At 38.5% G+C, this 106659-nt stretch overlaps 2 protein-coding genes and 1 long non-coding RNA gene across 4 annotated transcripts; all 3 read right to left on the bottom strand.

Moving 5' to 3' along the window:
- Positions 1-7182: 7182 nt before the first annotated feature.
- Positions 7183-49466, bottom strand: slc6a2 (solute carrier family 6 member 2). 2 transcript variants are annotated; one of them, XM_028435309.1, is made up of 15 exons: positions 49306-49466; positions 48516-48935; positions 43914-44045; positions 42251-42488; positions 28633-28771; positions 28052-28186; positions 26279-26382; positions 24608-24732; positions 20555-20667; positions 15103-15231; positions 14731-14830; positions 13362-13462; positions 10987-11154; positions 8532-8603; positions 7183-8377 (listed from the first exon to the last, which is right to left on the bottom strand). In XM_028435309.1, the coding sequence occupies exons 2-15, from the start codon at positions 48790-48792 to the stop codon at positions 8354-8356; spliced, it is 1857 nt and encodes a 618-aa protein (XP_028291110.1). In that variant the 5' UTR covers positions 48793-48935; positions 49306-49466; the 3' UTR covers positions 7183-8353. The 2 variants fall into 2 exon arrangements, with proteins under 2 accessions (XP_028291110.1, XP_028291118.1); XM_028435317.1 differs by having other exon boundaries at positions 49291-49454.
- Positions 49467-75346: 25880 nt separating this feature from the next.
- Positions 75347-97961, bottom strand: LOC114457932 (lysophosphatidylcholine acyltransferase 2-like). The gene is made up of 14 exons (XM_028440090.1): positions 97701-97961; positions 97207-97349; positions 95737-95954; positions 92987-93096; positions 92515-92575; positions 92000-92058; positions 89976-90010; positions 89816-89870; positions 88153-88235; positions 87764-87889; positions 85874-86027; positions 83933-84031; positions 83034-83175; positions 75347-76572 (listed from the first exon to the last, which is right to left on the bottom strand). Exons 1-14 carry the CDS (start codon positions 97809-97811, stop codon positions 76394-76396), a joined length of 1575 nt encoding a protein of 524 aa, XP_028295891.1. The 5' UTR covers positions 97812-97961; the 3' UTR covers positions 75347-76393.
- A 25-nt stretch (positions 97962-97986) lies between these two features.
- On the bottom strand, positions 97987-101350 carry LOC114457929 (uncharacterized). The gene is made up of 4 exons (XR_003672971.1): positions 101170-101350; positions 100953-101005; positions 100329-100377; positions 97987-98090 (listed from the first exon to the last, which is right to left on the bottom strand). It is a non-coding gene; the product is annotated as an uncharacterized LOC114457929 (long non-coding RNA).
- Between the last annotated feature and the right edge of the window lie 5309 nt (positions 101351-106659).

Raw genomic sequence — 106659 nt, 5'->3', positions numbered from 1 at the left:
CAAAGCTTTTCTCTGGCTTATGGATGTACAGCACCTGCTGGGCCTGAATCCTAATGGCTATGGGTCCAGGTCCATCTGTCGCGCCACAGGTGTACTAGCATAGCACACTTCTGCTGCTTTTGATGTGATGACCCACTGGAGTGTTTCACAAACAAACATCATCTGTGCAAAATAAGAAAACTGATTCAACTTTAATTATGGAAAAAGTGCGGTATTTGTTGTTTAACATTTTGTTTAAACCAATTGTACACATCATTTCTTAATATCTGTGAACTAAACAATATTACATTATTGAATAGGACATATCGCAACAAATATTGTGTGGAAATATTAGTGTATGTATGTGCATATATAAAAAAAAAAATCTCTTCCTCTGTCTCTTTTTTCCTCCAAGCTCAGGTCCTCTACCAGAGGCCTGGGAGCTTGAGGGTTCTGCGCAGTATCTTTGCTGTTCCTAGAACTGCACTTTTCTGGACCGAGATGTCTGATGTATTTCCTGGGATCTGCTGGAGCCACTCCTCCAGTCTGGGGGTCACTGCCCCGAGTGCCCCAATGACCACGGGCACCACTGATGCCTTCACCCTCCAGGTTTTCTCAAACTCTTCTCTGAGCCCCTGGTATTTCTCTAGTTTCTCGTGTTCCTTTTTCCTGATGTTGAAGTCGCTTGGTATTGCTATGTCGACCACAACGGCTTTCCTCTACTCTTTGTCCACCACCACAATGTCTGGTTGGTTCGCCATTACCATTCTGTCCATCTGTATCTGGAAGTCCCACAGGATCTTGGCTCGGTCATTCTCTACCACCTTGGAGGTGTTTCCCACTTTGACCTTGGGGTTTCCAGCCCATACTCTGCACAGATGTTCCTGTACACTATACCAGCCACTTGGTTATGGCGCTCCATGTAAGCTTTTCCTGCCAGCATCTTACACCCTGCAGTTATGTACTGGATTGTCTCTTTGGCCTCTTTGCACAGTCTACACCTGGGGTCTTGTCTGGTGTGGTAGATCTGGGCCTCTATTGCTCTGGTGCTCAAGGCCTGCTCCTGTGCAGCCATGATGAGTGCCTCTGTGCTGTCCTTTAGTCCGGCTCTGTCTAGCCATTGGTAGGATGTCTTGATGTCCGCCACTTCAGTTATGTTTCGGTGGTACATCCCGTGTAGGGGCTTGTCCTCCCATGACAGAACCTCCAGCACCTCATCTCCTGTTCCCCATTGTCAGACATTCACTGAGCACATCATCTGTTGGAGCCTTGTCCTTGATGTACTAATGGATCTTGGATGTTTCATCCTGGATAGTGGCTCTCATACTCACTAGTCCTCGTCCTCCTTCCTTCCGGCTAGCGTACAGTCTCAGAGTGCTGAATTTGGCGTGGAACCCTCCGTGCATGGTTAGGAGCTTTCGCGTCTTAACATCTGTGGTCTGTACTGTATCTCATCCTTTGGCCAGCTTATTATTCCTGCAGGGTATCTGATTACTGGCAGGGCATAGCTGTTTATTGCCCGGGTCTTGTTCTTGCCATTGAGCTGGCTTCTTACGACCTGTCTTACTCGTTGGAGGTATTTGGCCGTAGCCGATAAAATTAGGGGGTCATTATACTGGGCTCACAAAAGCGATATGGGATAAAAGGCACAAAAAATGCTGTTTAAAAAATAACTTTATATTCTCTGGGTATAATTTTTACTTCTCACGTAAATAACGTAACAAAAATGAGAGCTATAAACAAAAATTGCCACTCTTAAAGTAGAACGCAAAAACAGAGAATTTATGGCAGTCTGGAATTAAAACCAAATCCTGTCATCATGACATTATTCAGACAAATAATCTGTGCGTGAACTTTCCATCACAAGTTTTTTATTTTATTTTATTTTTTTCAAATCAAACCACAACAGTCTACACAGCTCAGATTTAAGATATGGAAGATATGGCCCGTCCACATTTTCTTGCAGCAATTAAAGGCTTGGTTCCCTCTTCCCTTCAAAATATCGTAAAACCACAACAAAATATCTTGCATATCTTTAATATTGCAAGATATGTCGTCTCATCCACTCTGTGTGTGTGTGTGTGTGTGTGTGTGTGTGTGTGTGTGTGTGTGTGTGTGTGTGTGTGTGTGTGTGTGTGTGTCAACTAAAAGGTGCTGCTGTTAATTTGACCTTTCAGAATTTACACAGATTGTAAAATGGACCTTGAAAAAAGTCTATGGCATACACCTAAATAATGACAATACTGTGTATATATATACAATATTAATCTTGATATTTTTAACTCAAAGTCTAACCAGAAAGACAATTCTGGGTTAAATTTGCTGGTTAAAAAATGTCACACAGGCCCATTTATTAACAAAAAGCTGCACAATACGTGGCATTTTTGGCTTTTTCTCCTGTAAGGGACAGCACGAGTTCTGTAGTGTGGCTTGTTTATGTCTGGGTTAGGACTGACTCAGCTTTCCATCTAACTGTACTTTTCATTCTGTTCTAAAAAAAAAAAAGCTATGACAATATATGTCTCGGAAATATTGTACAACTAAAAACAACTTTTTAAAAATCTGGATACATCTCGATATAGGCAATATTGTCATTTTCTATATCGCCAAAATAGAAACCTTGATATATCTTGAATCACAATATATTACCCAGCTCTAATATGTATGTTGAATGCTGTGCACACAAGGTTTGAGTTAGCCTCACATAAGGTGATTAGTGTCAGTGTGCAGCCTATGTTGTGACCTTAGTAACAGAGACTACACTTAATCACATCAGGGAGACATTTCTTTGAATCAAATCTGCTTACTTTGGAAGTCACCAATTCTTCTCCATGGTAACAACCAAGAATTAGGTACTAATATACAACTGGATAATCCAAGATTTACTCTGTTATCTGGAGAGTGTTTTGGGTTTTTTCCCTGGTGGGGGCAGTTGTAGAGGTGGTTTGGGACATAAACAGGAAAAGCATCATCCACTGAGTGCTCCTTTGGGAAAAGAGGAGTTTCCTGTCTTTGAGGAATTTGATGCCCACAGCTGTGTATAGCCTTGTTCTTCCAGACCACAAACCTTTAGAAATGGTTAAAGAAAGCTGAATGTAAATGTTGAGGACTTGCTGCTGAGTGGAACAATGCAGCTTGTAGCAAAAGCCTAATACAAACATTCAAGCATGGTTAAAGTGTGTTTTCTTTAATGGGGCAGTATTAAAATAAAAATCACTTTATAATGGTTTTGCTTCAGTGATAAACATTGCTTTAGCCTCATTCAGAGGACCAAAGTTGAAAAAGTTCTGTTCCCTCCCTCCCTTGTTATTCCACATTTTGTAAAACGTCAGCTCCAAACGGGCAAGTTGGAATGTGAGCTCCTCCCTCTCCAATTTCCTCACAGGTAAAACAAACATAGCGAAGACAGTTTGATATTACAGTTAATATTGTTACATTCAGTATATAGATAATCCACTATATAGATAAACCATATAGCACTCACAATCACTTTAAGTAGCCGTTATACCACTTTGTATCGCCTTTATGAAATGATCTGACGTGTTTGTGACCCAATATGAGGCAGCGGTCTGACAAAACAATGGACTATCATCGTAAATGGACTAGTCCTGTGGTCATAAGAGGTGCGGATGAAAAGAAAGTAACATAGCAGCTCATGTGAGTGTTTGAAACGGCTGACTCTGCTGATAATTGAGAGTTCCTTTCCCTCCGGTGCAGCCCGAGCGCTCACAATCAGTTTAATTTTTAGTAACCGTTATACCGCCTCATCGCTTTTTTATGGGATGATCTGACGTGTTTGTGACCCAATGCGATGCAGCGGTCGAACAAAATAATGGACCATCATCTTAAATGGACTATTTCTGTGGTCAGTAGAGCGTCTATAGACACGCCCACTCATGCATATGCATGAATGCCCAAAAAAACAGCCTGTTTATGAAAGTGACTTTTCAGAGGCTAAAACTCCAGAAAACAGGCAAGTTTGGGAAAATAAACCTCATATACTATGTTGTTGGGGTTTTTAGAACAAATAATGAATAGGTGAAAAATAGCATCATACTGGACCTTTAAAATCAGGGGCTGAGTGGTCGCTTTTGATCTCAGTTTGACACTATGATAGAAAACTCTTACAGTACATTTCAAAGAAAATATATTTGCAACAATAAAAAAGGGACGCCAATTCAGAGGTAAAAACAAATCATTAACTGTATGTATACATCTGTTAGAAGAGACATAACCAAACACTTGACACTCCCTACTGAGATAGTTTATGACTCAAGGTTTAACTAAACTCTTTACACTGTGTGTGTGTTCTGGGTGGAAATACTTGACAGTAAAATTTAAACATAGAGCTATTTTCCTAAGAGGATCTATATCTATATTCCCTCATGTAACTTTCCACCACCCATCTCGTGTCAGGATTCTCTCCTTCAAGTGTTCCTCCCAGCCACTAGAAATTAAACTGCTCACTCATATGGATTGTCCTGCAATTAGATTGTGACTATAGACCAAGTCCTCATTCTAAAGAGGTGCATTAAAAAATGGCTCTCCTTTGCCCCAATTACATTAGTGCTTCAGAGAGCTGACAATTAAGATGCAGTCTGTAGTGATTGTTCAACGGACTTGATGAAAGTTTGTGAGTTTGACCTTTTTGCCGCATTAAGGCAGAGGTAGAGGAAATAAGAGAGCTGGGAAGAAACAAGGAGAGATGGAGGTGGAACACCAAAGCAAACCATCTATCAACAGATAACAGGCAACAGCAACAAACAGCAGTGAGGCACGAAATGGTTCACAACCTGTTTTATGAGTCAAAGACTGTATTTCCTCATACAGCTGGTATGCTTTTGTAACTAATAAATGATGTTTTGAGAAAAGGTGGATTATCTTTGTCCCGAATTTCAATCATTGTTTTCCTCAATATATTAGATTAATAGGATATTTGAGCACAGTTAACGTCAGCTAGAATTTTTTGATTTATGTTATCTATGATAAAATCTAATTTACATCTAAATCAAACCAAGAAGAACAAGGTACGCCTTTAACTTTTGTAGGCGCAAATTATTTTTTGTCACGTCAACCTTCCACCCCACCTGCAGCTGGTCAAAATTTCACCAAAATGGGTAAAAAATGTAACCTTTATTGAAAAAAGTAAAACAATAATTCTTAATCAAAAGTCATTGAAAAACATGCAATGTGCAATCAAATGTATTAGAATGCCAATGATAAAGTAATAGTGGTGTAACAAAACAATCAACTCACAATACGATATGGGGCCCATGATACAAAATACTCACAAAACGATGTAAAAAGATGGAGAAAAAAATTTCAACAAATCTTTGTTGATGAAAAACCATTTGACTGCAAAAGTGTGGAAGTATTTAGCTTCAATAATAATTAATGAAAACAAATGTACACTGTATATAACATTTTTTTTGTTATATACGTTTACAGGTACCCTTTAAGTTACAGGGGGGATGGTGAAAATTTCAAGCAGTATTATGGACCTGCCAAAATAAATACAAAATGCAGCTTGAAATGTTCAGCACCCCACTGTAATTTAAAGGAGAATAAAGTTGCTCAAATTATGTTGTGTTATTATTTATGATGTTCTACATGATATATCATACAACACTCGATACATGTGCTTTAATATGGAAGATACATTTTAACGTGGAGGGATAAACTTTCTGGCAGTTGTAAATCACTGGAGTTAGACAACAGGTAGGATAGAATAAAACAGATACATAAGGATTAGAAGTTATATTATGGCATTAAAAGTCTCTAAGAACGTAAATCCACCTTTGCTGAATGCAGATTTTGTGAGCTGGAGTAGATTGGCACAACACCGCTCAACGGACTCGTTGGCTTGTTTTGCTCGTCCGCTCAGTTTTTTTGGTGCATCATTTACACATTACATACAACCAACGTATGAGTGTACGAGGAACATGAGCACCTGCGGTGTCCGCCATATTGTGAACAATGCAGCCTCTGAGCTGCTACGGGAAGCAGGAGGGTCAAATGTCATTGCGCTGCTGAAATCATTTAAAACTTTTTTACTTGATTTTATTTTGTGAATCTTTGAATGTTATATATATATTTTTTTCCCCTCTCTCGCTTCCCTGACATCACAGCCACCCAGTGGGCTTACCCCACTAATTGAGAACCACTGTGCTAGTGTTTTTTTTTTTTTTTTTAATTTTATTTCTTAAATTGAAATAAAAACCCTTTCTTCATCTACTATAATATAAACAGTCATAAATTGAATTAAACAGCCTCAACCCCCTGCTAGCTGTGTGAAAATATGGAGCCCAAAGGCATGAGTGTCAAACTCATTTTAGTTCAGGGGCCAAATACGGAGCAGTTTGACCTCTGGTGGACCACGGATTTTAGACGGGAAAAAAAAAAACAATTTTAACATCATTGTGCCCTAGTATTCAATATCAGTTCAATTTACTTCAGAACATTTTTGGTTTTACCCATTTTTTGTGTAATTTAGAGGAATTTTGTGAAATTGTTTGTGAGAAATTGCAAGACTGAGTTCTTTCCACAACTTGCAATTAAAAATGACTGCATTCATGTGACAAAGGAAAAATAAAAGCCCCTAAAAATATCATAATTTCATCAAATCTGTGAATTTGAGATAACTACAACTGGATATTTGGTAATTTACACAATACATAATGTTTTCTCTGTCATTTATATTTTCTCCTGCAGACCAAATTGGATGCTTTATACCTACAGCGTCAAAATGATTCAGAGCCAGCTGAGATAATTGGAAAAATAAATAAATAACAGGGATTTATACTTTCTTGGTTTCAAAACAGCATTTGGTGTTTTTCTATCTGGCTGTCAATCTAAAACTAAATATGCAAGAATGTAATTAAAGACAAGCTATTTCTGGGTTTCCTCCAGTTAGGTTGATTGGAGTCTCTAAATTGCCCATATGTAGGAGTGAATTTAAGTGGTTGTGTGTGTGTATGTTGCCCTGTGATGGACTGGCACTCTATCCTGGGTGTACCCCCACCTAACGCCCATTGAGAGCTGGCGATAGGAACCAGCAGTTCCCCACAACACTGAAAACAGGAAGAAGCTGGTCTGAACATTGATGGATTTAGCTAGATCTACTATTTCAGTTATAAACAAGCGAAACCCACATTTTGTAGATTATTTTTTAATAAACTAAAATAAATTCACACTTGTCATAACTTCTGTGTGGAAGTAACTTTATTTTCATAGGGTGGATACTTCAGACTTTCTCTTAGATAGTTGTCACTCACTTTCAACAGGACATTATTCTTACAATAGTTTTGTAAACATAAACCAGCAGATCTGTTGATGTATTTGTTCACAATCATGTGCAACAATATAGCCTGTAGTTACACTAAATATATATTTTCTATAGGTTCTGCAGCTATACATCAATTACCAGGTCATGACCGAACAGTTACACTTAAAATACTTTACATTCACGTTTTCTTAAAAACAGTCCGATAAATACAAGATTAGATATAACAAAAGAATATACATTTTATATCATCTTAAATAATCCACTTCTGTGGCTTTTTTCATTGTATAATGGTGTTCAACAGGGATTCAACTTCATTTTTTGTACTGAACACTAAAGGCAACAGTGCATATTAAACCCCAAAACGAATCATACATTGGATTTATTTTCTTTTGGTATTCTTTTTTATCATTTGACTGAGAAATTTCAATGAACACAATGGATGCACCAAGTAGACAGCAAGGCATGGACTTGATTGAGAGTTTGGATTTTTGGAGTTTGAAAATATAACATTACCTGTTCAATTCAGGAAAAAAAAAAGAGGAACAAAGGTTTCATCTGCCACTGGCTGTTTAGATCGGCGCTTTGCCTTTACTGAAAAGAATAGAAGTTTAAAAAAAAAAAAAAAAAGCCATCCACAAACTTCTGATTTTAGTGGAGTCCTGAGTCATAAGAATGAATGAGTGTCTTGCACGTTAAGGCACTGACACAGATAAACCACTATAGCTAAAGATTGTGGTCAACAGTCTTTATTCCCAATGCGACATAAGTCCTGGTTTTTAATGTAAAATAAAAAAATTAAAAAAAAGTAATAATAAAAGCTCAATATTTTCTGTAATAAAAAGAGTTCAAAATGATAACACCAACAGTTTCTTCATTGCAACGCCTCTCCTGCATGAACTGAAGCTATTGTACGATCTTTGGATGTTAATTCAAAAGCCGTAACTTATGGTCTTTGGTGGTAAATGCAGTGCGAGATCCAAGAGTCTGCTGAGGAACCTTTGAGCCAGTTGCTCTGATCCATCCAACCACCAGGAACCCACAGGAGTGTTAGACATCAGAGTTGGAATCATTAGAGTTTTGATTGCTTGATCAAATGGCCAACCAATGCTTTAGCTAGAAAACAAATGGAACATTTTTTATCACTTTTTATCAATTATAGTCTTTCACATTTTTTTTTTTAATAATTGGATTTAATTATTACATTTTTAACAAAACTACCTGCTTTTCAATGCAAGTATATTAAAAAGAAAAACAGGTTAAAACTCACAGTAAACTGACGAACATTTCCTTCTGCAACCAGATGATGTTCATGCTCTGGAGTTATGCAGTAGGCTATTCTCTGAAAGACAAACAAAGATATCCACATTCATTACTGAGTAATCCACATGGATTTACTGTCACAGTAATCACACCTAAGATATTCACATCCCCTATAAATTGTTCTCCTTCCTGCCCAGTTTTTAACCAACATAGGGTCTGGTTTCAATTTTAGTATCTCAACTAAAAAGGAAGGTAAGCTAAGGTGAGGCAAATTTATTTGTATATGTACATGATTAAAAAGTGCAACAGCTTAAAAATCAATAAGAACATTAAAATCGGCAGCAAAAACATTTAAATTAATAATCAGTAAAAACATTTAAAATCATCAACAAACATTACATCAACAACATGACCAAAAATCTCCCTCTCAATCATACACAGTAGAGAAATATAGAGCCTTCAACTTTGATTTAAAAATGTTCATATTAGATGCTGACTTCAGCTATGCTGGCACTTTGTTCCACTTCTTTGCAGCATAACAACTAAAAGCATTATCACCATGTTTACTGTGAGCTCTGGGCTCCACTATCTGACCTGTGTCCATAGATCTGAGAGACCTGCTGGGTTCATACCTGACTAACATCTCATAACTGATGTATTCTGGACCAAACCCATTCACAGATTTATACACCAGCAGCAGAACTTTAAAGTCTATTCTGAGGCTGACTGGGAGCCAGTGTAAAGACTTTAAAACTAGAGTAATGTGCTCCAAGCTAATGTGAACAAATGTCCAAAATGCTACAAACAAGTCAACTGGATTGCTGCACTCCTTCCACTGTAAATCTATAAAAACATTAATATGAGTAGTTTCCACGCAACTGGATTTTTAACCCAATAAAAGCCTCTAATAACCAGTCACATAGCAAATCAATGAAATTGTTTCATTTATTAAAGGTACACCACAGACTTTGTGACCTAAAGAGTTGACCCATATAAGTTATTTTAAATGATTCCTCAGGCCAATATACAGCGCTTGACAGTATCAATGCTCCGAGCGGGGCTTCTCTCTTGAAATACCGACTATGTAAGTTTAGAGAGACGGACCGTCTTTGGCCAGGTCATGTGACCTGGAGAATGCCTGGAGAACATTTCACTTTACGGCAGTCACGTGACCACAAGCTCAGATAAACAGTATATAGTTCCCACTTGACTTCACAACATATGGGCATTTCCAGACCCGGCGCCATTGCTGTGGGCAGCTGAAACGAGTTGGCCTCTGTTTAGAGCCAAAACAGCACAATATGGTAGTTTCGTGTTGGGTTAATGGTGCAGGTATCGCCGCGATAGTTCAGTTAAACGGGAATTCTTTAGTAAGGGAAGTCGGCAAGTCAGGGATTGGCTCTCAGAGCTGGGGTGCGAAGAGGGGCTGGGCTTGCGCCACGGCTAGAGTCCATGGGCTGGAGGAGCAGCCACCACCATCACACTCTTCTCCCCACCGACCGAGACCCGGTGCTCGGCGGTAGCTGCTCCGCCAGCCGCGGTGCGAGCCCAGCCCGACTGACCCAGCCCTTAGAGCCAATCCTTATCCCAAAGTTACAGGTCAAATACCGTCTACATACACAATCAAAAGACGAAGGGACGCTGGCTGTTGATTTTTGCGACAGTGCTGCGGCGCTTGTGGCCACTAGGGGCACTTGCATGAAAGTTATGGTTTTAAACCATTGGAATTCAGATTATTACACTGGGCAAGATTACATTTTTTTTTAAACAAAAATTTCTAACGTTTTAGAGAAAAAAAAGTCAGAATCGGATGATCTTTTATCTAGAAGCCAAAAATACAAAGGTTTTGTATAATAAAAAATGTTATTTTTAAAAAGCTAGGTACCAAATTAATGCCATCTGTTAATCTCCTGAAATAAATAAATAATTTCATAAAAATATTAAACAGGCTTGGCATTGCTTAGTTCAGACTTTTAAAGAATAACATTTTATTGTGAAGTTTTCCAGTGTGTTTTATAAGGCTAAACTCAAGCATGATTGAGTTTGCGTGAACGCGAATCATGGGAACCAGAAATAAAACTTGTGGGAATTTTTACAGTAGAGTGAAGCTAACACCGGTTGACTGCCAAGTGAAGAAAATTGTTCTCTCATGCTTTGATGATTGTCATCAAAATCTTTTATTGCTCGTAAACAATCATTATTTCTAATCTCACAACGCCAGCATCATGAAGTGGATCAAGTTTATTTTTTTTGTTTGAACACGTAAAAGTGTTTTAATGCCACAACCAAAACAAACTGCACCCCTAAAGCCATCATCATACAAGCTACCAATGATTTTAGGGGCAAATGTTATGTAATGTTAAATTGCGCTAAGATTTGTGTTTCTGTGCACGGGTTTTAAGTGGGCCAGATATTTTTAGATTTTGCACAATGTGAAATTCAACAGAAGTGTATCTACAAACCTCTTTGAAGGTCCCCGGTATGCTGAAGAATTTATATATGGCATAAAAAGGAACAAAGAGCATAGACGACATGGCCACGCCCCATCCGACATAGTTGGACCAGTTGGGAAAGACGTACTCATCGTATTTCAGGCCTGATGATGTCACAGCACTAGCTATTACTACAAACTGCAGGAGAAAAAAAGAAAGACAAACAACAGCATCGTTAGATTGGGCAGTTCTTTTTTTTTTTTTAATATAGTGCTTGTATTTTCTAGTCTTCCTTTTAAAATATATAATTTAGCGTGACTTTAACAAAGCTGAATGAGAAATACTTTTCTATACTAGAGCAATCGGAGAGCACAGACCTCCACCAAGTACAGCACGAGTACCAATGTCTCGTACTGAGTTTACCTCCATACTGAGATTATAACCCTAACCCTAACATAATCCAATTAACAATTAAAACATGCGTTCGTTCACCAACCTACCACTACTACATTACCCATAAGCCACCGCGCTTAAAGGAGCAGGCTCAGGCACAGCTCTTATTTTCCTATTTTCTCATTTTTTGTTCATAACCTTTCAAGTTGTCTTGCTAACAGACAAACGCAGACTAAAACATAACCTTTGCGTCTTTTTACATGGTAACGTCATCTTCGAAAGTCTTAAAAGTAACAAGCTCATTTTTAAAATGTAAGTAGTAGAAAGTACAGTCATTTGTTTTAAAAAGTAAGGAGTAAAAGTCGCCAAAAAACAAATACTCAAATAAAGTACAGATACCAGAAAAAATCACTTAAGTGCAATAACAAAGTATTTGTACTTGGTAACAAAGTAATTGTTGCTACTTTGTCACCTCTGTGTATTACTTATTTGATTGACTACTTTAAAGGGGAAGTGAAACACTTTGACAAATGGCTATACTGTATTTTTGGGTAATGGGTAATGATGCATCAACGTTTTGTTGATAGTTGTGTGTTTATTGGAGAAATGCAAGCCTTTTTAAAGTCAAAGTCAAATCATTTCAGCCTGTGATTTGCCATTTTGTGCACAACGTTAACAAATGTATTCCATCTGCAAACAACTATAACAACATGATCAGCAACATTCACACATCAACAAGAAACAATGGTATTGAGTGTTTCAATGAGCCATTCAGTCTCACATTATTGGCTATGTATACTGAGACTTCCATAACTTCATGTTTGAGGAAAACCAGACAAACCATTATGTCGCTGCTGCAACAGGGTCTGCACCACAAAAGGAGCAACAAAGACCCACAAACCCATCCACCCATTGACTTCATGGCCAAGATGGCGGAACAGTGGAGAGTTCACATGCAGTAAATGCAAAACAACGTCATCAAGGACATTTGTTGGAGTGTTTCACCTCCCCTTTAACCATGGTCTAAAACAGTGGTTCTGAACTTTTTTGGCTCAAGTACCCACTTTCTCTTATTTCTGAATACAAGTACACACTTTGTCCAACTACAACATTTCGCTTAGAAAACTATTTAAAAACAACTATAGAGTACAATAATGGAATGAACAAGTGATAAAATACATTTTAAAGAATCTCATTTTGTAAAGAAACAATATTTAGTGCAGTGGTTCCCAACCTTTTTGTGTATCGTGACCTTATTTTAATATCAATAATTTCTGGTGATTTAGTTTTTGATCATATATATATATTTTTTTTTAGCTGAACGACATTTATATTTCATTTTTTATTAAAAAATGAAGAATAAAATTCTGTTTTAATTTTTCTGAAATTTAAGGCGACCACACATGGGGTCCCGACCCCAAGGTTAAAAAACCCTGATTTAGTGCCCCCTGAATAGATACATTTCTGTAGTTTTTTTCATATTCGGTCATCTCATGCCTGGGGCTGGACTAAGTCTGACACTATATTTGTTATCTTTCATCTCTCGCTCCCTCTCTCTCAAGTACCCCGTGCAGTGACATTGCGTACCCCTAGGGAAACACCCACATTTGAGAAACACTCTTCTAAATTACACGGACAGCATGGGTGGAAAAATTATGCTGGTTTACAGTTAAATTCATAAAAATTCAATGAGAATACAGCCACCTCTGTATTTCTAGGAAATAGAATATAGTCACCATACCCATATTAGTTATCCTAATAACACATCTCTTCCTCTGCTTAGCATTGGTTAAATGTCACAGAGACTAATTACATGATGTTAAGATTAAATGTGGTGTTACAAGGTGTAAGTAGTGATTAGGAAGCTTGTTGACGCAAGGTGGTATCAATGTGGCACAAAACAATGTGAGCAATGACATCAATGTGACCGCTGATTAAAGTTGCTTAATTGCTTTAAGATAAAAACATTCCACCCTGGTAAACAAGGCCAGGGCTTCATTTTTCTCTCTCACCAGCAGAAAAGCTGGGCTGACAAATTTCCAGCAAAGTCTCCAGTAGAGACCTGGTTTAAACCCCATCATCCGCTCAATATCCTCACTGAAACGATCCACACCTGAAATGGGCATAAAATAATAAACAGAGATTACTGGAGAGTAACATGTTAGGAACATTCTGAACTCTTTGAGAAAAACCAGGAGGAGTGCAACACCTGGCAATTTATGTCTCCATTACCCACTGATATTTGCCTGGGCTTAACTTGTCAAACAAATAATGGACCCTTGACTATGTTTCTGGTTTTAGTACACCCAGACTGTCAGCCTGAGATTCATTCTGTTCTTGGTTGCGCAGCTTGGAAACTGTGACACGTCAAGGTTTAGTTTGTTCAAAGACTTCATCTTTTCTTATCGAAAGGTCTGCAGTGAAGACGTCGAACATCACAACTTTTCATTCATTCACATTCAGTCTTCTTGTATTATTGTCATCCTGCCCATCCCATGTAGATATGGGGAAGCATAGAGATAAAGTCAGCATTGAGGTATTTCCTACTGAAAGGGCAATAACGAGTTAGGGGTGTTGAAAAAAAATCAATTCGGCAAGATATATAGCGATATTATGTTGCGCGATTCTCGGATTGATTCTAAATGCAGCCATATTGATTTTTTTTTAATTGAAAAAAAAAAAATAAAATAAATAAACATTTAAAAAAAAAATGTAATTATTTTTGTTTAATCAGGAAAGTCTTTTCCACTGCAGGAGACATTGTAACTGCACAAAGAAGTGCGCTGAAACCTGGGCATGTTGACCTGTTTTTTCAATAAAATCAAAAAAGAAACTTTCTGCATTTATTTGTTGTTCTAGGCATAAACCTCAGATAAGTTGCACTAAAGTCATGTTACACTGAAGTCAAAGTTGGTTTAAAAGCCACAGGCAGATTGTATGTTATTCTTTTATTATAAGTTGTTGGCACATGGCATGTTAAAGCCAATGTTTTGAGTGTAAAATATGCCAATAAATATATTTCATACATAATGTTCTCATGAAGTCTCATGAAATTTACAGATTAGTTGTTTCTTTAGTCATATATTATTTTTTTTTTTGCAATAATCACCTTATACTTTAATACCGGGATATATCGAATCGTATCGTGACCTATGTATCGAGATACGAATCGTATCGCCAGATGTCAGGTAATACACACCCCTAATAACAGTCAATATATTTCTGATCAGAGCTCATCATTACTTCTTTCTGAGTACCGTAGAAATTTTTTTCTCAAACAGCAACATGGTCTCTTCTCCTTTAATAAATACTGTACATATTACTGACACATTTTGAAAGGCCTGAATTATTTTTTAATATATTAGCGTTAAATACCCTTACCATAAAACCATGACACTCCAATGGCTTCAATCAGCACACCAAACAATATAGCAGTTCCTGCTGCATACTTGTCCAGCAGGGTCAGCACGTAAATCCCACCCTAAAGGTTAAGAATAACAAACAAATCTTTAAATAGTCATTCAACAAACAAATTCCTTTGCTCTTCGTGTTTACCCAAAGTTCAGATATTATTCAAGCTGTGAAAAGTATGGGGAACAATACTAGTACTTATTTTTATTGAAAAAGAAGGAGAATCCATGTTGGTTAATGTGTACAATTGGTCAATGCAAATGCTCTTTTGCAAAATAAGTTAAAATTACTTGTAAAAATATATACATTAATGTGGTATTACTAAAAGAAGGTTCTACTGACATTAGTTATGCAAAGCAGGGAAAAGAGGAAAGTTCCAAAAGCTGTAGCGAAGGTGAAGACCTTTCTGTTTCTCTTAAGAAACAGAAAGTCGTCTGACAGTCCGGTGATCACTGCCTCCATGCCCCCCATCTGAAAAACACACACGTTAAACACTCATAGCAAAACAACATTTCAGGTGGCATTGGGTAGATCACGGCTACATGAATTTTATCTGTATTAACTTGACTTTAACTGAAATGGGATATTTTGTTGCACAGTGTAGAAGGAAGGTGAAGTCGGGAGCTCAAAGTTAGCCAACCACAAATAACTAGACAATACCTGCTCAAAAATTCATTAAATTATGATACTCCTGCTTTCATGGACACCTGCGTTTAAAGCTGAGCTAAGTAACTTTTTCACCTAAATAAATCCTTTTCATAGTCCCTGTGAGGGTAATACAAGTGTTTATGGGGTGATTGGGGGGTCTTTCACCCGCCCCCTGCTGTCTCTTGCCAGAAAACAGCACATGCAACTTTCCTGCCTCCGACCTGGGGGCAAGATGTACTGCTTTACGGCACCCCAATACAAACTAATGGTGTGTTCACATGCAGTCACTTCAATCGCCTGTGATGAGTCGCTTGAACACAGTGGTGCTTTTTTTTTTTTTTTTTTTTCTTTAAACACAGTTATGTTTTTTGATCACCTCATCGCTCCAGTGGTGTCATTATCAGGGTCTGTGCAGCGGGTGACAGGGGAGACTACTGGCTGACACTTCACTTATCATAAACAGCGCCATTTTTAATGGTATAAATAATGAACTTTCTTTCCGATTAATTCACTAGCTAAACAGCTCCCGCGTTCTTTAGCGGCATTCAAATGGGCAGATAATGGGATTCATTACTTGGGAATCTCTATTACCCCAGGAATGCCTGATATGCTCCGGGCAAATTTTATACCTTTAATTGAAAAGACAGAAGGATTTTGCCCACTGGTCTGTTTTACCACTATCTATGGCTGGTCGGGTTAATTTGATCAAGATGATTACTCTCCCTAAATTTCTTTACCTTTTTCAACATGTCCCCATATTTATCACCAAATCATTTTTTGATAAATTGGACAAGTTAATATCCAAATTCTTGTGGGGAGCCAAGCCGGCCCGAATCCGCAAGTCGGTCTTACAATCTCCCAGGCGTGATGGAGGGCTTGCACTCCCAAATTTTAGGCAATACTACTGGGCAGCCAACATCCAGAAACTCCTATACTGGATGGATGGAGGCTCCGAGCCCCGCCCCGCCTGGGTGCACCTCGAAACGGCAACCTCACATTTCTCACTACGCTCTGCCCTATGTTCATCACTTCCTCTCACTTTAAACCTTAAAGGTGTTAACACTATGGTGTCGATCGCCATGAGAATATGGAGCCAGCTCAGGAAATACTTGGGTTTACAGGGCCCTTCCATACTGACCCCGCTACTTAAAAACCACTTATTTAAACCTTCCCGCACCGACCCCACACTCTCCTCTAAATTTAATTTGCCAAACTCCCACCTTTTTCGTTTTTTTCAGGCGAGAGACTTCGTTAAGAAGCTGTTTCCACACTTTCCAAACCGTCCTCCGGAAACTCTGATCGATATTTTGTTATCTACGGGCCCCAATCATAAAAAATGTATCTCTGTGCTATACACCTCCTTAGGTTCGGTTGCCCCGAACCCTCTATCATTAACAACAGCCTCGTGGGAGAGCGATTTAAGTATGAACATACCTGATCAACAGTGGGACTCTGCCCTAAATCTGGTTCATTCCTCCTCGATATGTGCCCGCCATAGCCTTATTCAATGCAAAGTCCTCCATAAAGTTCACTACACTAATGCAAAATTATCCAAAATCTACCCCACTGTCAGCAATACCTGCAATAGATGCAAACAATCCCCTGCCAATCATATCCATATGTTCTGGTCGTGTCCTGAGCTGTGCTCCTTCTGGGAGAACATTTTTGACACAATAGGAAGGGCGTATACGGCCAGACCACCCCACTTAATCCACTATCAGCCATTTTCGGCGTATCTCCTGATTTCATGTTCTCTGTGTCACTAAAACACGCTATTGCGTTTACGACACTGCTGGCCAGGCGATTAATTCTGTTCAATTGGAAGCTGGCTCATCCCCCGTCACATGGTCATTGGATTAAAGAAGTTCTTTATAATCTAAAACTGGAAAAACTTAGGTTCTCGCTAAAAGACTCTGCTAAAGCATTTCAGAGCTCGTGGAGTCCCTTTCTATTGTATGTCAACTCTCTTGATCTATCCTCAGACTCCGATGGGGAATAATTTCCCCTTCTGTTCTCTCAGCCTATGTCTGTCTGTCTCCTGCGTTGTGTGTGTGTGTGTGTGTGTGTGTGTGTGTGTGAATGTGCTTGTGTGTTTTTTTTTTTTGCCATATGTCCCTGGTTTATTTGACCTGAGTGGGGTGGGCGGGACTAGGGAGGGGGTGTAAGGGTTTTATCAAACTTCAGAAATGTACCATTCCTATTTGCACTTGTTTTTGTACTGCTTTAAAAATTTCAATAAAAAGAGTTGGATTAAATAATGAACTTTCTGAGTTACTAAAGGATGAGTTCACTCAGAATGTAGGCTTATTCAAGATTAACTGCTTTAATTTTGCCCCGTTACATTTAGGAAGCCTCCGCTGCCAGTCTCACTGAACCGGGAGGGAGGAGCTGCTGCCATGGGGGTGCAGAGTGTTTACGACAGTTACATAACCAAAAGGGACCTTCAGGGGCAGCGCTAAGCGAAAGTTACTTAGTTCTGCTTTGACTTTGGGCCTCAGAAACAAGTGAATAAATCAGATGACAGATAAGCAAAGCAGAGTAAACACACCGTATCAGAAACACCCAATCTCCCTAGCATACCTTCACCACCATGTTGACCTTTAATATTGTTTAATATTGCTGCGCAACTGATATGAAAGATGTCAATTAAACAAAACTGCTTTCATAAGATGTTTTTTTTTTTTTTTAATTCCCACTTATTCTAAGTTTTACATTGGCTTTGACCTAAATGCACAATTTTCCACCTACGATATAGTTATAGCCAGCTTAGTGGCCCTCTCTGGGAAGTCAAAAACCATTTTTTCCTCAATGGAAATAAAAATTCCCAGTTCTGGCCAAACCCTTAGCATCTGTTAGCATCAGGCCTGAAAACACCATTACATAATGCAACATTTTCTCAACTTAATGTAATGAATGTTGTCATTATGTTTTTTTCTTTTAAGCATTTTTTTTTTCTCTCTCAGAGATTTCCATTAGATCCTAACTGTTTATATGTTTTTTAAGCCTCTGTAAAACACTACAAGTTGACCTGTGCCTTAATGGTGCTATACAAAGAAACTAGCCTCCCCTAAAGTGACATAAATTAAAAGTAATTTTAAGCTATTGTTAATCAATAACAACTTTCCACATTGTTTTTTTTTCTGCTTTTAAATTAAAATAGTTTTAAATATCAAAATAAAACATAAATTCTTAGCATTTCTACGCACTGTATCACAGATAGGTAAACATTTCTAATGCTTATTAATTAAGATCAATAGTGAGACATTTCGAACTGAGAGCTGCCTCGTCTGTTTTAATGGCGATGCTTCAGAGTTCTTCTTCTTCTAATTTGTATGTTGCCTTCCCGGAAACAAGACCGCGACGTGTCGTGTTTGAACGTACAGTGTGAGCAGTCAGGTCGTCTCAGAGTGTCGATCTGTACAGTGTGAGAACATGAATACTGAGCTGCGCACATTTGGGCTCTGAACATGAGTTCCACAGTTTGAGCTGGAGGTGAGTACAATGATTGAAAAAAAAAAATCGCAGTGTATCCAAGCCTTTAGAAAAGCACTTCTTAAATACTAAACATTCACGTTTTTGCTTTAATTGGAGACAAAGATAATAAGAAGTTTCCACATGTAGCACTTTATCTCTCCTAATTTATTCAATTGTTCACATTTCATAAGAAAATTACCATCTTATTTTACTAGCTTCTAACAAACAACTTTTAACTGATTGCATAACATGTAAAATTTGTAAATATATATATATATATACATCATATTGTATATAACAGACCACTGACTATACACTAATTCTGTAACACTTAAAAACATTGGTCACAATGTTTCAGTGAAAATAAACATTTAAAGAGGGTTAATTTAGTACTAAAACGTTATCACGTGCAGCAGTATTTAACTACAGTAAGGGGCGGATTCACTAAGATCTGAAATAAAAGATGATAAAACTAAATCCGTTGCTCACCCGCTGTGGGGAATTCACTAACATTGCCGCACTAATAGGTGCGCGTATAGACGTGGTTGAGACCGCCCTAGAAGGCACAGAAGCACAAAATGACCTTTGAAGAACTTAAATTGGAGGCTGGTGGACTTCTCTGTCTGCTGCACAAACATTCAATAATGTAGAAAACAAAATAAACAAATGAAAATGCTGTTTAATAATGTTACACCCCCCCAATTTAATGTGTGCTCCATCAGTTCCTGTAATGTTGCTTTTATCAGTCCATAACACACATCAACCAGCAGGTCTGAGCTACTCAGCAGCGGTGTGTTACACACATCCTCATTTGTGAACTTTGACATCGCTGCGTAAATTGCGCAGCTGATCAGCTGATTCTGGCCTGATGCTCCTGCCATCAACGCGACACAAGAGTTTGACGATGAAAACATGGAAAGACACAGGAGCTCACTGGAGCAGTGCGTTTGGAGCGACATCAATGGATCTCTGTGCACAGCAACTCTAAGCACCACAGAGGAAGAGCACAGAGCCACACCAGACTCCAGCCGTTTCTCTCCCTCACACACTTTACTTTACATTTTCTTACAGTGGCTGTTAATATTGACTATTGTCTTATTTTAATTATTTAATCTACAAAGATTAACTGGAGCCTTTTTTTTCCATCTCCGTTAGGTTTTGTCTCAACATTTACTGCAGCATTGATCTCTGTGTGAGTTTGCACCTGAATGTGGGTCATACTATTTTTCAGTGCAGAAACAGTCAACGCAAACAGTTCCAGATTTGATGAGTTACATTGCGCCCACTGCATTACTTCATTTGCATTTCCCCCTAAAATGTTTTTGCGCCGCTTATGAGATCCGCCTACTTTACATACATTGTGACGCGCAGTCCTGATTTCCTGCGGTCTGTACCCCTTATTAGCACCTGGGGTGAGGTTTGCACACATTTTAATACCCCTAAACCTTTAGTGAATCCGCCCGTAAGTAGGCTACTATCTACATCTGTCAAATGTATTCATGTCTGTGAGTTTGAATCCTGGAAAGTATATCAGATTTTAGATGGAGCTCATTGGTAGTGCTCTTGGGGGCACCTCACATGGTCCACGTGGGCTACCTGGTGCCCGCGGACACTGTGTTGGTGACCCCCCCCCCCCGTGCATTAGACAGTTGTTGTTGTTGTTGGTACTCACTGAGCTGTCAATGCCCAGAGTCAGTAACATGATGAAGAACAAAATGGCCCAAAACGTTGAGCCAGGTAAAGTGGAGATTGCCTCAGGGTAAATGATAAACACCAGACCAGCCCCTGTGTGCACATCAAGCAGATTCACTTTTACAAACACAGTATTAGTGTTGAATATACACATTACCGGTCAAAAGTTTTATAACACCCTAATTTTTCCACTTATTTATTGTAATTCAATCCGTGCAAGTCCAATGAATAGCTTGAAATGGTACAAAGGTAAGTACTGAACAACCAGACATTAAAAAAAGGTTTGGTTACCCAAAACTGAAAAATATTGTACATTTCAGAATTATACAAATACACCTTTTTCAGGGAACACAAAGTGGGTTAATAATTTAAAGCTGTTCTGCATCAGTGAAGGTTGAATCAGCCTTGAAAGCTGGTGCTGTTAATTCCTACAGGTGTTCCAACTTTTCTTGGTTATTTCCAACTTCCTCTGTCTGCATAAAAGCAGTGTTGGAACACACTGTGGTACCAGACCCTCATGAGCATCAGGTGAACAGTATTGTTCATGGATTCCATTCTTTTTCAACTTAAATTGGTTATTTGTTCTATGCTTTCATTTCAGAGTGCAATGACACAATAAACCAAATAACTTTCAGTGGAAAAACTGGAAAGGTGGTGTTCTAAAACTTTTGACCGATAGTGTATATTTAGTCAATAATAAATGCTAAACATCGAGTGCACGTATGAAGAATACAATTAAGTGTCAGTGAGAGGAAAGATTATGAGCTGAGATTTGTGCCACTAGAAACTGAATTTGAATAGTTGGTATTGAATTTGAAAGTAACCACATGAAATTTAATTTACTGTTTTGAAACTGAATTAGTAACTTGAAATTGTATTTTTCCTGTTGAAAAAAATAATTTTAGTACATTCCAAAAATTCAATATTCAAAATTCAGATTCACTGCACGCAATTCTATTTCACTACACAGAGACACACTTCCGGTCCGCGATGTTGAGCAATCAATCACTGATTCATGGAACCCCTGTTTACGTCTACAAAAACTCCTTTAAGGGTGTGATGATAGATATCATACAATAAATTAATTTATTATCTATATAGCTCTGAAAAAACTTCAGACTAGTAAATTTGCATGGAAGTTATGTTAAGACTTTCCAATTGCAATTAGTGCATGCGCCGCAACCCTTCAACGTCACGGGCCGCAGGGTCATCTGGACAGAACTGCACGAATCCCATTCACTCACCTCTCTGAAAGAAGCTAAAGAAAGAGGATTAAGAATTTTTCAGTTACAAATGCAACACCATTCAAACAAGGTGAGTGTCCGACACAATGCAAATCGCATTTCCGCTTGTGTTGCGTTTGTGCGTAATTTTCGTGTTTCTTTCTGTGTTGTTACAATAGGATAGCATGCTTAGGCATTGGAGCCGTTTCGGTTCAACACACGTTTTCAAGTGAACTAGACGATAAAATGGGAAAATGTGAAAACATCTGTAATTCATCAGATAAGTTACACATGGTCCAACTTAATGCTTACATGTTAGAATCAGTGCTACAGAATATGTATGTGAGCTAATGATGTGAACAGTATAACAGTGTTTATTACACACAGTGTGAGGAAGTTTTGTGTTCAGACACATAATTATACATTTATAGTTTAAATAGCCTTTGCATACATATTATTTACAGCTAAAAAGCAGTCAGCTTTGTTCACTAAATTCCTGGAAACCATTGATCTACAATCATACAGCTTCTCTTTGGGCTTCACTCTCAAAGTTATACATGTTGCACAAATGTTTAGGAGGAAAGAAATGTGTCTTTCTTATCTTTTTTTAATTACAGATGTCATTGATGCACTGAAGCAGAGGATGAATGCTGTAGCTTTCAGTGGGATAAGTGCTCTGTGTTACACATAGATCAAAGTTTACTATCAGCCTATTGTTCTTTTAATAAATTACTTTCTCATCTGCCTTCCTTCAGTTAATTTGGGGCCAACATTGTTGAATTTATTATCACTTAGATTTGACACTACACAGATATATGTATGAATGAAGTGCCTCAAGTAGGTATCTTTATCTAGGTCAAACATCGTTTTGGGTTGTACATGTGAGTGTACTAAGAAGAGGGATGCTGGATCTGTGGTGGACACACAGCTGGACCCTCTGGTCTCAGACCCTGAAGAAAACTCTATCCATCCTGGAGAACACACAGAACCCACTGCACTGGACCAGGATCAGAGGAGCTGTTCAGTCCCTGAGCTGCTCCACAAACATTCAGAAGTCTTTTTATTCCCCTGGATATAAAACTACAACTGATCAATGTGTGACAGGGGGAAATGATCACAGTAACACTGCCATGTTATCAGCGACCTATGTTTTTAGGGGGTCTTTGTAGCTCCTGCAGCTCTGCTCAGCAACAAGTTCAGGCTGCTGTGACACAGCAAACAGGACAGAGACGTGCTTGTCTTTCCTTCTTGTCTTGTCACTGTTAGGTTAAATTTTCCTTTAATGCAGGAACCAGTGGGCGTGCACTGTAGCTGTTCCCACTCAACCTTCTTGAAGCCAAAATAAGGCGCTTGCAAATTTGACGTCATTTGGAGCCAGAGTCTGCATGGTTGGGTGGGAGGAGCACTAGTAGCACACCCCACCCATTCAATCATCGTCATATACAGTATATTACGTCAAATCCTGTTTTTCAACCTCAAATAACTTATTTAAAACAAACTTCACAGAAAGATGAGCACTTGAACACAATGTAGGGTGATAATTAATTATCACAGCAGAGTTTAGGCTTGAAAAAAAAAAATATGTGACGAGTATGTTAACTTTGCAATTTGACCAACATCCCATCCGTTAACATTGAGGAGGCGGGGCTTATGACCCATACTGCAGCCAGTCAGCAGGGGGAGCTCTTAAAAAAAAGCTCAACTTTTTACAGTCTATGGCAGGAACCCCTCCACCGTCTAATGTCGGCAACAAAACCCACAGTGGTTTTCAGTGGTCAGGGAACAGCAGCAGAGTTAAAAGGAATAAAAAGCTGTAACTTACTATGTACAGCCGTGCTCTCATAACAAGCAAAAAACCCTAGGAGCTCATATATCAAATGACCCCTAATGTCACCAGCCAAAATCTGTGACCTAAAAAAATCTGTGACCGGAGGTGGCGACAGTTCCAACCCTTGCGGCTTCTCAGCGGACATTTACTCCCCCTAAAACAGTGGAATAGCTCCTTAATAGCTACGAAGAGGTTTATGCAATTGACGTAGCACTCTTCTTCTCTACACAGATTTTTTCAGGTCACAGACTTTGGCAGAAACACCGGCTTTGGTGAAGGAAGTCAAATCTACCGTGAAAACAGCCCAAATAAAGTCTAAACACCCGGCTCTGAGGCAGCCTCAGGGCTTAACAGTTACCGTAGACTCACGGTAGGCGAAGCAGTGTTCCTGGGTTTACTTGTCCCAGGGGCTGGCGGTGTTGTGCCAAAATCTGTGACCGCTGTGGCTTCTCGGCGGTAGAGAAGAAGAGTGTTAGGGTTAGGCTTTGGCTCTTGGTGAAGTCATCGACTAGTCGACTCGACTAGTATGCACATAAAGTCAACCTTTAAAATTTAAAAAAAGTCGTTCAACCCCTGGATCACACCCTCAACGACTGTAAAGGAGTTTTTGTTGATGTAAACAGGAGTTCCATGAATCAGTGATTGATTGCGCAACCTCGTGGACCAGAAGTGTATCTCCGTGTAGCGAAATTGAATTGCGTGCAGTGAATCTGAACTTTGAATACTGAATTTTTGGAATGTAATAAGATTTTTTTTTTTTTCCAACAGGAAAAATACAATTTAAAATGACTAACTCAGTTTCCAAACAGTAAATTCGATTTCAAGTTGTTACTTTCAAATTCAATACCAACTATTCAGTTTCTAGTGGCACAAAACTCAGCCAATAAAAGCTGAGCAGCATTCCTTTTCAGAGCATTCTACATGATGTAATGCAGTAGATGTTGATTTCTCATTAGGGCTGTGTGTAGAAACTGAATCTTACCTTCTGTTGCTACGTCCTCTATTTTAACTTTATGTTTGTGAGCCATGTATCCCAGCACTGAGAAGATGGCAAACCCTGAGAAGAAACTGGTGACGCAGTTCACTGTGGTTGTCAAGAGAGCATCCCTGTATAACGATAAAGAAGTAAACATAATAAAATGCCTGTAGTTTTAAAGTGTACGTACATTAACAATGGTACGAACTTGTAAATTCTGCACACACGAAAATCCTTTGTACTGGATATTTTCGCTCCCGCAGAATAGCCGATGGCAACCAGCCAAAGCTGTCTCATAGTTATATCAGAAACTGGAAAACGATGGAAGCTGAACGGTGATCCCGGCACATTTTTGTGGTCACAACCTGGGAATTTACAAGTTCGTACCATTGTTAATGTACGTACGTTTTACTTTCTCTTGCTTCGGTCTTCCGTTGTTGCTATTAGAGTGTGTAAACCCTATTATCGGAACATGCGCGCTGACGTTGAAGTCAGCACGGGTTGATTGAAACGGAAGAGAAAATAGTGCCGATTAAAACTGGAGGTATGAATTTTTTTTGTGGGCGGTTTTGTGATGTAAGTGAATCAAGCTTTCAAACGCAAATATTTTTTTCTATTAAAAACGCACAGTTTTGTGGCCCCGGAAACTAACCGGGACTACTTTCTTGAACAACTTCAAGCGGCCAGAACTCGGACCAGGGAGGTGACCACAGTGAGACAATGTGTATGCACTATAGTGCTGGTGAGGAATGCATACAACGTCATGTCTTAAATAGGCAAACTATCCCTTTAAGGAGCACAAACATATTAGCAAAATCTTTCCTTTCCTTCCTAAATCACAATCTTGTGACACCCAAACTTTGAAAAAGTTATGAGGATTTCATATTGCTTTCTGCTCAAATTGAGCCAGTGTATTATATTCTGAATGAAACAGTCTTTCTCTGAGGATTTTCCTTCCTCCACTGCTGTCTTTTCCATTCTGCTGCCTTTCACCTACTTCAATTTCATTTCAATGTATTTGCCACTGAGGGCCTAATGTGAATCCCACCTGCCAGCAAGCCCACGCTACCTAAAGGGGAGGAAGAAAGCAAGAGGCCCAGTGTAAGGTTGATGGGAAGAGGAAATGCAAAGGGGACATTACAGGGTTTAAAATGGTAAGAAGCCAACTGTAAGTTTCAGTTGCACTGTAATATGTCAAAACAGGTGGAAAATCATTAGATAACTACAGATTTTTTTCCAATAAAGCTACAGCAGCTGGAGATAATCTAACACAGCATCTGACATGACTTGGATGGAACTCCAACAGGAAAATATATTTTTTTCCTTTGCAAAAAAAACATTAATGAGCAAGTCAGGGTCAAAGCAAAGCAAAAAGCATCTTCCTTTTGATAAGCCTCGGCAGCCCTTTAATGTGGAAAAAAGATTAGCCTAAGTCATATTACACCTGCTTGAGCAATGCACTCTGACTGACCAGTTAGCATTCTGCCTTTGGTTAAGTCATCTGCCATCCCGTCCTGGTCTGGGCTTTCTCTGTCACATTTGCACCTGCTCGCAAACTTGAGAAATTAGCATCACCACTCCTACATTATTAACATGCACACACCACAGGATAATGCAGGATGTTGCTGCAAGCCTGTTTACACCAACACTACACTACTACTACCACACGATGCCTACCTGTAGCAGTTGTTGTCAAATTTGTTGTAACTAGCAAAGGCAATGAGTACTCCAAATCCTGCTCCCAAAGAGAAGAATATCTGAGTGGCAGCATCAATCCACACCTGACAGAAAAAAACAAAGTTGTGGTACGTTAACATACTATGTTTCGGTTTATTTTACTAAAAGCAAGATTAGAAGTAAAATGAAGGTGTCTTTCTGTTCTAGGGGTTAGTTTGAGGAATACTGTTGATAAAGAAATAAAAAAAAGTGACACACTAAAAAGAAAATATGACAATAATGTTTAGAGTTATGTGAAACAGTAGAAATATGTTTGTGTTCTTTGTTAAATGCTGTATATAAAAGAAAGTACGTGTGTGTATATATATATATATATTTTTTTTTTAATTATTTGGAAAAAAAGGAAATTCAAATGTACTTCTGTGTGTAATATTGAAAAAGGTCAATTGAATGTTATGATTTATGTTGGGCATGTTAGTATTTTTGCTTCTGCTTGTTTCAGTCTTGTTATATATATATATTTTTTGATATTGTTATTTATGTTTGAATATTATTTTTCTGTTAGACTGAAACAAACAAAAAAATGAAACTGAAAAGTTCAACATGAGGGTATTTGACATGTAAATTAGTACGATGTATTGCTTCTCATCTACGCTTTTACACAAATTACATTCAGTGAAACCCTTACATTTACATTAGCTCATGCAACTGGAAGCCTACTTTTTAAGCATGAGTGTCTTTGTATTATCATATACTAGTATGTAAGGATCATAATGAAATCCAACCCTTAATTATTTTCTGTAACTGTGTGAGGCATAAACAGCTGCTGAATGAATTATTAGAACATCAAAAGGACCTACAAAATACAATTCAAGTGTGCAGAAAGCTTAAAGCTTTCAAGTCCACTCCTGGACCAGAAAGATATGGAGATCATCACATATCAATGAAATAGGATGGGTAAGCTGGATGCACCTGCAGCTTCAAGTGAAGTTTTATTAAGATGTTGTGCCACCAGTGATTTCAGCTACAGATGATCGAGTGACCAAGTTTACTGAAGACTTGGTTTAATTTTTATACCGACCAAATATAGCGGCTACAGCATTAACCGACCATGAAATTAAATTGTTAACCTTCAACGCAATAATCAGTGTTATATCTTTGTCCTCCGTCATGCTAAGCTGGGAAACCACATCCATTCTGATGTGTTTGAACTACTGCTGCACTGGCTCTGCCAACAGTATTGGTGAATCAGTCCCACTAAGGACATCAAACCTAAAGTCTAGGTTTATGACAGCCTTGCTGAGTGACACGGCATTGTCTTAACAGATTAAAATACTTCTGTTTCAGTCTATTTCGGAATTTCCACGTATTAAAATAAATTGTCTGAACTTATTTTCAAACTCACAATGAAAATCCTCAAAAAACAATTGATACATGTTTGAACATAAACACATTACACTCCATTAACTTCAATGGACTGTTATGTTGCTGTTGTGCAAATCATCTTAATTATCAATGGACAGACTATAGCTAACAGGATCCAAGAAATTCCACCTGTAAATATGTATTTTTATATTATTTTTTTTGTTTATATATAGCTTCTGTTATTGTATTGCTTATTTCATCTTCATTGCACTATTTCTCAGGTGTCTTTTGGGTTTTTCTGTGTGTTGCCTTCTGTTTGTATTTTTTACTGCACTTTATCTGATGTGAGCTGTCATGACAGTAAATTCCTATCTATCAATCTATCTATCAAACATATTTACCACTCACCTCTAAATTGTTGAGTCGGTTGAAGTCGATGTGGAGGTACGCTTTGATCCCATTCATAGATCCTGGTAGAGTTATGCCTCGGATCAGCAATACAAAAAGGACTATGTAGGGCATAGTAGCAGTGATGTACACTACCTAAAAGGCAAATGCAATAGACGAAAGGTGCAAAAACAATAAAGAACAGCTAAATCAAAGATCATAAAAGCTGTCATATACAGTATGTTGGTTTAGAAGAAATAAGAAAACATACTTATTGTAAGAAAGTTGTAAACTACATGTGTAGGGACAATTTACACTGGGAATGTATTAAGCACATATTTGAACTCTGAGCATCTCACTGTTTAATATTGCCTAATCCTCAAACCTCTGGTATCTTTCAGAGAATAAAAACATAGACAGCAGAATCCATGTCTGTTCCTAACAAACATTTTAGCTCTCTTCTCCTCCCTCTGAGCTGCTGGGAAAGATCTGTGAACCATCTATGAAGCAACTACATCATAACAATAAATCCCTGCACAGATACTGCAACTGACAAAAAGATTCAAGTGTGAGAGAGATGTTATGGTGGTGCAGGCCTGTACCTTCCCTGAAGACTTGACACCTTTCCACAGGCTAAAGTAAAGAATAAAGACCACCACAATGAGGCATAAAGACAACTCCCAACGAGGCATGCCCAGGTCTTGGATACCCTTGCTTTCATGGAGATGCAGCACACCACGCCTGCAAAGGAATAAAACGACATAAGACACCAGAAATGTGGGAGGGGCTGTACACAGCAAGATAATTGTTTACCATATTGAAAATTCCCATCATTGCAAAGCCGAATTTACCAAGTGTTAGATTGTTAATTTACTAATTTGGAATGGAAGCTTAGTTTTTACCCCTACTTACGTGTAATACTACATAGATCATAAAAACGCACATTTCATTAAGGCTGATGTTGTACTCAAGACCAAAACTTACCCGAGACCACAATGTACCGAGACTGAGTCATGACCAAGACCGGTCTTGAGTACTAGGCTTCATTGAAAATACATGCTTTTCAAAAAGGCCAATTTAAAGCGAGCTACGATCAACTCTCATACAATGTATTATTTTAGCTGTACTATAACATTGTCCATCCATCCAATTTGGCCCCGCTTGCATCTTTTTTCATGGTTGTGGGGTACTATAACAATGTCCTGAATGTACTTAGGGATTCTCTAAAAAAGTTGAACTCAAAGCATAGACACCAACATTAATCAAATAATTTAGGGGTGATGAGGGTGAAAGCAGCTTGCCAAACGACAATGCTTAGTTACAACTATCGGACACCACATTGTACATTTTGAGGTAGTTGCTGCTTCCGTAACATGGGTTGCTATTCACACAATACAGTCGGGTAGCGTTTCACTATCTAATACCATGTAAATCCCTATTAATGAAAAAAATAACACTGACAGGAGAAGCTAATATTAAAACATTAAAAAAAAAAAAATTAACTCTGGAAAGCACTTATTTTATGCACAGACGGATGTATGCCTTGGCTGTTCCATCTAAAAGTGTTGAATCAATGCTCGATAAAGTAATAATGATTGTGATCTGGAAAACAGTTGGTATGGCTAGATGGAAAATTACAGTTATTAACCCAAATACATAGATTTAGTAGAATTCACGAATCAAACCTAAATTAGAAAAGCAACCAAAGCATAGACGCATTGAGTATTTTGATTTTGATATAGGCACGGCCTGCCTACACCACAACAAAAATGGGTTGATTGATAATGGCATTTTCTGTGGTAACAACTCAAGCTAAATTTGTCAAAACCAGTGCAAAGTAAAGCACTTCAATACTTATTTATTTTATTTTATTGTTATCCGAATGAATCAAGCTCTGGTTAAAATAACCACTTGTCTACCCTTTGAAGTGATTTTCCTCTTTCGCCGACAGTCCATATACAAAAAAGCATCATGCTAAAAAAAACCTCTTTAGATCAGCAGCGTAAAACAAGGGAAGACAGATGGTGTTTCTTCCTTCCCTTTCTAAATATTATTTCTAGCTGTACGCTCAACCTTTAAATGGCTGCATTGTGAAGGAAAGGCATTACACCAGTCCACAATACTGGAGTGAGGACATGTTGGAGTGAGTTCATGTACTGTAGTTTTCAAATCATACATGGTTTGTTTGTGATGTATCAAAAATAATAAAAAAGTGGTGGGAATTTGTTGAGCCTTAGCTATGAGCTCTGAAATCCCTGCACTGGGATGATGAAATACTCATTGGACTCAAAGTCAGTTGCTGATCTGGTTTTGGGTAAAAAGTCAGCCAAAGTATAAGTTTTGAAACAACAATACATGTTTTAAGAAACTACAATTCCATTATTTCAAGCCAGATATAACACAAAGAACAATGTTAGTTAGTAGTACTATCTATATCCATCCCTCCAGCCAATACACAATTTACATTATTGTAATGAAGAATAGAAAATAAGAGTCAAAGACAACAGAATTTGTAAATGCATGAACAGCAAACAAACAAACATTTGTTTAAGCTCTTAATGTTTTTCTCACTATAAAAAAAGAGCCCTATAACTGTTGGAAAAAAGCTCCAACCGTTGGGTAAGTCCAACATCTTGTTTGTCCAAATTGGCTGATAGTTGCCCCTGATCCAAAAAAATCAAAATAACATTTACATTACATTTACAGCTCAGTCCAATCAGCCCTGAAATCAACTATGATTCCACAAACAGCTTTGTCATATATCTTGAGGATGAAATTCCTTTACTACAATATAGGAAATTTTGTTTATTATGTTTGGACTCCTGAACCTTGTGCCAAATACTGCATATCAAAGGTTTTTGTTTTACTTTTATAGAAGACCCTATGACCAAATAAACCCTGTGTCTGCATCTGACCAGCAACCCTAAAACTAGACTTTATCTCATTCATCCAAAACTGCCACAACAATACCTTAAGCTATTTATTGAACCCAATTAAATTTACTTTAGACATTTAACCTTCACTATTTCTATACAAGTCTAATTTAAAACAATGAGTCGTGTCCTGGAGGGTATATTTTTTATCCTATTCTTTCAAAAATTGTGACAGTACCAAGCCAACATTTGGTTCTAAGCTTCAAAAAGTTCTTAAATACATAAGCTCACGGAAACCCCTTGAAAGTGCGGCTTGGACAAATCATCACTGAACCATAGGTCATAGCGTGCTTCAGGTCTCATATAGTCAGTTACCATCAACTACCAGGCAACCCAGTCTGCGGTGATCAGTCTCGACTCCACAACTTGTGTTCAAGCAGGTTGCTACTTCAACGATCCCTCTCATTGAGCCACAACCAATGTGGAGCTTTCTCTGCACTTCGCTAGCTGGGTTTTCATTGCAAATTTTTGCAAAATAAAAGTGATATTTCTAAATGTCGACAAAGTATAATTGCCCTTTGAAAGTGTTTCTATTGAAAGTTGTTTTGGACAGGAGCCTCGTAACTCCCGTGAAATCTCATCCCGCGAGACTTTGCTGCAGGAAGATGATGCTCCAAAATTCCTTATAAGTCTATACATTCCTTTGTTGTTTGCTGTCTAATGTGGATGTAATGATTTAAATATCTGTGTAATGCAAAGAAATGTCCCGGTCTCCTCTTCTGTTTACACATAGTGCACCATGTGACCAGATACCTGAATTTGCAGTAAAGGTGTTTGCATGGCGCTTTTGCAACAAATTTCAATATTGAAACGTCTGAAATTCTTCCTCATGAAAGCATAAAAACTTCTTAGTGATAGTGTTTTTTCAAATTTCAGGGCTTCCAATACTAGTTTTTATTGCCATTTAGATTTTGCAGATTTCCTAGGGTAATTCCTAGTGATGTTCCTGGTTTCGTTCCACTCTTGCAAACCTTTAAAACAAAGTAGCCAATGTGTGGCCAAGGCATGAGACTGTCTCAGAATCCCCTGCAGTGCTCATTGATTGACTTAGAGTAGACTCGCCAGTCACCCTCTCTCCAATTTAGCACCAGCTTTATGTATCACGCCCTTGTCCACTTGAGGCCTTTCTTCGTCTGGTCCTTGTGGGGACTGTGAGTTCTAAGACCACTCACTACGTTAAGAAGCAGGATCTTAGCACCAACTCTGGTCTGTGCAATGTCCTCACTATGTGCTCTAGGAATTTGAGCTGCTTACAAAGGTCCACCTCAAGCTGCCATTCACAAACCAATGTTGCCAGCTCAGTTGATACCTTAGGCTATGCTAGAGGTTTACTGCCTGCTCTGATAACTTGATGTTGCAGCGGGTCATGGCATGGCACCTCCTTTCTCCCAGGGCTTTCAAGTAGCAGCTCAAGATGAGCTTTAAGGGACTTAGCGCTTTGCACAGTGGGCAGGCTGTGTCTGCAAGAGCTCATTGGTGCAAGTTGGCTTCGCTTAGGAGGACATCAGACATCGACTGAATCAGAAACTGCAGCCTTGATAATTCTGGCCTTCAAATTACTGTCTTGCCAACTTTCGAAGCAGATATTTAATCCCAATTGGTCCATGTTTTTAGCTGGAACATTGCCAATGTCCTACCCTGCATGGCTCCTCTCAGTGGCCACAGGGTTTTTGTCAGGACACCATGTTATTATATCCACCAGTTGTAGTTCCAGAGCATGCCAGAATTGTCTACTGCTGTAAGCCAAGTGTTATTAAATTAGAATAAACTAAATAACAGTATAACTTGGGCATACAGGAGTTGGTAACTTAATGGGTGGGAAGTTTGTTTGTCTTTGTGGACTAAAAAGGTTTAAGAAAGAACCTTATAGTCCAAAAGCGAACAAGAACAGACAAGTAGGTTTACATGTAAAGAGCTCTATGGCCAACTCACAATAAAATAAAAATATTGTATCTTTAGAGATGTTAGGTTCTGTTTAGTTTTGTTTGTGTTCCTCTTTTAGTTTGTTTATTCTATTCGATGTCAGTGTGTTTGGTTGTGACTGATTTGCTGCTTCATGTTTCCATACTGTGTAACTTTTTTTGTCATCTAAATAGACTACTACCAATGCTACACCTGCCTCCTCTCTCCATCTTTCTCTGCATTTGGGTCCACACCACCACCAAACCGTGACAGAATGATACAGCCACGAGTGGACCCAGTGGAGATGAACCTGGGCGAGAGGATTACATATTTTCAGAGTCTCCTCCTTGAGGCCAGGATTGGAACGGAGGAGGTTTCTTTCAAGGACCCCTATCTGGGAACTTGACTGGCCTTCGGAGGACCCTGGAGCCTTCAGGGAAGGAAACCCAGCCCTGTCAGGTCCAGGATAGAGTTCCTGAGTTGCCTAGCTTCCAGTCTAGTTTTCTCTGAGTCTCCTAGCTGGCCGCCAATGTCGCCATCACTGCTGATTCCCCGCACCAAGCAGCCAAACTTCGTTGCCAGTGCCGGCTCATCGCACCCGGCCACCTTTATCCGGCTCCCCAGTACTGTCACTGTCTATCTGGCCAGTGCCCCCTTCGTCTGTCTCGCCAGAGCCCTCTTTGTCTCGCCCGCCAGAGATGTCCCCGCCTGGCCCGCCTACGATCTCCTTGTCCGACTAGCGCCCCCCCCCAGTCCGGCCTGCCGCCCAGCAGACCGCCCGGCCAGTGCTCCCCATTCCAGTCTGGCCTTCGATTCCCAGTCTCAGGTTGGGGAACACTTTGCCTGGACTCTCCTCTGGGTTTCCCTCCACCCTCCCTGTAATGGTTTCTAGAATGTTTGGTACCCGCTCCTTAAGGGGGAGTGTTTGTTTATTCTGTTTTTGAGTATGATCTCCTGTGTTAACTCTTGTCTTTGTGTTTCCAGGTATTCCTGCTCGTGTCTCCACCTCCCAGTGATGTCAGTGTGTTTGGTTGTGACTGATTAGCTGCATTATGTTTCCACCCAGGTGTGGCCCGTTCCCAATCAGGCCTCCTTCACTATTTAGCTGAAGTGCTTGGACACTCACTGACTGCTGGATCATTGTCTTATGTCAACCTCCTCGTGTCCTGCAGCGTTTTTTTCCCTGCTCCCAGTTTTCCCTGTGCTTTCTTGTGTTTTTAAGTTTTGTTATTAAAATGGACTACTGCCAACGATACACCTGCCTGCTTCCTCCATTTATCTCTGCATTTGGGTCCGCACCAGTACCAAACCATTACCATAGTTGTTACTATCTTATTTTAAGTAAAATTCAGACGCATCAAGGGAATTTTCGTTTTTAGATTTTGGCGTGGAGAAATAAGCTTTAACCAGAACCAGCCATGCTGTGCAACTTTTTTTTCCTAACATGAAGATATAACTGAGGCTTTAAAATTATGCTTTGTAGCAACACTAGAAAACTTTCGTGACTCCATTTGTCCCTCCGGGACATAAATGGCAAACATAGAAATGTCAGTGTTTTCACTTGTTTTTACACTGCTGTCAGCCTCCTGTAAGCAGTTTCAGTATGTGTTACAGCAATATACTTTAGTCTAAACATGAAGTTACTTGTGTTGCGATAGCACTAACACACTAAAGACTTCAAAGAAGACACCAACTTAAGTAGGTTCAAATGAAATAAAAAAATCTGTCAAACGTCCTCAGTAATGTGTTATTGACTGATACATCCAAAGCTGTATGGTCTTTTCAGAGGCAGAACAGTGTGATCATTTGATTGTACAGTCAATCAATCATAGGTTCATTTCATATCACTGATATTACCTCAGTACCATTTGTTTCACTCCTGCAAACACATTAAAGCCTTGCAAGCTGTCAATGCTCCAATTGCAAGTCCAGGTCTCCAAACTCAAACATGTTGCATTATGTGAAGGGACCTTTTTAGCAGATTGCACAATGAAAACCAGAAAACAGCAAGTTTATATCAGTTAAGAGGTGTTTGACTATTTGTTTTTAAAAAGGAAATACACACATTTAAGGAGCATATCAAGCTAATGCAATATGATATCTGATACATTGGGGGAATGGGGCATCTAATATGACACAACAATGATGTTTTTATCACTGTTATTACACACAAAAGGAAAATAGAGATCATATCACGTGAGCCATATAAATCCACCAAATTAGAATGGATTGGTTTAAATAAATAATTTGTTGCTAATACTGCTACTGCTATTTTTTGCAATGAGATACTGTCAACATCTACAACATTTATCAGTAGCATTAATAAACATTGATATCAGTCGGTAGCAGAATATTAACAAGAACAGAACAATAGAATATGAACAAATGCAACCATTGTAATTGCAACTGTTCATACTGTCACACACAAACACACTCTTTCCAGCCAGTACAGGGGAGCTTTTTATTAATAAAAGATATCTGATTGGCTATCAATTGAATGTGTCCATTCACTGACACCGAACGGGTGTCTGCTCCATAGATATAATATACTGTGGTGTAATTGTTTAACGTTTGTGCTATTGAACGTACCCTAGAGCTGTTGTAATGTGTATATGTCTATGGCCTGCACTGTTGATTCGCGTGACATCACTCACATTGCTGCTTCGCGACAAAGCTAGAGCGCTAAATTCAGATGGAGAGCAGGAAGCTTGAGAATCCGCCGTCTGAAATCATCAAAATGCCCATATTTTGTGTAGTTTACGGCTGCTTCAATCGTTCTAACCGAGAAAAAGAAAAGAGATTTTATAGAGTACCAAAGATTGTCGTTCACAAGGGAGAGAAATGTAAAAAGCTCACAGAACAACGCCATAAAAAGTGGATTTTAAACCTACATCTGTGGTCGGGAGGAGCAGAGTCTGCTGATGCCCATGACTGTAGTGGCTACTTCATCAGAGGTACTGTATGTTAGCGAGCTAACTTTGTTTTTGTGGCTATGTTTATATAGCATTAGGAATCTGTTTACCCTTCGTTCTTTGGTTATTCCGTTTTAAAACCAAATCATAATAACAAAAACAGTGTGGTTGTTTTTTCTGATTTAAAACCAAAACAGAAATACAGAAAAAACCAAAACCAGATAAACAGCGTTTTTTTTTTTTTTTTGTTTGTTTTTTTTTTTTTTACTTGTTCTGTTTGTGTGATATTTATGGAGAAATTAGCGCGAGAACTGAAATCCGCTGCACCTCGTTTCCCTCCCCAGGTCCTAGACCAGGTCTCCTCACACAATAGGACTGTTTAGGATTTATTTCAGCAGTTTTCTGGTCCTGCTCATGTTTTCATTCAGTCTGTGGATGTTTTAGCTTGTAAAAATCTGCTCACGCTGTAGTTTTGTTTCGCGGTGTTACGATCTAAATAGTATCCAAATAAACTGGTGACTGGCTAGTAACTGTGAGGTTGGTGTGAGGCACAATAGATGTTAGAACTTTTACCATTTGACACTTTTGCAAAAAAAAAAAAAAATTACAGCTTTTTTTAGGGTAGTAAAAAAAATATTTTGCACGTTATAAATACCACTAACAACAGCCATCAACACACGGAAGTTGATCATGAGAAATGTAAAGTGGTTTTGATTTATTTATGTATTAATAACGTTTCAATTCACCAGTGATGTTTTTTTTTTTTATTCAGCGTTGCTTCTTTTTATGTCCGGACCGGGAGCAAAAGTCACCAGATTATCTGGATACTATTTGGACCATAACACTGTTCGGTAAAGATGGCAGATATTCACAGATTCAGACTTCCACCATCAAAACTCTTTAACAAAACGTCATCGACACACAAATGACACCTCTGCCACCAGTGTGAGGTGGAAAACATGATAAAAGATCATTTGGGCAGGGGGGTTTAGATGCTTCTCGGAACGGAGTGTTTTAGTGCCCCCCGCTTTTTTCTTAATGCCCCCCCATTTAATGCTGCCTGGCACCAACTCTGGGAACAGCACAGATATAAACATTCCTCGCTGGGATACAGTGGATATGTTGACCACAGCCAGTCACCCACTTTGGTGATACAGTATGTATGTAATTATTTTCCATATGCAACACACATATGACAACATCAGAATAAAACGTGCACAGAGACCTGAAAGCAAAAAGCTTTTTTAGAAATTTTGAAGACTATTTTTGATTAGTTTAGACCACATATGGTTACTCACAGTGTCTTGTTTCTGACACAATAATTTTGTTAAATCTAAACCTGAGGTATAACACTGCTTGGCATGCTGGGAACTGCTCCAGGTTTATTGATTATAGGCGGGGCTACTGTAAGTAAGTAAGTAAGTTAGTTTTATTTATAAAGCGCTTTTTGCAGATAAAATCACAAAGTGCTGTACAGAGTTGTGGTACAAGTGCAACACTATAGAATAATAAAACAAGAGTGCATAAACATCATAAGAACAGCAACATTAAAGGACAAATAAAAATTAAAATCCAGTTAACTAAAAGCTTTTCTGTAAAGTGTAGTCTTCAGCAGTTTTTTTAAAAGTGTCCACACAGTTGAGCTCCCTGAGAGACTAGTGCAGGTTATTCCAGAGTCTGGGAGCTACAGCCTGGAACACCAGGTATCCTCTGGTTTTAAATTCAGTTTTTGGGGTCTTTAGGAGACCCTGACCTGAAGACCGAAGGCATTGCCCTGATGAGTAGGGGAACAACAAGTCTGAGATATATTTAGGGGCCTGACCATGTAATGACATATATAGACACACCAAGTCTATACTATAAAATCTCTAAAAATCTATGATATGCTAACAACCTACTCAATACTCACTATACCTCTCTATTCACAATTCTCTCAATCCAACCTACTTGTGGCCAATTGCAGAGTCCAGTGGTGCTATTAAATCTATTAAAAATGTGTGGCTCCTAGCTATTAAAGCTATTAAAAAGTCACAAACCACCACTCTCAGCTAATAGCAAATTTTGATTGTGATAGCCAGGTTTCAACCCATAAAGGGCAATCACACTTATGTTTACAACAAAATACACCAAATTAAAATACTTGGACTAAAATGTCAAGAGTTGGACAAGAATCAATGAACAAAACTACTTTAAACCCAAATATGTTTAGTTACTCTCATAGGCAATCCCATAAAGCAAAGCTTGTTCTTAAAGTTACATCAATAAATAAATCAATGAAAAAAAAATCAGGCCTCCATGACATCTCCTTTGAATCTAACAAAATGTCTCTTGTTGTTGAAGCAACCTTCACACACAGCCCTAAATCTTGGTAACATATTGTCTTGCAGTCTGCAGAAAGACCCCGTTGTGATTGACACATAAAGTTACAGAACACGATAGGAGATAGGAATTTATTTTTTTTGGAGCAGCTTAACAAAAGGAAATGAATTCTTATGAAGCCACCATGGACATAAATTACCCACAGAGCTATTGAGCAATTGCTTAACAAAGTTAAAACAATTCAGTGAGAAAGCTGGAATAAAAGTCTATTTTTTCTTGTACAAATGACCAAATCTCTCATTAAAAAGCCAGGTTGGTCATGGAGTGTGCTTTTTCTATAACAGACCATTGCCAGGGGAAGCTACTAAAGGCCAACCTACAAGAACTCATTTTAATATTCTGCAAAAAATCTCTGTTTAAAACTTTAAAGTTTAAACACTTTAAATCTGAAACATATTTTACAGCAAGTTTCTCATAAACATTAAAACTGAACTTTCATAAATGCCAAAGGACTTCCATGCATCGCTGAAATCTGATAGGAAGTGACAACACTTTCTATCTTTCATGTTTCGAGACAAAACACCCTAAAAGTTTTCTTGCCTTTCATTTTTGTTTGTATTTGTGTGGTAAGTAAGGAAAGACAGGTGATTATTACTGCTGTTGGCTAGTCCTGCCCTGCCAGAGGTGGGGTTAGAGCCCAGAAGCCTTTTGTCCAATAATCCACCACCTCATGAAAAAGGTAATGCTAGAAGAAAAAGAAATGTGGATGTAGCAGAGTCAAAAAAAAGAGAAGCAAGTGAATTGTTGACTCAGTTGGTCTCCCACATGCAGTGCTTGGCATTGCTTCAGTCCTCAAATCAAGCTATGAGCTGAAAGATGTATAGTTCCCTCTGGTTCCAAACACTGTGTACCTTAACTGTCTATGTCCCACCATTGTTCTCCTCCATTTGGCATTTTGTGGCAATTTTAACCCTAACCCTTTAAGTGATTTTGTTTGTAATTTTCAAATTTTTGTCTACGACACAACAAAACATCACAGCTTTAAGGTTAACACATTTGAGTTGTTGAAAACCAGAGAAAGACTAGATCTACTATTTGTGCTAAAGGTAGGGTAGGCGATTTTCAAAAGCTAGCAGGATTTTGAATGTAGCGTCCCTTATGGCTCTGTCTTTACCCCCCTCGCCCCTCCCCCCATTTACATGCATGCACACAGCTGCTGCAGTAGAGGACCTCAGCTCATCGCTTGTATTGTGTAGAAACGTCGTTGTCTCATGTCTCATTCAGCAGTAAGTAAACACTAAACTTTACCATTATATATGTTAAAAAATATGACCAAAAACTCTGTTTTAACTCTGTCACCGGTGACGCGCTTTCAGTGTGAGCTTGTGTATGCGAGGGGTCGCGAACGAGCAGGGAGACAGAGAGACGTGATTGGTCGAAGTTTTTACAGGTTTACAGCTGCTACAGTTGATGGATTTTCTTCGTTCTTTTTCTCAAAGCACATAAGATCCTAATTTATGTCAGGACATAAAGACAATTTCAACCAAAAACTTAAAAAATGTATCTGGAGAAAATCGCCTACCCTAGCTTTAACAAATAGCCAAAGGTAGAGCTGCTCAACAAAAACCCAATGGAGTTTTAGCCTGACGTATTGGCCTCAACACACTTGATGTAATGATTGTCATGATATATGTGTACTCCCTGTATCCCTGTATGGTTCAAAAAAAATTTGGCAATGATTTTTCAAAACTTTTCCAAAATATTTCACCAGATTTCCATGACACAGATCTGAATCGTTAAGATCTATTCAAGACCATTTAAGTGCAAAAATTAGCAGGCCTTTCCAGTGTACTAGTGTAGCAGAGGTCTAACAGTGTGCCATAGTTAGTATCAACAAGAAGTCATCCACATCCCCCGCCAGATTGGTTGTCCATATAACTCACAACCTTTTCCTAAATGACCTAAATCTAAGAACTTAGATGTACACATAAGAAAATATCACATCAAAATCTAAAATTACTAACTATCTTAAACGGTTTCTAAGAAAAGCTTTACCCTTTGAAGATACCTCGAACAGAGTAAAAAAAACGGAAAAAAGGCAATGACTCTGGAAAAATTAATTGCGCACCTCTCATTTTCAAACTCCATCAAGGTATTGATACTCTGAAGCCACACACCGAATTTGGTTATCCTATCTTACATGGTTTCTGAGAAAAGCTGTCCCCTTTAACTCAGACGAAGCTCAAAACTATATCCCCCTTCACACTTTGTGGTGGGGGATAAAGATGTGGCACAAGGAATGCAGGTTGTGTCCATCACTTATATATCATATAGCATCCTACAATGGTGCAATTGCCTTTAACATCCATTTTGCAGTAACTATGCATCAGCTATTGAATGTAACATTAAACAATAACTAAGTGCAACCATGTTTAATTAAAGGATTATAAGATTACAATTTCAATTTGCATACACATTTATTAAAAGCAATGTACGACACAAGGTATGAGGGTGCTTAATGTCCATAGTAATAGCGAAGGTTGAATTTTAAACATTAAAATAAAATAGGCTATATTTCCAAAACAGTTAAATTATTCCATTTAGATAGGCTGGTTAAAGTATGTTTCATGGATTTCGTAGAGAACAAAATAATCAGAACTAACTTAAAGCAGCTTTAACCAAGTTAAGTGTTTACAAGAAAGAGGAATTCTAATTCGGAATTAAACGGAATAAACCAGCCACTTAATTTGAATTTAAGTTTAATTCATAAATAAATTAGCATTAGGAATTAACTGTTTAGGTTGAAGGGGATCATGTGGATCACTGACGTGTGTAATGGAGTTAATGTATTGTTTGATTCCAGTGGTAAAATATTGTTTTAGAATCCTACAGTGTGACTAAGCAATGAATGCATCATCATCATCAAGCATACTCTGCATTGTACCAGCTACTGCTATTACATCCAGCTGAGATATAAAAAGACAGATTTGTGTAAGCAGAGCATCATCACTGCATACTCCTACTACCTTTCAAACACAAAGTATTTTAAAAACTGAATATATTATAGAAAGAACAGGCTCAGGTTAGCAGAGAGTAAAACATGAGAGCCTTTCTATTGACTCCCATTAGCTTAGTATCCCACACAGACGTTGAAAGTAACGGTGATGTTCAAAGAGTTAAATATAAATCAAATACAATGGAAATGAGACATCAGTCTCCTGAGTCCTGAAATGGAATTTTTCTTTTATCAGATAATCTACTGTTTCCCTGGATGTCCTAAATTAAAAAGGGCTTAACATGAACACAAGAATGTGTGCAGTACTTAGTAAAAACATTGTTAATGCTCAACCTACTAGAGTTTGCAACCCCAGCAATGCTGTCATGTGAAATTAGATTAGATTAATTAGATTGAAAGCATTCACTTTTTCGTTGAAATCATTCCACAGTTAGGGAGAAGTTTGCAAACAACATTTTTTTTCTTCATCCTGACACAAATAACAAACAGTGTCCATGTACAGGGCTCTACACTACCTTTCCCAGTGGTGGCACTGGTGCAACTAAGTTTCTCAGTTGGTCGCACCTTTTTTTTTTTTTCTAAGCCATGCATGCTGATGAATAGTTGACTTAACTGGCGTACCACAGTTGAAGTAAAGATTGACAGTGAGTCGAGATATATTTGCAACATGTTTTAATGTTTTAGTGTCAATATTAAGTTTTTCTGCAACAATCAAGTAACAGTACTTCTACTTGAGTAGGATATATCAGCACTATTTACACCTCTGATTGTAAGCAATACAAGTAAAATAGTAAAACAGAGGCTTGGATGTAAGCAAATATATTTTTCTTTGAATTTCAACATGTTTACTCGTAACTGAAAGTAAAATTCTTTAGTTAAAGATAAATCACTGTTCTTCACTGGTTATTACAATTTACAAAGAATAATTTCATCATCTCTTCACTGATAAACTGCCATCGGTAGCAATATGAATCACACCCGTTGAACGAGCTAACTACTAGACGAGCTAACTATTGCTGGATAATTTTAGACAACAAAGCCATTTTCAATAACTTGAAATATCTGACAGTTGTTCATCAAAAACCAGGTATAGCTTATTAACTTACTCATTTGTTTGGTCTAGTTGTAAATCACTTACTCGTAGTATTCTGCTGCCGGGGTGATCTTGTACTTGGCGTATGAGGTCCCATTTCCAAGGACAGATTTATTAATGGCTAAGGGGTCGACACAATTAGGGCTGTTCCATCTGTTGCCACATTTGAGCCATGGTAGCTCACTTGTCATGGAGGAGAACAGATAGTAGAGGGACCAGGCGATGATGACGTTGTAGTAGAAGCCAACATAGAGCGCAATGAGGATTACTGTATAGCCCACACCTGAGAAGGACAAGGTAACCAGGCAAACATTACAAGGAGAGGATTTGTTTTCCATATGGTGACAGCAAAGTTGTATTAAACTGACACTGAGCTTTCACGGTACCCATGGGGTATTGGGGTTTCTTAGTGAAACCAACTAGCCTGGTTCCAGATTAAAGCTGCTGGACACGAAAACATTTCAGAAGATAAATTCATAAAACAGACCACATTGTTCAATAACAGAAAAAAAAGATGTGAATAGTTAAATTAGCTGCATAAAAGTTTGTCTTCATCTCTCGGTTTGTTGACATTTTCAGGGCGCATTGCATTGTGGGTTGAGGAGTCACAGAGATGGATGCATTGAAGTGTTTTTTTACTTCACTCTGATCACTGTAATCCTTGTCTGGTGAAAAACACAAGAAATCACGATAAGAATGAAGTAAAAAAACACTGATATGTATTCGTCTACGGGACTCTATATCCCACAATGCCATCTGTGTGTTTATGGAGATTTAATAAAAACTTTCAAGCGCCTGTTTTGACCTTTTTCTATTCTTTAAGTAAATGATGGTCAGTTCATTATTGTGAGTATCAGCTTATATTTGTTTTGTATCACAAAGAAGAGTTTGACCGCAGTTCAAATTACAACTGAGAACGTTCAAGGACGTTATTATTACATGGTAACAGTTATTCCTCTATACCCACAAATTACTTTAAGGAGGCCTTAAAGCTAATAAGTGATTTTATATAAAAGTGTTATTGCAATGATTACAGTTGCATATTTAAATGTTAAATTGTGTCTATTCAGATGAAGCAAATGTAAGGAAGTGTTTACAATTGCTATGTCTGAATATTGGTGACTTCACATCACTGAGTGCAATTTGATACATTTAACTTTTAAGGGATTTTTTTTTTTTAAGCAGAGTGACAAAAAGCAGCAACGGGCACTATAAAAAGTGTGTACAGAGATATATTTATTGATTATTGGAAGGAACATTTCATTTTATCTTAAATCTAAATTAAATAAATGTAACAACATTGAAAGTTAATTATTACGTTGACATTTACAATAAATGTCAAAATGGAAAAAATAGTTTACTTTCAGATATGACTATTACTATAAATAAGTCAACATTTGCTCTATTTATCAATAGATCCTTTAACCATACAGTGTTTTTTCATGATAGCATATACGCAATAGGTCATATTGATGTCAAATCTTTGATGTATTTAATTTGCAACAAACATAATCATACAGTATGTGTTAGCATGTTATTAAAACCAGTTTTTAAATCAATTGTGGCTCAATTTTCAAAGGGTAAAATGTTGGTTGCATGTAGAGGAACGGAACAAAGGGGTGAAAGACAAAGCAGAAGGTCTAGTTTGATAGGTCGTGTGTGTAGTTGCTTATAAGTGCAATGTGTCTTGGTGTGTGTTAAAGCTCACCTTTAAAGACGGGGCATATTTTCCACACTGTAGCCGCCCCCTCCCTGTTGTACTGGCCCAAGGCAAGCTCCATGTAGAACAATGGCATCCCCGCAATGACCAGGAAAAGAATGTAAGGGATCAAAAAGGCACCTGGAAATAGGAAATCGTAATTCACTTTTTTGTGCAAAATCTCCAATGATAGAAAGAAAACATTGTAGATTAGTGCTTTAGCTCCAATGGAGGAAAGATAAAGAAGTGTGGCAAAGCGTTATTGGATAAAAACAGCCTTTATCGCCACAGTTTTAGATAAACACTTCCACATAAGAGCAAATAACATTTGAATATCTGAAATGTTCTCCACATTGGCCACGTTTACATGGGAGCTTTAATTCCTCTTTAATTCAGAATAAAAGTAAATTCCTCTTTAATGCGACATTGTAAACACTTAATTCTAGGGACGTCCCGATACCAACTTAGTAATTTCCGATATGATACCGATATTTGATCCAATACAAGCATGAATCATACATACTTCTTTTTTTCTCTCTCTTTTCTTTAATAAAAAAATAATTACTTATTTTCTGGTGTGGAATGTTAGAAAAGTCTTGATCAAGTGATGTTACTAAAACAAAGACAGTCAGCAACTGTAGGTATGAGAAAACTGACCCATTTATTATTAACCAATTGGTTACATAACTTTGAACCTTCAACATAATATCTACAGTATTCTACAATTGAATAAAATAAATAAAAAAATTAATTGAAAAAAATAAAAAATAATAAAATAAAAATAAAAAAAAATACGGAAATTTGAATCCGATATCCGATATTCGTTTTCGGGCTAATATCGGACCAATATCCGATATTGATAACGGACCAGGACACTCTACTTAATTCCTAATGCAAATATAAATTCTGAATTAAACTTAAATTCGAAATAGGTGGCTGGTTTATTCCGATTTTAATTCCGAATTAAAATATTCCTTTTTCTTGTAAACACTTAATTCCACTTTAAGTAAATTCTGCGCATGCGCGACTTGCCACGATGGTGATGACATAGTCCAAGATGGCCGTCTGAACTCGAGCCGAGACTATTTATTTAATAAAAACCTAAAAAGACATGGGTATAATAAAAAGAGTGGATGGGCAGAAGGATAAACATGCAAACATTCACATGGACACAAAGACTTATTACACACACGGATATCGACAAACGAAAGAGGCTTCATCGGGACATTATAAAGTTTGTTTTTCACTCAACGTCATGTATAGTGGAGGTAGAACAGCTGTTGCATTAACCGCTGGCTTTGAGCGATTAAAGTACGGTCGTCTGTCTCCTTTCTCTATCTCTCTTCTCCTGCTCCGCGGATGAATACGAAACCGTATGTTATTGTTGAGCTGCTGCTTCAAAACTACAGTTAAAAAAATAATAAAAACACTTCTCATGTGGTCTTCTATGTTGTAGCGAAAAGAAAAGTTTTGTTGTGTGTTTTGTCCCGATAGACGTGACACGTCACGTTCGCCCCCTGTCCAATCAGAATCATTCCCAACCCCCAGACCTAAAGCGGAATTGCATAAAGCCAAATAAACCGGTTTTCCATGTAAATCTCAATTCGGAATTACTATTTACATGTGAATACAAAGCAGAACACTTTAATTCTGAATACTTTAAATCGGAATAACTAATTCTGAAATAAAAAACGTCATGTAACCATGGCCCTTATCTATTACAGAAGGCACAAAGTAAATCATACAATTAGCTGAGGGGGCCAGTGATGGAGCCTGTTTCTCTCTGCCATGTGAATGGAGACCTATAGCCAAACAACAGCACACACCTTCTATTATGGAGGTCAAACACAGGTTTTACACTCTTTAGGTGATTCTACTGAACTCTAGGCTTTTCCCTTTCACTGTGACCATTTCCCTTGTGTGATGTCAACCGTTTTCAAAACAACTCAGGTTTTTTTTAAGTTTCACTGCTTTTATTTTAGATTTGTATGTTTTTTTTTTTTAATGGCACAATATGTATTATTTGTTAGTTTAATTAAAAACAAGATCCAAATGGATCATTTTTTGGCAATGTTTGTATAAAGTGAACAAGTGAAATAACTCATTGTGCAGTGTATGTGAGGCGTCACAATCTATTGGTTCATGTTTGAGGTAAGCTATGTTCATGCATGTTTTAAATGTCACTATACACGAACACAGTGGTTCCCAAACAGGGGTACAGGAGCACATAGCAGGGAGTACTCAGAAAGATTTAACAATTAATTTCAAAATAATCGGGAAATGTTCCTAGTTCCTTTTTATGCTATTTTTTGGACAAATTCACCAAAAACTAACTGTAAAATGTATCAATAAAACTTTATTTTCTTGTAATTTATCATTTTTTTTTTTAATCACACTTCTGAGAATAGGAGACAAAAGCTACATTTTACAAAAGAGACTGTATTTACATACAATTGAAGTAGTCACATAAACATTGTAGTTTAACTAAATTCCACTCATTCTTTTTATTTGTAGATTCAGTCTTGGGGAGCCAATGTTCGAGACACATTTTAGGGGTTTAGGAGAACCTGCTATTCCACAAACAAAAATCCATATTAAATTATGAAGAGGGTACTTATGATATGAAGAGGGGGGTACACATGATTTGACAAAAATGCAAAGGGGGTACACAGGATAAAACTGCACTAACATACTTGAGTCTAAAGGGTAAACATGCAGCTCCGTATAGGGCCTGATAATGAGTTACTAATCACATTTACTGTCAGTAGTGAAGCATAGAGATATATGAAGAAAAGTGGCTCTCCTTATGAAGTGAATCTGCTTTTAAATAATCAACTAATGGCTTGCAGAGTGGTTTTTATTATAGCTTAGGAGTTCACAAATAGGTTTTGATATCCTCTTGTCTTTTTTTAATCTCAAATGTGGCCAAATTTGAGAACATCTATTCCTTTAAAGCACAATCCTCTTTAGTTGGTTAATACATTTTGATGCTAATTGAATTACAATACTTTCTTTTATCTATTTCAATGTTGTTGATTAAACACTGCTATACTGAATCCATGGTCTACTGTAGTGTATTTAGTATTTGTGTCTTTATAACCCATTATGAGTTATCTTTTGTTTCTTTAATGTGTTCTTTTTTAAGTTTAAAAAGGTCTTTTTTGATTTGCAGCTTGTTTTTAAGGCATGATTGTGGATACAAAGCAGACAGGTGAGAGGATAAGGGACAGGGATTTATTTAACAATCTATATCTAATATTTCACAAAGAGTAATTGACAGTTTAAGAGTTAAGTCAAAGTACTGTTAACTGGTAATTACAATGTCCAATATTTGTAATCATTTTGCAAGGAGGATTTTTTTTTTTTTCTAAAACAAAACCTAGCCTATTGTGTGGGACATGAACATCTGACAAGATAAATACATAGGATAGTAAATATAGTATGTAAATATTGATAAATGTCACTCATCAGAAAGCAGGTAACGTTAGTAAAGAAGTAGCCTACTCAAACTGTACAGTTCAAACCCAATTTAAAAGTAAATTAGCTGTTAAAACAACTAATGTTTGAAGCTCATGTATCAATTTCTAAACATTACATGTATATTACAGTGTGATCAAATGTTATTAAAGCCTTGAGAGGAGAGCTGGGCGATATATCGATATTTAAGATATATTTTTTGGCAATATCGCCTACATCTATATATATATATATATATATATATATATAATTATTTTTTTAAATGATCAACGGACATTGTGAAACTGCAAAAAATAAAATGACCAGAAAACAATCAAATGCATCACATTATAGCCGACCAACTACCAGATTAAACGTAACGCACGGCACCACAGCATTGAATGGAGGTTATTTTCTCAGTTTTAGAGTTCATAAATGTATCTATACTTAAAGCCTGAGTGTTTTTTTTTTTTTTAATTATTATTATTATTATTATTATTATTATTATTATTAATTTTGAATTGAATTCATTGGTGTAATTTGATTTTAAAAATAATTTGATTTTATACAGATGCCTTTGTGGAAAATAAATTAAGTTCCTATTGTGGTAGATTTCATCTCTTCATACATCTCTTTATATATTGATGTTTGTATAATAATAAAAATAATAATCATAATAAATCAATTTTATATAGTGAGAGAAAGGAATAACAACAAAAGTAAAAGAAAGGTTAAGGAAAAGCAAGTTTAAAAAGGTGGGTTTTAAGGAGTGTTTTAAAGTTCTGTAATGAGGGAACCATGGCAAGATGTATTACCAAAAATAGATGTGCAGGGTGAAAATAACTACTGTAATGTTTAATTTGAGTACACATTTAATTGAGCTACTTTTTACTTGTACTAGAGTATTTTATGTATGACTTACTTGTACTTGAGTACAATTTCAATCAAGTAACAGTACTTCGACTTGAGTAGGATATATCAGTACTATTTATACCTTTGTATATTACAGTGTGAGCAAATGTTTTTAAAGTCTTGAGAGACTCCAACGGATCCAAGTTTTTTAACAGCCGTACCAAACCAAATTCAATAGATACACCTGTTGAATTACAGAAAGGAAAAAATAAATACATTAAAAAAATAAAAACTTTTCCTCACCTCCTCCATTTTTGTAGCACAGGTAGGGAAACCTCCACACATTGGCCAGATCCACAGCAAAGCCAATGACAGACAGCAGAAAGTCTATTTTCTTTCCCCATATTTCCCGCTCCACCTCGGTGTTGGAGGTCAGCGGACCACCGTGGTTGGGAACGATGGAGGAACTGGTGCACTGAACGCCATTCTGGTCCTTCACCAGTGTCAGCTCTACGTCGCACTGGTTGAGCGGAGCCACAGCGGACAGTTTGTGGTGGTCTGGTTTCATTTGGACCTCCATCGTCTCTGCGGCGCACACGAAGCCCACACCGGCGAGGCGCTCTCACGGCCCCCCTGCGGGTTCTGGCGGGGCTCGGACCGCTACCAACCTACCAGACAAGAGTTCTCCACCGAAGCTACAAGCGGCGTTTCCGTGAACATGAGCTGGGAAGGAAGACAGAAGGAGGATTTTTTTTGGGGGGAAAAAAAGCTTTGGTGTTTGTGCGTAAAGTTCCAGAACAGTTACGCATGGAGTCTGCGTGCGTATTCACCTCCTCGCGCTTTTCCATTAGGTTACACCAACAACAACATCTATAAAAAGTTGGTTTGGGTTGTCACTTCCGTAGCAGTAACAGGTGACAAGTGATGCGCAGGTGAAATCAATCAGTGAAATTAGCAAGAAAACAAAGTGAAGCACTGAATGTGGTTTTGGTGGTGGTGGGGGGAGGAGTATACAACATAAAGTAAACCACCATTTTATTTTATTTTTACAATAAATAATAAGTAAAGGTTATAATACCGTGGAGAGACGTACCGGTTGTGGCACCGTGCAGTGAGGCTCTAACGACACCCGTCCATGACCCGGTGCTGCTGTGGTCCAGATGACAGTGAGGGAAGGCGGCCCATCGTGAGGGAGGTTATGACTCGTCTTCTCCAGCTCACCACATGAAATACAGGCTTTCAGGGCGCTTTGCTCTCTCTCCATCACGTGATTTGTCATAACCGTCCACTTTTACTCTGCTTAATGTTGGCAGACTATGACACAATCATTTTACTTTCTGACTTGAGCCTGCACTTTATCACTAACCATACACATGGGGGCACATTGAAACCTCTTAAACTAACGGAAATGATTTTATTATTTATTTATGTATTTAAATAGTTAGGGACAACTTTGTCAATGGCTTTATTTGAAAGAAAATTGATTTAAAAAAAAATTTAAAAAAAATGATATTGTTCAAATAAAATGTTGGGTTTTGGTGTGCAACTGAAACTCTTCCATCAGTCCATGTTTACCAACTTAATTCCTCCAAAACTTTTTTTTGCTAGTATTTCATTGGGACTTTGTCTGTTTCTTCTTTGTACCAAACATATTGAATTACATTTTTCTAAGAAGCCGTAAAAGCTCTGTGTTCTGTGTGTAATTGAATTTTGCTCCAGCTTTTGCTTGGGGCAATGATTTCTATTAGATATGGTTGATCAGTTCATCCCATTAAAGTCAATGAATGTCCTCTCTGTTCTCCACGGCTTGCTTTAAGAAACCCTAACAGGGCTTGTTTGGGGCTTTTTGTTTGTAATGATGAAATAACTGCATGAAGGACCAGGTACCATGGATATAAGTGTGTTAGTACAGTTGTGATGTCTTTAATAACTTTAATTTGTTTGCGTAGACCTTTGAATTATTGTGAATATATTCATATTCTCGTAAAGACTTGAATAATGTCTTTTGATAAGCGCATTGAGATGACTTTGTTGTAAATTGCGCTATACAAATATAGTTGAATTAACACTTCCCAGCAGAAACATATGGAATAGTCATTGGTGTTGACATTGGTGGTCTCGATTTGCAACGCCCTGCCTACCCAACCCTAGTGCTTACGGCACATCACTGCCTTACAGACTTATGAAAATGGAAAGTCAATGGCCACAGACAGCTAAGCCCGTAAACTTAAACTTCCATATAGGTACAATTACTTTTTACATCTTCAAGCCATATTATATAAGCACCCTCCTTGGGCTTCTTAAACAGGACACAAAGAACATGGTAAGATGATCTTTAATCTTAAGGTATTGTCCAATTTCCTAAGAATAAAGTTCAAATGAAATACATTTACATGGCTAGATAAATAGCTGTTTGAATACCTTTCAGTTTAAGAGAATGTACAAATGTACATTTTTTGTGTTTTGCCATGCATGTTACATTTTTTTCCCCTTCATATGAAGAAAGATTCTCACGGGGAGACATTACACTGTCAAGTTTGTTCCACTTCTTTGCAGCATACCAACTAAAAGCTGCATCACCATGTTTACTGTGAACCACTGGCGTAACTATCGATGGTGCAACCAGTGCAGTGCACCGGGGCCCAGGCGCCATAAGGGGCCCAAGAAGGAAAGAAGATGGAGAAAAAAAAGCAGCGGTGTCCAGATACGGCAATTTTTGTGAATGGAATGGCTTGGGGCCAGTCTTTAAGGTAACGCTTAGTGGCTGGTATGGGAGGGGAACAGACAATTTGTCTAATCACCTAGACACATGTCAGTCATGATGAGTCATGATGACTCATTCAGCAAGAAAATAAGTGGCGCGCAAAAGAGAAAAAGGAGCAGGATTAGAGTGATGTTAAAATGACCAAGTTAGGCAAGTTCTTCACTCAAACCCAGGCAACAGTTAGCGTCCCATTCGAGGCTAGCGCTCGCTTGCCATTTAGCTCCACTGAAGTGCACCGGCGGCATCATCGGCACTACCGCCGTGTCCGGATTCTCTGAGCAGCCAGAAGGAGAGACTCCCCCCACCGCAGCCTCAGAGGTCGGACTCGGTGAACTCAGCACCAGTGGACCTGTTGCAGGGATTATTCTACTGTACCTCACTCTGCCTCCTGATGCCAACACAAAAAACTATAATAGCCATAAGATGAGCTTTTAATGAGTGAGTACAGCTTCTGTTTGCTTTGAAGTGGGATTTAAACCTATTTCAATGAACTTTTAACCACATACAGACCCTTTCCAAAAAAATAGAATATCATGGAAAAGTAGTTTAATTTCCATAATTCCATTCAAAAAGTTAAACTTTCATAGATTATAGATTCAGGGTCCACAATTTAAACGATTTCAAGTATTTATTTGTTTATTTTTACACAATTTGGGCTTCCAGCTCATAAAACCCACGAAAAACAGGAATTCAAAAAATTAGGATAGTGTGAAGAAATCACCATTTACTTCTCAGTTTTTGCAGAAAAAATAGATGAGAAGAAGGACTGGACTATTGGCCAGTGGTCTAAGGTCCTCTTTTCTGATGAAAGTAAAGTGTGTCTTTCATTCAGGAATCAAAGTCCAAAGATTTGGAGGAAGACGGGTGAGGAACAGAACCCAAGCTGTTTGAGGTCCAGTATGAAATATCCACAGTCAGTCATGATTTGGGGTGCAATGTTCTGTTCTGTTTCTCACCTGTCTTCCTCCAAACCCAATTCACTGTAGAAACAACTCTTGTATCGATCTGCAAAAATTTGAAACATGGCGGTGTTGACTGGAAAAGGTAGAGACCAGGGCTGAGGTTTGGAGCTGACCAATCGCAGAGCATACTCAGGTAGAACGGACTCTGTGCAGACTCCAAGCCGGGATATATTGTGTGTCAACCTTGGACAAGCATATTCAAGGTGGAGAGAGTCTGGACGCAGTGGGTCTCCTCTCCGTTCTGAACTGTAGTTGGGACTGCTGCGGCCGGGGGCTGATGAGTGTGAACCTGTGTGCTTTGGGACAGGGAAGGAGCTCATGGCAGCCACCTGCAGCACATTGAGGACACTAACTACTGTGATACAAGCCTTCAGTCTCTAAAAAATCAGAAAATTCTGCAATAGTCGCTTTTGAGAAAAAAAGTCACTAAGAAGAGTTGAAAGGTCGATAGTCACTGCAAATAGCTCTACAGTTGTGCATGATCATGAGGAGGCTGTTGGATTTGAAACAGGGAGGGGAGGGGGGAGCGGGGTTGTTTCCATAACAGTCTCAGGATTGTATATACTGCAGCTTTAAGTTAAATAGATTGCTCGATTTACACACAAGTCATGTGTCTTTCACAACCTAATGCTTATAATCAAAATAATTGTAGCCCAGGGCAATTATCATATCTATAGTAGAAATTCCAGGAATGAGGTGGATATTCAGAAAGTTTTGGTTAAGGTCATGTACTAAGAGATTCTTAGATTATCAAGTGGGCCAGCCAGACATGTTCAATATAATTCTTTTTTTTTAATAAATATTCTAATTGTTCCTTCCTCCCTATACACACACAAACATAAGCATTAAAAAGATCTACCTCATGGTTCGGGTCTCACCATGGATACAATGTAAAAGCATGTAATTTTCACAGACAGTGTTACAACTTGGGTTGCAAAACTGTCTAAAATTATAGGTCTTTCTGTGTCTTTTTATGTTGGTAATGGACAAATATTTAATTTGTTTATTTTTTTAACCGCAGCATTTTGACATCCCAAAACTGCCCTCAAGTCAAAGTGCAATGCTTATGTTCCTGCGGGTCAAGGCATTACTACATAAGTATTAAATTAGCGTAATAGTGCAGAGTGGAGTTTGTTTTGTTCAGCCCCCCATTAAAGATATCTGGTATAAATCTCTTAAGGCCTTACTGAAGGAGAGTGCTGTTAAACCTTTCAGCCAAGGCTTTACGAGTGTCTGAAAGGATAAAAAGTACCTGCGAGATGTCAAGTGTTTCTTTCCCAAGCCCAGTGTTTACATTTTGGTGAGGCAAAAAAAGAACTGTGAGTCAGATGAAGAGTGACAGATAGCTATGTTTATAATCAAAAAACGTGAGAGCATCAAAAGGAAGTTGTACACAAACGTGTCATCATGCAGAGCCATTGTCTTCAAATTACATATCTATAGATGGGAAGTATTTATTCCTTGACAGATTGTGTCTTTTCAGCCCCCATGCTGCTGTTGAATAAGGATCACAACTGGGAACACGCTCAAGCTGAAGTTGAATGGTGGATAATAATTAGGGGGCACAAAAAGGGAGGATGACAGCATGAGGATGACTGTACTATGAAGTGTGAGAGGGACAAAAACTGGGAGTAGGTTGTCATTGACAGAGTAGTCTTAGAAGTCTGGTAGAAAACATTTAAAACGCACAACTTTAAGTAAAATACCTATATGTTCATTACATTAGACTTAAAAAGTCTTGCATAAGTCGCAGTGTTGAGCAGTTATAACACAATTAAACATAGTAGTTCTCAATAATAATAAGAAAAACACAGGTTGTAAAGACTGGACATATTTTTCTCTTTAGTCTGATTTATAGTTTGAAAAGGTAATCACTCCACCTTCTTTTTAATGAGTTCACCAATCAATTGTCTTCCACTCAACCTTGTGCTGACCCATCCTCATATACTACTATACAGGAAACCTTGTGTGGCCCATCCTCATACTACTATCCAGGAAACCTTGTGTGGCCCATCCTCTCAAAAAAAAAATCCAAATCTCGAGCAGAATCAAAAACAGAGACTTGAAACACCCAAAACACTGAGTATAATAACAAACCTGGGCGTCAGATACTGGTGCTGATACCATCAATGGGGTGATTGATGTTTCATACAGTTCATCAAACCATGCCCTTGCCTGGACCTTCACTGTTACTATAAACCTTGCATGGGAAGCGAGGAACAATCACTTTCCTGTTAGAATAATAGGAGAGAAAACATCAGCAAGGTGTCATCTGGTGTGATAAGGAAACGTAACAATGAGGTTTGGAGGAACACCCCGAAGAGCTGAAAGAGAAAGGCCCAGATCTGCAGGAGACAAGAAGGTTGACATAAAGGCTCAAACTAAAATAAGAATTGCTCAAAATCTCACCCCATGCCAGTGTTAATAAACATCTCTCAGAATCCAGCACACTCCCAACTGGACAAAGGCCAGAGAAGTTGGTCAAAGATATGTCATTCCAACATTTAATTTATCATTTTGTTTAAAATTACCTGTGAAATGTATATAATATCACTTTGAATCAAAGTGAAAAATGCATGTGTATTCTATTAACCAACAATCTTTCCAATAATAGATTGATACAAGTTACAAACATTATGCACAGGGTTTTATGGTTGGAATCGGATCTTGCAACAGAAAAATCACACTCAGAGGAGATTAGTACTGATTTGTGTCAGGGCTTAATGATAAATATATCAAATTCACAGTTCACATCATTGCTTTGTCCAAATTTGACACTGATAATAGCCCATTGTATCATGTTATGTAAAAGATTCTACTTTTTCTCTAACCTCAGACCTAATGATGATGCAAAATTTCTTTCATTTTCAGCGCTTACGTACATCCTAGATTATATTGGTAGACAAAGCAAGGGTCATCTTTGTAAAATATATAGGTATCCTGTTTGTTATTTTTGTACAGGGAAGTCTTCTCTATAGGAGCAACAAACTAGAATACTGTAATTTCTTCCTGTTATGTAACATTTCTGACATATCAAAAAACACATTGACCTTTGAGTAGTAATTGTAATTAGTAATTAGGTAGCAATGTGTGTATATGTAGAGAATGCAGGAGCTTTGGAACCTATAAATAGAGCACACTAACGGGTGGATTCAACATTTTTTTTAACACAGACAAAGATATATGGACGGATTCACTTAAGGTTTAGGGGTATTTAAACGTGTGCAAACGTCACTCCACATGCTAATAAGGGGTACAAACCCCAGGGAATCAGGACTGCGCGTGTTCAGCGTGTCACAATGCACCCACAATCCATTTAGCGCGTTTCCCTCTGAAGAATATGTAAAGTAGGCGGATCTCATTGAGGGGCGCAAAAAAAGGGAGGGGGAAATGCAAATAAATTAATGCAGTGGGCGTAATGCAATTCATCAAAACTGGAACTGTTTTCGATGATTTTTTTTGCGCTGAAAATAGTTTGACCCATAGGTAGGTGCAAACGTCACACACAGAGATCATTGTTGCAGTAAATGTTGACGCAAAACACAGCGGAGACGAAAAAAAAGCTCCTTTCTAGTATATCTAGTATAAGAAAATAATTCGAATAAAACAAAAGCCTGTGTGGATTCCGGTACGTGTGTCTGTTGTGGCGCAGGGGGCCGCTGTGAGCGGAGCTCCATGGATGTTTCTCTGGATGCACCACTCCAGTGAGCTCCTGTGTTTTTCTCTACGTGTTTTGATCATTAAACTCACATTGATGTCAGGCCAGAATCAGCTGATCAGCTGTGTAATTTACGCAGCGATGGAACAATGTTCACATCTGACTGTGTGTGACACAGCGCTGCTCAGGAGCTCAGACTGGCTGGATGTTGCATTAAGTTTTAAAGTTTATTAAACATAATTTTTATTTGTTTATCTTGTTTTATACATTATTAAATGTGTGTGCAGCAGACAGAGTCCATCTGCCTCCAATTTAACGTCTTCAAAGGTCATTTTGTGCTTCTGTGCACTCACCTCTCCACATTGAACAAGCAAAATGTTCATTTAAATAGGGCGGTCTCCACCACGTCTATACGAACCGCTATTGGGGCCGTAATGTTAGTGAATTCCCCACAGCAGGTGAGCAAACAGCGCCACCAAAGGATTTAGGGATGCACCTGGTTTACTACCCTTTGTTTCAGATCTTAGTGAATCCGCCCCTAAGAAACAGCCCACTGTTTCAACATTCGTAGCTTCCAGATGCTACTACGCCTAGAGATCAATACACAAAAACCAGTACCCACCATGATGGAAGAGACTGTTAAGAGACTAAAATAAAGGCAACACAGAGAGAGATCAGCAAGTTAGCAGAGCTACACAGGGGCATTATGATGAATAACAAGGCAACGTGAAAACTAGAAGAAGAAGAAGCTAAAAGCACTCTCTGAACACCTAGCAGCACAGAAAAAGGATACCCAGAAGGGAAACATGCCATACTACCGGCCAATAACCTGCTTCTCCACAACATGGAGGCTCCTGTCAGGCATCATGGCAGCAAAGATACTGTATGTAAGCACATAAGTCAGTACATTAGCGACGCACAGAAACACCAAGAGAGCCAAAAACTAGCCACTGGTGGACAAAGCAGTTGCCTGAGATTGTAAGAGAAGGAAAACCAACCTGTGCAAAACCTGGATTGTCTACAAGAAAGCCCATGACTCAATGCTGCACCACTGGATACTGGAATGTCTGGATCTGTACAAGATCAACAGGACTGCCTTCATAAAGAACTGCATGGGAATGTGGAAGCCCACCCTATAGATGCCAATTTAAAGCCCATCGCCCAACATCAAGTGCGGCACATACCAAGAAGACGCACTGTCACCACTGCTTTCCTGCAAAAGCTTCAACCCCTTTAAGTAGATCATTGACAGCAACTATCAATGAATTGCTCAACATGGATGACAACAAGCTGCATGCTAAGAATGAGCAAGACATTGACTCACTAAACCCTACCACCAGACAAGGACATTGGGATGTCATTTGGGTTAGACAACTGTGGCCAGATAGTATCTAAGAGGGGGAAGATGATCAGGACTGAGGGAGTTGACCTACCAAAGGGGAACATCTGAGATATCCAGGACAGATACAGGTATGTTGGAATCCCACTGACTAATGTAAATAATTAGGAGGCCACAAGGAAGTCAACCACAACCAAGCACCAACAGCGAGTAAAGCAAGTCCTCATAAGTTGACCAAAATATGAGATTGAAGCCAGTGATATCAAAACAAGAAAGCTTCTCACCATGCAAGGTTCCACCCCAAGTCCAGCACCCTGAAGCTATACACTACGGGAAAAGGAGGAGGTCATCCAAACTCCAGGAGTATATCAGAAAGATGCACCAATGAATACACTGCTCAGTGAATGCCTCAAACAATCACCAGAGGAGGGAAATGTTGTAGAGGAGCAAGCAACACAGACGGACCAGCCCCAACATTGAGCATACCACTATCAGATAGAGGAAGTGGCAGAAACAAGAAGACCTACCAGTGGCTGGAAAAGGCTGGACTAACAAACAGCACAGATACACTAAATCTGATAGCATAAGCACTGAACCACAAACAGCCATAGAGGCCAGGCTCTACCACAGCAGATCAGACCCAAGGTGTAGGCTGCGCAAAGATGCCCCTGAGATAATCCAGCACATAGTGGCACAGTGTAAGATGCAGGCAGGATCCACTTACACGTAGAGACACAACCAAGTGTCTGGGATAAATAGGAACATCTATACCAAGTATAAACTGGAAACTTCCAATGGGACACAACACCAAAGGTTAGTTGAAAACAGCAAGGCTAGATTCAGGTTAGACTTCATTCTTCCATACTGACAAACAGCTGCTGGCGAAACCAAGCAGAGATATTGTGGTTGACAAAAACCAGCAGAGGTCAATGCTGATAGATAGATGTAGAGATATCTGCTGACTGCAAACATCAGGAAGAGAAGAACACAAGAAGTGGAAAAGTACTAAAGAACTCAAAGATCAACTGGAGCAGAAGGGGGTGGTCAAAGCCCACTTGGTCCCCATCGTAGTAGGCACACTCAGAGCAGTGACCCTAAAACTGGGAGAGTGGGTCCAACAGATTCAGGGAGCAACATCTGAGGCCTCATTCCAGAAGTGTGCAGTGGTACAAACTGAAGAACCCTCAACACCCTCTGGTAGTAGAGGCGAGTTTAAGGAAGACAGTCATACCAGAGGGGAGGATTTTTATTATTAAATATATATATATATATATATATATATATATATATATCATTATTTTGAATTATGGGAGTTACCAATTCACAAGTAGTGACTCAACATGATACAGGAATAGTTTAGTTTGTTATGCAATATGCAATAAAAGTGTAAACCATTTCACAACAAGTCCTTAAAGCTGCAGTATGTACGTTTTTTGGCATCATTTGGTAAAAAAAAAAAAAAATCCATTAATCGTCTTTGAGCATATTGTAATCAAAGTTTTCTGAGTGGACACTGAACATCTTCTCATTCTCTTGGCTTTATATTTACGCATTAGAAATCTAGGATTGTGGCACTAGATTTCAGCCAATTAGAGATCTTTTGACAAACAGAGTAAACCATAAGCTGTTTTGGCATTACTATTGACTGCTCGACTGAAGTCAATGGGCTTTCACGTACCAACGGTTACACGGAAAAGCAAACGAAAAAGGCAGACCAATGTTGAGAAGCAACAGACAGTCTCAAGGCACAAAACATATTCGAGCAGAACAAACTTGACTGCGCGTGGACTCAAAGCCGACCGCTCGCAGTCCTCCTCACAAACTGAGTCAGAGAGAGAGTGATAACAGACAGAATGAATCACTTGTAAACCTAAGAGTAGCATATCCAAGGTGGAGAGAACAGACACAATTAATTTGCAGACTGGACATGGCGTGTCTGTCTACTCTGCTGGGATCACTGTGGCTGCTTATATGTGAGCTTTGTGGTGGAGGAAGAGCTGTGAGCCTCTAGTTACTCTCCTCACAGCGGTGACTGATATGTGTTGTTCATGTCTTTTAAAAACATCAGAAACTCTCCAATAACACAAGATTTAATTCCTTAACTTTTGTCACTAGTTTCTATTGAGAAAAAAGTCGCAAAGAGCTCCACAGTTGTGTGCATTCACGAGGACACACTGTATGGGGACGAGGAGGGTGAGCGTGGTTGTTTCTATACAAGTCTGACAATTCTACATACTGCAGCTTTAATACTTGACATTATTATCATTATGATAATAATTATTGTCATGACAATTTTCAATAAACATGCCTTTGTTCTATATCTTCATTCTGTTTAATTCTGCGCGATGTGTCTCTTATTCTGCTTTTTAAATATTTTCTTATTTATTTTGCTGCTATATTTTATTGTTGCTTAAATGTGTTGTGAGTCTGAGCAGTTAACGGAATCCTTGAGGATTAATGGAGTACTATTTTCTCCAAACAGTAAAAAGACTTTAAGTACATTAAATACAAGTATATAGTCTATCCAGGATGCTTTTTGTTAAAGGTTGAGACGAAACTTATCGTGTATGTTTCAAAAACCTGGCTTTGTAACAAGAGAGACATTTGAGTCTATTTAACTTAAAAATGTTTTTACAGCTCAAATATTTATTTTCCCTAGTTTAATCTTTACCATACACAGGAAGTTGTGCTCGTAATCAGGAAGTAGTGACCTTCAGAATAAGGAGGATATGTATACACAAACAAATGAAACTATTGGATTTCAGAGAGTTTTATCCGAAAATACATATTGGAAAAGAAATTGGAAGCAATTTTGTCTTCAAAATAAATATCTGCAATGTTTGTGACACTGTCTCGGCCTGTGAAGTGGATTAAGTGCTTATCTCGATTTCGCCTGAGAAAGCGAGGCCACTTGGTTGGAGCCACAAAGTTGTGTTGCATCGATTTACAACTAAGGCATGTGTGCTCTGACCTTTCCTTCCAGCCTGGCGCTGTGTGCTCCCTGTCCTTCAATCTACACAAGGTCTCCATCCAGTCTGCACCCTCAAACAGAAGCTACTCACTCACTCAGGTCCTGAGGAGGTCCAATTAGATTACCAACACATATCCCTGGCAATCTAGTGCGACAGGACCACCCCTCAGGCTAAGGCTGAAATGGATACAGCAATATCAGCCATCCAGAGGAGAGGATGGAGGATAGAGCAGGCAGTGGGGCAGAGGCAGAGAGGCAGTGGCTGGAAGGGAAGGACTCGCACTGTTGTAAGCGCGGCAACAATGTGATTTAATTGATTCCATGCCGTCTCATCAATTTTGATTAAAATTAAATGAGCCTCTGTACATTTGAAAAGGTTAAAACAAATTGAAGAGGGAAATCACAAGCGGTAATCACAGATTGCCAAACAGCAGGCTATTAATGAAGAGACTCACTCTCCATCGTTCATTTTGGACTCCTTTATTCTGTGCAAACAAAGTGCTTTGTGTGCGTAAAATTGTGCTTAATGGAGCATATTTGCATACGTGTGGAAAATGTTTAAATTAAGATGAAATACAGGTAATATGAAAGCAAAAAATAATGGCAAATGACAGTCTAGCAAATATGTTACCTAATTTTCCAAATGTAAGAATTTATCCAAAGCGTGAAACACGTCCTACTAACCCAAAGGTCTGCAACCCATGGCTCCAGAGCCACTTGTGGCTCGTCCATCTCTCTGCTGTGGCTCCCTGAATTTGTGGGGGGAAAAAAATCAGGTGTGTATTTATTCATCAAGGGGGGTTCAGACTAACGTATAGAGGAATCTATATTGTGTAGGAATCAAACACTGTCCATATAACCTAAACACCTTACTGAATCATCTTTTGGGGATTACCCTGGCTATACCCCATGAAGGAGCTTTGACTACTTTTTGCTCTCAAGTTAGAGAAAAGTCCCCTCGTAGAGTTAAAACCCACACATTTTCACTAAGTGATTATAAAACTGAAGTTCTGCCTTTGTTCTTAAATACAAGAAGGACTCAAATGGACATTTAAAGCTGATATCCAGAGTTTCTGAGAAGTCTATGTTTATGTATGATTCTTTTGAAATGAGAAAAAATACCAAACTAGTCTTTTACTATGGTCTACTGCCGGTGGTCATTCATATACATAAATGTATAGAAGTCCCTCCTTTATCTTATAGACCCCTATACAAATGGAAATGATCGCTGGGTGCTCCCAGCCAATAGGCTTCGACTTCCTGTTTTTGAGACTGTCAATCAAAGTGAATGTGGAACTGTGCACTGAAACAATTCAGCGCGTCACAACAGCAAACAGGTAAATATGATTTTGTCTCTTACCTGACCCATAGACCGATATCAATGAGACCCGATGTGACCTAGTTATGTTTCGCAATGCGCGTGCAGAAAAGTAGAGGCGTGGCTTCTGGTAGATTTCAGAGGCAGTGGGAGGAAGTGAAGCTGTTTAGGGAGGGACATTTCTCAGAAACTCTGGATAGTAGCTTTAACATTTTATTTAAAGACAATCTTCAACCCAGAGTTTATTTTTTCCGAAGTTCAAAATCTTTTTGTTACATACACACATATAAATTGTTTTCTCTGTAGCAGCTAACTGATTTCATAAATTCAACACACTATAGTTTGTTTATTTACAGCATAAAGGTGAAAATATACAATGTATATTTTAAATGTCAAAATAGTTTGTGGCTCCTAATGCTTTCCTTTCTGTTGGAAACAGGTCCAAATGGCTCTTTGACTGATAAAGGTTGCTGACGTCTGGCGTAACTCAATGAGTTGTATGGTTAAACTAAAGATGAAGGTTCTTTGTTGGTTAAGGAACATAATTAAACAAAATAAAGTACATATCTCTGCACCTAAATCACTGCAACTGTGTTTACCACCACATTTAGACATTGCAACGTTTTTAACAAGCATGTAGTTCCACCAAGTACACTTTAAAATAATATGTTATGGTTTTGTTTATTTAGAGAACTTTTTTCAGGAAATTTGTTTCTACTGCCAACTATGAGTCTTCCTCAGAGCCTGAGAGAACTCTTAGGTTGGCCATGCCCAGAAATAATTCATAAGGACACATGAAAGCTATCAGTACATGCTTTGATTCTCTCCTTATTAAATAACTTGTAGGGATACATCAGGACAATCAAGGCCCGTCTGAAGAAGACTGACAGTTGGCAGTCGAAACATGTCAGGAGATCGAAATTCCTGAAAAAAAGTTGCCTGAATAAACAAAACCGTAACATATTTTAACAAGCATGATTTTTAAGTTTGGTTGTCATCTACATATGCAAGGCGAGAACATGCAAATCCCAACTACAAAGGTCTTAAATCCACAACAGGAATCAAACGATAACCCTAAGCATAGTACACCGACCAAATAATTTTACAATCCAAGGAAGAAGAGTTCCAGCAATCAAATCAAGTTTTATTTCTAAAGCACTTTACAACAACCAAAGTTGACCAAAGCACTGTACACAATAAAAAAAATACAATTTAAATACAGCATAATATATAATCAAAAACAGACCATTATCACATTTAAAACAAGTGCCACAGAACTATGTATCAAACACCCTTCTAAACAGGTGAGTCTTTAGTTTTGCTTTGAACAGGGGCAGGTCTTTGATGGCACGTAACTCAAGCGGCAACGAGTTCCAGAGTTTTGGACCTGCCACAGCAAGGTACTGTTTGTAACGTGACCTGGGCACCTCGAGCAGGTGGTGTTGGGCAGAACGTAGGGCTGTGCTCGGCTGGTGAGTGGTCAGAGTCTTACATAAATACGTAGATGCGAGGCTGTGGATGGAACTGAAAACAAAAAGCTAAAGTTTACTGGGTTCTGCAAAGAACCGGGAGCCAATGCAGGGAGTAAAGGACAGGTGTGATATGGTCATGTTTGCGAGAGTTGGTGAGGAGCCAGGCAGCAGCATTTTGCACAAGCTGTAATCTGTGTATGGAGGTCTGATTGAGTCCAAAATACAGTGCATTGCAGTAAGCCAATCGTGAGCTGATGAATGCATGAATAGTTTTTTCCAGGTCGGAGCGGCTGAGGAAAGGCTTCACTTTTTCAAGTGTTACGGCAGAATTTACGGTTGACCTCATTTAGTGACATGATTCATTGCTCTGGTTGAATGATGGAATCCAGGAGAAGCATTGATGATTTTACATAAAAAAAGTTTATTCTAAACTAAGAAAAAAGGTACAAGGTGGAACAAAATGAAACAAAATTAGCGTCCGTCCAGGCGGACGTCCGAAGGAAGTGCCGCGCCCCGCTCCAACAGTTTCAAAGCTTAAGCTTTTTATACAGATAAGAAAAGGTCCCAACAGTGAGAGACAAAAGGGAGGGAGTCAGATGCCCATAGTGGCAATGTTGGAGGATGATGAAGATGTTATGAGAAGGTTTTGGCTCCAGTCTTTATCTGTCTTGATAAGTGTGTGCGTCAGTGTATGTCTGCATGTGAGCAGAGATTCTGGCCTTGGCAGAGACTGTGCTGCACTGAGAATAATACGATCTGTACTGTTTAATCATGATTCAGCTGTTCAAAAGTGTAAAGATTAATGGAGTCGTCATGTATTAAAACATGACAAATTGTACACATGAACATACATTTGAGGATATGATGATGAATATAAAAATGACCATAACATTCCCCACTTTTGGTCGCCTCAACGACCAAATCAAGAAACAAAATTATTATATTCCACCTTTGCTGTCTGTCAGGGTTAACCATTAGCATCGTTATTGTCATACATTGGATATATTCTTCTTTTGTGAGGCACAGATATATCAAGAAAAATGTGGAAATAAACCTAAAAAAAACTTCATCATTATTATCAATGGCATGAATCATCAAAAATCATCCTTTATTACATCTAGATAAGCAAAAATCATCATTTGCATCAAGGACATCACTCGTCTTCATCGGCTGAGTTCAGTGGTAACTGGGGTAACCAATAGCATCATGAGTGAAGAACCTTGAGTATTTTCCTCAATCGTAGCAGAAGGGTTTATGACTGTATTCCTGCAGCTAGGTGTGGGGTTGTCCTCCCTCAACCTAGCTATGAGCATTTGGTGTGGCTTATAAACAAAGCTAGGCCCTTGTTCTAGAGCGTTTTCTTGTGTGTGTCTCAGTGGCCTTGTCGGTTCCCCCTTCATTGTTCGGTCAGCCTCCGTCTCAGCATCAGCTGGTGTCGGCAATCATCTTGGATCCATGTTGCCTGCTCCGCGACCTTCACTGCCGTGTGGGTCGTTCATTTCGGTCGGCGTTGTAGATGATTGGTTGTTGTCTGAGGAAGGGTAGTCTCCACACACCTGGCAACCTCTCTTGGGATCGGAAGGTACCTGAACAGAAGAGGGGAAAAAACACCAAAACAAAACTCTTGGGATTGGCTGGTACCTGAACACAGGCGCGATCCCACTACTGAGGCTTTAGCTGGTACCTGGTACCTGGTAGGCTTTAGCTGGTACCTGGACAGAAAAAAGGGGGGGGGGAAAAAAACAAAACAAAACAGAACAAAACAAAACAAAACAAAATAAAATAAAACGAAATAAAATAAAATAAAATAAAATAAATAAAATAAAATAAAATAAAATAAAATAAAATAAAATAAAATAAAATAAAATAAAATAAAATAAAATAAAATAATAGAATAGAATAGAATAGAATAGAAGTTTAGGGGTGTTAGGTTTAGTTAACTAACTAAATGAATAGTTAGTATGGCCAGGAAGGCAGAGACAGGTCAGAGGTCAGGATCTGAGAGCTTTTCAGATCCTAAAAGGTGCTGCTGCACAATCACACAATGGTTAGGTGTGGGTTAGTGAGCTTTTAGCCATGCTAGCTCAATGTTATCTGTAGCATTCGCACGCGAGTGGGAAAATATGAGGCTGAAAGAAAAGCAGGAAGTATTAATTCGATTTTCTTTTCCTGGAGTAAGAAGAAGCATAGCTGGAGTTGCAGTGATTATCTGTGGTACATCTACTTACCTGGTGAGAAGCAACAATTTGAGAACCACTGTTTACAAGGACATGCAAGTCGGACGGAGAAGGACATGCAAGTCAGACGGAGAAGTGTGGAGTGTGATTACATGTCTTCTCAAGATGAATACATACAATTGGGAGACATGGAGATGTGAGAAAGCTAAATGAGTTTAACCAAATAAATAAATAATGTTATTTATTTATTTAAATTGTTTGTTTCATTTTTCGTTGCTATCTCTTATTTGTGAAGGAGAAATCTTATTCTATCCTTTATTTATTCTGAATAATGTTAACACTCCACACCTATTCACATAGCCTAATTCTTTTATAGAGCTGAATTTGTCAGTTCATTTATTTCATTCATTTCCCTCATAATTATTATTTGAGATGTAATTTACTTAATTTTGAAGGTCAATTGGTGGCAAAAGTGTCTCCTATTCTGTGTCTGAACCAGAGTTCAGCGAGATTATTGGCCCTTTAAGGTTAGACAGAATTAAAGTTAAGTTGAGTCGAACAATCATATTGTCCTTTTGCTCTCTGTATTTATCCCATTCGTAGGGTGACGAGCCCCAGCACGGTTTGGAGAGCTTCCTTAAATGCTTGGAAGTTACTTAACTTTAAACTATCTCTTATTTCAATCAATTATCAAGAATTTCAGGAGGACCCTTTTTAAATCTCAGGCGACCCAGATTGGGCCACCAACCCAATGTTGAGAACACTTAATTTTTCCCTTAAACGTGTCTAAACCCAGTGAAGGTGTTTTATGGTCTTGCACGCTAAGTGCTGTTGGAACAAGAAGAAAATGGTTGGAGGGTTTTGGGGTATATTATTTTCCTATGATAAAATATAAATCAAAATCAGAGGGACGTTGGCCCCTCCCTTCCCTTTTTTACATAAGAATACATTTGGATTCTTAAAACCATATGATAAATATCATTGGAAAATCACTTATCTGATCATTTTGGAGTGTGTCTCCGTTTTCCTCTCTCTTGTGTCCGCCTGCCTTTGTGCCCTCCAACCTCCTCGACCCTCCTTCTCCTCAGCCATAAAGGTCAAAGCCAGGGTCAACTGTACGCTCCTTTTGGAAATTTGAAGATCTGTCCCCACTTTGCAGTTGGATTGGAAGTCGCTGTAGTCTCTGGAATAGATATTATGTTAGAACATCCACAGTATGTCATATTGTCACGTGTCTATTCAATCTATTTCCCCTTTGCTTCCCAGTTACAGTTATGGACAATACTTCCCTTTAATTCTCATCCTTCATCATAAGAAGCAGTGACCAGGCATGGCGGCGAAGAGGAAGGATCGGAGCGAGAAGGCGGGTGGCATTCTGTTAGGAAACACTCAGAAACAGAAAGAGAGGGAAACCATTAAGACTTAACTGGATAATTTAAAAATATCTCTTTTCTTTAGTGGATCTGATTCGTCTCCTTACAGCGACCTGTATTTTGGGAAAAAGCTACATAATAACAACAACTAAGACGAAGACGTAGACAAGTGCACACCACAACGAGTATACACATATAACACAAAAAACATGGACACGAACATGAACAGTAAGGTCAGTCAAGGTCAAAGCCAGTCATTCCACTGAAAGTGGTATCATATATAAAAACGTCGTTTGGTGTTTTTAAACACCCAGAAAAAAAACCTTTAAAAAACCTGGTAACTTTTTAGAAGGCCCAAGGCCTAAAACCTTAATTTTTTAACAAGCAGCAGTGTTTCTGAACACCCCCACTACATAATTGGCAAAACAGGGAGAAGATCAAGTGCATCAGAACCCAGGAGGAAAAGAAGGTGAAACAGAGGAACATGTGTAGTCAAACAGCCATTCATCGGTCAATCATTCTATGACACGTCCACGGCACATTCGCACTCACAACGCTCTCAGGCATACGTAACGTGTCATCATTCAGTCATTCATGCACCGCACACGTTCATGCCTCAATTTTCACGTCCATGCATTCACAAGGTTTTGCTGCATAGTGTCTAAGTGGAATATAGGTCTCATCTAACCCACCAGCGGCGATAGCCAGTCCACCTCCTCTCTCGGGGTCAATGAGCTCTTATTGCCCCCTCATGCTTGGCAACCTTTTAGTGTTAATTAATTGCTTTTTACTGGTATCGTCTGATTACTAAGAGGTACGCTCCTTTTTACTTCCGCCTTGGCGGAGTCTTAGATTATCGCCCGTGGTACTGACAGTCTGCTCATCTGCTGATCAGGCAGGAATCGCACGGCCGTGTCTAACTCAACAAACTCAACAACTCTTGACCTCCGGCTTTGTAAAAGATAAAGCTGGGGAGAACTCTCAACCTCCGGCTAAAGCTCAACAACGACCTCCGGCTAAAGCTGGGGAGAACAACAACTCTCGACCTCCGGCTAACTGGGGGAGAACAACTCTCTAACCTCCGGCTAACTGGGGAGAAAACAATAACAAACAACTCTCGACCTCCGGCTAACTGGGGAGAACAACTCTCTAACCTCCGGCTAACTGGGGGAGAACTCTCGACCTCCGGCTAACTGGGGAGAACAACTCTCTAACCTCCGGCTAACTGGGGGGAGAACAACAATAACAAACACCAACGCAGACTGTCAGGACTTTATTGGGCACCTCTAAGATTGAACGGAGCACGCACCTCTAATAACCCTCACTCTAAGGGAACGTAGAAATTTGTTCAGAACGGTCTTCGGTTACCAAGCATGTATCAAATCAGGTGGACCGCTATCCCCCAAAGAGCGCTTTCCCTAGCAAGGTTATCCTTTTTCTGCACATTAAACCAGGACTTCTTGTTTGAAAAGTAATTGCCTATGTACTCATAGCAACTAATGGGACATTTTTCTCAGGAAAAATTTGGTACCCCCCCCATGCTGTCGAGTGGCTTTGGGCCGGCCAGACAGTCCGACGCGGTAAGGGGAGGCGCGCAAAATGAAACAATGAATGTTGAACTAGGCTGTCTGTCGCAAGCAGCTTCAAAAAGGGTAAGGTACAGATTGTTTACGAGGGTATCGGTCAAAAATGTCAAAATTTAAACTTGTTGAGGCTGCAGTCCTCAATCTCTGTCTCAATTTTCCTGAAATTGAGTAAAAACAAAAGAGAAAAAGAAGAATCGTTCAGAAATAACAAAGGAGAAAAACGTGTGAGCTCAAAAAAATCATGGCCAATAAAAATTAAAACTTCAGCTCCAAAAGCTGAGGCAACAGAGGGCTCTGTCTTCAGCGGATGTAACCATATCTTGCATTGTGGGGGGCCTCCCCTCAATCAAGAAAAATAAATGAAAGAAAAGCAAACAAAAACAACCTTATCAGTAACACTATTTTCTTCCCCTTTGTTTGTTGTTTTCTCATAAAGGCCAAAGCAGTGTAAATAAATGAGCAACATAATGAATAAAAGCAAAGATAAATGATGGGCACACTTGATCTCATGTGGCAAACAGAAGGGTTCTGTGTGAAGTTCTGGTGGTCCTGTGTTTCTCATAGTTGTGAATGTGGGTGTGTGACTGTATGTCTGGTCTGTCTGCGTGTGAGAGAATAAATGAAAACAAAATAATCTAGTGCACAGTCAGAAGATAGAGGGGTTAGTATTGTGCGAAGGAGAAGCTTGTTGGCTATTTGCTAGTTGTCCCCCTCCATGCCAAAGTTCAAGGCTAAAGTGATTTAGCACTACCACCAAAGGCTGTGGTGGACTTCTTGTGGCTTGGTATCCTTGTGGCTTTTGAAACAGTGTCTTTTTGGTGAAGATTTCCAGCAGACGTGTGACCAGTCTGCAGTTGCTGCCCATCATTCAGGCAGTAGTCGTGGCATTTAACTCGCAACTCATTGGTGGGGGAGTGTCCAACCACTCCGACGCCCACAGGTTCTCAGTCTTTGATGATGGGGCATTGGCATGCGGCCCATTCATAGACGATGAAGAGTTGACTTGGGACTGAGCGAGTTATTTCAGCATTGCTTTGCTGAATGGGAGTTGAGTCCTTGAGTCCTGAAAGGTCACACACCTTTGATTGTCCATTTCCTTCTGATGCTTGGTCCTTTGAATGATGTTGACATTCCATTAGCATAAGAGTTGAAGGTGATTTCATTCTTTCATTGAAGATGTCGTTTCTTCAGGGGGCAACCACAAAGCCAACAGAAACTAACAATTTAAATAATAAAAAATGATAATGATGGTAACAGTAATATTAAAATAAAATAAAATGAAATACTGTATTCATCTGTGTGTGTGTGTTTGAGTGTGTATTGCCCATCAAACATGAAATCAAAATAAAATTTAAAATAAAAATAAAAATAGTGTCTGTGTGTAATGGCACTATTCTATCGGCAGGGGGCAAGGTGAGAAATCACAATGTTGTGCCACAAGTGTGTAGTGCACTAAACTGGCCAGTGAGGAGCGCCACCTCTCTCTCTCTCTCTCTGTTGGGTGTGGCTCTCTGTGCGTGCGCGTGCCTGTGCGTGTGCGTGCGCCCGTGCGCGTGCCTGTGTGTGTGCTCTCTCTCTCTCCCTTTCTCTCTCTCTGTACGTGTGTGTGTGTGTGTGTGTGTGTGTGTGTGTGTGTGTGTGTGTGTGTGTGTGTGTTCACACGTCTGTTCTGAGAGAAAAAAAAAACAAAAAAACCCAAAGCCACAGCAGCTCACTGCGAGAGAACAACAAAACAAAAAAAACCCAAAGCCGGCTCTCTCCAAAATGAGAGCCTTAAAGCCAAACAACTACAAAAAAAAAGAAGTAAAACTCACTGAAGCATGATCTGAGTTCACATCATACCAAGATTGTATATGCGTATGCTATATTATTTGTTTATTGGATTCTTCATCTGTTTGATTCACAGAAACACAATTTAGGTTAGATTTGGGGTTTTAATCTTTCGGTACAGAGGTGAACTCAGATCATGGCACCGCTGGGATGTTTTGGAAACCTTGTTGCCCGTCTATCTATGGTCAGGACCTCACAGGCTGTCTGTGGGTGTCCGAACAAAACCAAAGTAAATAATGACCAGCCGTATTTTATGCCTAAACAAAATATCCGAGCCCGAAGAAAACCAGAGAGAACCTACAGCATTAAAAAGCAACCATTTGAGCCCTTCTCATGGCTATTCACTGCGTCAAAACACAGAACAGCTGAGGATCAAAATCAAAGCTCAAAGCTGAAAATCAATACAATGCTTGACTGGTTCCAAAAAAAAAATCAACACAGAGCAAATATATATGTAAATGAAAATTTATACATATATGTTTATAAAGGCAGCTTTACCTTAGTCCGAATTGGTGTTTGAGGTTCAACCGATGGTTCGTGCTCCAGTCTCTGTCCGAGGGCCAGCCCCGGGGCTTCAAATGTGTCGACCCAGTGCTGGTCCACGATCGACGCCCCACAGAGCAGAAGATGGATCCTGTTCGTGACGCCAATTGTTACGGCAGAATTTACGGTTGACCTCATTTAGTGACATGATTCATTGCTCTGGTTGAATGATGGAATCCAGGAGAAGCATTGATGATTTTATATAAAAAAAGTTTATTCTAAACTAAGAAAAAAGGTACAAGGTGGAACAAAATGAAACAAAATTAGCGTCCGTCCAGGCGGACGTCCGAAGGAAGTGCCGCGCCCCGCTCCAACAGTTTCAAAGCTTAAGCTTTTTATACAGATAAGAAAAGGTCCCAACAGTGAGAGACAAAAGGGAGGGAGTCAGATGCCCATAGTGGCAATGTTGGAGGATGATGAAGATGTTATGAGAAGGTTTGGCTCCAGTCTTTATCTGTCTTGATAAGTGTGTGCGTCAGTGTATGTCTGCATGTGAGCAGAGATTCTGGCCTTGGCAGAGACTGTGCTGCACTGAGAATAATACGATCTGTACTGTTTAATCATGATTCAGCTGTTCAAAAGTGTAAAGATTAATGGAGTCGTCATGTATTAAAACATGACAAATTGTACACATGAACATACATTTGAGGATATGATGATGAATATAAAAATGACCATAACACAAGAAGGCAAAGCTGGAAAAAGCTTGCCTTAACTACAGAGTTAATTTGCTTGTGAAAGCTCAGGTTTGTGTCCAAATTTGCTCCAAGGTTTTCAATCGTTGCACTTAGCTCCAAAAACTGTGCGACTGATGTGCAGAGCCCGAATGTGCGCAGCTCACGATTCATGCTCTCACACTGTACGGACCGACACTTTGACAAGATCTGACTGCTCACAATGTACGTTCATACATGACACGTCGGAGTCTTGTTTCCGGAAATGCAACTTACAAATTAGAAGAAGAAGAAGACCACTGAAGCGTCTCCATTAAAACAGACCAAGAAGAAAAACCCGGATGGATAGACACTCGCAAATCTCAGCAAAAAGAGCTTTAAAAAAGAAAAGACGGTGATGTGATGGACCAGGAGCTGGCTGGACAGACGTGGGCAGTACAGTCCGTCAATTTTACAGCGGTCATGTGCGCGATGTTCGCGCACGTGCAGTGTGAGCGTTTATGATAAGCCGGTCCGTAATACTGCTTCAACTGTGCGATACCCTCATGAGGAGCTCACAACGACTGGATTTCAAACATGTTTGATTTCCCACAACCTACGATTGCTCATCGGGAGCTGGTCGTGAGGTGTTCATCGCTTCTCGTGACCCCATGTATACACGATGCACAACACACGATCTAGCAGAGACTCGCACGATCCCACAAAAAAGATGCACTAGTCGAAAATCGGCTCAAAATGGGCCAAAGATCGCACAGTGTATGCCTGCCTTAAGGAGAACCTGATGCAAAATCACATGAAAACCGATCTTGTGGACCGCTGTGAGACTTTAGGCTGCCGTTGACGAGATGGTTGGTAACACTTTACTTTGAGTTTTATACATAAAGGCTGACATTACGTTGTTATTATCTGTCATTAGCATGAATAAGGAGTCATGAAGGCTGTCATTAAGTGTTGTTGATTATCTCTTTGATTCTTATGCAATGTATCCCTATAGCTTTAAAAAAAAATAAAATAAATAAAAATAAAATCCAGATATAACAATTTGTTAACCTAAAATAAATCATGTTGTGCAATGAGTCAGCACCTTCCTACTTCACCTCCTGCAACATCTACAGACCATTAACTTTCCTGCACTTGTGGCTAAGCTCAACTTTTAAATCCCTGGTAAGATAATTAAACTAACAAAAACACTATTCTGGAAGAAAATAGAGTTTTTAATTATTTGGGAACAGATTAATTTTACCACCAATGTGCCGGTTAAATATGCATGCTTCATGTGTGGCAAGAAATGAGTGTTATCGAGTTGAAGTTGCCTTTTGTGGCCTTTCAAATACATCTTCTTTATATAACATTGTGTTCATGTAAACTGAGATGCGTATGAATTTGAAGATGCAATTTACTGTTTTATTTCTGGATGTCAATTTTATTTAATTTTAAACTGTTTTTAGGTTGCCATTTACATGATTAATATAAATCAAGTCAAATTAAACATTATTCTATATAATTTTAACTGTATAGAATTTAATACACTGTATTGTCTTGATAAGGTATTTTTTGGGCTCCAGGAGGACTTTAATCCAAGTGAGATGAGGCAAAATGGCTCCTTTGAGAGTAAAGGTTGTAGACCCCTGGCCTAACCCAAAGGTCTGTAACCCATGGCTCCGGAGCCACTTGTGGCTCATTCATCTCTCTGCTGTGGCTCCCTTTGGTTTTGTAGGGGGGAAAAAATCAGGTGTGTATTTATTCATCAAGGGGGGTTCAGACTCACTTGGAGAATAATTTCAATTGTGTGGGAATAACCTAAACCTCACTGAATCACCTTTTGGGGTTTACTCTAGCCATACCCCATGAAGGAGCTTTGACTATTTTTTTTTTTTAATACTCAACTTATAGAGAAAAGTCCCCTCGTAGGGTTGGAACCCACACATTTTCGCTAAGTGATCAGAAAACTGAAGTTCTGCTTTTTGTTCTTAAATACATGAAGGACTCAAATGGACATTTAGTATTTTATTTAAAGATAACCTTCAACCCAGAGTCTTTTTTTCCAGAGTTCAAAATAAATCAATTCATAAATACAACACACTATAGTTTGTTTATATACAGCATAAAGGTAAAAACAACTATTGTTACATATATGCAGTTTTATCTCCATTTTAAAGGTCAAAATGGTTAGTGGCTCCTAATGCTTTGTGGCCTAACCCCTAACTCTAATCCCTAACCATAACCTTAACCTACCTAACCCTTAGATCACTCCACCTAACCCAAAAAATGCCAACATAGCTCCAAAGGTGTCATCATTTAGCGAAAACACAGCCTTATTCATGCTAATGACAAATGACAGTGTAATGTCAGCCTTATGTATAAAACTTGGAGTAAAGCGTTACCGATATTTGTAACCCAAACAAGTACCATGACAACCAAAAATTCTCAGCTGACTGTGCATATCATAAAATACATTTCTAATAGCTTGACTGTCTTGTTTTCAATACACTGAGTTGTGGAACAGAGCTGAAACGCTATAAAAAGAAAAAGATAAACCAAAAAACCAACCTCCATGTCAAAATATTCAGGTACAGTATAGTACCAGTATATTTGGGGAAAAAAACCTTTTAGTTGGCAAGAGACCTCGGAAACTCTTTAAAATAATAAAAATTTAAAAAAATATCACAACATTACTTGAAAAATATCGATTTGCAAAATCGTGACAGGTGGATATCACTACTTTTTTCATCCAATATTGATTAATCTGTTAACTGAGGAGGCTAAATGAGAGAGAAAATGAAAGATAAAGCAAAAACACATCAGTTTTAAGCCTTGATTGTTAGTACATGGATGTGTGGGTAAAAAAGTTGTTTAAAGTGGAAATGAACATTATATTTATAGTGTGTTTTGGTCCAGGGTTAAGGTATGTGTATATCATCATTATCATTATTATAACGATAAGGCTTTAAAATCATTTGTCTCTTTCTGTTACAGCAAAAGTAGCATTTCTCAGTGCGCCGTACAGTTTAAGAATACTATAACACTTCACGACAATTTGATTTGATATTTAAGACTAAAACCAACCTATTCTATTGCAGTAAAAAAAAAAAATACAAACAAACAAACCTTCTTCACATCTTCACCTTCACAAGTACTCCTGGGCTCATCCATCACCTCCATATAGAACTTTAGCACTCCTACCTCTACCTTTGGAGCTTCCTTCTTTCTGACATTTGGACCATTAACTCTCACTGACCTTAAACCAATCTGCTTTTTAGTCTCTTTGAATTGTCACACTTCAAATCTTTCCCTATCTTTTTTTTTTTGCAGTGTGTTTTTTAAAAAATGTTTTCTGTATTTTAATAGAGCACATAAAATGACATTTATTGGCGTGAAGTAAACTGAAATCTGTTAGTAAATTAAGTCGTGTATGATACTTTTTTAAACCAAAAACTGTTACTGTTATACATATTTCTACATTATAATGGAAATTAGGTGGAAGTGGGGGATCATATAGTCACCTAAGCATAAAGACAGTTACCATATATATATATATATATATATATATACATACATATATATACATATATTTTACCCTCATCACATCAGAAAGATAAAAAATAAATAAATAAAAGTATCAGCAAGTGTTTAGCACAATATAGGAACGCCAATTGCAAATTTGCCCAGGATAAAATAAACATTTAACAATAGACCACATTTAAAAAAAACGTATTTGAATTTTTTTTTAATTTAAAAATGTTTAAAAATAATTAAATCTGAAGAGAAAAGCCATTTTAAATATACTTTTATTTTGGTACTTCTGGTGAATTTGCATACTAGGTAAATATTTAGTTTCACCCATGACATTTACATTTAATATAACATTTAGATTAAACACTGACAAGAAAAGTAAATTTTACAAATGTTACTGTAAATCTGGTCAAAAGAAAACATTAAAAAAAAAGTACATACATTTTCTGAACGTGGTTTGTTGCTAAATGTTGCAAAAAGTAGCTGTTTATTTTAGCATGCGCGACTTAACAATCGGTGCTCCTCTATACTATCAATTTAGGAATCAAGAAAACTAATCGTCTTCAAGAAACGACTCAAAATCACTCAAATAGAACCTGACTGAAAGGTGATGTGCATTGATTTAGTTTTTCCTGCTGACATTTTTCAAAGTGTTTTGTTTGTGTAATTTTTTCCCAATGTGCAGAGAGGACATCTGCATTTTTGTTGAGATTTGACGTTGGAAACGACCAGTTTGTATTAATGGGGGATTAAAGACATGATGTAATAAAATGTCTTCAATCTATTCTTCTCCAGCTCCATCATAGGCTGTTGCTGGCACCTTGTGGTGGATTTATAGAATTAGTCATTTCCAACCAGGCACATTGCAGTTGTTGCTTTTGTGCCTCATTAAGAACAAAGTCTCATTAATTACAGGTTCTCTCAACAACAAACATGCAATACAAACAAGAGGAGTGTTGTTCTCCTGTTTTATTTCAAAAAACAGCTTTTTTTGCAAAGTTAACAAAAAGGAAAACAGAAAATCACGTAATTGCAAAAGCAGGCTGCTAAATAAACAACAATGTCTCTAGTTAATGTGAAAGCATCCCCCGCTGGAATATGCTGTTGTGGGGGGGCACTGTTGCCTTTTTGCTCACAAATTGTCCTATTTTCAGAGGCTGATTTTGCTTTAGTAAACTTCTCTAGCTGAGCAGACACGCTGCTGTCTCAGCAACAATAATCTTCAGTGGAAAATGCAAATAGATACACATGCAAAGCAAACCCTCTGGCTAATTATACAGCCGCCGTACAAGGCCTGTATCCCTGAGCGCTGGGGGGAAAAGTGTAATGCACAGCATCCATGCTAATGGTCGACATCGTTTTAACGTGGCATACATACGGTTTGGCAGACGCAAGTGATCCTATGAAAGAAAATTATTATTAACAAACATAATTATATACTGCAACACACAAGAACAAAATGACAAACTGATTGAATTCACAAATGTGCTGCTTTGGCAAATTTCTACAGCCCATTTACAGGAAAACTACAAAGATCCATGAAACCGTGTTCATCTCAGTCCCAGAAAGGGAAAGTTCAGGTTATACACAAACATGAAAACTGACAGAAAGAAATGCTTCTCCATTAAATGTAAGAATTTTTTAAAACACCGGGGAACTTTCCACACTTTTTACAAAATAAAAGCCTTTTGGAGACTTTTTGTCTTTTCTCTTAAGACACAGACCACAGAAGCCTTTACACACAAACAAACACACACGCACACACACAAACAAAACTCATTCATGGAGCGATGACTTGGCGAAAGTGGTTTGTTAAAATCTTCATAAGGCACTAAAATTGAAACGAGAAGCTCTCCTAACGCATCCATCAGAGTGTAAACACTTAACCAAACATGGCTATACAGTGGCAATAACCTAATCTGGATTATTATACATGATGGCAGGTGTTGGCTGTGTTTTTGACAGAAATCCGGCTAAAATAGAGAGTCTCGTTTCTCTCGCTCAGTCATCCTTTTTGTCTGAGGTGCTGTCTTCCTGATTCTCCTCTGAGCTACTCCTTCCAGTTAATTCCAGGTCGCCTGGCATTGTCTCCTGGATAGCCTGGTACCTCTGGAGCTCCAGGTAGGTGGTGAAGAGCTTGGCGTACTCTGGGTGGGTGGTGGCAAAGGCTTGGAATTCACCTGCAGGATGATAGAAGGAGAAAAGTCACAGTGAAGAACAGATGGATTTGTGCTTCTCACCCTTTGCTATTTTAGTTCTACTGATGCAGTTTTGGTCAAAAACTTCCTTCAGAGTTTCAAAAACACCATCAAAGAATTACTTTATGACTGTACATGTCCAAAATATGTGTGTGTGGTTTCCCGATGGCACACCACAGTTTCTCCAAGATTCTTATTAGCGCTGTGCAATGTATCGAGATTCAAGATATATAGAGTATAAGTTACAATATCGCCTATATTGATAGCTTATTTTGTATTAAAATACTCGTTTTAGAAGTCGCTGCTTGGCTACTTCTCAGACCAGCATGAAAAGCACAGTTTGATGGATTTCTGTGTCCAAACCTTGCCCTAAACAAGCCACACTAAAGAACTCACTCACACATGCTGTCCCTATAAGTCAAGTGAAGTTAATTTATATAGCACCTTTCATGTACCAAACCATTCAAAGTGCTTTACACAATGCTTTACACAATGTAAACATCACAGTAGCACTAGCACGCCATAAATATGCATTTTAAAATGAGGAAAAATCTAAACATTTTGGTGAAAAAGGAGAAAAAGTCAAAAGTGGCACATATTGTGCATCAGCAAATTTAACCCAAAATTGTATTTCTGGTAAGACTTCATTTGATTTAAAATGATTGAGATTAATATCGTATATCGCCATTTTGAGAAAAATATCGAGATATGAGTTTTGGTCCAGATCACCCAGCCCTAGCTGGTATCCAGAAGAATCTCGTAATGAACTTCCACGAACACTGGAGTTAGAGACACACTGCATGAAAATGGGTGCTGATTGAGTTCATATTACTCATATATATATATATATATATATATAGCATATAGTTCATATAGCAGAACATTCTTCTTCTCACTGAAGATGACCGTAGCTCAGCAGGAGGTAGCAGCCTTAACAGAGAAGATATCCTGGGGATATGTCGGGATGTACAGGGCGCTCCTCAGCGTTGTGTTGAAACGACGCCCCCTGCTGTCGACCAGCCACACCTCTGCATCCCCTCTGCATTTTGCGACCCTGCTCCTGGTACCATCAGCCAAGCTCAACGCAGCGCGTCCCGGATTGGAAACTTTCGTCGAACTTCCTGAACTTTGTGAAGTCTGTGATTATGTGTGACGTTGCTCACGCATCCACCATCAGACCTCTGCTCTTCACGGCTGGTACCGGCGTCTCCGTGTCGCTTATGCGGAAACCATACTCCTTCTCCGCCGCGCAGACACTCCCCGTGCATTATCCCGCTGCTGCTTCTTCCTTATACACACTGCACTGTTGTGTGTGGTACTTTTACAGTGATAACACCACTGTTTACGCTGACAGCCTCTGGATATGTGGCCTTTTGCTCCACATTTGTAGCACACAATGTCTGGATTGTCGTTTGCGCTCTCCTGTGCGCGTCTCGTGCCAAACTGTGCACTTGCGTTCATCACATTGTCTTCAGATGCAGTGGCACGCATATTCTCAATGTCCTCATAACTTCTAAGTTTAGTCTTGAACTCAGAAAAAGTCATTTTGTCCTCACTCTGAGACACATGAATAGCAAATGGCTTAAATGAGTCAGGGAGCCCTTTCAAAATCATTGCTATTAAAAGTCCGTCACTCAGCTCCTCGCCCGCACTTCTCAATGCAGTGATTGCGGTCTCAGCTCTGATAACGTATTCAGTGACGTTCTCCATGGGTGACTTTTGTAAAGAGGTCAGTTCTGTGTACAAGTTGATCACTCGGGGCTTGCCTTTTCCAGCGTAGAACTCTCGGAGGATCTTTAGCGCTGCTCGTCCGTCATCTGCCGCGTCGCGCATCACCAGCGACAGGCTTTTGTCATCCAAAAACTGAATGAGCTCTGCATAGGCATCGGCATTTTTCTCCTCATCCTCCCTATTGTCTGGAGCGGGCTCTTCTAGGATGGTCTCTTTAAGCCCATGGAGACGGAGGTGGCCCAAAAACTTTGTCTCACACAACTCGTACCCCTTCTCATCTCCATCAAAAACAAGCCTTCCCCAGGGGATTTGGGCCGTGTCTTTGTCCTTCCTGCTCATTGTGAGCGCTGCGGTGGACAAACTCAGGTGCACGCGTAAAACGATGCGACTTTCACCGTCAATCTGTGTTTAAAATGATCTGGGCCCATAACCTGTTAGCAGGTTCTCTGTCGTAGCAAGATCGTGACCAAGAAACACAGCAAGACACGTAATTTCTCTCTAGTGATTATCACACGTCTCGTGGCACACGCACTTCTTTTTATTCACACAGGTGCAGGCCATTTATCAATCACATAATTGACATACGTCACATGACGTCACTTCATTTAAAACAACCAGAAAATGGGAACACATCTCAACAGTGTCGTACGACAGGACCAACGTAGGACTTACAAAACATTCGTATCTGACCAATCCCATCGTAACAATGATCGGGGTTGACAAATGCGGCGGCTGAAATTGATAGTCATTAACATGTTACGCCCTCAAATATTCCAGGTTCGGAGGCCCCGCCTACTGAGGTCAAACAAACATTGGCAAGGAAATAAACATTTCCGGGATGAAAATGATCATCCTCACAGCTCAGGTGAAGAAAAACATAGACGTGCTTTTTGGTCGTGTGAAAACTGGAGCTCATTTTAAATGCTCTGTGGAAGAGAATAATGGAGGCAGTTAACAGTGTTTGCGTATTGGAATGGACTCAGGCCGAGGGCTGAATTAAATTCTTAATAACTAACTTAACTAATGCCTAATGGTGGTTTCAAATACATTTTAATGAGAAGTTCATAGGCACGCGTCGCACATCCCAGAGGATAACTGGGTGCTAAACTGGGAAAATGATGACAAAAATAGCAAAAGTGAGTCCGCACACCTGATAAAGCTCCAAATAAATCTTTGCTATTTGATCGACAATTCTTTCCATATTGGTCAAGAAACAGTAGGCGAGTCAGGCTGGTCAGCGTGAGCCCATGAGTTTTATTTAGTTTTAATAATCCATTTAGATCTGCTCTGAAAGTGTGTCTGGTTGTTATGATTAAATGACAGCTCTTGTTTAATACGTTAGTTTCAGATTCATTCTGATTTTTCTGTGCCGCAGCCCAAATCCACACACAGATTTGGGTACACAAGGTCAGACCTGATGTGAGATCTGATCGTAACGTACAATCACGACAGAATTGATAAATACCGAACCTTGAGTGAATTTGGTCGTACGCACGATACGCTCAGATCTGAACATACAAACGGTTGATAAATGGTCCTAGATGTGCCTCAGAACATGTTTGTGGTTTATCTCATTTTATTTTATCTGTAATGTATTATTGATATGCATTATTCATATCTATGAATATCTGGTACCTTTACCTTATATTTTTTTTTGCCTTTTGTCCGATTAAAATTTTATCAGACGACACGACCATCATCGATCTCATCTCTGATGGAGACGAGTCTGACTACAGGTGGGAGACAGACCGGCTGGTGTCCTGGTGCAGCCAGAACAACCTGGAGCTCAACTCTTTAAAGACAGTAGAGATGATAGCAGACTTCAGGAAGAACCCAGCCCCCCTGACCCCCCTCACCCTGGGAGACTCTACAGTGAGCTCTGTGGAGTACTTCTGCTTCCTGGGGACCATCATCACTCAGGACCTCAAGCGGGAGCTGAACATCAGCTGCCTTATCAAAAAAGCTCAGCAGAGGATGTACTTCCTGCGGCAGCTGAAGAAGTTCAGTCTGCCAACAAAGATGATGATGAACTTCTACAGCTCCATCATCCAGTCCATCCTCTGCTCCTCCATCACCATCTGGTACGCTGCAGCTACGGCCAAGGACAAGGCCAGACTGCAGCGTATCATCCACTCTGCAGAGAAGGTCATCGGCTGCAATCTGCCCTCCCTCCAGGACCTGTACGCCTCCAGGATTCTGAGGCGTGCAGGAAAGATTGTGGCCGACCCCTCCCACCCCGGTCATAAACTGTTTCAATCTCTCCCTTCTGGAAGGAGGTTTCGGTCCATCAGGACCAGAACCTCCAGACACAAAAACAGCTTCTTTCCCTCTGCCACCATCCACATGAACACACCCCAAGTCACCCACTGAATATATATATATATATATATATATATATATATATCCTTTATTCTCCATCTATCCTTTATTTATCCCTCATCCTTTATATTCATTATTATTATTATGTTGCTGGTGTTTTCTTTTTTTTGTTTCGTGCACCGACTACCAAGACAAATTCCTTGTACTGTCCTAAAAACTGTACTTGGCCATTAAAACATTTCTGATTAATGGGTGATGGCTTAATGACTCGCTCCCATTCTTTATGCTTTGTTAGGAAAATCCTGAGCTGTAAAGATCTAAAAGTCTGGAGCATAAATTATTCTGTTTGAAATATTAAAGGTTGTCATCTTTAAAAAGGTGACATTGGTTAATGAGTCCATATTCTGACCATTTTCTAAAACCTATGTCTAGGTGGAAGGGTATAGTGTCTCTAATGAAACCAACAATAGTTAATGGCGTCTGTCTAGTCCAGTCACTCTTTTTAGTTTTATTTCAATAAAACTTCTGAGAAAGGCAATGATTACAGCGAGTACATGAACATTCTTGAATCCATGTTATTAAAGTTGGACTTTAATAAAATCTTGAATCGGGGACATTAAGTCATTTGTGCTGCTTGGATAGTTGGATAGTCTGATTCTTGGCCTTTTCCTCTGCCATATGCATTTTTAAATATGTCTAACCAATTTGTCAAATGTGTTTAGGAAAATTTCAATAGAAAGCATCTGAAATAGATTTAGCGTTCTAGGCAGTACATTCACATACGTACGTAAAGTCTTTACTAATATTTTGGATCAGGCTTTTGTAGTGATGGAGGGATTTGGATGCCAATATATTTAAATCCACCTTTGGAGTTTTGTTGACTGTGCAGTATTTCAATTAATGTCCATTGCCACCGTTTAATTCCACATTTATTTTATAGCCCGAGAAGTATTCATACGTTGAAATAAGGTCTTTTAAGTTTGATAATGCTGTTGTCGTTTCTGTTTAAAAGGAGGGGGGGGGTAATGTGTTTTTTTCAGACACATAGTAGCATTCTATAGCATCGTCAAATAACTATGCGACCCAAAATTGTTTGAAAAATGCACCAAATATCAAAAATAACTTTCTTACAAAAGTATTTAAAATAAGTAAATTAAAAGCTAAATCTGCGGAGGCAGGTGCTGTGGGCTGAACTGAGGAAGAGAACCTTGATGTAGAGACAAAACAAGGTGACATTGTGGATGAAAAGGGAAGAACCTTCCAAACACCTTCGAAAGAGGAACTATTCTTGAACTGGAGGAATGCTAACAACGTCTGGCAGGGAACAAGGCCAACACAAACAAAGATAGAGGACAACACTGACTACAGATGAGAATACACAAAAAAGGACGTTCGGAAGAAATCAAGAATGTTTGACCAGAGAGACATGTAAACCCATGTAAATCTGCGATGGTAAAACAGGGGACGGGACCCGGATAAGCAAACTGCTTCTCTCGTCTCCTTTTTCGGCATGTGCAAAAAATGTAAAAAAAAAAAAAAAAAAAAAAAAGTGAATGTAACCATGTCAGAAATAAACTGAATAAATAAAACAAAAAACTAGGAGGGGGGGGGACCTCGTCCCCAAGGCGGAGCCTCGTCTCCTCGAACAAAAATATGTGAATCACTCTGAGCAACACTGGTGATATCTTTTTCAGGAGGGAATGACACACTAACATGATATAAAGCTTGAAAAAGTGTTTTTTACATGATACAACCCCTTTAAATACAAAACAACATCATCTGCATACAGAGATATGCACACGTTATGTTTCTCATGGTTTATGTCCAGTCCTTTTATGTTATTGTTCTCTCTAATAAGTTGTGCTAAAGGCTAAATACTAAAAAAAAAAATTTCAGGACACATTCAAGATCAAATTTGCCAAATTTGGCCTTTAATTCACCCCTGAGATTGTTCTTACACAAAGTAATTTTTTGAGTATTTCTGTTCTCAATTTTTAAATTCATGTGTATGTACTAGTATGTATTTTGTTGTTGTTTTGTGTCATTTCTTTTATCTTTTGTGTATTTTGTGGCCTTTTGTATGTTTTACTGTAATTTGTGAATGGTTTTTTGGAGTCACTTTGTGCAGTCCAGTTCCCGTCTGCCATAGAAGACAAGTAATAAATAGGATTTATTTTTTCCAAATATGTAGTAATTACTGTGTAATAGTAGTGATTTCCCATGTCCAAAATTCCGATACCAAACACAGGCTTTGTTTGAAATTCTAGCCATGACTACAATAAGTTCAATCACAAGGTCTGTATTGCAAAGTAAAAATGCTGCATAAAACACACGTCTAAACAGACTTGAAGACACAAACATAACACTTGTTATTTTTGACACTGTTGACTTACTGAAAGTGATGAAGCCAGAGGCGTCCGCGTCAATCTCCTTAAAGAGTTTGGCCATGTTAAGATCAGACACGCCCAGAGCGGAGCGCAGCAGGGCAGTGAACTCTTCCCGTGTGATTTTCTCATCCTCATCTGTGTCAAAAAGCTACAGAGAGATTCTGATCCTTAGAAAGAGAAGGACTAACACTTTCTACCAAGTCAAAGTTATGTGAACCATATTCACTACCAACATGTCTTCAATGATCACTGTAATGAATGATGGCACATATGTTGTAGGCTCTAGGTTCCCAAAGTGGGGTAATGTACTAATGCGAGGCTAATGCTAATATTAAACTAATGTTAATGATTTGGCTAATGCTATGTTAATGGTAATGCTAGACTAATGCTAATACTAGCAAATGCTAATGTTGATATTAGGCTAATACTAGCAAATGCTAATGTTGATGTTAGGCTAATACTAATGCGAGGCTACTGCCAGCATATGCTTACAGTAATTCTAGGCTAATGCTAACGTTAATGCTGGGCTAAAGCTAGCTAATGTTTACGGTAATGCTAGGCTAATGCTAATGTAGCATTCAATGACGTGGGCCAACACCTGCATTTTCTTCAGGAAATGCAAATATACTAGTTATATATTATTCCTCAACAGGGGGTAAAATTCAGAGATAATTTTAACTGAAGGGCTACACTGTACATGACATTACATCATTGTGTGCAGGAGTAAAGGGTACATGGTTTCTGGTTAAAGGCATGAAGGGGTACGACACTGTGAAACGTTTGGGAACTGCTGGTTTAAGCTATTTCTACCAAATTGATGTGACATGAAAACATGCAACAACAATATTGTAACAACAAGCACAATATTGATTACGTAAACCAGTGGCTGAGGGATTTAATCCAACCTTAAAAGCCATTTGTAGAACATCCTCCGTGTTTGCAGGCCGACACAAGATGGTTACACCAATAACATACTCTCTGAAGTCAATGGTGCCATCTCCATTCTGCACAAGGAGAAGAAGACACGCTATGTTAATTATGTTGTTGTACAATAGATGATAATGAACATCAACCAATGTAAAAATGAGTGTAAAAGTTTCTGTGACATAGATGATCGTTTAAAAGCAGATGTTGGTATAGAGTCCAGAGGCTGCCATTAATACAGCTTATCATAGATTACCAGCCAGGGTTGCGGTCAATTTTTAATTACAATTACATCTTCAATTATCCATGTTCAATTACAACTCAATTATGATTACAGAGTCCATCATTTTCTCTAATGAAAATTACAATTAATATTTTCCCCTGAAAGTCAATTACAATTACATTACAATTAAATTACAATTTTTCACAATTACTGAACCTTTAATAAATAACTACATAAAATGTAACCTTCCTCTCGTCTTAGCATCTCTTACGATAACAGGTCAGTTTTGATCCATGTCTTAAATCAGCAAAAAATATGATTTATCATATAATTTGTCTTTGTTATGCTTCATAATCAATGAAAATATTGGTTTTAAAATTTGTTGTGTCGGCGTCTGAGCCTTTTTTCTGTCAGTATACACCTATATTTAATTTTTTTGTTTTAAATAGTAAAATGATCCTCAAGAGAACTTAAAGATAAACTTGATATGAAACATATTTTAATAATTGTTAATTACATATGTGAAAGCCATAGAAACTTCCTCAGTTCTGAGTTTAATTAAATTGTAAAATACAATTTTTATAGAATGTTAATACCAATTTTAATTAGAAAGTTAATTATCTGAACTTAATTACAATCCAATTATGATTGGGACAGCCACACATTTTTTAAATTATGGCTCCAGTTAAAATTACGTGCTAATTGTAATTAATTACCATTTACGCGATTACGATTATAATAGACCCTAACCCCAGGATCAAAAGATCACTGTGCCTGTGCGTGATAACGTGCTGAAGAAAACTGGACAATTTTATGAAGTTGGTTAAAAAAAAATGCATTATTGCATTTATTACTATAACTTTTCTGATACTGAATGCTGTCTTTAACACACAAAGAGGGCAAAACAGATACACCTCCGAGCCAATAGGTGGAAGAAGTGATCAGATATCTACAAATAAATATTTCAAAGTAGACACGAGCTTTCAATATCAATAGCTGAATTTTGGATAATAATTTTAAAAGTGCAATGGGAAACCCCCTGAGTGTGATTACTTTATTACATCTTCAAAAAGTCCTAAGATTAGTGTTTTAATGTAGCAATTTAAAAGATGGTGTTTTTGGAGGTGAATGTGACATTCATTCTCAATGCATTTGTTGTGTCTTGCTCTGTATAATTCCAACTTTTTTAATCCACAGACAAATTAAAAAGCAATGTAACACACAGTGAATTGTGATATGTTAACTTTTAACGCACAGATTTGGTAATAATGCTCTGTTTTCTATGAAATACCAGCAGGGGCAGAGTGTTGTCATTGAACAGAACAAAAAAGACCTTCACATTCTGAGAAAATAATAAAAAAAAACTTACAGTAACTCTACTATACTACACTGAATTCTGTTTTAAAGCTTTTAATACTCCAATAAAACCTCTGGCAGGCTCACATGGGACAAAGTCCTAGCTGCTTTTATCCCAATTTTGATCAGTTGAAAGTAGCATTCGCTTTTGCAAACAGTGTATATTATATGTGAGCCACAATCTGATAATCACTATATATTGACTGTACACTTCGTTATAGCAGTGGCTTGTTTTTACAGGATTTGTTTGCAGTACATAGAGGAACTTTAGTTTGATATTAAAGTGGTGATATTTGGTCATCTGCCAGTAAAAAGCAGTTCTAAGACAAACAGTCATCCTCACCCTGTCAAACAGTGCAAAGAGCTCCTCGAGGACAGGAGTGACGGGAAGCTTCAGAAATTTTGCAAACTCCGTGATGCTGATGCGTCCTCCCTTACATGAAGTGGCCATGACAGCAAAACTCTCCAGCTCCTTCCTCAGACTGTCCCACTTCAGACTGTATTAAGAGGACAAAAAAAAAGGTCAGCAATGGTTGGGCCAGGTCATTTCAGGCAAAACAAGACAGTAGCTGTTAACGTGCAAAGAAGTACATGGTTGTCAGAAATTCAGTTATTAAGACAAAATACAGAAATTGCATCTAGACAACATGAATATTTTGGTAATTTGGTTTTAATAATGATTTATTGGCTCCATAAGTGTGTTTTACAGCTGATTTAGCACTTGTTATCATAAGAGATGCTAACAGAAAGCTAACACAAGAGGAATGTTAACTTTTATTAGGTTGTTTATTTCAGGTTCAGTAATTGTGATTAATTGTAATTGAACATTAGTAATTGAGAACATAATTGTAATCAACTTTCTGAGGACGAAAAATAATAGTAATTTAATTTTACATTTTTAATTGTAATGCTGGTAACTAATCTTAATTTATTTGGAATTATACATGGGTAATTGAAAATGTACTTGTAACTGAAAAATGTAATTGACCCCAACCCTGCCAGATGTATTGTTAAGTGTTTTAGCACATGTACTTTATTTTAAAAATTTTAAAAAGGTTAAAAGTAACATAAATAAAAAGTAAGGAGGAAATATGCACTGGACAAAAAATTACAAAAACAAATGCAATATTCAAAGTTAAATACAGTCACTAGTTACAGGGCAGAGGCAACGCTGTAAAAGATTCAGTTTTTGAGATAGATTTAGGTTTTTTTCCAAACATAATTTACAATGCCTTCAAAATGTTGTCTTTTGTGATGATTCTTGAATATGTATTTAGAAAGAAATTGCAGGTATGTGTTTACATTGCAGTTTACAGTCAAACATTTTGATGCACTGTTGACTCACTTTTAGATAAATCAGAAATCAGTGTGGATAGTTTGTGTAGGACAGTCTGAAGATGTGCTCTAGCAAATTTGGTGTCAATTGAACAAACATTGTGGGAGGAGAAAAGGGGTTTATTAGGTTTTATTTAAAGTTTTGCAAAATTTGCAATAGGTTTCTTCAGTATTGGGGCTACATTTTGGTGAAAGTTGCAAATCTATACCACATGTGGTGGATTTGTTGTAAATGTTTTACATTTTTAACTTCAGAAGCTTGCTGTAGTGCCACCTTGTGGACTGTTGGCTTGTTTTTGCAAATGAGGCAACTGGAGGGACTGGACAATGGTGCAAAATATGGGGATTTTTTGTGCATGAGAAGTATGTTTTCTATGGAAAGAAGATAACAATAGGCAGCTAAAGATGCCAGGCCACAAAATTTTAGAGGTTGACCGTATAGGATTTTCAAAGGTTGATGCCGATACCAATTTAAAAAAAAATTCACTCCTTTCCTCTGTTCACAGCCGCCACCATTATACCTAAGCTTCACACTTATCACCATATGCACAACTACAACATCATATCTCACTCTCACATTAAAATAATCAACTCTTCCCCACCCTTTCCATTTCCTACCTTGAGTCTCTCCTCCCTGTTCCCTTCCCCCTCACTTAGGTGTAACACTGCCCTCTCTTTTTATATTCTCCCTATAATAATGTGTTTCTTACCCTTCCTTAGGAAGGGCTGGTAAAAGTAAAAAAAAAAAGAAAAAAAAAAAAATATATATATATATCCATATATCGGTCGACCTCTACTAAATAATCTACACAAACTGATGATATTTTATTTCATACAGCTGAACGATCATTGTTTCTCTAATCAGGATGTAACAGTGGAGAAACTGAGACACATTTACTTGAGCTTGCGGCTGATTTTGGTGAACTCCACCAGGCCGGCCTCCATGGGAAGAGTGAGCTCGCCTGCTGAGATCATAAGACGACAGTCTTCATACGTGTGGTCTGTGACAGGAACTCCCAGAGCTCTGAAAGCAGGAAGTTCAAAAATCAGCTGAAAGTCCACAAGAAGCAGAAGTGAAAGATTTTCAAGACTTTAGGATGAGAGCTACACTTCATTATATCTGAAACGGACTGACATAAATAAGCGTCATCAATGTTACAATAAAATGCCTATATTTCTGTGGTTATTACTTGTTCTGACCACAATGACCAGTAAAAGCTGCAAGTTTAGGCACGGTAACGCCAGTGAAGCTACATGACACAGAGGAGCCTTGTGTGTTGCACGTACTGGGCCATGGATTCTCTCACTCTGCTGGCAAACAGGGGCGCGCTTTTCTTTTCCTCCTCAGTGGGAACATGCGGGGGCAAAAACTGCAAAATAACAGATGAAAAAGATTACAATGAAAGTTAATTTTAATTTAATTCAGAATACAAGTTCAATCCTCTTTAAAGTGACGTTATAAACACTTCATTCTGAATGAAAATGACCAATTCGAATGAAACTTGAATCCAAATTAGGTGGCTGGTTTATTCCAATTTTTATTCCGAATTAAATAATTTGTCTTTCTTGTAAACACTTAATTCCGCTTTAAGTTAATGCCGGTCGTTCTGCGCATGCTTGGCCAGTCGCGATGACGCACTGGTGACGAAATAATCCAAGATGGCCGCCCAGACTAGAGCCGAGACTACTTATTTAATAAGAGCCTCAGAAGACATGAATATACAGTAGTCCCTCGTTTATCGCGGGGGTTGCATTCTAAAAATAACCTGCAATTGGCGAAATCCGCGAAGTACTCAGCTTTATTTTTTACAATTATGATACATGTTTTAAGGCTGTAAAACCCCTCACCACACACTTTATACACTTTTCTCAGACAGGAATTAACATTTCTCTCTTCTTTAAACACTTGCAAAGTTCAAACCTCCATAGATTTTAAAACATAAACCTGTTTTCAAACATACAGCACTACAGAGTCACACTGCTAGCGATCAGACATTGATGCCCAACGCAATCAGAGTCTTTGTTGACGATGTTGTTGTTCACGTCAACACAGACACCGGTCTGTTCACCCATTCAACCATGGAGTAGAAGCTGTGTGTGACCACCTGGAGCTGTATGACACGGCTTTTATAACCGGGACTGGACTAGGAAGGATTTGGCGTGGAGGAGAATCAGCGAGGAGGTGGTAGTAGCAGGTAAAAGTTCTCTCTGTAGCACTGAGCTAGCATAGCATTAGCCGCTAAGCACACCAGCTTTTTTCACTGGTGGTTTATATTTATGAGAGGAGAAAAAGGAGCGCAGTTATAGTGAGGGACTACTGTAATGAAAAGAGTGGATGGACGGAAGCATAAACATGCTCACATTCACACAGACTTATTACACACGGACATCAGCAAATGGAACAGGCTTCATCGAATGGGTGGTATTAAAACCTGGAGATGGAGTAAATGTGGCCCCGTACTGTATGCACAGGCTGTAATATCACCAAGTTTATCATTGTACCGGTTGTTAGAGCTACGATCTTTACCAGGGAGCAACAATTTATTCCTGGTGATTGTTTTCCGGAGTTTTACTGGGCTTTTTACCGGTGATTAGCTCCTATGTTCTTCTGCTCCGCGTTATTTTACAGCTGCTGCTTCAAAACTACAATGAAAATAAAAGTGAAAACAGTTCTCATGTGGTCTTCTATGCTGTAGCCGACGATAAATGGTTTGTTGTGTGTTTTTCCCCGATAGATGTGATATGTCACAATCTCCCCGTCCAATCAGAAACCTTCCCAAGCCCCAGACCTAAAGCGGAATTAAATAAAGCTGATTAGCTGATCAGAATTACTATTTTCATGTAAACATGAATCAGAACACTTTAATTCAGAATAACTGAATTCGGAATAATGAATTCCGAATTAAAAAACATGTAACAGTGGCCTATTTCAAAGTGGAGGTTCTCCTACCTCGATCTCTACGGTGGTATAAAGCTGGCAGAGAGTGAGAAGCAGCAGGGTTTTTCTGCATAAGGAAATGAGCTGTTATTTAACACCAATGAAGATCTTCCACAACAAGCCAACAATATTTATGCCATTATTCATGACTGTCACTACAAATCAAACTTACGAACTGAAACCTTGCCAAGTCCAGGTGACTGTATCCTGGAAGGAGGAATGCGAAAAACAGGTTATTAAAGATGTAGAATTAATGAATGTCCCCTGAAGTATTAAACAGCTGGAGAGCGCAGTGACCAAAAAATAAACAGAAAAGCACATGATTGTTTTACTAATTTTTATTGCATTTCTGACCAAAATGTTCAATGCACTAGTGACAGATTTAAGGTGATCACAGACATTTCAAAGCATCTCAGATGTGTTCATTGTCAGCATTTAGAGGAAGGCTTTCTTTTACACCATATCCTTATATTTTCATCTGTAGATATGTGTCTCTTTTGTTTGCGTAACTTACTTCTACATATGTGACATCTGCTTTTGGTGAGAGCTGTTCATTGTCTGTTGCATCACAGCCAAGATACTTCCTGTTCACATCTGCTCGTTGAAAGTTTGATCACACAGTTAAACAGACAGGTACTTTGGTTCTAGGCCTGGGCGATATATACATTAATCGATTAATTCAAGTTTTTTGTTTCGTGTCATTTAAAAAAACATAAAATTAGCATTTTTTTCTCATATTGCTACTGCGCACCTTTTGCCCACACAAGCTTCCATAGCTCCCCCCTCACCCTTGTTTTTTTCACAAACATGCCCACAGCAACAACATGGCTACCGCTAACAAGCGTGAAAAGTTTGTTCCAAAGAAAGGAATAGTATCGTCAGTGGTTTAGAATGGGTTTGGGTTAGTGGTGACAAACGTGGAACAAGTGACTAGGACAAAGGACAGCAGCACAACAAACGTATTCCAGCATCTAAAACATAACATCCAACCGAGTAAAGAAGTGCTAATCTTTACGAGGACAACAAAACAACAAACTCACGCTAAAAAACAAATGACAGTGGTGGAATCATTCACCCAAGGTATCACCAGAGGTGGTGAAAATACTAGTCTTCAGTACTCAAGTAAAAGAACTTTTACACCAACACACCGAGGCGTGAGTATGTTCTTCCCACCAACTACCAAGTCAAATTCTTTGTGGTGTTTTAAACTGTACTTGGCAAATAAAAACCTTTCTGATTCTGATTCTATTGATACTTGAATAAAAAATAACTCTGGTAAAAGTTCAAGTACATGCTACTAAATGTACTTAAGTAAAAAGTAAAGCAAATGTCCCTTCCATAATAAGTATATATATATATATATATATATATATATTTTTTTTTTTTAAGAACTTGTAAAAAACTAGTACATTGAAATAAATTAAATCTGTTAACCTTTAAAAAAAAAAAAACCTGGAGAATTTACCACTCATTATAGATAACATTTGTAAATAAAATGTTATTAAAAAAAAAAAAAAATGAAACCGCTCAATTAAACCCAGAGCAGCATTGAGTTTAACATTTTTAAAAACTTGAAAAAGTTAACCATAAAACTAAGGAACCGGCCTAACAGAAAACTACCAACAATTTGAATATTTTTATGTTGTGTCGTCATCTTCGAAGGTCTTAAAAATATATAGAAAATAATATATTTATTACTATTATGTATTACATATGTAATTCTATTTATTACAATATAAATATTAAAAAATGTATCTAAAATGTTGAGTTTTGCTCAGATTAAGATGAAGTGAGTTCGTGGTATTGTTTAAAGCTAGAGAAAAAGAAATGTGATGTGTAATTTCTTCAGGTTCCGTAATGAGAGAATTCTTTGTTAATGTTTTTGAAAATAGTGCAGCTTTCAATGTGAATGTAAACAAGTCTGTCTTCTTTGAAACTACAAAGTGTTTTATTTGTTTTTTTTTTTAACAAAAGAACAGCTGGCACTTTATTTCCACTAAGTAAATAGGGGTTCATTTTACTTATTGCACTATTGATTTCTTTAAAAAGTTATATCGTTATCATTTTTTTTGTGACAAAATGGGAGATTTTATACAGCAGCCTAGGCCACAGCGCCCAGCCCTAATTGGTTCTGATAAATAATCCCCTTTATGTGTGAAGATTTAAATCTATATTTCTACACAAGCAGAAACTCACCAGTGAGTTGGGATATCTCATTATCACAGGCTGCACGGGGACTCCAGGGATGAAGGCACCTACAGTTGGGTTGAGAAGCACAAAACCAGTGCTGAATATTTCTAGTACATCTGACACGAAACCTGTGATCTGACTCTGGTAGCCCAGTCAGACCAGTTTATCAGATAACACCTTAGTGCCAAAGAAAACAACTAGCAACACTGAATGATAGGACTTCTCTAAAAGATTAAAAGATACAAAATGTCAAAGGGTGTGAAAAAAAACTACTGAGAAGTTCATTTCAATGAGCTGTTGTTAGAGTTTTCTTTTTTTCCCTTCCTGTGAACAGAAATTTGCAAACAACAGATTGTCTTGTATAAGTTACTTCAAAACTGTAAAACATTCAAGGTGGTTTGACTTTTAATAAACATCACAGATAATGATTTTGAATGAAATCATAAATTAATGAATGAATGGATTCAAGTATTGTATGCAATTAGTTGTTCATAACCAAACATGTTTGCAAACATCTTTACCTTGTTTAAAAGTTATAAGACATGAGCGATTCGTACAAGTTCCCTCTGGAAATATCAGGACCTAAGGAGCAAAACATTTTCAAAATGGAACCTGCTTTCATACGGTAATAAATGTTGATCACATTTACAATAAACAAGTAACTCGATATCAAGTGCGTTACACAAAATGTAAAAGCTGCTGTGCAAGCTAATACTCAACTTCCAATGATTGATAAAAAAATAGACCAAAGCCAGAACCTTTAACTACACTGCAAATTTCTTGTATCTTAACAAGATTTATTTTCTTAAATCTAGCCAAATTATCTTCTGCATCTTGTTTTGAGCAATACAAGCTAGTTTCCAGTTTTGTGTGTGAGATAATTAGACTTGTTTCAAGTAAATATTACTTTTTGTTCTTATTTAGTCTGCATATCTAAAAGTTAGTCTCTTGAGTGATACTTGTGTGAGTGAGTGTGTGGTAAATGTGACAAACCTGTGGCCAGCGGCCGTCTGATTTGGCCCTGCTCTCAATCTCTTGAATGGTGTTCTTCCTGGAATCTGGGTCCTTCCTGGACACCAGCACAGGCTGGCAGCGCACAAACCCTACAGGGAATTGACAAACAAGACCATTTCCAGACTCCTTTAAAGATATTAAAACATCTGAAATATTACATCAAACAAACATGTTTAGAGAAGTGGGAGGAAATCTGCCCTACGGCACATTTAGTGACCAACTCACATACTTGGAGGGAGTTTAAGTGGAAAGTAATAATGAGATTTTTTACGAACATAGAAAATTTTAAGCTAAAAAAGTTAGAAAATTGTGTATAAAAATGTACCTGTTTTCTACTTTCAAAATGAAAAATAGGTTCTAAAAAACCCAACTGTGCTTCCCTGAGATATTGACATATAAATACCGTATTTTCCGGGCTATTGAATGCACCGCATAGGGCACTGCACCCTATTGACTGATGCCAATAGGGTACAGTGCCCTTCAAAACGACGGCCAATCAGAACGGGCAGGTAGGCGAGCTGCTGTTCTCTCATTAGCTTTAATGGAGATTTCCGTATTTCAATTGATAAGTTTCCATCTACACATGAACTCTCTTCACTGCTCCACGTCTACGTATCAGTCCATTTACAGCTTTGTATGGTCACTTTTTACTGGAACCAGACTGATGCACCACTCCCTGTTCTTCTTTCCGTGAACTACCGCAGAGCGATCACAGCGAGTCCAGACTTTGAGTCAGACTCAGAATACGGGCGTGATTTCTTCTGAACAAACCCAAAGTAGTGATATGGTAACTTTATGCTGTTTATTGTTTCCTTCTATTACAAACTGGCTGATGTATACTTTATCCATACTGTTCTGATTAGTGATCGACCGATTCATTGGCCGATTTTTGCGTGTTTTACGTGTAACGGCATCGGCCGATGTACACTGCTGTGTTTGCCGATCTGCTTTAATTACAGAGCGGCTGCCACAGGCTGCTCGTGTTTCCGGAGACAGAGGCTGCAGAGTGCAGAGCCCCTCCCCCGACTAGCAGAACGTGAAGGAAGCTCTTCAACCCCAACGACAAGTTTTAAACTTTCAAAGCATCTTTTACTGTTCCGTGTTGTTGTCGCAGTTGTATTTAACGAGCAGCTGGCTGGAGGTGTGGCTTATGTGTATGTAGGTGTGTGTGTGTGTGTTTCTCTCTCCCTCCCTCTCTGCTTCTCACTCAGTGGGATACAATCATTACAGTGATATGAGAGCGCTGCGCTGAGAAGGAGGGTTTTTAAAACTTTGAGAAACAGTTAATTACTTGTTTGAATATTCCTGTGAATGTTGATGCAATTTAGAACAGAAACTTGAACAGTTTGTTGCTTAATGCACATCTGACATCACGTTATTTTCCTCTGCTAATTTATGTTCTGGGGTTGTGTTGGAATTGAATTATTCATGGTTTCTTGTTTGTGTTTAATACTATAATTATACATAATTATACTCAATAATCCTGTTAATAAAATAATCTTCAGTAAGGTCAACTTTTGTCAAAGCTATTTTCAGGACAAGGACGAAGAGTTCTCTTTCATAATATTTTACGAGATGTCTCACTCTATTTTTTACTTGTTCTTGTTCTACACCACCTCTTTTTATTATTTGTTAAATATTTTTTACTTGGTGTCGTTCTATCTCACCTTTGTTAATTTCAATAATGTTCCTTTTTTTAATTGAGACTTGTACCATTTGTTATCATTGTATATATTTTATGATGTAAATTGAGGGAGCAAAAGTAGCATCGGCTCCAATCATTGATTTAAGAAAATCAGCAGTCCGCATCGGTCATCGGCTAAGGCTGATAAAAAAAAAAATTGATATCCATATAGGTTCTGATCTCCGTTCCGTCTCCGTCTGTCAGTTCTCATTACGTAAGCTTCTGCATCAACCTCAGAGTCCAGAGCACTGATCGCTCCTGAACAAAACTAACGGCAATTTAATTGGTCTAATGTAACGGAGCTCAATTATTTTCACGGCGTGAAGCTTGCAAAACTGGAAAAACTCCACAAATTAGCCGCGTCTGGACATTACTGTACACTTCTTCCATTATTTGTTACTAAGGAAAGTATTGACTTTGTAAAATTAATCTGTGGTGCCAAATGTTTCAAAACTCACTTTTATTTTATGGAGGCAGTTTTTGATTTATTATTGATAAATCTCACTGGAACTATTACATGGAAGTCAAGTGAAACTTCAAAGGAACCATCAAAGACGATTAGCAGAACTCCGCTGACGAAGACTGGCAGTCGACATTTCATGAAAAACTGTCTGAATAAACAAAACCTCAACTTAACATACTATTCAAAAAGAAGACTAAATGAAAATCGCAGGAACTAATGTGACTCTTTTTCAGCAGCACAGTCAGTTATAGGCTTGTACAATATAAATTAATCTATGAGCGGGTCAAGTCATAAATTTAGGATTTTTTTTATCTTATATTGTGCATTTTTGGAACGTCAGTTGCCTTGTTTTAATTTTAGTGAGGTTAGTACACATTCAGAGCTATAAATGCTATAGGACTAATAATTTGCTTAATAATTTATTTCGGTGTTTCGGTTTTCGGCCTTGGTTTTTTTCATTTTCGATCTTGGCAATTAATTTTCATTTCAGTGCATCCCTAAAAAATATCTTCGGACACAACTACACAAACCAACATCCCTGCTTTACGGGGATGAAATAAAGACAAGTATAAAAAGTCTTACTTCCAAAAATAGGCGTAGCCAGGTTTTCCACTCGGGACACGGTGGAGGGCAGGCCGGCCATGATGCACACGATCCCGTCAAAGAAGGTGGAGTGTGGAGCCACTGCCAGGATGGGAGCTTCACTGCTGCTGACCTGCTTCCCTTTAACCACCACTCTGAAGCCCATACAGAAGTAGTACGCTCTTCCCAGCACAGCCATCACATTCCGACACATAAATCTGCAGAAAGGAAATATTATTTGTATTTAGAGCTCTTTTGTAATGTATTGTACATTTTATATTCACTGAGGATTATTGTTGATTTTTTTTGTGTGTCTGGGTTAACTTTTCCTCCTACACCATTTGTCCCATTTTGACAAATAAGCTATCAATTTTTTTTTCAACTTTTTCAACCTTATTGCTAACGTTTAGCTAATGCTCGGTTAGTGCTAATGCTAGATTAGTGCTAATGCCATTGCTAGGTTAATGCTAATGCTCGGTTAGGCTAATGCTAACACTAGAATAATGCTAATGTTATGCTAATGCTAACACTAACACTAGCGATTTCTAAGTGAATACAAATGCTAGCAATTGCTACGCTAATACAGTGAGACATTTTCATCAGGAAAAGCAAATATTCTCTAGTAGTTCTTTTGTACTTCTTAAGTTCTAAACTTGACCGTTTGAGCATAAAGTATTTTTCAGTATTTTTGTAACCGTTTCTCTTCAAATACTGTTTTTTTTTTTTCAGTTTTCAACAAATACAAACAAGAAATGTGAGTTTTAGGAACAACAAGTTGCACCACTTTTTACTTTACTCATAAGCCGCACATTTCCCAGAACTAACACAGAGAAGACACTTCCTCTAAACTATACAAACATAGAATGACAAAAAAACTTAGAAAACTATAGACAGTGTCTACAAAACTCCATAAAAGGACACTGAATTGACAAAATGTAAAAAAGCGTACAAACGTATTTTTTTCTATATTTTTATAAATTTCTATTTTTTAATGTGTGTGTTTTGTACAGCGTACAAAAATATTGTTTTTTCTGTATTTTCAGAAAAATATATTTTGTGTGTTTTGTACAGTGTACAAAAAAAATATATATACAGTTTTTACATGTGTATGTGTTCTTTGTACAGCGTACAATAAGGACAATATTGTTTTTTCTATATTTTTTTCTATATTTTCAGAAAAATATATTTTTATGTGTGTTTTGTACAGTGTACAAAAACAAAATATAATATAGTTTTTACATGTGTATGTGTATAGTTTTTACATGTGTATGTGTTCTTTGTACAGCGTACACAATAAGGATACACGTGCTTTAGAAAAAGAGGAAGTACCAACTCTAATCCTTGAGGAAAACCATCTGCGATAAATTTGATTTGAACAAAATAAAAGTCCAGTTTTTAAGTACGTAAACAAACTGCAGGCCACTTGGATGGCAACTGTTGCAGCAGGATGCTGTTTGTATCCATAGTTACCGTCTCCAGCCTGTCATTGGCTCCACTGCTCCTTTTAAAGGATGCTTGAAGGTTATAATGACAGATACGGGCCATGTCACCATCAGGACCAGAGAGATGAGGACGGCCCTGACAGGAACCAGGAAGATCCCCAGCAGGACACACTGAGAGGAGAGAAAGAGAGGAGCACATACATCATCATACATTGGACCTTCAACATTACATGGTACACTGCTGTCAGCTTATGCAACAGCTCACAGGCTGATATTTGCTGCTATAAGAGCACAAATATGCACAAGCATATAAGCCCACATGTGTGATTTTTTTTCTGGGGGAAAAACAACAACAACAACACAGACACACACACAATGGCTCTTATTGTATGCGCAGCATAAACACAGCTTTGGAAGCCGATTGTGGCTGTAGCCGATTACAGGCCTAGGTGGGAGAGCAGCCCTAGTGTGATCGATGTGGTTCACTGGAACAATGAGCTGAAGATGAAACCGTTTACTCACTTTGAGGACAGCTGCTTTGCTCAGTTTGGTGTCTTGAACGAAGGGATTGATGACGGCGGGCAGCAGCAGGGACTGCTGTCTGGGCAGGTCGCACACACGCTGCGGAGGCATGGTGAGGCTGTCAGAGGAGCGGAGGAGGAGGAGAAGGAGGACTACTGCTGCTGCTCAGGAGCTCTTACGTTATCATTTCACTTCCTCAACTATGACGGTTTGGCTGTCCTCCCACAGACGATACGGACGGTTTCCCCCACGGCGAGCCCCAGCCCCGAGAGACGTACCGGAGCGGAACGGAGAGAAGGTTTTGAAGCTCCGCCCCCTGCGTGCTAGCAGCGGGCTCGAGCCTCGAACATTCATGCTGCTACAGTCCCGGATGTAAACACACCGCTGTATCTGAAATAATGCGACCCCTCTATTAATATTCTTTCTTATATGTAAATAATGTTTAAAAATGGTGATACAGTACCCTCAATTTAAACAATGGCACATATGTCTCAGAGAGAGAGACAGAGAGGGAGGGGGGCATTGACAAATGAAAGCATAATATGGGGTTTTATAATGTTTATTTTTTTATTTAGAAAATGACAATACTAAATATTACCAGCTACTCACAAAACAACAGCAAAAAACACACAAAAAAAGAGTAAATCTACTGAATAAAAAAAACAGACAAGCAAAACAAAATGCACAAAATGACACCTGAAGACACACACTAAGTGAGACAGGTTAGTTTTACCCTACTGATGATGTGTTATGCAATAGTAATCCTGCTGTTGCAATAGTAATCCTGATGATGTGTTGTTGCAGTAGTAATCCTGCGGATCGTAATACCTACGATTACCAGCAACACACAAAACGACAACAAAGACACACTAAATGAGAGGAAAAACACACACGATTACCACAAAATACCCCAAATAACAGAGAAACATACAAAGTGACATAAGAAACAACCAAAGGACACCAAATACACACACACTGAGATAGAGTATTTTTAAATAATACTAAGAACACACAAAAAACGACAACAAAAACACACAAATAAGGGAAAAAAACATACAAAATGATGATCAAAATGATATTGATTAGAACATGAAACTGAAAATACATCGTTCGGTCAGTCTTGGTCCAATATCAAGAGGGAGATGCAAGAAAAAATAAAAAAAACTATAGAAATAATTCTATTCAGGAGGCACTAATGACTGTTTCATTCCTCTTATTTACATAGTGAGATTCTTTAAAGTTTGTGTTATCATTACATCATTATACTTGATTGTGTTTTTCAGAATTCTGAGCAAAATGTAGTAGTCGGACATGTCTTTTTATTCAATAATTATTTTAATAAAATCTATCCTTTGTCAGTCAATGTTTTCCAGTTGTGCAGCAGATTACTAAAATAAAATCATTCACTTTGGTATAAAAGCATGAAATTTGGCACAGATACTCTCTAAGGGCCACTATTCTGGAAAAATGCGTTGGCCACTCAAAAATTCAATATGGCGGCCATTTTTCAGACGGCTGTTATTGCTATTCAATGGTTATTATATAACAAAAAAAATGCTTAGAGCTTGTTTGTAAGAGATTCAGAAGAAGCATTTTCATTTAATACTGTTTTCTATTTACTGTATCACTGCCATTGCAATCCAACAATGTTCAAGATGTGGGACGCTAAGAAATTTCACAATACGTGTCAATCCTGCTCATATTTTGTGATATATTACTGACATTTAAATCTGTTATAACTTTGTGAGGTAACATAGTCGAAAGTTTGTTAATTCAATTAATTAATTAAAGGTGTTTAAAGACAGTTTCTGGTACTATATAGTAATTACAATCAAACCTGGGATATGGACTTACTTCACAGAAATAGAAAATTAAGAATTCATTATTATATTTGGCAGCGTTGAATGGGAGACCTTTTTATTTCTGTTTCAGTATCATATAAGGACAGTGAGGAGGAGTAACAACAGGAACAATGACTGCAGACGAGAACACCACATAAAAAAGGAAAGAAAAAAAAAAAAAAAAACGTTAATGAAAAGATGAAATTATGGTATGAAGAAGATAAGAATGTTTGACCAGGGAAGAAACGAGGTTTGATGTAAAATTATCTGTGTTCAAATCAGGGGACAGATCTGGATAAGCAAAATGCTTTTTTCCGTCGCCCTTTCCAGCATGCAAAAGGACAAAAAAAAAACAATGATGTGATTTTGCTCTGAATGTCAAAGTGAATTTCTGTGATTGCAACCATGTCGGAAATGAACTGAATACATAAATAAAATAGAAAAAAATAAATATGAACATTGATTTCTGGTCATTTCAAAATATTCAATTTGGCATCTTTGAAAATAAAAACATACAGTTTTGATCCATAATGTAATTATAACAAAATATTATATACACCCACACATACTGTATATACTGGGCTCATCAGTGTTCATTCATTAATATCATCAGACCTAATATAAATATGAATCAGCAGCCACCATCTCCCCCCATACTTTTAGGTAAAAAGTAATAATAAACACCAAGCCTTCAATCTCTGTTAAACATTTTCCAAAAAAAAAGAGAGATCTGGGGCTGTATCACTAGCTCCACATCGTCTCATATTTTACAAAACTTCTAACTCACCTGATGCCTCTTTGTGTCAGCATCTGCCATGCTGCACCTCCGGCTGCGCCTGTGATTGAAGACTTATTAGCCAATCATATTAGGATGTTTTGTTGACTGTTCTGATTGGTTAAGAATTGTGCCACATTGTAACACTGTTTTCAGAGCCGTTAAGTCATCCAGATGCAATAAATTTCATTCTGGAAAAAGGAAAATCTTAAGTGCAACTCAATGTGAATGCAAAGGTATTCATTCTATCAACAGCTGCAAAACACTAAACAAAGGAGCCAGCTTTGCCACCACTGTTAAACCTGTGGAGAACAAACCTCACCCTGCAAAGAAAGCCAAAGAAATTAAAACGTTACAAATAAATACATGCATTTTCTGTGGTGCGTGGCAAATACTGGTTGTGTGTGTACAGTTGGGAAGAATGGAACATGAGAAGAAGATCGAATTCTTAAACGGAAATGGCATTTGCTTCAGCTGTTTGTCTACAGGACACATTAGTAAGCACTGCCGCAAGAGGATTTCCTGTTCAAAGTGTAACCTTAAGCATGCCACTGTACTCCACAGAGAAAAGGATTCAGAGTGGGCTGAGAAGGATGCAGAGGTCTGTTTCAACAAGCTGGTGTCAAGTGGCCTTACAGGGGGTGGAGTCCAAGATTGTAAGCTGCCAATTGTGCCTGTCCAAGTAAAATCTAAAAAGGGAAGCAAAATTGTCACCACCTATGACTTTTTTCAACCAAGGGAGCACAGCAGTGTTTAGTACAGAAAGTCTAATCAACAAACTGTAACTCACAGGGATGAAAGAACACATTATTCAAAGCACTGTGGGCCAACAAAAGTTTGTGAGCACACTCACATTCAGAAGGGAACCTTTGGTAATATTTGCAGACATGAAGTCCACGTTTCACCAGGTACGAGTTACTCCTGATGACACTTATCTGCTCAGGTTATTCTGGTGGCCAGATGGCGCTCTGGAGAAAGAGCCTACTGAGTACAGGATGAGAGAGCATTTGTTTGGGGCAACAATATATCCCAGCTCTGCTAACTATGTCCTCAGAAGACTATGGGATTCACTATAGTGGGGAAGAAAGACACAAGTTACATCACATTTTTTATATTAATGATTTTCTCATTACTGTAGCCACAGCGGAAAAAGCTATGTCCCTTTACCAAGAACTGGTCTCTTTATGCTCCAAGGAAGGACTTTTTCCTCACAAAGTGAATGAGCATTAAATCAGATGCGTTGGAAGCCATCTCAGAGGCAAAATGCATGGGGCAGTTGGAAGTCGAGATGGATGCTCTGCCAATGGAGAGAGTGCTTACAGTGGATTTTTTTTCTTTTAAATCTGACAAATATAAGTTCAAGGTCACTTACCAGAAGATAAATACTATCAATCATTGCCTCCATTTTGGATCCTCTTAGAATATTGAGCCCTGTAATTTTAACAGCCAAGACAATCCTGAGAAATCTGTGTGGGTGACAGATAGACTGAGATGAAACTTTACTTTGGTTTAACACCAAGGGTTGGTTAAAACTAATACAGCAGCTTCATATTACAATTTTGTGGTTACTAGGTGTCTGAAACCAGTGAGAAAGGATACCGAACAGTTACTTACCTGGCCTCAACAAACAAGAACTCTGAGCTACACTGTGTTTTAGTAATGGGAAAATCTGGAGTTGCTCCTTTAAAATCTGTAACTATCGCTAGGATGAAGCTCATAGCTGCAACTATGACCAGACATATGATGTACTCTGGAGAAAGGAGCTGCAGAGGGATCTTAAGGATTCTGTAGTTCGGACAGTCAGTGAGTCAGTCCTCAACTACATTAAGAATGACACTTCATGTTATAAAGTATTTGGTTCCTAACCAAGTTTCACAAATCCTTCAAGTTTCCTGTGCTGTACAGTGGAGGTTTGTGGACACAGCCAGTAACTCAGCAAACATAGCCTCCAAAAGTTGAGATATTTATCAAACACCCTACATGGCTTTCAGAGCCTCACTTTCTGTTACACTCTGAGATTGAGTCAGTCTGCAAAACATTAGCCAACTTTTCCCTGAAGATCCTTAGGTGAAAAAAAGGCAGTAATGAATGCAATACAGGCAGAAGAGGAGGCAGTTCTTCATCTGTTCCAGTATTTTGCTCCTTGACATGTCTGAAGAAATTTGCGGCATAGATTCTGAGAATAAAAGACTTGCATTTCTCCTGTGTGGAAAAGACAAGACAGTTGCATCTGGCCCTGGCACGGTTTGACCTCACCAGGGAGCAACATGAGTCCTCTGTGGAAGAGAAGATAAACAGGTTTAAAAAGGACCACCATGAAGGAATATCCTGGTGGGGGACTTGGACCAGGCTGAGCTGGCCATTGTCAAGTACTGCCAGCAGATCCTGAGGAGCTGGCCAGTCTGGAGAAAGGTTAACTTATTGAGATATCACTGATATTCAGAAGCTCTGCCCACAACTGCAAGACGGAGTCCTTGGTGGCCGACTTAGTAGATTGTTTATGCCAGTGAAGGTCTGTAATATTGGCAACAAATGATCTCCATGTTTTAGAGTTTCTCGGTAGACACACACATTAGCAAGTTGGACATGGTGGTCATAACCATATGTTGTCGTACATAAGAGAGAGATACTGAATAACTGGTGTAACAACAGCCATAAGGAAGGTGCTGTCCGAGTGTATCTTCTGTTGTCATCTAAATGCTATGCCAGTGCACCAACAAATGGCAGATTTAACTGAAGAAAGAATTGTGCCTCCATTCACTTGTGTGGGAGTATATTTACATTGGGCCTTTTGAAGTAAAGAGCAGCAAGTAAAGAGAAAAAACATGGTCAAGCAGTGTTATTTTCACCTGTCTGGCTGTTAGAGCAGTTCATGCTGAAGTTGCACCATCCTTGGACACTGACTCTTGCATCAATGCACTCAGACGGTTTATGGCCAGAAGAGGTCAAGTGTGGGAACTTCGCTCCAACAGAAGCACCAACTTCCTATTAGCAGACTGAGAACTGTAAAAGTCTCTCCTTCCTTACCACCGCCCTGTGACCGACTGAGCGGTATGAATGCAGCCTGTCCCTTTAATCAGCTTCCCTCCAGTCTTCAGAGCAAAATGTTGCTCTCTCATCCCCATCTGTGGAAGTGTGTGAGAAATTAAGGCGGGCTACATGACTAGAAATGTGATCAGAGCACATAATTATCCAATTACAATCTCACGATTTTACGCATTAACAGTCTGTATTTCTCACCAGCATTCTTTCCTTCCTGCTTTTTCTGTTGAAACAGTGTTGCTTTAGATCGGGATTAAGGATTTTAATTCTTCATCTTTTAATAATCATTGTCTGTTCTTCCATGGTACGTAATGGTGGCTGCTCTGCATGGTTTCTGTGTTTTGCGATTGGTCAGACACTGCAAACTCAACTCCCTTTTGTGTGAGCATGCACACAGCCAAGTTCGAATCACCTGGCTTCAGTGAATGTGTTAATAACCAGCTTTGCAGTACAGCTGCCCTGTGACCGGTAATGTTTGGTTAGGTGAAGCCCGCTAACGAAGAGATGTCCCAGATATATTTATCCGGCTTTGTCGTACAGGCCATTTCACATTTAGCAGCAACTTTTAGTATAGGTTTTTGCTTTAGCATGTAAAAAACATGGCTTCCATTGCCATTGCACTAAGTGTATAAAATCAAGCAGCGAAGCCAGACATAATGACATATTGACTCAAAAACACACAAAATAACAAAAAAAAAAGCCCCAAAAAACAACTAAAAACCCACAAAATGATTGAAAATTTTATAAAACGACCACAAAACACCCAAAAGTAAAGAAACATATTACATTTACTCTCGTTACTGTAATTGAGTAGCTTTTTTGTGTAAAAGTAAAATCTGTAATTTTACTTTTACTTAAGGAAATTCTACAGTACTTCGCTACATTTGAAATAGATTCCGTTACAGAGTAAAATATATCCCGCACGCAGACGGGAGTCTGCTACATTTGTGCTGTTGAATGTACCCTAGAGCTGTTGTTAGGATCAGCCAATAGAATGTGTATATGTCTATGGCCTGCTCTGTAGATTCACGTGACTCATATTGCTGCATCGCAACAAAGCGAGAGCACTAAATTCTGATGGAGAGCAGGAAACTTGAGAATCTGCCTTCTGAAATCATCAAAACGCCCATGTTTTGTGGAGTTTACGGCTGCTCCAGTCATTCTAAACAAGAAAAGGAAAAGAGATTTTATAGAGTACCGAAGATTATCGTTCACACGGGTGATAAATGTAAAAAGCTCACAGAACAACGCCCTAAAAAGTGGATTTTAAACCTACGTCTGCGGTCGGGGGGAGCAGAGTCTGCAGCGACCACTTGGTCAGGGGTATGTTAGCAAGCTAACTTTATTTTTGTGGCTGTGTTTATATAGCATTAGGTTGTGTGCGACTCAGAGCGGAGCATTTTTGTGCCCCCCAAAGTTTTCCTAATGCCCCCCCATTTAATGCTGCGTGGCGCCGACTCTGGTCTTCCCTGCGCTTCGTTTATTGGATGCTCTGACACATTGGATGTATTGACACAAGCACTTACCTCATGAAATTGACATCCTTGACATTTATTTTATTTTATTTATCCAGGTTAGCCACACCGTGTCTTGTTCGCAAGCACGTTATTTTGAAATGGTGTTTTCTAATGAATTATAATAATAAAAAAGTTTGATCTGTATACACGTCTTTCTATCTTTTTATTGCATGGGAGAAATGCCCCTCCCAAACAAAAAAAAAGAAGAAGTAACTAAGTATCGTTTAATCTGAGTACATTTTAAGTGAGCTACTTTTTACTTTTACTCGGGTAGATTTTTACACCAGTAAATTTACTTTTACTTTAAGTACAAATTTGATCAAAGTAACAGTACTTTTACTTAAGTAGATTTTTTCTGTACTCTATCCACCCCTGCCTCTGACCAAGGGAAACAGACTTCTTCTATAAACATTTTTGAAAGAATGTGTTGCTCTCAGATTCTCAGTAAATTCCTGCAAGTGTAATAGGATGCCACTCTGCAAGTCCAGCCTTGAAATTTCATTGCTGAGATAAATTCCACAGTCAACTGTCAGCAATATTTAACCAAAAGAAACAGATTCACAGCAACTCAGCAATGAAGTGGTAGGTTAATGTAAAATGACAGAGAGGGATCAGTTCATGCAGAAACAGAGTGTGGAGTTTACAGACTTTCTGCAGAAACAGTTAATAGTCACTAAGGCCTCCAAAAATAATATTGCCTTAATATTAGTTTAGGAACAGTGTGCAGAGAGTTTCAGTGGTATCCATTCATCTGCACCTAAGCATATGCAAAGTGTTTGGAGTTACCAGCAGAATGTGACTTGTTTGACTGCATATGAAGTGTAAAGCTAGGTGAAAGTCTGGTTCATGGTTTAGGGCTTCATTAAGGTGGACAGACATTGTTGGATTTTTTCAATCATTGTACTCAGCTCTAGCTCAAATGTGCACAGCTCACGATTCATGTTCTCACATTGTACGGACCGACACTCTGACACGATCTGACTGCTCACACTGTACGTTGATACACGACACGTCGGGGTCTTGTTTTCAGAAATGCAATGTACAAATTAGAAGAAGAAGAAGAAGAAGAAGAAGAAGAAGAAGAAGAAGAAGAAGAAGAAGAAGAAGAAGAACTCTCAAACGTCATCATTAAAACAGAAGAAGAAGAAGAACCCGGAAGTGGAGAGACACTCGCAAAGGCAGCAATGTGATGGACCAGGAACTGTTTGAACAGACGTGGGCAGTACGGTCTGTCAATTCTACAGTGGACCTATGGCGTTGGCGCATGTGCAGTGTGAGAATAATAATAATATTAATAATAATAATAATAATAGTAACAATAATAATAATAATAATAATAATAATAATAATAATAATAATAATAATAATAATAATAATAATAATATGGGATAATAGTGCAGTAGTGCAATGATGAGTAGTGCAGGTGAACATTTATATTATGTACATGAGCATTCAAGTGACAGTTTGTTTAGTTCTAGGGTTATTTAACAGAAACAGGTCTGACACTCTTTGACAGTTTAGCGTTGATCAGAGTGACAGCCTGGGGGAAGAAACTGTACAGTGATCTGTAACGTCTTCTGGAGGGGAGGAGTTTAAACAGATTGTGTCCAGGGTGTGAGGGGTCTGCAGTGATGTTACCTGCTCGTTACTTGATCCTGGACAGGTAGAAGTCTTAGATGGGGGGCAGTTCAACACGGATGATCTTTTCTGCAGACCTTATAATCTGTTGTAGTCTGTGTCTGTCTAGCTTGTTGTGGATCCAAACCAGACAGTGATGGAGATGC

This window comes from Gouania willdenowi, chromosome 3 (genome assembly GCF_900634775.1).
Source record: "Gouania willdenowi chromosome 3, fGouWil2.1, whole genome shotgun sequence".
Taxonomy (NCBI): domain Eukaryota; kingdom Metazoa; phylum Chordata; class Actinopteri; order Blenniiformes; family Gobiesocidae; genus Gouania; species Gouania willdenowi.
The sequence above is the reverse complement of the archived record's forward strand: the minus strand, read 5'-3'. Positions and strand labels throughout refer to the sequence as shown.

Bases quoted from the DNA above. Each gene is read 5' to 3' on its own strand.
- slc6a2 (XM_028435309.1), bottom strand. From the start codon at position 48,792: ATGGAGGTCCAAATGAAACCAGACCACCACAAACTGTCCGCTGTGGCT. The intron at 15,232-20,554 runs GTGAGTACCAAC...TGTGTTTTTCAG, and splicing joins CTCTGGGCATTGACAGCTCA to ATGGGGGGCATGGAGGCAGT. The intron at 8,604-10,986 runs GTTTGTAGATAC...TTTGTCTTTCAG, and splicing joins TACCGGGGACCTTCAAAGAG to AGAATAGCCTACTGCATAAC.
- LOC114457932 (XM_028440090.1), bottom strand. From the start codon at position 97,811: ATGCCTCCGCAGCGTGTGTGCGACCTGCCCAGACAGCAGTCCCTGCTG. The intron at 92,576-92,986 runs GTTTGTCACATT...TTTGCTCCTTAG, and splicing joins CAGACGGCCGCTGGCCACAG to GTCCTGATATTTCCAGAGGG. The intron at 88,236-89,815 runs GTAGGAGAACCT...GTTATTTTGCAG, and splicing joins ATACCACCGTAGAGATCGAG to TTTTTGCCCCCGCATGTTCC.